General features: G+C 40.6%; 1 protein-coding gene and 1 long non-coding RNA gene across 2 annotated transcripts in view; both read right to left on the reverse strand.

The window, feature by feature from the left end:
* Nucleotides 1-12,744: 12,744 nt before the first annotated feature.
* On the reverse strand, nt 12,745-104,756 carry FAM120A (family with sequence similarity 120 member A). Its single transcript, XM_067543823.1, has 18 exons — nt 103,699-104,756; nt 96,407-96,653; nt 90,286-90,368; nt 78,584-78,712; nt 77,970-78,066; nt 76,442-76,539; nt 75,860-76,143; nt 73,031-73,118; nt 66,156-66,380; nt 52,629-52,803; nt 43,947-44,196; nt 36,435-36,549; nt 32,266-32,475; nt 29,177-29,360; nt 27,968-28,105; nt 26,299-26,440; nt 18,045-18,141; nt 12,745-14,643 (listed from the first exon to the last, which is right to left on the reverse strand). Exons 1-18 carry the CDS (start codon nt 104,170-104,172, stop codon nt 14,332-14,334), a joined length of 3,348 nt encoding a protein of 1,115 aa, XP_067399924.1. The 5' UTR covers nt 104,173-104,756; the 3' UTR covers nt 12,745-14,331.
* Nucleotides 104,757-124,045: 19,289 nt separating this feature from the next.
* The window catches only part of LOC137150464 (uncharacterized), a 22,586-nt gene continuing 19,305 nt past the window's right edge, over nt 124,046-127,326 (reverse strand). The window contains exon 3 of the long non-coding RNA XR_010918977.1: nt 124,046-124,295. This is a non-coding gene — a long non-coding RNA (uncharacterized lncRNA). The remainder of the gene's footprint in view (nt 124,296-127,326) is intronic.

Consider the following 127,326-nt stretch of genomic DNA (forward strand, 5'->3'; position numbering starts at 1 on the left):
AACCTGTCAAAGAGTAACACATGGGAATGCCTGGGCCTGTACAGTCACCTCCACAACTAATCTGTTACTTCTCTGATAAGCATGTAAGCTGGCTGTGCCCACACGCACATCCAGGCACCGTGGTTTGTTACACAATGGCAGCCCGGGACCTGAGCTTCTGTGCATCTCAGACAAGTCTGTCCGAACAGGGAAGTGATCAACATTTACTTCTGCAGCAACAAATTTCTCCAAGCATGGAGGGCTGTTAGGCCTTGGGGATCTGTGGGCTCAGTCCAATGGATTTTAGGCTGTTATAGGAATGTCTGAATTAACTCTCAGGTCCCCAGAACTGTATGGTTTCCAAGTTGTTCTTAAATCCCATCCTCCAGAAAGCCACCAAGCCTTTCAGTCTGTATCCCATGTACTGCATTAGGATGTAATGCTGCTTCATCACTGCAAATGGCACAGAAAAAACAGGGTTACTTATCGGTATCTGTTGTTCTTCGAGATGTGTTGCTCATATCCATTTCAATATAGGTGAGTGTGCGCCCCGTGCACTGGTTCCCGGAATTGTTTTCCCCTTAGGGTCGGCTTAGGCGCCCCCTGGAGTACCGCGCATGCCGCAGTATATGAGGCACTGGCGACCCTACGGGCCCTTAGTCCCTTCTTTCTGCCTACTCCGACAGCGGGGACGGAGGGCGGGTGTGGAATGGATATGAGCAACACATCTCGAAGAACAACAGTTACTGGTAAGTAACCCTGTTTTCTACTTCGAGTGATTGCTCATATCCATTCCAATATAGGTGATTAAATAGCCATACTTTGGAGGTGGGTAGGAGTCAACGGTGAGCTGCTCTCATCAGTACGGCCCTGCCGAAGCCCACGTCCTCTCTCGCCTGATGCACGATGGCGTAGTGAGACGTAAAGGTGTGAACCGATGACCAGGTAGCTGCTTTGCAGATGTCCTGCAGGGGCACTCTTTCCAGGAAGGCTGCCAACAAGGCCTGGGCTATGGTTGAGTGCGCTGAAACAGCTCCTGGAAGCGGCACCTTCGCCTGCTTGTAGCAGCACCTGATGCAGGCGGTGATCCGGGCAGAGATGCGCTGGGTGGAGACAGGTGAGCCCTTCATCCAGTCTGCCACCGCCACGAACAACTGTGTCGACTTCCGGAACAGCCGTGTCCACTCGATGTAGTAGGCAAGGGCTCGTCTCATGTCCAGCGAGTGCCATCTCCGCTCCTCCTCCGACCCGTGTGGTTTTGGAAAGAACACGGGGAGGAAGATATCCTGGTTATAATGGAACTGGAACACCACCTTAAGCAGGAAGGCCAGGTGGGGTCTCAACCACACCTTGTCTTTATAAAAGATGGTGTAGGGGGGCTCCGAGGTCAAAGCTCTTATCTCGGAGATCCTCCTAGCCGATGTAATGGCCACCAGGAAGGCTACCTTACAAGAGAGGATGAGCAGCGGGCATGTAACCATGGGCTCGAAGGGGAGTCCCATTAGTCTGGTGAGGACCAGGTACAAATCCCATGGGAGGCACCAGGTCACGGACATGCGGGTACAGCCTCTCCACCTCTTTGAGGAACCTAACTGACATAGGGTGGGAAAATAATGACCTCCCTACCATCGGCTGGTGGAAGACTGAGATGGCCGCCAGGTGCACCTTCACGGAGGCCAGCACTAGACCCTGGAGTTTGAGGTGCAGCAGATACTCCAGGATCGCCTGTATAGGCAAGCAGCTCGGTGGGATGCCCCGGGACTCCGCCCAACAGGTAAACCACTTCCACTTGGCCCGGTAAACTACCTGAGTGGAAGGTTTTCTGCTGCCCAGCAGAATCTGTTGGACCTGCACTGAGCAGCCTCTCTCTCTCTCTCCATCAGCCACAGAGTCACCATGCCATCAGGTGGAGGGAGTCCAAGTGCAGCAGGAGATCCTGGTCCTGGGAAAGCAGGTTGTAACGCCTCGGGAGCGGCACTGGTGGGGCGATGGACAGGTCCAGCAACATGCTGAACCAGTGCTGTCTCAGCCAGGCTGTGGCAATCAGTATGACATCCACTTTGTCCCTCTTGATTTTCAAGAGGACTTTGGGCAGTAGCGGAATGGGGAGGGGGGGGGAACACATACATGAGGGTCCCCATCCAGTCTATGAGGAATGTGTTGGAGATGGAGCCCGGCTCGCAACCCCGGAGCGAGTGGAACCTCGGGCACTTTCTGTTGCAGGACGATGCGAACAGGTCCAGTTGGGGGAACACCCCCCTTGCGGAAGATAAAGGTTATCACCTCCAGGTGTAGCGACCAGTCATTACGGGGTAGAAACTGCTGAGGGAATCCGCCTCATTGTTCCTGTCCCCCAGGAGGTGAGAGGCAGATATATGGAAGTTGTACCTCACCACAAAATCCCAAAGTCGAATGGCCTCCTGGCAAAGGGCTGAGGAGCACGCTCCCCCCTGCCTGTTCATATAGAACATGGCCACTGTGTTGTCCATGAGGACCTGCACCATCTTGCTCCTCAGGAATCTGAGGAAGACCTTGCAGGCCAGCCGGACTGCCCTGAGCTCCCGGACGTTGATATGGAGACTCTTCTCCTCCTCCAACCAGAGCCCCTAGGTGCTCAGATCGGTGCTGATGTGGGGCCCCCCCACGTCCGAAGCATCCGTAATGAGGTTGACCGATGGGGCAGATCTCAGAACGGAACTCCTCTCAGTACTTCCCCAGGAGTCCTCCACCAGTTCAGGGAGGTCAGGACCTGTGTGGGAATCGTGACCACCCTGTTCAAGGAGTGCCTGGCTGGTGCATACACTGAGGATAACCACATCTGGACAGGCCTGAGTTTGAGACAAGCCAGCCTCACCACATACGTACAGGCCGCCATGTGTCCCAACAGCTGCAGCCAGTGCATGGCTGTCGTCGTGGGGGACCTGTGGAGATGATCAATTATGGCGGCCATCGCCTTGAAGCAAGGCTGTGGGAGGAAGGCTCTGGCCTGGGTGGCGTCCAGGGTGGCCCCGATTAAATCTATGCGCTGCAGTGGGTTGAGAGTGAACTTCTGCTCGTTTATGAGCAGCCCCAGGCTAGTGCATGTCGCGCAGATGAGTGCCAGGCTGTTCCTCACGTGGGCCCTGAACCTGCCTCGGATCAGCCAGTCGTCCAGGTAGGGGAAGATATGAACCCCTTTGCGGCGCAGGTGGGCCGCCACCACCACCATGCACTTTGCAAAGACCCTGGGGGCAGACGAGAGGCCAAAGGGCAAGGCCGAGAATTGGTAATGGCAGGCAGCTACCATAAACCTGAGGAAGCGCCTGTGCCTGGGAAGGATGGAAATATGGAAGTACACATCCTTTAGATCAAGGGCGGCATACCAATCTCCTGGATCCAGAGCAGGGATAATGGAGGCTAGGGAGACCATGCGAAACCTGAGATGCCCGATGAACTTGTTCAGACGGCGGAGATCTAATATGGGTCTCAGGCCCCCTTTTGCTTTGGGGATGAGGAAATATCTGGAGTAGAATCCCTTCCCTATTTCTTGTGGAGGGACTGCTTCCACAGCCCAAGGAGGAGGAGGGAATTCACCTCCTGCAAAAGGAATTGCTCATGAGAGGGGTCCCTGAAGAGGGACGGATTGGTGGAGAAATCTAGGGGGGAAGGCCGTAAATTGGAGGGCATATCCCCTGTGGCAGGCAGCCGACTTCCCCCTAGCGGGTCTCACGCTTTGGTTGCTTGTAGTGGGCCAGGGCGTCTCTAGTTACCCCGTCTTCCCCGAGGAGGGGGTAGGGACCCGGGCCCACCCGCTCCTCCGGGTCCCAGCCCTATGAGAAGCAGCTAGGTGCTGCTGGCACCGTGTTCCCAACTGCACTTCTCTTCCCCTGGGCTAATTTTCCCCCTCCTTCTGGCTTCTTGAGCCTGGTACCTTTCTCCAGCCTGTTCCTCCACAGAATCTCTGCACTCTGGTCTGTTCCTCCTACACACAGCACAGCACTCCTACTCCTCCCAGCTCGTGCCATCTGTTTGGGGCGGAGGGCATTTATGGAGCACCTGGCTGGTCCCTAATTGGCTCAGCTGCTCCTAATTGCCCCCTAACAAGACTCAGCTAATCTGCAGGGAACAGAGCTCTGAGCATTCTGAGGCTTACGTATCTGCCATAAATCACTTTCCTACAGCTTTCTGCCCTCGCTATATCACACCCCTGAGAACTACACCGAGGACCCAACGGTCTGATGTGATAGCTTGCCACTCGGTGTAGTGGGGTCTGAGCCTCTCCGCAAATGGGAGGTGTGGAACCAAGAGAAGGGTATCGGTGCCACGCACGGGTGCACCATCAAAACTGCTTTTTGGAGTGGGGACCCTTAGAGGGCCCTTGCTGGGAGGCCATGGAGGATCCCGAGCGGTCTCGACGCCCAAACCCCCTGTTCTTGTTATGACCCCTATAGGGCTGAGATGGTCTAGGTGATGGTCTAGGGGGCAGCTGGACCTGGCATTGGGGCTGCGGCCGAGACTGGCGCCTCGAGGCCTGTGTGGTGTAAAGGCCCAACGATCGGAGAGTCGCCCTTGAATCTTTCAGGGCGTGCAGCTTCTCATCTGTCTTATCAGAGAAAAGGCCTGCCCCATCGAAGGGCAGGTCTTGGATGGATTGCTGCACCTCCTGGGACAGCCCGGAAGACTGCAGCCACGAACACCGTCGCATGGCAACCACGGAGGCCATGGCTCTGCTGGCGGTGTCCGCGGCGTCGCTGGCAGTCTGCAAAGCCGCCACCGTGGTACCCTCCTCCAGTACCGTGGCAAAGTCTGTCGCCTGTTCTTGGGACAACCCCTCTGCAAACCTCCTCATTGAGTTCCACAGGTTTAGATTGTAGCGACCCAGGAGCGCTTGGTGGTTTGCTATCCGCAATTGCAGGGCCCGGTGGAGTAGACCTTGTGGCCAAACAGGTTTAGTTTTTTATCACCTTTGTTTTTGGGCGTGTTGCCTGGGTCACCTTGTCTATCCCTTTGGTTGGCCGCGTCAACCACCAGGGTCCCCGGGGCTGGGTGAGTGTATAAAAACTCAAACCCCTCAGATGGCACATAGTATTTCTTTTCTGCACCCTTTGAGGTGGGAGCAACCAAGGCGGGGGTTTGCCAGAGAGCCTTGACTAGCTTGATGACACTCTCATAGACCGGCAGGGCCACTCTCGATGGTCTCGCCGATCTAGTCACTCCAAAGAGGGGGTTCCTCCTCCTCAGAGAGCTCCTTGAGGTCGATGTTTAAGTTGCTGGCCACCCTTTTAAGGAGCTCCTGGTGGGCCCGGAAGTCCGGGAGGGGCGCCCTGGGATCCCTAGCGGCCGCCTCATCGGGGGAAGAGGACGACGACTGTGGAAGGGGCCCCGTGGAGGGTCCTTCCTCAGGGTCTGTTTCCCCCTCAGAGGAATGGCCCTTAGCGTGTTGGCTTGGTGAGGGGGGTTACTGGCTGCACCACCGATGATGGGATAGAGACAATGGCCTGCCCCATCTGCGCCCCCCCCCCATGGACCCCAGTAAGGCCACTGCCAGGGCCCTTGTGGCCACCCTGGTGCTGGCCTCGGTACCGGCTGCGGTAGTTCGGGACAGGACTTGCCCTTGTGGGACCCTGAGCCACTGGAGCGGTGCCGACAGTGTCCACGGCTCTTGCTTGTTCTCGCCCGGGACCTGCCACGCAATGATCCCAACAAAGATAATGAATGTCGGTGCCGGCATGGATGGTGCCGACGGGCAGACATGTGGCTCAACGAGCTGGAAGACGACCTCTGTCTTGGTGCCAAGGACTTCTAGCGCCGCTTCCCTTTTGAGGACCTGGAGCCATGCCGTCCACGGCGCCGTGATGCCAAGCCAGACTCTGAAGAGCGGGCTCGGTGACATGTAGGAGGTCTGCGCCGGTGGTGCCGGGTCCTTCAGCACTGGGATCCACGCCAGACTCCGCGCCGGGGATCAGGGCCAGTGCTGTGGCGAAGGGCTCAGTGCCAGGGTGCGGGAGCCGCCTGTACCGTGTGAGGCCGACCAAGATCGACACCACCTCGAACACGAAGCCTCCGGTGCCGTGGACCGTCCCTCAGTGCCACGATGGGGAAAAGCTCGATGACTCTTAGTCGGAGCTATGAGGGGAGCCGGCCAGCTCTACCCCCTCTGGCCGTCTGGAGGGAGACTTTGCCCCTTATGGGGGTCTCGACCACCCACCTGAGGCACCCAGCGCGGGTTTACCTCGGGACGCCAGTCTCCGCACCCTCGGCCAAGGGGAGGATAGAGGTGTTGGCGTGGCCAGGAGGGCCTGTGCTGCATGGTATGCCTCCGGCGTCGACGGTCCTTACAGAGGCTCTTCCCCACCCCCAGGGGTCGGGGGAGGCTCCCTGTGTGGAGATGCCGACACCGGAGTGAGCTCAATGGGCCGCGGCTGGGGCATCTCCTGGCTCGACCCCGGCCATGCAGGCGGTGCAGGGGAGCCTTGGTGCTCGGTGCCCTGTCGCTTCTTCTTCTTAGGTACCGGCGACTGGTGGCGGCGGGTTGACTCCGGTGGAGCGCTCCACACCAAGGAGATGCTCGGTGCCACAGGGGAACATGGCGGTTCGGAGTCCGGGCAGAGCGCCGACTCCATCAGAATGGCCTTCAGCTGAGCGTCCCATTCTTTCTGGGTCCTCGGTTTGAAGGCTTTGCAAATCCTGCATTTGTCCTTCCTGTGCTGTTCTCCCAAACATCTGAGACAGCGCTCATGAGGGTCACTTACAGGGAAGGGCTTGCCGCAAGTGGCGCAGGACTTGAAACTGGGTGAGCCAGGCATGGCCCAGCCCTAAGCCCCTAAGGGCTTCTTATCTTACACTAACTAACTACTTAATTACAGTAAACACTAACTATTCAACTACTTAACAACAATCAACACAGTCAATAAAGGGATTGCTACCTTGCTGTACGCAAGAGGCAGGAGACGTTCCAGTAACCGTCACGGGCGGAAAGAAGGAACTGAGGGCCTGCAGGGTCGGCGGTACCTCATATACCACGGCATGAGCGCAATACTCCAGGGGGTGCCTAAGCCGATCCTACGGGGTCTGCTAAGGGGAAAAAAGTTCCAGGAACCAGTGCACGGTGGCGTGCACTCACCTATATTGGAATGGATGTGAGCAATCACTCGAAGTAGAACTCACCACATCGAGAACTAGGGACAGGAGAACACCAGAGGGCTGGAATTAGGGAATCTGATCAGATCCACCTCTGCCACCCCAGCAACACTCCTCACAGGCGTTCTTCTGGAGTACAAAGTTCACTTGGCATCGCTAACCTTGTATGAGTGTTGCTGAGTTACACCTACAAGCCAACCAGCACTCACCCTCCCCTCCACGCTCCTCTCATTTCTGCTGCTTCTAGGCTCCCTGCGTGCTGTGCGGGACAGGATCACCTCTGGAAAAGCAAAAAAGAAATGGCCTCCAGGTGTTGAGTTCAGCACAGAATTTTCTCAAACCCCTTCCTTCCTCAGTCTTCACCCACATCTCATTTGAATTCTTTCCCAGTGCCACTGAGACTTCTGCAGCTTCCCAGATACACAGTCCCATCCCTCTCCCCCTTTAGCTTTTTCACACTGGCAGTGAATGAAGGAGCAAAGGATACATGGCCATTCAGAAATTCGGCACAGGAGCCCATGTAAGCTTTCTCCAACTACCAGATTGCAAGACAGGCTCTGATGGCATCTATTTAGTGCCAGAAGGAGTCAGATTTTTTTATAATACAACAGCTATAAAACAACATAATTAAAAAGTGTTGCCAGTTTAATGTGTCCCTGTTTTTCTACAGTATATTCACTGACCTTTGCTTCACCTTCTGGTCATTCTTTCTCCACTCCTGGATTGGGCTGTACAACCCCACATGCATCGCAAGCAATTCATGTGACAAGGGGGCCTATACATTCACCAGCGTTATCTTAAACAATACTTAGCTGGGTCTCTAGAAAAAAAAACAAAACCCAAAATGATTTCTAATCTTGCTAATTAACATCCTGTGGTATTTATCTTCATACCAGGCACCTTTGCTCGTCCCTTACTTTTTTCATCATCAGGGCAATTGAAATCCCCAGGGAAATGCATTAGAGAATTTTGTTTTGACGTCTCCTTTATCTGCATATGTCTGTTAACAACAAAGATGCTTACCTCTTGTATATCCATACAATGTGACTTCTCATTTTACCATAAAAGTTGTTTCCACCCTCTCCACTTTATTGTAAATTCTCTTCCTGTGAAGTAGTCAGAAATCATTTATTTTGCAGGAAGAGGGGTTTTAAAGTTAAAATCAGTATATTCCCACAAGGTTCTTATGATCAAAACAAAGATGCCCCTAATTTCAGGATAACAAGGCAGCAAAGGGGGGACTGGGTCCAGTGGACTTCACAGGCAGAATGTTCTCTTGCTGATAGAAATAGAAGGCTGCCTCTGGTAGAAAAGCTCTCTCTTCCCCTTCTAGCTCATCAAACTTTCCTTTCAACTTTTTTTTTTTTTTAAACTTCTTTTCCAGCTGTCACACCTTCTGCAACTATATATTGCCAAACTGATTTAAGCAGGATTTAGCCCTCAGAACAGATTAAGAAGCATCCTATATCAGATGAGGACAAGGGGAAAAAAAAAAAGAGGGAGGTGGGGAGGGGACACTACCTCCAGAGGGGAGAAGAGTAACACACACAATATAAACGTTGAGAAAAAGAATTAAGCAAACACAATTACCAGTGAGCACATCAAAACCACCAGACAGATTTAACTAATATCGATTATTGACTATTTTATAGACATATAAGTGCATGGTTAATGCAAAAAGCTTTCTTTTTCTAATTATTAATTCACATTACAGTAGGAAGTAGAGGCAACAGCCATGACTGGAGCCCCATTACGCTAGGTGCTGTACAAACACACAAGAAGAGGCGGTTCCTGTCACAAAGCGCTACAAACTACATAGACAAAACAGACAAAGGGCGGAAGCAGGGAGACAGGCACTGAGAGGGAAAGTAACTTGCCCAAGGTCACACAAAAGGTCAGTGACACTCAGGAATAGAATCCAGGGTCCCACTGAAGTCAATGGCAAAACTTCCATTGACTTCAATAGGGCCAGGATTTCACCTCCTCGTCCATGGACCAGTTCACTAGATCTTGCTGCCTGCTTCCATCAACAAAGCACCAGCAATGGAGCTCAAGGGTTCTGCTCACAGCAAACATACAGTCCTTTTACCACAGGAGCTATCATCTAGCTCAAGCCTTGGTAACCATACTCCTGAAGGATCGCTAGCTGTGCAAAAACTTGCATGCAATTTTTCTCATTCTCACTGTACTCATCAAGAGGAAGGTCATAGGGATATACATGCAGGTATTTGTAAAAGAGTAAAAAGCTTTCCTGCTTCTCCCGCACCCCCAAAAGTCAAAAGACTACCACCCACATCGCACATACACATTGAATGACATATCCATAAAAACTAAAATACAACCATGAAACTCCTCTGGAGAGCAACCAAACCTTGCCCACCAGGGAAAGTATGTTCTATAACCAGGGGCTCACTACCGACAGAATTCTAGGAACAGTGGCAGAGTGTTACCAGATGAACTGATAGAAGCATCCCCCAAGCTAATCTTTGCTTTAGCTGCTGCTACAACAACAATCCTATAACACACTGTAAACCATTATAGAAATCCACTTTTATTATAAGGGGGCAGAGGCAGTAGTACAATATAGCTAAGGGTGAGACAAGCTAATATCTTCATAATCTAATCAAATGATGTAATTTAAACACAACTATGAGCCGGGCGGGCGGGAGGGGGCAGGAGACTCAGGATTTTCCTGAATAACCCTAATGCATCAGACCGGGAGTCAGGAGTATTAGAGATTACCCACAGCTCTGCCACTCACCTGCTGTGTCACTTGTCAAGTCACTTAGCCTCTCTGTTCCTGAGTTTTGCCATCTGTAAAATGAAAATAAAGCACACGTACCTAGGTAAAGTACTGTGCGAGCTCTAAGGATGAAAACTGCTACAGTATACAAGTGGGAAGTATCAATATTATCCTTCCATAATCGGCGCTCTCCACAAATTTCTGACCCCTTCAAGCCCACCCATTCAAGGCTCTGAGCCCTCCAGTACACAAAGCATTTCATTGAAGGCTCTAAATCTGCCCTATTGTCGGTAATTATCCATCTACCTCATGAAAAATTAGATATAACAGTGCACTAACCAGAGCATGGATGAATCATTATTAGATCATTATGGATCATTATTAACAACACAATTAAAATGATTAGCAACTAATTCTACAAATAAAGAACAAAAAAGCAGAGGGACAGATAAGGCAGCAAAGTTTATTCCAGTCAGATCACATAAGGACCCCTGTTGCTTTATTGCTTCTTATAGGAAGGCTCCATCACTTGCTTCAGTTTAACACTTCCAAGAGGAACACTTTACGTTATCTGTAGTTTTGTTGTAGCCGTGTTGGTCCCAGTACATTAGGACCAACTTCTGTTGGTGAACAAGACAAAGTGACCTGAAGAAGATCTCCGTGAAGCTCAAAAGCTTGTCTCTTTCACCAACATTAGTTGTTCTAACAACAGGTATTACCTTACTCACCTTGTCTCATTTTACATTAGTTGCTTGAAAAGTAAGGGAGTCATTAGGGCTCTGACTTTACTGAAAAAAAATGGAGTCAGCTACGTAAATGTATAATCTGTAGTTTCTTCCTCAACGTAGCCAGTTGAAGTCAACTGCAGGTGGGAATTATAGGGTCGACTCTGACCAGCTACATCAAGGTAGAACATACCTGTGCCTTGTCTCCATAAGGACTGTACCTTAGGAGAGCAAACTCAGGACAGTTATCTCTATGTAAAAATTACACCTTTGTGCAATGAAGACAGCAAAAACTCACTCAATTTGGCTCCCATTCTGGAGGTGGTTAGTGATGTCTTAGTTGCTCATTAAAACAAGGAGGGGTTACATAGACACAGCACACACATATTAAAGAACAACATCTATTCCTGCTTTTCGACAGGGACAGTAGTCTTCCTAATCTCACCACTCGCTATGAAGAAAGAAAAACTCCAGCCTGTCCACACACCCTACAAGCCCTGCTTTTGTCCATGGACATGTTCACGTCAGTTTTTTTCTGCTCTCTGTGGGGACTTGACTAGTTACTCATCAATGACAGCCACATATGGCAAAGAGCTGGCTTCAGCCCATCCACTCTGAGACAGGGGGGTGGCCTGTATTTTTGGCTAAGAGACCACACCTTTATCCAGGGTGCTGTATTCTGGTTTCAACACCAAACTAGTCTGGATCTGGATTGCCAACAGGAGCCTGAATCTTTGAGCTCAGAGCAGAGCTGCTGGGAAGAGCTGTTTGCTGTGACACAGATGCAGCAGCCTAGGGCTAGGATAAATTTCTAGGTTTCACATAGACCCTGTCAGAGTAAGAAAATAGATGATGTTGTAAAACTGTTAGATAAATATTTTAATTAACACACTTTTAAAATATCAGAGTTTAAGACAGGATTTAACACCTGTGTGTGTGTAAGTTGGTCACGGCCAACTGTGAAACGGGGAGAATACTCCCCTTCTGTCACCCTGTGTAAGTGTTGTCTATTCAGACTATAAACTCTTCAAGCCAGGGACCGTCTCCTACAACGTGTATCGAGCTCTAACAGGGCCTTTAGGCATTCACGCCAGACAATAAAACAATAGATAATTTTTGACAGAAGCAGCAGCCACTGTCTATGCTGGAAAGTTGTAGTGGTATGAACTAAGGAGTCAATATACAGTTATACCTGTAAAACCCTATGTGGACGTTCTTATTCCAGAATTAGAGTGCCTTTTTTGGGTTAGTTTATGTTGCTTTGGCAAGGGGTTTAAGTTAAACCAAGGCGAGTCTCTCATTCTAAAATAGGAGTAGTTGCACAAGGAGTTATAGTGATATAACTATACTGATATAACTGGAAATATTTCTTGTGTAGCCGAGTCCTAACAAGCACTGGGGAATATCTTGGGCACTGCTGTCACCCTAACACTGTACTGGCAGTGGCTGCTGCTAATCATGAGACTCTCAATAAGGCAAAAACCACAAGTAGTAAGGCATCCTGAAGATCAAGGAACCCAAATCAGTTCTGAAGGCTGAGAACAGGGATTATGTTTGCCAGAGAAGCCACATAGAATTTATTTTCCTTAGGTATTTGTTCAATTTGCAGAGAACCAGAACAGGGCACTGATCAGAAATTTCTTTGAGGAATAAAAACTTTTCCTCGGGAAGATTCTAGCTCCTGAAATTCTGCTTTTTGATGTTTCACCCCTTTTTTGCGAATACAAAAATATGGTAGTTTCTGAAGTAACCACAACAATAATTGTTTTGTTTTTCAATTGTATTATTTACTGCGTTCTTTTATTCTCTCTGCCAAAAGGGCCATGAATTGCAGGTCTTGATGACTAACCTTATGTCATATTTCACAGAAATCAAATTTCAAATTTCAGACCAATTTTATTTTTCTAGCTGCTCTCAAGAATTAAGTTGAACACTTGCAACTTATTAACCAGGTCATGAAACCTGTGTTGTCCTACAAAATGAACAGGACTGCGCATTGTTCTCATTAAGGGCAACAATCCCCTACATAGGAATGATAACAAAATGCTTTGTTTCCTGTTTCTACCTGTTAGTAAGAGATCATGTCATTCACTAACTCAATCAGCTTATTTGTGCACATGAAAACTTATTCACTGTATATTCAATTAAGGATCTATGTGACAATAAAAAAGGCATACATTATTTTATACTAAAAGAATAAAGATTTTTATTAAGCATTGTAAGTTGCATTCAATAGCCTTCAAATACACCACACCACAATCCATCTACAACCAATCAAACCCAACAGTAGTTCATTCTTGCACAATCCATGAGTTGGGGCAGAACTCCCTTCAACTTACATTAAGATACCTACTTAGCTCTTGCGGGCAGGGAATGGGGAATTACACCTCATTTCTGATCACTAATGTGTGATGAAGAGCATCAGGAGAATTATATGAAAACGAATATAAAGAAATGATTCTGATTTTGAAGTACATTAAGTTTGGAAACACTAACAAAAACATCAAAATGATACAGGTATATTCGCTTATACTAAATTCTTGATGGGAAAGTTCTCAAGAACAAGCCATTTGTTTCCTGCTACAGAAGGGGGTATTTTTTGAAGATCAAAGCTTTTTTTGTTTTTTTTGTTTTTCACAGAATTTCATATTTGCTAATATGAAGGCATAAAACAGCAACAGAGAACAATAATGCATACAGCAATGAGTACACCAGGGTAACGTTGATATTCAAAAAACGGCTAGATAATTTTTTTTTTTTAAGTTTTAGAATAAATGCAACAGAGGTCAATAATCACAAAATTTTAAGGTTAGAGCAAGATCAGTCAATGACTAAACATAGTTAACATCTTTTATAGGACTATTACTGATTATTAGCTTTTTGTTTTGCAAATGGGCACAGTACTTGTAAGAATGGAAGAAAGAGGACAATAACATGCATAATATTAACTACACACTTTAAAAATTATGAACCATGCAGAAGTTTAGCTCAAATAGTAGTACTAATGGTCTACGTCTGATTCAAAACCACATAGTTCATTGATCACGGATGCATGGTATTAGTCACAAAAAGTTTCAGAACACATTGTGTTTATTTTGAAAGGTCATTTGTATCTTCTATGATTTCAAGTTTATCTCCATTTAACTTCCTTGTAAAGTATGTATGATGTATATTTAAAATCAGCAGAACTGCAATATTACTCTAATTTTTAGTTTCGATAGTTTGCACATTTTAAACACAAAAAAACCCACATCAACAGTGATGAAATTTAAGAAAGAAAAACTGTGGTTGTGCCTTTTTCCCCCATAATCATGAAATCAAAGCCTTAAGGAAGCTTTATTGTGACACAGTAATGCAAAATCAAATATAATGGCATACATATGGTGCCAAGTACTAAAAATTATAGTTTAAGCTATATATACTTAAAGACTGCCAAAATTTGTTTTCCTTATATTTCAAGAAACAAAACTACAAGCTTTTGTCATAACCAGTTTAAACTTTATGTATACTTCATTTTAAGTGCGGGAGTCAAATGCTCTTCATTCTCTTTCTTTTTTGTTTTATTGTAGCATTTTGACTACAACTGGTTAAAACTAAAAATGTGTTGTTTAAATCTCTGACATCAAAGAGGGATCCGAATTTCCAAAGTCCTCATTTTTCTCTTACGGAAAGGAAAAAATGTACGTAACTGTAGGCTCTCTTTCTCTCCAGATATTCCTAATCCTGACCCTTCCCAACATCCTTCACCCTCTATAAAAAATAAGTTTACTCTTCTTTTTTTAAGACAGCAGCCTCAAGAGTATCATCTTTATGGCAAACACTGTCTGCATTTAGTGCATTTAAGTGAGGATTTGTATTGCACATTTTAGAGTCATTACTCAAGGCACTTTCAGACTGGTTGGAACCCCTGACGTCTCCTGTATTCCCATTCATCTGGGAAGCTGGCTTCTCCTCATTCACTACTCCATTTTCAGCCAGGGATCCATCTGAAGACATAATTGAGGATTTAGATTCCTCGGATTTTGACTTAAGTTCTTTGGCCACTTCTTCTGCTGAAGCAGCATAAGGAGGTTTGCCCTATTTTAAAAAAAGAGAATATATTATTAAAGAAGCTACTACTGTATATTTGTAACTGTTTATCTTGACAATATTTCTGATAACGTGAAAACAGACAGACAGACAGAAGTACTACCTGTTAACTATGAATATTCCAAACATGATCTACTGGTTGCAAGAGCTGGCATGCAGTACTAAATCCCCAGATTAGTACTGATTTAAAGACTGAACATATGAACCTGCAGACATGACATTTACCCCAGTGGGGAAGGGCTGTACAAGATCAAAGTATCCAATGCCAATTTCACCTCTGGGGAAGAACAATGAAAAATCTATCTGGGCTTCCCGTCTTATGCAGTAAAGAAACAGATATTTTATTTTTTTTAAATTAACCAGTCACAAAATTGGCTTTTTATGACCAAGAACCAAAAATGGCAGAGCTGGCTACCACAATTATGATTACCATCATTCAAAGAATTTCAGTCCTTAAAGGAAAATTAATGTGAACACGTTTTAGCTCAGCCCAGTTGCTCTTTGCCCCAGGTGAAATAAATGTATAATTAAGTAAACAAGAGTCAGGAAATGCTAAAATTAAGATTCAGAACACAACCTTAACTCTGCATCCTTGTTTACATGCAATGTAGTCTAATGATATGATTACATACTACTTCTCAAACACAAATATAAAATATTTTAACAAAGATGTGACTAGTGTCATGTAATACCATGTACTATGCATATGTAAGGGAGAATCCATGAAAATGACTTACATGCAATACTCAAAACACATACTACAGATGAAAAAGAGCCATAAAGCTAATCTTGAAAATGTAAACTTACAGGATTTTAAAATTAAAACTACAACATTTAACTTTTCAATAGCTGCAGTAATAAATCTTACAATTCCAAAACCCAACAATTAAGATTGCTAAGTGACAACCTATCACATTATTTACAAATACTGAACACTTAGGGTTTGTCTACACGAACATTTAGTTCATGGCAAGCTGGAGCATAACTCTACCCCGCCCCAGCTTGCCAGGCATGAAGTGTTCTTGTGGACCCAGCTAAAGAACACCAGCAGTCCCCTATCTTCCCCCTCAGTGTTCTTGGATACAGGAATAGATTAAAGCAAAAAAGCAAATAAATTAATATGTTAAAGACATGGTATAAGTCATACAGCATCCAATTTCACAACAATCTTAACTCTGACCCATGGACAATATATTTCTGAATTGCTGCAGTTTTTTGGTTTTGGTAAAATATTTAAATTGCTGTTCCTTAATATTAGTGTTGCATGTGGCTAGCTAGGAGTGTATAATATCAATACGAAGTGAATGTATGTATGTTATGTAGACCTGCATTTGAGGCTGATCAATGCTGTGTCACCAACGTTCACACACTCTTTTTATGTTTCCTATTCAGATTGTTTTGTGCTGTGCTGATAATTTGAGATTACTGAAGAAAGCACAGCATTTATTTTGAATCAGAGTTAGTGTTATCTTGTGACAAAATATATATTTCTTTATACGTCATAAGAAAGTGTTCATTATAGACCAGCTCTTTGTCCCCTCCACTCCTGCTGAATAGCATCTTACTTTACTAATGGTCTGAATGAGGTTACCCCTCTTTGAGGGGTAAGGTGCTACTTATTGTGGGTACTTTCTCTGCCTTGTGCTGACTAGCTGTTTGCGCCAACCTTCCCCCTTCTCCCTCAGTCGTCACATCTCAATTTTACTTCACCCCTGCCCCTCTTACCCTCTTCTCCCCTGCCCTGTTCCTATCCCCTCCTTGCTTTTGCTTTTCATTTAGCTGAACTCCTCCTAACTAAACCTATCCCTCAAAAAAAAAGACTGTGGAACTAACATGACATTTGCAGCCATCACATTATTCACTCTGCTTGTGTATTCTACACTTTTCCCCACCCCGTGTCTGTCTTGTCTATTTAGACTGTAAGGTCTTCGGGGTGGGGACCATCTGCTACTGTATTTGTAAGATGTCTAGCATAATGCTGCCCTATTCTTGGTTAGCCCTTATGTACTACCATAATAAACATGATTAATTATAAACAAGGATATCAGAATCTGGCCCTATATCACCAGTGGAAGATTTACGATTTTCATTTCCTTGCTTTTAAGTGCTGTTTCATAACCAAGGACTGAAATACTTAGGAGACTGGTCAACCCTCTCAATCCCAAAGATATTCCCTGTGAAAGAGATTTATGACACTAGCAAACTTGGACTGCAGCTGCATGTGCTATACTGGTTCTATGGGCAAACATAGGCCCTCCGTTTCCAGGCCTGTAAATCCAGTACAGAACTCCAGCAGAATATTTTAAATTGGGGTGCTGGGAATGAGAATTAAAGCATTAAAATACAGAAAATTAACATGCAGACATCACACACACTGAAATTTAGATCAACGTCCATAGAAGTTGACAAGATGTATTCACTACAAAGACGTAAATAGAACAAGCTTGAATTATTTACATCTAGAAAACATTGAATGTTACTTGAATTTAAGAGTTTCCTCATTACGCACAAGAAAGTACTCCTCTAGCTGTTAGCATCCCACCCCTCCAACTCCTATATGCTACTATCCATGAGATACGATGCAAAGTCGTGTGGTAAGTTTATCATGTACTTTCGTCCACCACATCTGCTAACTGCCCACTAATCCATCTCCCCTGGGACTCTAACTTTCAAAACTGCTAAGCAGCTGGAATGAAAGATTGAGCAAAAATGGGGGCAATTTGAAGCCGAAAAAATTGGCATTAAATGTATAACACCAATTTGCTTCAGTTGCCTGGTTTCAAAGAACCATGGAAACGTTAGAAGCGATGATTTATGGACTCTTTGTACCATTGCCGAAAGATGTGACTGCATGTTCACCTAGGACAGAGGGTGTTCTATAATTTCCTATGCGTGTTTACAGTGACTCTCTTCTAGAGGCAAAATCCTAGCATTGCCTAAAGGGATTGGGGGACCAGAATGAAAGCAAACAAAATATGGGGGATTTTGCGGTTGGGCGGGGTCAGGGGATATAAAATATCAATTTGCTTCAACTTCACACAGTATTTCTCTTTAGTGTTGCTCACTGATTTCAATTCAGGCCCCATATACCCCCCTTCAGCTAATCAGGATTGTCCACATATTCTTCATAGCAGGGTGCATTTTTCTCCTCTAATCAGATAACCAAAGCTTGCTTCTGCATGAGATGGAACAACACTGGGTGAACTGTCATCGCTGTACACACTGCTTATTATTTCAGTGACTAGGAGATACCACAGTAGCTGCCGGAAGCACTCTATCCTGTCCTTCTCCCAAGAGCTTTCATCGTCAATTCTTGCTGGCCTAGAGAGCCTGTGACCACCCTAGCCTGTAAACTAGAGTTATGGAAGTAAATCACACCACTTTATTACCTGAATTGCTCCCTGGTTTTTATAACCTCTCCCATAGTACCTTCCACCTCTTCCAAATGTTCTTATCACTGGCGTGGAAATAACTCCTCTAGGACGCCTATGTGTATTAAAGAAAAACAAACAACAAATGCATTTAAACTTTGTTTAAAAATACCTTAAACTAAATAGAATAAAGAGTTCTTGTAATGCTATCTAATTACTATAGAAAAGTTTCACACTCCGCCGCCTGCATCCCAAGAAACAACCTGATCCTAAAATCATTCCGAATTTTTACTACTTATGAGTGTAAAGTCGATGATTTATGTTTCTAAAATCTTGTTTTCCTAGCAATAAAATGGCTATTTCACCATTTCACTTCAAAATAAGCAATGAAGAAGTACTTTCAAGCTCTGTGGAAATTCTTTAAATTCTTATCAAGTTATCCTTAAAATTCCTTTAAAATGCATATAAAATTTTCAGTCAGTGGTTAGCATATACACCAAAAGCCTGGCAAAGGACAGAGTCAATCTTAACTATTTATTTATATTCATAAGACCATTCTTTCTATTTAATAATACTTCACACCCACAATGTGCAACTCAGGAGAATTCAGATAAAAGTATGATTCAACAACACAAAGCTGATGTAATATTGAAGTTGGTCAGTGATTTAAGTGCTTATGAAAGAGAAGGAGTGGCTTGAACCTTGTGAAAGCTTATCAACACAGTTCTGCTACACTTTCTTAATTATGACATAGTTTTGGGGTGCTCTTGAGCAGAGCTCCAATCATACCAAATCATACAGCAGGGTTTCAATTTATCTAAATGAGGATTAGACGAGACCCACACAGATTTTCATTTGCCCTTCATTACCAATTTTGAACCCAGTTTTCTAGGGGTGAAAGACCCACGACTCCCCAAAAATATGCTTTAAAGTAAGCAATTACATAGAGAAACCTTAATGTACTCTACCACGATATCAGGGACTTTTTTCCTTTTATTTATAAAATAGTTTTCATTTTCAGTATTGGAAACTAACAGCAACAGGCTACTCCTGACTTTACTCCAAGCATGTAGATCAAACCAAGGGGGCCAGAGCCTTAGTTCTCCTAGCACAGAACAGGAATGAGAAATAGGATTGCCTGGTGCTGATCAGGTCCAAAGGAGTAACTTAGAATCATACGGTTAGAAGGGATTGCAAGGGTCATCTAGCACAACAGTTCCCAACCTGGGGTGCACAACCCCTTTGGGGGGTGCCAAAGATTACAGGGGGTCCGTGAAGTTTCATTAATATTGAGGTCATTTAGTTCTTCGAGCCCTGCATCGGCTGAAGCAGAGAAGCAGCCCCCTCCTCCCAAGCCGTGTGGGCGCCCAGCCAGCATGAAGAAGCAGCCCCCACAAGGAAGCAGCAGCCCCGAGCTCCACACTGGCTGTAGCAGATGAGCAACCCCGGCCAGTCCGCCAGCACCCACCACCTCCATTATCCTCCGTCCATGAGGAACGGGAAGAGGCAGGGCCACGAGGCGTGTGATGGCGGCTGAGCCAGAGAAGGCTCAGCTTCTTACTCAGGTAACAGTAATTTGTTATTATCATTATATGTGTTTATAGAGGTTATATGTATTTATGGCCAGTGGGGGGGAGGAAGTGGGGGGAGGTAGTGGGATAGGCACGTGTTTTAACTAGTGGGGCTTTCACTCAAAAAGGCTGGGGCCACTGATCTAGCCCCTGCCAAGATGCAGGATTTGTGGAGTCTAAATCATCCAAGACACATGGCTATCCAGCTGGAAAACCTCCAGCGAAGGAGCTGCCACAACCTCCCTTGGAGGTTAGAGCAGTCTCAGGGCTGTTCTATGCTGTGCTGGTTACCCCAGCCCCCACTGAGCCATTCCAGAAACTGGTGATTTCTGCAGTTCGTGACCCATGCCTCCTTTTCTGCATAGCTGTCTCTAATGCAACCTGAAGATTCCCCTATGCCAGGAGAGTCTCCAAGTAGCTGATTTTGCTAGCTTTAAGGCTGCTTTGTGCTGCCAGAGTAGAACAAAGCAGGAGCCAAGTTCTGGTCCAATGTTTCCACTTATTCCACTCCTAGAATTTATCATCTTTTCTGTGTTACGTCTATTTTAGATTGAATCACCTCAAGTACCAACCTCAGTCTTTGTATGCACACCCTCAATGCAATAAGTAGTAGTAAATGGAATTAGAAGGAAACAAAGATGAAATGGATACTTTACACATCTGACTACTCATTGTAATCTGGTATGCATTTTTCAATTTACAAAAATAAGACAGAGCCATCCCATTAACTAATTTCATTTAGGATTAGGTGACTGTGCCCTCTAAGTAGTTGAAAAATAGGTTTTTACAATTCAGATTCACATCTCACTGGATACTGAAGGATCAAAGTTAATCAATGTCTGCTGGTCACACTTAATGGTATGGAGAAGACTGAAGATCAGTGGATTGCTTAGAGAAGACATTTGAGAATTAAGTTACATGGAGTCAAGACAGAACAATGAAGGTAAGCCTCACTTGATCTGCTCTCTGTTAAGACAGAGATGAAAAAGTGAGCTGGATGAAGTGACAAAGGATGGACAATGGTGTCCCTGTTTCCAGTTTTCAGTAGAGAATAACTCTTTCCTCTTTGGTAGCAAATTAAGTCCACAGATGAAATCTTCAATCATTCAAATGCCTGTTTTGAGAGGACTCTGACACAAGGGTGTATTTCCTGTCAGCCCTTTATGCGGACTGCCACTTTCTGGTGAATGACATTTTTTCCCCCTCTGAATGATCCATTTTTAGTAGCTCCAGATACAGACAGGTTAGTTTACATTATGATTTGGCTGGAGTAGAGCAGATTTGGCACTGCAAAGAATTTCGGCTTTTGGAGGTGGTAACAAATCTCCCAAACTAAAATGCCTACCCAACATAGCATCTTTGAAGTAGGGAAGCCTGGAAAGATTTTATCTTCTCTCTGGCAAGCTACCACTGGAGCATCTCTCTACATCTCTTTTCCATTTAGGTATTGCTGGGAACGATTACATACTTGCAGCAATTCGATTGCTCCCAGACACAGCGTGATCCCTATTTAGGATGTCAGTTTAGCATCTTGATTATAGGGTTCCAGGTGCAAGAGACTGTACATTTGCTTGTTCTAGTATCCAGAAAATGGAAGGGCTCCTCTCCAATGCAAATGAGCGAAGTGAATTACTTAAGACGAGCAGAAGAAACAGTGGATATGTGAGGGTGCCTTCAAAGAAGTAATGGTAATGCCCTAGCAACTACATATCATCATTATATGCATAGATGTTCTGATCTTGGACTCCTCCCCCTTTGACAGTGGCAATATACAATCGTCAGAACCCTTCCCTGTTGTAATCAGAAGTACTATATTTAGCTTAAATCAGAGGCGTTGAACTTACTCTATGGAGAAGGCCAGATTCCCCTTTTAATTAATGCACATGCATGAGTGTAGACCTGGCTTGACATGAGTAACTGGATATAGTGAGGCCTCATTTCTTGGGAGACAGATTAGGGAGGTAAATAGATCAGCAGGCTGGAAACAGAATGTCTGTGCTAATTAAGACAGGCAAATGAGTCAATAAACTAAGAGATGGAATGCCTGCACCAGCCAAGAAAAGGGGAAACATCCAGGGAACCATTTACAATGGACAAGATAAGTCTGCAATTTAAGGTGATGGAAAGAATAAATCGTACATGGACAGAGCATGTATAGGGATTGGTTCCTACAAGGTAACCCAGCCAATCCTAAAACGTGATGCAATGTAAGTAAATGCAACAGAATATGTAAAAGTATATAAAACAGGGGTGGGGAACCTCCGGCCCGTGGGCCGGAGAAAGAATTTGATCCGGCTCGCGGGCGGGCGGGAAGTGCGCGCCGCCGAAACCCTGCCGCCAAAACCCTGCCGCCGTCTGCCCATTTTCGGCGGCGGGTGGAGTCCGGAGGCGGTTACTGCCCCACAGAACCCTGCGGACACTGCAAAACCGCACCGCCGAAAAGGCGGAAACGGCGGCAGCATTTCGGCGGCGAGCACCGCCCCACACGTAACTGTGCCGCCGCCGAATCCCCCCCCTGCCGCCGAATCCCCGCCCGCCGCCAGGGCCACCATCAGGCCCTTGGCAACAAAAAGGTTCACCATCAGGCCCTTGGCAACAAAAAGGTTCCCCACCCCTGATATAAAAGAAGGTGGTTTTGTGTGTAACTCTGGATGTATGGTACGCCCTATACCCATCCCATATTCTTGAGTCTGATCAACTCAGTGTTGCTTGGCTGCATGCTAAATAAAAATACCTAACTGACAATATATGGAGTTAAACGGCATTCTTGGGAAGCAGACTTGAAAGAGGTCTTGGAGGAAACTCCAACAAATAGTGGTGCTTGAGTTGGATGCCATTTGTCTGGAGCAGGTAAAGTAACCTCAGCGACAAGCCTGAAGTAAATGCAAAATCCCTACGTTTGGAATAGGTTAAATACACACCCCTTACTCTAAGGGTCACTATCTAATAAAAAGGGAAATGGCATTAAAAGGGTTTAAATATTAAGTATGAAATTAAGTCATTGTGTTCTAATAACAACGTGTAATATTAAAAATACATGCTATACAAAGCAAAAGCAGCCTTATGTGATACAGCAAAAACAACAAGAGTCCTGTAGCACTTTAAAGACTAACAAATTTAATTTCTGCAGGCAAAAGCTTTCGTAACTTCATCTGACTAAGAGGGTTACAGCCCACAAAAGCTTATGCCTGCAGAAATTAAATTTGTTAGTTTTTAAAGTGCTAGAGGACTATCGTTGCTTTTGCTATATACAGACTAACACGACTACCCCTCTGGAACTTATGTGATACAGAGCATGAAAACTTGCCCTCAACACCAAAAAAAGTTAAAAATTTGATACAGAAAAGGTGACAGCAAAAGGTGCATGGTAAAATAATTAACAATGATCCAATGCCATAAAGCTAATTGTGAAACTACTGCAACCCACAAAATGTGAAAAAATGGTTTTTCCTCCTCAAATACTGCCACAAAGCAATGCAAGGTCAGAAAAGCCCCAAACATGTAGTGTTGTTTGCACCTCGGGGACTTATATATGCAGGTGTAAATGTAAACTCTTACAGACAAGGTTGCCATCATTTGGGTTCACTCTGGGGACTCAGTCTCCAAATTGTACAGTACGGTTGAAATGCTGGAGTGTTGGTAAAGTAAAAACCTCATATGCTGGTAATAACTATGGTGTAACAGCAGAAATGAACCGCTTCTGGTATGAACCTAGGGAATTCTATTTTAATTGGACTAGGTTCTGTTTCCCACCTATATTTCTTGAAGTAATAAATGAAAAAAAAATATATTTGGTATCAGTTTTTAATAACGTAATTAAAATAAAAACAAAGTTAAAATTACAAAAGGATGCTTTAAAGGCAGAGCAAGCTTATAATGTAAAATTACACCTTGGTAGGCTATGCCATAGAAGGTATGTTTGCACCCCTAGTTCATACTTAAAGCCTAGTATTAATGATAGTTCAAATAATTACAACTACTCTGGTCTTAATAATGTGTTGCTGTGTAATAAACTTACAAAAAAGCACAAAAAACCCAGGAATATAATGCAAATAAAACAAATAGTAATATAAAGAAGAAAAGCAAAAGCAGTGGAATTTAGGCGTGGCTTGACATGAGTAATTGGACATAGATGAGGCCTTATTTCTTGGGAGACAGGATTAGGGAGGTAAATAGATCAGCAGGCTGGAAACAGAATGTCTGTTCTAAAATAGGTAAATGGGTCAGTAAGCTAAGAAACAGAATGTCTGTATTAGCCCAGAAAAGGGGGAACACCCAGGAAACCATTTACAATGGACAAGATAAGTCTGGAACGTAAGATGAGGTAAAAAGTAAGTCATGCATGGACAGAGCATGGTGTGCAGTGATTGGTTCCTACAAAATAACCCAACCAATCTCAAAATGTGATGCAATGCATAGTAAATGCAATGTAATGTGTAAATGTATATAAGGAAGAGTTTCTGTGTAACTTTGGATGTGTGGTACTTTCTATACCCACTCCTTAAGTTTGAGTCTAATCAAGTCACCATCACTTTGCTGCACGCCAGATAAAAATACCTAAAGCAGGAGTAGTCAATAAGCCACTGTGGGCCAAATCTGGACTGCCAGATGCTTTTGAATGGACTCTGAAATCTTTTTATTTACTTATTATAATTATTATTGTTATTTTTTATTATTTTCTCTGGAGTCTGGACCTTGACCAAGAAATTTGGACAGTGACAAAATAACTGACTACCCCTGAGCTAAAGTGTCAAAACCTGGTGTTGAACTGAGTTCTTGGGAAGCCATGTGGAAAGAGGTGTCCAAGGAAGATAAAAAACTGTGAGATAAATTTATATCTACATACTATTCTCATTTCAAAGCTCAACTCCCACTGAAGTCCACCAGATTGTTTGTACAAAGAAGCAACACAGAATACATCTTTATATATAGCTAAGTCCTCTCCCTTTAGCACCACTATTATTTCTGCCCTTTATTTTTCTTCCTTTCCTATCCTCTTTTCTGTTTATTTCCTTCTTCCTTGTCCCCGTCTTTTTTCTGATCTTCCCTCCCTGCAGCAACTTCCAATTCTTTCTCAAACTACTCAAGGGCTTCACTGCCACCCTATTCTGGCCAATAAAATGATCAGCAATGAAACAGTCGATGACAATAAAGAGTTAGCATTGAGCTTTACAGTTTATATTTCAACTAGATTAATGGGGGGAGGGGAAGTCATGTCTCCCAGACTTATTGTTTCAGGATGCCTGCAGACCCAGGAAGACATGGCTGCATTTACGTTCACTTCACATTTGAGGAGCTATTTTCAAACCCTGAGGGGCTAGAAACTTTTTTTTTTTTTTTTTTTTAAATGAAAGCTTAGATTTTGCATGATCTAGTAGTATCATGCAGGCCACATAAACATACCAAGAGAGACCAGATGAGGCCTACATGCCAGGCATTTGTAAATGGTGGGGAAGAAGTTAATAAATAAGAGATACATTAACACACCTATTTTATTCCACTCCTTTGAAGCTATATCTGATTGCAAATAATTATAGATACAAAAAATATATTAATTTCCTGTTAACTTTTGGGATTTAAAGTATTTATGCAGTGCCTAGCACAATGGAGTTAAAATCCCTATTAAGTTTGCTAAATGCTACGTAACACAAATAATGATAATAAATCTCTGGGAACAAATATCAGCTTCTAAAAAAATCAATTCATATCTTTATTTGGCAACGGTTCTGGTTTTCAGAACTGCTGAGTATCCATAGCACCAGCTGAAATCAATAGGAGCTGACGGTGCTTAATGTCCTTTTAACCTAGTTTTTTTGCATGTAATTTTCCTCATCACCGTAGTATCTGGGCATCATTACACCTTTAAAACTCCACATTGAGGTATTCCCTCCCCCACCAGCGCTTTATCATCATCAAGAAAAAAATTTAAAATGCAGGGATGGGTTTGGTTGGCACAAATGTGTTCCTTATGTTCTTGCAACTGAAATGCTATTGAGTCATATCCTGCTACAGGACCAGTGAAACATACGTAGTTAGATTCAGAATGAGGTATTTTTGTGCAAAGAAATGTTTTAATTTATCTGAATTACAGAGAAACAACACCTTAAAATTAACATACAAGTGCTCTTGAACTCCTGAATAAGGGCATTACTGTCACCTAGTCCACTACACATGCAAGTCAGAAAGAAATGTAAGCATAATATTTTATGCAACCTCTGCTGTCACCTGGATTCTCTAGTGTAGTGGTTCTCAACCAGGGATACATGTACCCTCGGAGGTATGCAGAGATCTTCCAGGGGGTACATGAACTCATCTGGATATTTGCCTAATTTTACCACAGACTACATTAAAAAGCACTAGCAAAGTCAGTACAAACTAAAATTTCATACAGACCCGTGACTTATTTATACTGCTCTATCTACTATACACTGAAATGTAAGTATTCCAATTGATTTTATATTTATAATGGTAAAAATGAGAGAGTAAGCAATTTTTTAAGTAATAGTGTGCTGTGACACTTTTGTATTTTTATGTCTGATTTTGTAAGCAAGTAGTTTTTAAGTGAGGTGAAAACTGGGGGTACACAAGACAAATCAGACTCCTGAAAGAGGTATAGCAGTCTGGGAAGGTTGAGAGCCACTGCTCTAACGCATCAAATTATTGCATTTTGTTAAGAACAGTTTCTATGGTATTGCACTTACCCTCTTGCTGGTCCTCCAACAGAAACTACCTGTAGAGGAAATGGCCCTCTACCCCCACGTCCACGTCTGCTTCCAGCCCAATGGCCAACAACAGTGCCAGCTATTTCAAGTTTCCCTCCCTGAGAAGGAATAGGTTGGACTCCTGCACATAAACGCAAAACCAAAAATTGTTCTTTACTATCATTAAATTGAAGTTATTAATGAATAGCAAAAATAGGCTCTGTCAATCTTCATTATACAAAGAGATTCCTTTTCTGATACTGTGAAACTAATTTCCATGATGTGGCTGTTTAAAGAAATTGTAGCTAAAATTTGAGTCTAGAAGCCCTTTATTCAATTAAATGAATCATGAATTAAAAATAAATATGCTTATGTGACTACTTCAGTTTCAGTCATTTGAAATAATGTTTAGATTGATACTAAGAGTCTGAAGGGAAATTTTACAAAATATGTCAGGTTTGTTTGTTTTTTTTAAACAAAGTGGTAGCATGAAAGTAACTAAGAAGGAATTATTTTTATATTCAATTATCCTACATTTACTATTGTACTTTCATCAGCATGATGCACAAGAAAGGTCATTAAAATTACTAAAGCTGGACTATGTTATAGAAATAGTATTTTAGTTGACAATTTTAAACACTATTTTACCCTCCTTTTTTAGAGACAGGAGCAAAAATCAGAATATCCAAACAGGGAATATCAGTACTACTGACATTCAAAATTTGCTTTTTTATACCTGTCTAGTAGTGTCCTTAAAAATTAATGCTAGATCAGAGCATAATATATTTCCAGAAATCAAAGTAAGCACAATAGAGCTAGATGTTACTCTAAGACTGTCAGCAATGAAAGGGTTAACAATTATGGGATTTATGAAGATGTAGTTAGTTTTCAAAGGTTAATACACTTTAAAACTACAGCATTGGTTAATGCAGACAGTTCATGCTTCTCTTTGCTATTCTTTCAGCTTTAATTGTGTACTGTTTACACTGGCAAGGTTATTTTTGCAATAGAGTGTTAGAAATATTTGCTTGTTTTTTTAAACAGAAGCTTAGATGCTAGAGAATACAGCTACATATATGGGAAACTTGTAGCTCAAGTAAGTAACTGGAATTCATGGATTTCTACTGTCCCCCTTTACCAAAGAGAAAAACCATGGACAAAGAAATCTAAACATTTAACTTAAGCCTGAAATCCAAACTTTGACATGAGGCACCAATGAAGGATGGATTAGCAGTAACACAAATATAAGAACTTCTACTGTGTCACTTTTTCAAGATGCCTTATTGCTCTCCAATTTTAGGAAATCTTTAACATGTCCAAGCAAAGCGGAGCTTGTTATAACACACCCTAACATTCTGAAGCACAAAAGGCAGAACACTTTTACTTAAATGTTAAAGCATTTTTGTATTTAAATAAGAATGTTATGCTAACGTAACAGGCAGATTGGCACCGAGACCAGTTTGCCATAGGGACCTAGGGAAAAGATTCCAGTAGAGTACAGCAGGCAGTGAGGGATTTCACAGTAACCCGAGAAGGTTCTAGAAGAGTGATTGCTGGAGACAGTTAGACAGACAGGAAAACTGGCAGCCAGTGGAAAGCCTGAGACCAGACTGTGAAGTGAAAGAAGCTGTTGCCAGAAGCTCTAAGAAAAGGGGTTTGGTATAATTACCGCCCTGAAACTTGCTAGTCCTGTTGTTGTCATTGCCAGAGAAGGCTCCGGAGTGTCCTGCTGCTGCTGCCACCCGGAAGGCCCGGTAAGCGCCTGTTGCTACTGTTTCCCCATAAGGGCCTCCAAAGCCACAGACTCCTGTTAGACCCAGGGTAAAGAAAGACAGGGGAAAAGCTGTCAGGGGGCCGGGTATATGGGAATTCCCTGAAACATAAGCTGTTGCCATGTTCCTTTTAGCATCACAGTGACTACCACCATTCAACATCTAAGGCAGGAGAAAGCCTGCTGGTTTAGCAGACAGTGGGACATGGGAGCCCCACTGCCCAGCCAGATCAGAGGCTGATGAAATGCAGGAGCAACTCACCACCAATTAGAGGGCCCTATCCAAAGTAATTGTAACCTTGGCCTATGTGTCTCTGAGCCACTAAGTGTAACCCTTGATTTGGGTAGGAAACATACTTGTGAATCTGGAGATCTGAAGCTCCAGGGCGTAAGTGGTGTTGACATGCTTACAAGTTTTGAGGCAATAAGCCTTCATGATTGCATTTGCCACACCAAAAAAACCCACCACCTATTAATCTTCCCAACTGTTCAATATAAATTTATACATAGCCCTTTGAGTGTGGGGTTACTGCTACGAGGAAGGGAATCGAATCCAGAATGGCATGATCATTCAGTGATCTCCTGTGCTTACTCTAGGACGTGCCTCTGATTAAATGAAAGTACCAAAATTAATTTTTTTTAAAGGGGGTAAAGGAGGTTATTCTTGTGTTCAGCCCCAACAACTGCCCTGTTCCCTTCTTAAATTAAGACATTCATTCATACTCTACATTTATGAATGTGAACATTTTAAAGTTAGTCGGTCTTATCAGTTGTACTTTTCCTATACTCTTATGCTGATTTATTCCTCTATTTTCCTCCACATACAAACATTCCTCCAAGGCATTTTGCATGGGCACAACTACTTACAATCTTGATAGAAACAAATGGTATTACTACAGGCTCCTCGGTTACTTGGGCACAACTAATAAAAATGATACTTCCAGCAACAGACATACTGGACCACATTCTGACCATTTATTTTACTGCACTACTGTTATGATGTTGGACTGATGAATCAAAACACAATCTTGGAATATGAATGACATGATAGTATTTATTTCATACCAATTTGAATCCATGTACAGGTACTGCCAACCACTCACTTACCAGGAAAGCCTCTACCTCTGCCCTGAGGTGGTGGGACTGGCCCAAAGTGTCGAGGATACATAGAAGCTGGATAGAAAGGCATGGCAGGTGGAGGTGGGAAAGGGAGTGGATGATTCTGCCTGGAGAAATTTAATCCTTCTAGGATGCTTTGTCGCATCTTTTCAACCTTGGCAGCCTGCTCAGCCTACAAACAAACAAAAAGGCACAAATAAATGTTAACATCTTGGATTTGTGCTATACAAATTATGTTTATAAACCTGACTGAAGGAATGCTAAACGTAGACTGGTGCTGGGACACACCAGTATTTCTTAATAAAGCTGGCTTTCAATGGATAAATCACAATTTGCTATAGTGGGTAAAAATATACTATCCATATTTCACTGATTCACAACAAATTCCCATATTCAAGTTAATCCGTCACTGTCGGCTATCTCTCGATATGAGGATATCTGCCAGGGAAGTCACTGATGAGATGTAAGATGGCCAAAGAATCCAATTCATGATTTTCAGATTTTTCCACACGTGACAGGTAGTTGCTTGGAGAAAGCACAACTGCTGGCTAGGATGCTGTACACTTTCCATCCTCCTCTGCCGTTTGTCAGTCTCGTGGGTAAGGCGATTCTCTTCAAAATCGGCTGAGGCTTGATATGTGATGTGATGCCATTGCAGTCTATTGCCAGATAACTCTTCCCAATTCGTGGGGTCAATGCCTCCCTTCTTAAGATATACATCCTTGTGGCATTTCCTCTGTCCCTCACGGGTCCTCTTACCATACTAAGTTGAGAAGAGAGACTTCTTCAGAAGACAAGTATCAGCCATCCACCCACAAAGACCAGCCCAGCTAAGCGGACATTTCATAATCTCTGCCTCAATGCTGGTGATGTTAGCTACAGAGAGAACGCTGACATTGGTGCAACCGTCTTCCCTAAAACCAGAGAATCTTCCTAAGGCAGCGCTGTTGGTACCACTCCAGATACTTAAGATGGCTTCGGTATGTCACCCAGGTCTCGCACCCATAAAGAAGAGTGGGGATGACTACTGCAATGTAGACCAGAATCTTGGTTTCCATCTGCAGATTTCTGTCAATAAAGACACAATGGAACAATTTCCCAAAGGATGCGTTGGCACAATGGATCCTATGCTCAATCTCCACATTAAGGTTGGCTGCCTGGGAGAGCAAGGCTAGCTACCCAGAAAAGGAAAATAATCAGTTTTCCAGAGGGTCATTGCCCATGACAATTTATGGGACAAGGGGGTCAACTTGTGCTGGGGCAGGCTGGTGGAGCACCTTAGTCTTCCCAATGTTGAGGGAGAGTCCTAAAGTATGACTGGCACCTCAGAACAGATCCAGTGTGGATTGCCAGTCAGCCTTGTTGTGTGCCAGGAAAGCACAGCCAGCACACTGAAGGTCACTAATAACAGTCTTGGTGACTTAAGTTTTAGAATGAAGATGCCACAGATTGAAAAGCTAGCCATCCATGTGATACTCAATGCCAATTCCAGAGGAAAGGCAGTCACAAATAAGAATCAAGATTATGGCAAGACAGACAGAAAAGGGTTGGGCCACAACGCAGTCTGGCTTAACATTAATTCAGTTGGTGAACGGGTCCTTTTCTAATCCATTACAGAGGACGATGGTGGTCATTCCATTATGATGTAGCCTGAGAACACGAATCAACTTCAATGGACAACCGAACCTAGACACCATCTTCCACAATGCTTCACGATTGATGGAATCAAAGTCCTTAGTTAGGTCAACAAAAGCTATAAACAATGGCTGGTGGTGTTCTCTACACTTCTCTTGGATCTGTCATGCAACAAAAATCATATAGGGGGTGCCGCGAGACAGTCTGAAACCACATTGGGATTCCGGAAGGACATCTTCAGCAAGAGGGAGGAGATGGTTTAACAGGATGTGAGCAAGGATCTTTCCGGCAATGGAAAGGATGGCAATACCTCAGTAATTCCCACACACTGACTTGTTCCTTTTCTTAAAAATGGTCAGAATATTGGCACTCTTTAAGCTAGGTGGAATTATCTCATTAATCCAAATTCTAACAAGAAGTTGAAGAAGTTTTTGCACAAGTGCTATTCCATCAACTTTGTCAGAGATGCCATCTGGACCTGGCACCTTATTGTTTCTAGTCTGAGTGATGACACACCACGACATAGTTCTCAAGGTCACTGGGACACACAAGCCTCTCCATCACAAGGTAGCGGTCCAAGGAGAGGATTCAAATTAATACAGTAGTCTACAACCAACTTTCCAAGAGTCAGAAACAAATACAAGCAAATGGTGGGCTTACCAACTCCTCCCACTCTAGATTTCCTAACAAGTCAAAGAAGGTGATTAGCATTTGTTATACTATTGACTTTACTGCAATATTTCCTCTTCCAGAAAAAGAAATACTGAAGTAAAATAAACTACTACATGCAGTCACTTAGTGATATTTTGTGATACTCATATATTGTTTATTTTTAAAAAACCTGTTTTCTGTAAGAAATTAAAGGTTTTTGAGCATAGGTGGTGTAAGCCTGACTTCACTCTTTTCAATTCTCTGTCAAATAAATTAGGTATTGGATTGTGTTTGTTTGTAAAAACAACGTTAGCTTAGCCCTTTTTGACAGCATTGCAATCTTGATGCAAAACAAAATGCTGCTGCTGAGACGTAACACAGATATAGCTGCCAACTCTACTTGATTTGCTCATTACCTTGAGAATGTACACAGATTTCAATTTCCAGATAAGTATCTTACATATGTACGCATAATAGTCTTTTGATAAATTGAATTAATGTACATCCTCAAAGTAACTAGTGAATTCTAGAGTGTCTGCTGAGATTACAGGACAGAGGAAAAATGAAGCCACTCTATTTCCTTCAAAGTCTATTAAAATGCTATTCCTCCGCAAGAGGGGATAGACTCAGAGTCATAATAATTAAAGGTCCATTTCCTATCCCAAATGTATCTATATTCCAGATAGAAAGACCACACCCTCGTAAATCCAGGATAACTACCAAATGAACTGTATTAGAAACTACAGAAAATTCAGAACACAAGAGAAAATTGCATTTCAGAAACTACATACCTGACCATCACAGAGGTCAATGAGAGGAACTTTCTCCCGGCTTGCTTTGATGAGCTTGGTCTGGAACAGTTTCCCATCAAAATACATCCATGGACAGCAGTGCTCCCATGGGATTGGCTGTCCACAAGCATCATTTGCAAAAAGTGCCATATCCACACCACTCATAAACAAAGCAGATAGCTGAATTCCTCGGGGATCTAGATTCTCAATCTTCAAGTAAAAATTAAATTTCAGTTAAACATAGAGAAAATATCAGAAAGAATTTCAAGTTATTATTTTATGCCATTATTTTCATGTCTATTTTGAAAATAGAACTGTTAAGAGTCTGATTTGCAATAAGTGGACTTTTATTTGTCAGCAACTTTGTACGTACAACCACCACTGTGTGCAGGTGCTGGAGTCTGATACCTGTGCATGCAAAATTATAGTTCTCGAGAAGAAGGTTGCCATCTTTGAAAAAATTGTGTCAGCACCTGAAGCATTCAGGAAAGGCAGTCTTGTATCATAAAGAAACAAATGTTAGGAATACAAGGATTGGAGCTGAAAGAATGCAGAATGGGTATGTGACGGTAAAAGAATAGATTGGTTGAAAGATAAGAAGAGATAATGGAAAGAAAATAAGGAGCACTTGCTTGTAGCATTTGTTTTTGAAACAAGAGAACTCTGCCTGTTCCATTGACACATGAAGATGTCAATCCTTCCTTTCTTGAAAATATTTCCAAGGAGAACTTTGCCATTAATTTTCAATAATAATTACATTGCTTTATTTTTTCATACACATAATCAGAAATCTGCAAGATCAAAAAAAGAGGATCTAAATCACTTTACAGATATGCAGCTGTGTTCAAACTCAGCTGCTCCTTCTGTGCCAGACTTCAACAGAAAGCAGCAGCAACCATGTGTGAAGACAATAATAACCAAGCATCAAATATTACATTTGCAGTTACCAACAAGTATTATGGAAATATTCCATACTAATCCTACACACAATCTAAAAATAAAACTGTTGATGGAGAAAAAAAATTCTCCATCAAGAAACACACACTTTTAAGGTAAAATATCCTGTTTATCAGTAGACATCTCTGCCACTCATTTTTCTGCAGAGATGAAAAAAAATTTATTCTCCTCTAGGAATTCTTTTGTCAGAAGCTTTGTGTCCAGCAGTCTTCATAGTGGGGTTTCCTCCTCTCCCCACTGAGCCTGGAGACGGGGACAAGACTGTTTACTTTATTAACACTTGCAAAACAAAATCTGCAGAGGACATGATGTCTAAACTTTTGAGTTATGAAAATGTAAGGAATGAAGATCAAGTTATTGCCTTGCAGATTTCTGCATATGGCACATTCCACCTTTTTGGCCATGAAGTTGCTGTTTGAGTTTTCATCAATATCTACAGGTAGGGTTGCCCAGTTAGCTTTGTGAGACCCTGAGATACATGCCTAGATCCATCCTGCTATTAAGACTTAATATGGCTTTTTCCCCCAGCCTGCTGCAGGATAAAGTACTTGTGTTGACTTGTGTAGGCCTCAGACACGTGCAAATATATTTTGATCGTACTTCTAAATATTTAGGGTGTCTCACTCAAGGGACGTTTGTGATTTGGACAGAAGCTGGCTATGCGTTTTCCTGGAGAGATGTGCACTACCCCTCAGGCCATGCAAAAGAGTTATCCTTTGCTCAGACTACTGAGTCAGCTCCGTTAACCACATTATCTGGAAGGAAGGTGACATACTGTAGTTGCATGGTTAAAGCATTTATTTTTAAGACTCTCTTTAAAAAGAGGACAACCACAACTGATTGTGAGAAAATACAGACACACTGATCTCAGCAACTCTTCTGATGGACTCAGTTCAGGCTCCACAGAGGCAATTGTGAATGATGGGAGGACTTAATGATGCCACTTCCAGGAATCTGATATGTTGCTGTTTAGCAATCAGTCAAGGACTTCTGCAGATGATCACATTCACAATGGCTGAAACACGTTTCTTGAGAGTTTTCGCTTTGAGCGCAACAGATGAGCAGTCTTGCAAGAACTGTGTACGCGCGCATTTTGGCTGACTGTGTTCTGTCCTGGGTCTCATTATCTCCTTTCTTCCAGTAATTAAAAGCTTGAAGAGGAAGATGACAATGAAGAATCTCTCTCCCCTTATTCCCCCCCCCTTTTTTTTTTTTTTTTTAAATTTTAAGTCTGGGCTTTTCAGGCACCTTGGGCTGCAAGAATCCAGGAAACTGATTCTCTCCACATGATTCTTTCACATGACCATTTATGGGATTTATTAGCTCTTTTATGCTTAAAATGTGGGATTCATTGTGGTCAATTCATTTAGTTGTCTTATATGCTTCTCTTTATGCAATTTCTTTTTATGGCTGAATGATAGCCTGAAGAGCCTTCCTGAAATGAGTGGGAGAAATAGGAGATGGCTTCTTAAAGGCGACATTTGACTTGCTTAAAGGATTCAACAGAGAAAATATCCAGCTGGGGTTGGCAATAAACACAGGCAGGTAAGGCTCTGGCAAGATATAGCCTACTTGTCACCAAAGGAAAGCATATAAACAACGCATGACCTCTGGAGCACTCCTATTGGCTGGATCCTGGTGGCAGGGGGAACCACAATGACTCTACTTGTCTGAGCCTGGATAGTTGAAATCTAGGTGAGCTGCATCTGCTCCAGCTACTACAGACAGCAGTACCATAGGCTGCTGCTTCTCCCTGCTCTTTGCAGTGTCTTCTTCTAACTGTGGACCTCAACCTGGGAAAAAGAGGTGCTTTTGCTGTCTGTCCATCCAGTTCAGTACTGCCCATGCTCGTGCACTGGCTTAGAGCAATTGCCTTTGAGTCACTGTAGGAAGATAGTCTTCTCTGGTTTGGCTGGGCTCTACTTCTTATACTGGGGACTTTGGAAGACTACATACAACCATTCCTTTAGTGTGAGGTTGCAGAAGTGAAACACTTCTGTTCCTCACTGTCTCCTTCTCTCAACCAACCATCTTCCAACAACGGAAAAGACTGAGGGGGTTGCTTCCAGGTCATCAACTCTCTGTCCCAAGCTAAAGCTTTCTTCTGTTTCAGTTAGCAGAGTACTAGTTGGGCTCAAGAACCAGCTGTCTGTTATAAATACAAGACTAAACCCTGCCATTTTCTCCATTCTGAGGCACAGAATTCTGGTAGGAGTTCTAAGAGAGTGCCACTGTGAAGAGAGCTGGACATACAAAGGTCTAGGAAAAGATTTCCCACAGTAATGCCAAGATGTTGCACAGGTTGATCAACACTTTGTCCTGTGCAGTATCCATATAGTAAATAAAGTCCACTGTTTAGCTAGTTATGTTTACTCCATAATAGGTAATTGTATCTAGAAAGATAAGCATCTCTGCTACAGTCTTTTAAAATCATGCAAGTTAAAATTTAAGACTGCTTTCCCCACCACTTTTAAGTCTACATAAGCTTCTTTGTGAGTTTCTCCACCCAAAATAAATGCTACAAGCAACCTTTGACCCAAAACAAAGAAATCTATTTACTTAAATCAGCAAGATGATCATTCAAAAACAGCCTCACAAGAAGGAAAATAAAGATCTGTTCAGAAACAGGTTTCTGGGCTAAGCTTCCAAAGTGCTATCATAAAATAGTAAGAATAAAATCTCACCAAAACAATCCTCTACAATTTTATTTACATAATATAAACAATACAACTAAGTAAGTACCACTCTTTGCTACACTTAAAAAAAGTTTGTATTTCACATATTAAGTGACATCAGTTGAAGGGACACACCAGATTTTTAAAGGAATTTAGGCATTACTGTGCTTAGTGTTGCAACATCTGATTTAGGAGCCTAAAATCCCTTGACTTTCAAGTGCCTAAATCCGTTTTGAAAATAAGACATAGGCATTGTCACTTCCCAGTGCCTTTTTCTTCTTCAAACTTTTTATCAAGATCTCAATAAGCGATGGAAAAAAATACATTGAAGAGCTGTACAATATGCAGAACATAGTAGATGAAACGTTCCTGGAGAAGCTTCCCAGCACAAACGAGGGACATTGGATACCAGATCAGGAACACCTTTAAAAAACTGGGCCTTAATGTCTTTAGTGAAAAACACCATTTCCTCATGTTAATATCAGGGATCAGTTGAGGCCAGATTTCTCTAGTGAAGAAAGCTGGATTAAGAATTACCTTAAGTTCCTGTAGCTGGTCAGGTTCATAGAGTTTTGGAGACAATGCTTGAGAAAGGAAAGCATCAAGTTCCTGGCGACGAAGTATACGGATCCCTGGCCACTGCACCATATACCTACAGCAAAGGCAAACAAAAAAGAGTTACCTTTCTATAACTGCTGTTCTTCACAATATGCTGCATACATCTATTCCATGTAGTTGTCTGTGCACTCCAATGCACAGTTGGAGCATTTTTATCTTTAGCAGTAACTGTCAGGGCAGTCTGAGTGCACTCTGCTATCTCACGCGCATTGCACAGGCATAAAGGGCCAAGCCTCCGCAGACGCCCTCCCAGCTCCTTCCTACAGGAATGACTCTGATAGAAATAGGAAGGAGGGCAGGTTATGGAATGGACACGTGCAACACATCTCGAAGGACACCACTTACAGAAAGATTACTAACCATTTTTCCTTCGAGTGATTGCACATGTCCATTCCACTGAAGGTGATTCAAAAGCAGTTCTAATTTGGAGGCAGGATCAGAGTCTATTTGAACAAAGACTGGAGGACCATTCACCCAAATTCAGATTACTCTCTGGATTGCTGAGATTACATAGTGAGAGGCAAATTTGTGACATGATGACCAGGTTGCCACCTTGCAAATGTCCAATATGGCACATGGGCCAGAAATGCCTCAAAGGTTGCTTGGGATCTAGTCAAATGATCCAATATTCTATCCGGCAGCTCTGCATTAGCCCACTGGTAACAAACTAATACAACTGGATATCCATGCTGAAATCCTGTGTGTGGAAACTGGACTGCCCTTTCTTCTGTCTGCAAATGCAACAAACAATTGAGACGAAAATCTGAATGGCTTAGTTTGCTCCAGATAAAACACTAATCTCTTCTAGAGTGTGCAGTGACTCCTCTTCCTTGTTACTGTGAGGCTTTGAGAAGGACGTTAAGTAAATTGCCTAACTGATGTGAAAAGAGGAGACCACTTTCGTAAGGAACCTTGGATGAGGATGAAGGTAGACTTTATCCACATAAAAACCATATATGGAAGATGTGATGCTAACACCCTCAACACCCCTACTCTCCTGGCCGATGTAATGGCTGCTAAAAATGCTACTTTCACTGAAAGGTGCACAGAGAACAGTTCACTACAGGCTCAAAGTGGGGACCCATCAGTACTAAGACTAAATTCAGGCTCCATGGTGGAATAGGGCTCTGTACATGTAGAAACATCCTGTCCAAGCCCTTTAAAAATCTTACAGCCATTGGGCTGGGAAAAAAGAGAATGGTTATCCAGAGGAGAGTGAAACACTGATACAGCTACTAGATGTACCCTAATTGAGCTAATCCTTGATGTTTCAGATACAAAAGATAGTCTAGCACTTGCTGACTAGAAGCAAGAATTGGGGAGACCCCTTTCAGCTTCGACCAGACAGAAAACCTCTTTCACTTAGCCAGAAGTTGTCATAGATGGTTTTCTACTATACAGCAGTACCTCCTGCACCTCTCTGGAGCAAGACTGTCAGCCATGACAGATGTCAGCCATGAAGTTCCCAGACCATCAAGTGAAGGGCCTGGAGGTTGGGGTGAAGGAAGCAGCCATGATTCTGCAAAACTAGATCAGTGTGAAAGTGGCAGTAACAGAAGGGGACTGACTGAGAGCTGTGAGCTAGAGCAGAACTGGTGACATTTTATGTTGCTCTGTTGCAAACAGATCCACTTGGGGAGTTCCCCAGAGCTGGAAAATGGACCTTGCTATGTTTGGGGCAAGGGACCACTTCTGGTGATTGATAAACAACCTGCTTAGGCAGTCTGCCAGAGTGTTCTGAGCCTCTGGGAAGTGGGCCCTCTTCAGAAATGTAGAGTTGCTGACGCAGAAGTCCCCAGAATAGGACTGCTTCCCAATAGAGTAGTGGAGACTGGGCTTCCCCCCTGCTTGTTTATATAAAACATGATGATCATATTGAAGGTCAGCACAAATATGTCCACTCCCTGATGTGGGGAAGGAATGCTATGCAAACTAAAAGGATAACTGCAGCTCCCTGATGTTTATGTGCAGACTGAGATCTTGGGGAGACCAAGACCTTGTGTTTGCAGGTGTCCAAAGTGAGCCCTCCCATCTCAGATCCAAGGCATCCTTGACTAAGGTAAGCGAGTGCTGAGGTGGGGTGAAAGGAACCATCCTGCATACACTGGTCGGCACTAACCACCCATCTAGGGAGCATATGATGCAACTTGGCATGTGTACTAACATATTTGTGTGGTGTCTTCTTGGAGAATAGACCTCTACCACCCAGTCCTGCAGGGGTCTCAGGCACTATCTGGCATACCGGACCACATAAGTGCATGCTGCCTCGTGCTTCAGCAGTCTTAAACAGTTCCTCAGCATGGTGAGAGGATAAACCTTCACGTTCAGAATAAGGCTTTGCACTGCAAAAAACCCTGTCTGTGGTAACAGCGCCTTAGCCATTGTCCAGTCCAGAATGACTCCAATAAATTCCATTTTCAGTACTGGAGACAGGACTGACTTGTCGGTGCTGATTAGCAGACTCGGTGAGTTGAAAAATGGACCGGATTATGGGGAGTAAAAACATAAGGGGCAGCCGAGAGACCAAAGGGGAGAACTGTAAACTGATAACGGTGGCCGCCAATGGTGAATCTTAGACATTTTTACTGTTTTCCTGCTGGATTGCCATGTGAAAGCAAGCATCCTTTAAGTCAAGGGCAGCATACAAGTGCCCCAGCTCCAAGGAAGGAATAATGGAAGCTGAAGTCATCATCCAGAATTTTGATTGATTGATTTACTGATTGAAAACTTGCCTTAGATCTAAAAGACCTGAAATCTCCTTTTGCCTTTGGGATAAGGGCATATCAGGAATAAAACCCCTTTCCCTTGAAAAAAGGAGGGATCCTCTACAGTGCCTAACAAGAAGCAACTATATCTCTTGCAAAAGTGCTTTCTCATGAGAGCTGTCCATGAAGAGAGATGGGGAAGGGAGATGGAAAGGTAGGGCAAAAACAAAACAGAGCGAACATCCCACTTCTGCCATGCTTCGAACCCACCAATCTGTTGCAATGTGGGCCCAGCCCAAGCACAACTGACATGCGACAGGCAGTTTGCAAGAATTAGAACAATAAAGTATGGCACTCTTGGAACTGGTAAGACTGCTCTCAACCTGTGTCCATGAAAAACGAGTTTTGGAAGATGCCGCCTGCCTTGATGAACCAGCAGCTGCAGACACAAATGGCGGCGGTGGAGGTTATCATTTGTAACCTCTGCTCCTTCTCATTGGTAGCTCTTGGATTGAAGGAATAAATCCCTGAAAATGCTGAGACTGATAAGAACAGAATGTCTTCTGCTTCACTGCAGAGGTGTAAACGCTCGGGACTTCAGAGTTGCTCTAGTATCTTTAAGACTACGCAGTCTCATCTGTCTCTTCTGAGAAGAATAGCCGCTCACGGGGTAAGGACTGAAGGGTCTGTTGAACATCTGGAAGGAGGCCAGAAGAGTGCAACCAAGATGAGCACCTCATTGTGATTGCAGAGACCATGCTGCATGCAGCAGAATAAGCTGCATTGAGACCCACCTACAGAGCTATACTGGTGACCAACCTGCCTTCTTCTATCAAAGTGAAGAATTCTTGTTTTGCCTCATATGAGAGCTTGTCTTTCAATTTCAAATCCGTCCCCCACAGAGTGAAATAAAAGCATCCCAGCCCAGTTTGCTGGTTCACAATGTGAAGCTGTAATCCACCTGTGGAATAAAGCTTCCTCTCAAGTAAACGTCTTATCCTCGCAAGTAAACTTCTTATCCTCTTTATTCTTTGGAGCTGAAGTCTGGTGTCCCTGTCTTTCTTTTTCATTGGCCACTGCAACTTCAAGGGAGATTGGAGGAGGATGGTTATACGTGATCAAACCCTCGGGAGGGAACATAGTACCTTTTCCTTTATTGTTTTAGCAGTCAGAGGTCAGGAAGCTGGAGTTTGCCAGAGAATCTTAGTAGGCTCTCAAGATAGCGCTATCAATAAATGAGGCTGCAGACATTAGAACATCCACTAGCTTGTTAAATTTTTCCCAGACCTCCTCTGGGTGGATATCAAGAGTCATAGCCATCGTCCTCACAGCTGCTAATGAGTCTTAACATAAGTCATCCAGTGGTGGAGAAATAGGCTGCACCACATCTGCCTCATCAGATGAAGAGGATACTAACGGGTCAGTTCCTGCAGTTGCTTACAAGAGAGATGCCAAGTCTTCTCAGTGCTGGACTCTGCACCAACACTACAGCGCTTGTGGCAATGATGCTCCTGACACCCAGAAGATAGGAGCAAGCTGAGATGGCTGCAGGGATGTTCTTGACCAGGGTGGGGAACCCATGGGTTCCGAAAGGGCCACTAGTATATCCCTTGGCTACAGCTATGTGTAGCCCAAGGATCCCTCCTGTATACTCCCTGTTGGTATTAGGGTAGAAACCCAGGCAGATACGTGGCATCTCTTTCCAGATGGGACCAGCTAGGCTGGGATACACAGGAACCCACTTCAGAGTCTGATAAGGACGAAGCTTCTTCTTGAGACCAAAGCAGTGCTGTATTCTTTGGTACCAGAGAGGAAGGCTGATGCTGAAGAAGAGACAGGGATATAATCTATGGCTTTCCTCTGGATGATACTGGCCTCACTGGTACCCTGACGCCACATCTGACAGAGCTGCTTAGTGTGGAGGGAAAGGCACCAGAGGTAGTACTGTCGGCACTGGTGCCAGGTGAGACTCTTGAACCATTGGTGATGGCAGCGCCGAAGTTGAACAACTCTTTGGCAGACTCTCACACCTCAGGAGTAGACAGTACTGGGAAGATATTCTGTGGTATGATGGGTCAAGGAGATGCCAATGAAGATGCTTAGGGAGCCAGTCTTGACAGGCCCAGATTGGCCTCTGGAGTCACCAAACTCCCCTGTTTAGAGGTGTTCTCCAGGGAGTGCTTCCTTTTAGACCACTCTCCCGAGTTTTTATGAGAGCTCAGCTTTGATTTCTCTGACAGCCCTTATACTAAGTCCGATTTCTGATGCCTCTTCTTCAGTACAGCCAATCTGCCTCTCAGCACTGATAGCATGGAAGGAGCACTACTGACTGATGCCAAGGTGCTCTGTACCCATAACACCCTAAAGGGCTCAGATGGAGGCCAGAGTGCCAAGTCCATGAGCAGATATTTTAACATGACTCCCCTGTCTTTTTTCCGAACAGGGCTTAAAGTCCTTACAAATACCGCACTTGTCCCTCTCACATGAGCTTTCCCCAGGCACTTAAGGCAACTGAGGTGAGGATCACTATTCAGCATAGCCTTGCCACAACAACGGCAGGACTTGAAATCAGGAGTGTGGGAGACACCTCTGGTACCAGGGCTGGTACACACAAACAACAAAATCAATTTTTTTAAAAACTAAAACTGAGTAACTACTAAACTATACTAACTATACGTAGGTACTATATATAGGTATCGAGAAAGACTTGCAGAAGCAAGGACAGGGAGCTCCAATAAACATCACAGGTGGTAGGAAGTGAGGTGGGGTGGGGTGCTCAGCCCTTTATACTTGCCCAACGTGCATAAGATAGCAAAGGATGCTCAGGCTACCCCGACGGGTACTGCTAAAAGTAAAAACTCTGACAGCTGTGCACTAGAGAGCACTAATACCTACAGCGGAAGAGACAAGTGCAATCACTCAAAGACAACTTACTCAGAGTCCTCCCTTTAACAGCTAAAGTAAATGGCATTATTATCTGAACAGAATAGTCACCAGAATGAAACCAAAAATCTTTTTGTACAGGCTTCAAATTAAAAAATAAGACAGAAATAAAAAGACTGAAGTGATTTCTTAGGGTTTAATGCCAGAGTAATATTTTGGTAATGTTGCTAATTATACATGACAAATTAATAACTGTTTGCAATGCTGTAACAGCTCTGTTGATCCCATGAGAGAAAAACAGTAGGTAAGCTCTGTGTTGCTTGGTAGCTTGTCTCTTTCACCAACAAAAGTTGGTCTAATAAAAGATTACCTCACCCACCTCATCTAAATTAATTATAGTTTATGTATTTCGCCAAAGTTACTGAAAGAAAAATAGCAATGTTGTTTGACCACATTTATTACATTATACCCCTTGAGCTGGCTCCTTAGAATTGACAAATTAGGAAAACATCCATTATTTGATGCAAATGTACAAGCAAAACATACTGATAAGATGCTGCCTCTGAACTTACTCAACAGAACACCACACAGTTTTCAATAAGAAACAGTAGGATAGGTCATAAATACTACCTAAAACCAAAGTGCATGATGATACATATAAACATACGACAATGGTGTAGTGTAAAGGTTTCATCAACATGAGTCTGAGATGAACACATTACTCAGAAGTGAAGTCACAGCAAGTTTTACGCAGGTCATTCCAAACAAGTTTCAATAAAACTTTTATACCTTACAAACTATATATGTCACATCACAGAAAATCTGTTTTACAAATCTGCTAAGGGTTTTTAATAAAATATTATTGGAACTATTTGCATTTTACTCCTACAAAGCCAGGTGCCTTATTTATAATTCCTCCCCGCCCTTTATCACCTCAATTGAAACAATGAGGCACTACAAGGGTGCATGCATGGACCAACGGACACTACTTCTTTTAAAAGCTCTGGCTCCAGATGTGTGGCACAACCCCCACTGGAATACAATAGGGATCATCACTTGAAGAACCACCATACAAGGCTCAAAAGGCACGAAAAATTCATATTAAATTGGAGGCAAACCTACATTTATCATCTCAAAAATTTACCTAAAAATCTCTTTTCTATTCATATATATCTCACAGCCTTAAAGTCTAAGATCTTGGGTCCTGTCAGACTTAGAAGCAATAGCTGGGTCTCACTACGAGACTAGGGATCCCCCCCCTTCCTATAGGTATACAGCTCCCACTCCTAATTCAGCTCTGAAACTGAAGGTTAGTCTCTTCCTTCTTAATTCTGTACCTCTCATGTGGCCCATCAAATCAAATAAGGGAACTAGCATGCCTAGTACAGCAAATCCTAGTACCTGGTAAGTGGGAAATAATTTACATGAGCTTTCCAACCCCATAAACTACTATTTTTTGTAGCACCTTTTGGTTTTTCTTTGGGAATGTACAGTGCCAGCTTTTGACACCCAAAAGGCAGTGTTTGTGTCTGGCTACTTAGAGGCCTTAAGTATAACAAGTCTAAACCAATTCAAATGCAAAGAAGCAACTGAGACAAGACAGGCAATTCTTCTTCTTTCAACTCTCTATGGAATTAGTCAAAAAACTGACAAGTGGCTAGCACACTTAAGAATCACAGAAGTGAGGAAGTCATTTCTTCCCAAAATATTTGCAATATGAATTATTGATTTTCGAAGTTATGGTTTAATATAGGATTAGAGAAAGACTTGATAGAGCAATACATTACATAGTTTAGTAAAACACACTTCTTTCACGCTATATTAACTTGTGATAAACCCTCACCTTAATACACAACAGAGCACCATAAGATGAGTGGGCACATTAGTTGGATTGAGCATTGCTGGTGTATCTGATCTCATACAGGCCAAAAACGCTCTCATTCTTCGGTTCTTGTCCTCTACTGCTTTTCCCAGCCACAGTTTCTTCAGATTAGGACAGGTCCATTCCCTGAATGCAAGCGCTTCCACCAGTTCAGGGGTTTGGGGAGATTTTCCTTTGTAAGCAGCCCATTCTTTAATTATCACTGGTGAAACTACAAAATGAAAACAATTGAAGAAAATAATTCAAAGTGTGTGTTTTAAACTTCATATATAAATAGCCTCCCAATTTAAATCAAGAGGACGTTTTAACCTAGGTGGTGTTTAGAGATAATGTTAGGTGTAGAAATTCTGGAATCATGAATGCTAATTTGCATGACTAGTAACCAACCAGCAAGTTCCTGAAGGATGATTTCTTTCACATGCACTCACTTCAGCACATTCTCTAACATGTAAGGGTATCATAAAAACAAAAATATATAGTACAAATATTACTGTCCATTTTTTAATAATCCAATTAGTTTATTACCCAAAGTATTTTTCTCTACCATAATGGCATAATAGAAGATAAGCTATTTATTTTTTCTTTCTACACATATATTCACTAAATTAAGTCTTACATGTTTGATAAAAGAATTAGAAGGATGTAAAATGAAGAATATTTCCCAAAATAGCACAAATACAAAATATGGTGCAGTTAATGGTGATGAACGGGGGCAGAGCCTTAAAAACACAAAGGGAGGACTAGAAAGAAGTGGTGTATAGGCAGTCGAAATGTAAATGGTAGTAGCCTTGGGCAGTGATGTCTAATACTCATTTTTTAGCTGTGATAGTCACTTAGGCCTGGTGGAAAGGGGCAAGGTTGTTCCTAAACGCGGAAACAGGCTTCAGATCAGCTCCAATGTGATAAACTGATTTAACTATGGACTCTTCTGTCAAATTTGTTCTCTGCGAAGACACTGGGTTGGTTAAGGAGACAGAAGACTGTTGTCCCCTGCAATACGCGGGGTTTTTCTTTGTTGGTACTCTGGCTATCAACCCTGGGAGTAGGAAAACATCCTCTACCCTTTGCTGGCGGGTACTTGTACGGCTTTTTGTAGGAAGATTGTGTAAATTTCCACGTACTACAGTGTGATTCTTGAGGGAATGGAGTTCCTGTCTGTCCTTTGATTGAACAGCTCCATCTCCTCAAAGGGTAGGTCCTCTATCATGGTATACTTGATGTCTAGAGCCACAAGGCCCATCTCATTGTGACAGCCATGGCCACTGACCTTGCGGTTGTATCAGATGTGTCTATGGCTGCCTACAGCAATGTCCTTGTATCCATCCGGCCATCTTTAATGATTTCCTTCATTTCATCGCTGTACTCCTGAAGGATTTTTGAAAGGAAAGAAGTGACCCTCTCACATGTAAAGCAACTGTATTTGGTGAATAATGCCTGGAAATGCCTATCCAAAGCTGCAGTGAGGCTGATGAATATGCCTTGCATCCAAAAAGGTCTAACTTCCTAGGATTCTTGTCAATATGCGTAAATTAGTAAATTTCAATTTTTCTTGTACTGCAGAAGTGACTAGGAACCCTGTTTTTAGAGGGTCGTGCCTTCGAGGGCACTTAATACCTCTTTTCCTCCCACTTCCAAGTGAGCGGAGAAGTGGCCAGGATCTACCACGGTCCTTTCAGTTCCTCTACCTACTCATTAATCAGGAAGAGGGTGAACCTGGTCAGCATCATCACACTCAAAATATCAAAAACCAGACTTTTCTTATATGAATTTGGTCTCAAGATCTAGGATCTCCATAATTCTGGACCAGATGTCCTGAAACGCTTTGAAGTCACTGATCATGGATGTGGGGGTAACCTGGGGTCACTGCTTCATCCAGAGATTAGGATGTTTCTTTGGATGGAGACAGGGATCATTGTGGTAGCCCCTCTGTCATCTCCTGCAGCCCCACTTCTGCTTCCAATGTGGGTGACCAAACCAATGATAGTGTCAGAGAGAGGGATCTCCTCCTCCTCCTCGAAGCACATGAGAGTGATTTCTTTGACACACAGGATGAAGGCCCTCAGTAAGGCCAATATGGCCAAGCTGGATTCCATACAGGTACCCATATAGTTCAGACTGGCCAACTGAGACCCATTCTCACACCTTTTTAGGCAGTGATCTGAAGGGGGCTCTCATATCCTCCTTGGGATCATCCTCAAATGGCACAGCAGATGGATTACTGCTTGATGTTATCAAGGAGTGGCAGTGATGATGAGAAGTATTTCTCTTCTTCAGAAGGTGGTGCCATGGGGAAATATGGAGCCAGTTCTGGTCACTTCTTCAGTACTAGGAACATTCCCCCAGGGCATATCTCGGGCCCATACTCAGCTCAGTCAGTGGTATCAGTACTAGATCGGTGTCTGATCTCTTGCTCTGTTTGATTGCTTAGGGCCTTTGTCTTTGGAGGAGCGATGTTTTGTGACCTCCTTCAATTTAAGAGCTATCTATAAGCTCAGTCTTGCTGTGCGAGAGTATGTCCCCTTTGAGTGGGCATAGATGCCGACTTTCCTATCTGTCATGCATACCTACAGCGAGATTGACACTGACACATACTTGAAGAAATATATATTCACACAAACAGGTGTGTGCAATATATGTTATATATAAAATCTCTCACAGACAGAATACTATATATAACATGAATACACAGCTGCTCAAGTTGCCACAATTGGTAATTGAGAAGGCTGAAGTAGAGAGAGTCACAATAACTAGGTTCCTTAGATTTCCCTAGCCCAGGACAATCTGGTTACAGATCTGGATACGGCACAGAAACACTGGACAACAATCTCATCCCAGCAATGAATAGTGATCAGATGTCTATGCTGACATTAGATTTATCAGCTGTCTTCAATATGAGTGAACAAGAAGTAATATTGACTTGCCTGAAGTTACATATGAGACTGGGATGGGGCTCCTTGAGCAGTTTTGTTCCTTCTTCACAGAGGCCCCAGAAAGTTGTATTTGTATCATCAATACTAAGGACATTCCTGTGCGGGGTGCTGCAGGGTTTAATCTTTTTACCACTTATTCAGTGTATGCACAAGGCCAGGACTGGGCATTTTTGTGTACTTTCTAACTGTATGATCTCTGTGCTGTAATGGACAATGTGATTAGAAAATCTGACTCCTTGGCACAAAAGAATATGTCTGAAGAAAACAGTGGCTGAGATTCAAATTATAGCTCCCTCCCATCTAATTTGTTTCACTAACAGAGGATAAGCTGTGGTCCATTCCACTTCAGATATGCAAGGAAGACAACTTAAGTTCTTATGTACAATTAGAATTAAATTGATATTCAATGGGAAGAACTGGTGGGACTTAAGACCTTGCCCTAGACAGAAGCCCAAGGGCATTCAGAAATTAAATTTGTGAAGTACAAAACATCCTTGTTTAGCTCTGAACAATGAAGAAACATCTTGGCAGGAGACTAAATGACTGCAGTGTAACTCTACCCTTACTCAAAGTATAAATAGGTAATACTATCATCTTGGTAAATTTAATGTAGGATGAATTAGTCACTAGAATTGGATATTCCATATGAATAAACTTAAGTTAATTGCCAGCAGGAAAATAGCTACATATAATTTTTCACTCTAATTTCCAAGAAGATTTTGCTTGTCCAACAGGCTGCTTCTTCCTGAAAAAAAGCAATGTTTTTCTCTGCATCGGCTCAACAATAAACATTACTATTTACTGCAAAGGAATAATACCTTTCTCAGAGCTTTAAAATGGGACACAGTCAACTACTTCCCCTTCTCCCGCATGCCAAACTTCCTATTATTGTAAATGAAAGCTATTGGGGGGAAAAAAATCTATTTTTTCACTTTGTTCATTTTCTGTATATTGTTTAACCATAATCAAGATTTCCCTGTTTGTGTGGGTCTTTCACACAGCAAAAAAGGGGGAGAAAAAAAACTTAAAGGAAAGCATGGATGTAAAACAATAAGAACTATAAAGAAGATTCAGAGGCAGATATACTTAATCTTTTAAAACTAAATAGACAGTGCCCATGTAAGTTATTTTTGCCAGTCAAACCAAATTTCAGTAAGCACAGAGAAGATTTATATTTGCTGTACTGCCACATTGGTAACATTCTGACAAATTTCCTTCTTCATTGAGAGCTTTAAGACTTCCAAGTTTAAACACATTTCTGGAGTAAGAGACTATCAGACACTCATTATCTTTAAGATTTCTGCTATTTTAGAAGCCTAGCACAGCAAGAACAGTTGCTTATCTTACAGTAACTGTAGTTCAAGATGTCACCTGTGTGGATCCCATTTTATGTGCACGCATGCCCCACATATGTATAGTTAGAATCTTTTGAATAGCAGTGTTCACTGTTCACTTTTGAATAGCTGTGTATGTCCTCACACCCCACCACGTGAAGGCGTAAAGGACAGAGCAGCACATGCACATTTTTCTCATGTGAATGCTGTTGGTTATGTTCATTTGCTGCATCACCACTAATGAATTAGGTACTGAATGGGAAAAAAGGTACTTGGATCCCTGTGACAGTATATAATATTTCATGTGAGCTCTTTTATATGTTGGAGCTAGTGTTAGAGTTTATCAGACGGTCTTAGCTGACTCCAACAGGGCGTTGTTAAATCGGCAGACCTACTCGCCATGTGGCTGAAGTGTGGAAGCTCGGTGAAACTGTCTGGAGCTTCTTGGATTTCTTCTAACAGGATCTGTAGTGATTCAGCTACCTATTTCATCAAGTCCTGAAATTGCTTACAATTGCCTGCATATAATAGTGGTGGAGACATCATCAGGCAAGGAAAATATGTTTGTTGGAACTAAAGTTCCCTTTTCTGTATGTTGTTCCTCCTCAAATGGCTGTTGAGACTGATGCCGAGGATCTTATGGTAGAACTGGCTGCCTCCACAGATTCACTTTCTCGGAATCGCTGGTTATTCTGAGATAATACTCCTTATAAAAGCTTCATCAGTTCCATAACAGTGTCATGGGTATGGGTGAGGACCCCAAGAGGACTAGTACCAGGTCATTTGAGGGTGGTATTATGTATCTGTCCTGTCTAGATCTTACAGATCCCCTATCTGAGTGAAACTTTGGGAGAGGAAGCCCTGGGAGAGTAATCTGGTAAGCCCTCCACACACATGTAAGAATCTGATCAACACAAACATCAGATTCAAATGGGAGAGTCAAAGATGGTAGTGACTGGAGACAGAACTCTAGACTGGGACAGTAATGGGGAATAAGATGGTACTGGAGACAATTGTGTGTCCAATACCAAAACATCTATATCCTCTACTAGAAGAGAGAATTCTGGTTCTTCTGAAATTACTAAAGTCTTTAGGCAACATAAATCTGCTGAGTACAGGTCACAAAAATTTAGGAAGCAACTTGGAAGCTACTCCCCTATGAGCCTGTCAGTACCAGAAGAGCCATAGTATGGTACCAAATGGTCCTCCAGAGCCAAATGTTTCATGGGCACCATAGATTTATTTAGAGCAATCACAGTCAGTATCACTTATTTGCTAGACATTGCAGATGTGCTCAGTACCATAAGGCATTTGTAAAGGCATTGAATCTATTCTTTGTTAAAAGTTTAATCAGTACTAAGCTAATAGAGCCAGGCTTCAAAGTCAGTACCACCTTGGCATGTGCACTGATGGATTTAGCACTTGGTGCTAAAGTAGTGATTCTCCTGATCAGTGACGAAGCACCGGTATTGAAATCTCCTAGAGCCTCAGCAGTGTCCTTATCAAGACATGAAATCCTGATAAAAACTGATATTCTGCATCCTCTTATACAGATGGGGTCAGAGAGGAATGGACCTCAAGAGGCCCATACAGATCAATCTATGAGAAACAGTTCTTATTTGATTTTCTCTGATCTTTTTAGTTATCCTCCCAAATGATCTACAAATATTAAACTTTGAAGAACATAAACTTCTACTAAACAATAAAGAAAATTTGTGTGGTTGTTGTTCGAATAGTATCCCTGTAGATATCACATGATTTAAATCAAGGGGATTTAGGCATTGCCATCAAGAAAACAGTAAACCTAGAAAATTAAACTCCTCCTTCTGACTAAAGAATTGAGAAGACATGGGGGAAATAAAACCTAAGCCTCAATAAACTCTCTCTAAAGCTGTTTACACTAACTATACAAACAAGACTAATCACTACACTAAGCACTAAGCTACACACTATCTATTCATCTAAGTATTAACCATGTACATAAATGAGGCTATTTAAAGTGGACACTGCAGTTCTAGTCTCAAGCCTAGGTAGTGAGAAGGAACTGGACTGGCAGTTGGTCTGGCACTGGCTTATAAGGAGGAGGAGGATAGTCAGGCTGCATGTGCAGACCAATAAGAGACACTGCTGGCAAAAATCTCCAATCAAAGGCACATGCACCCATACTGTAAGGAACTGGGGCATAGGTGGAGTGGCCCAGTGTCACAGCTGGGCTGAGGTCTGCACACCAAGGGACAGCAGTCACCAAGCAGGAGTTGGAGGAATCGCAAGAGCCAGGTATCATAAGCAAGTCAGAGTCAGGCTGGAGTCAGAGACTGGAGATCAGAGGCATACCAGGCTAGAATCAGGAGGCAGGAATGAGGGTCAGAGTCAGGCTGGGATCAGGAGATCAAGCAAAACCTGGAGCTGCAGCTAACGTCTGTGTCATTATCCAGACAACTTCCTGGGGCAACTCCTACGGTTAAATAGGGTGATTTATCATATTGCCTCTTTATAAATCCATGGTACGACCACATCTTGAATACTGCATGCAGATTTGGTCACCTCATCTCAAAAAAGATATATTGGAATTGGAAAAGGTACAGAAAAGAGCAACAATGATTAGGGGTATGGAAAAGCTTCTATGTGAGAAGAGAGTATTAAGATTGGAACTTTTCAGCTTGGAAAAGAGACGACTAAGGAGAGGATATGATAGAGATATATAAAATCATAACTGGTGTGGAGAAAGTAAATAAAGAAGTGTTATTTACTCCTTCTCATAACACAAGAACTAGGGGTCACCAAATGAAATTAATAGGCAACAGGTTTAATACAATCAAAAGGAAGTATTTCCTCACACAATGCACAGTCAACTTGTGGAACTCCTTGCCAGAGGATGTTGTGAACGCCAAAACTATAATGGGGTTTGAAAAAGAACTAGATAAGTTCATAGAGGATGGGTCCATCAATGGCTATTAGCCAGATGGGCAGGAATTGCTGTTTGCCAGAAGTTGGGAAAGGGCAAAAGGATGAATCATTTGATGATTACCTGTTCTCTTCATTCCCTCTGAAGCACTTGGCATTGGCCACTGTTGGAAGACAGGATACTGGGCTAGATGGACTGCTGGTCTGACCCAATATGGCCATTCTTATGATTAGCCAATCAGAAGGCCACAACGTACGTCACTCTGTCTCCTGCGTGGATACTTCCTGCGGTGCCTACATTCCACAGTGCTCCCCATCAGCATGGCCTCCTTGTGGTACTGTGGGAACATCAGCTGACCCAGGCTCTGCAGACCCAGTTTCTAGTCCCCAGATCCTTACACATAGTGACAATCACTCAAAGTAGTACTAAGGGACTAGTGAGGGCTTACAAATGTTTTCTATATATAACAGACACACAGATTGCAAATGACACCTTCACAACAAACAAGTCTAAATATTTGCTTTGCAGAATCCTACAATACATGTTGTTACCTTTTCTCCTGTTAACAATCATCTATTTAATACTTTGCTTTTCCCTAACCTTTCTAAGATCTTGTTATAGAGGTTCAACCATTTCTTGGTATATATTTGACATTAAGAAAACCTTTCTGTACATGAACTGACTCCTCATGCCAGGAGCTGGGATTTTCTCATATGAAATGAATCCCTGGCAGCTACAGAATTGAAAATGTGTATACCTAATTAATGGCAGCACTAGCATTCATGCTTTTGACTGCATCAGCAAACAGCCCCTGTAACACATTTGCTCACAAAAAAGCGTACTTTTAAAGTTGTTAGTTGGTTTATGACTAAGTTGTTATATCTGAAGCCCACTATAGTATAATAAACATTGAATTTTCATGCGTCAACATTTGAAAGCTAAAACAAGAGACAAAACTGTAAATTACATGGAAATATACTAGACAATGCTTCGGAAAGGCAGAGGGAAAAATAGGGAAAGCTGACATATGCATTTAACATTTCTGTGAAAACTATTTTAGTATTTGTGTGAAAGAGAAAGAGAAATGTCTTACATTCAAGTCCTAACTTAATACTTTGAATCTAAACAGCACACCAGGACCCAAAATGACAACACTATCACCAAAAGCCAGGCAGTAGCTAGACAGTATATTTTTTCATGTCAGTGTTCTGACTATAAAATATAAACCTCTGATCCTGCTGACTGAATGCTACCATTTCAATTACAGGAAATCAATTTAGTAAGAAAAAAAATAAAGTAATTGATTTATAAGGACCCATAAAATCTGTCACTTTTGTCCTGACAAAACATTAAAATTTTATCTCATGTACATTCATGAAACCCTAAATAATTACTTTCATTTTGGATCATGTTGAAAATATGCATAACATTACACAGTTTTGAAAAGAAAAACAATGGCTTGTATAGTACATACATTCTGGTGGAAGTCTGTTCTTTCTAAAAGCAAGTCTTTCAGTTTTCTTTCTGCTTTCTGCCAAACTAAACAGGACTCCGTAAACATACTGACGAACTGGCCTATAAAGCAGAGCAGCAGGAGGCAGGTCTTTGTTGGCTTCATCTTCAATAGAAACAGCAATTTTGATTTCACCCTTTGCATGGAAGAAAGCAGAATAATATTGCACATTTTTATATTGAACAGAAAATTTATATACAAGTATGCTAACACAAACCTGCTTTAAAACCATTTCAGTCATTTAATCAACATGCAAGATATATTTGAAGAACAGATGTCAAGAGTTAAGCTAGAAGTTTAGGGACTACTTTCAAATGTACACAAGTGATTTAGCAGCACAAATCTCACTGATTGTATGCTTCTAAAATACCTTACGGACTTCTGAAAATCTTCCCAATAATTCCCCCGAGTCTGAAATAAATCTTGTGTTTTTCAGTCACTGAAACAATACACAATTATGCAGGTGATGCAAAGCCTTTTAAAAAGCCAAGATCCCCATTATTAATATAGCAAACTGGCAAAAATATTCAAAATTGAGTATTTTACCAGTAAAGAAACAGGTAAGGATATGGTGAATCTGCATTTTTTTTTAATTAAAAATGAATCCCAAATATTAGCCAGTTGTATTCAAAGATTTAATAGGAAAAGTCAGATACAACAACATTTTGAAAATCAGTAAAAGCTGCTTTATTGTAACATGTTAGAATTATATATGTAATTAAAATATGCTATAAATAAAGCTATTTAGTGATGCATTTAATGTCGTGTGGCTTGTACTAAGTTTTAAATACTAAGTACTAAGTGAACAATTTGATTTAAAATGCTATATAAACTGAAGAGATACATATAATGTACATACAATAATTTTACAATAAAAATAAAGTGCATAGCTTACTTTTTTGTTCACTATGCAAAATGATTAATACAATTAATCTTTATATACAGACAGCGCTTCTTGTAGACAAAACTGTTGGGAAAAGGCAGCACTGAGTACAGGACTGAGGGCCAGGACTCTCTAATCCCAACTTTACTCCCTTCCACAGACTTCTTGCATGCACTGGGCTTTGGGCAGGATGCCTAACTTCTCTGTCTTATTCTGCTCACTATAATACTTATCTACCTTACAAGACTGTCATGTTAATATTTTTTCTCCCCCCATTTCAATGTGGCTCTTGACAGGGCAGAACTCTGCAAGCATGGTATTTTTGTGCAAGCAGTTCAACCTGACTGCTTTCTACAACTAAACCTGGTGGAATTTTTATAGCAGATTTGTGGTGTAGTACAAATGGGTCCAGGTGGATCACTTACTAACCCATTCATGGACTATTTTCTTTACCCTAATTGTCACATAAAACTAACTTCCTCCTACTGTAGGTACATTTGGGGGCTCTTGGAGAACACAAACCTAGATCAGTGTCTCCCCAACCTTTTGAGTCAGGTTCTTTACAGGGTTTGTCACTTTTCAACTCCCTCTTAAAGCCTTGGATTCTTCATGGAGTAATGAACAAACTAAAAAATGCCCATTTCAAGCCACTGTATACCAGATGTCTCAATACTTTCTCCTGTGTAAAGTCATTTTGGCTCAATAAGCAAGTATAAATGAGTTTTAGCTTTGGGAAGTCCATTCGACTTTCTACTTTCATTTGACATCAATGCCCTAATCAAGGTTTCTCCTAAGGATCATGCCTACATGGCTGTCTGACTGCATATTAGAATGACCTCATTAGTGTGAAGCTAGAGAATCACAAAGTACATTCATTTCTTGGGATGAATCCTACACGCCATTAAGTGGTTATATCTGATGCTTTCTAAGAGATGCTCTTTCCTTCCTGGTTTAAAAAATTGCCAAACCACCTGTTTGTAATTCTGATTTTTTAAGGATTGTATCTTACAAGACACTCACCCATATGCATCTCCTCAAGAGTTTGGTGGGTTTTGAACAGAAAGTAATATGTTCTGGATTTACCCACTGTATGCGTGCTTATTCACTGACCATTTCTGATCTTTGATGCTAGTCACTTGGAAGAAATAATTTTTGTAATTTTTGTGTAATTAGAAAATTAGGGTGGAGCTCTTGCTTCCTGCTCTTAAAATAAATTGGGGAAAATATTCTGGACCTCCTGAAATACCTACGGTTAGACTATGCTGAGTAAGGCATAGCACACATGCCAGTAAATAAATGCTTTTTGAGGCTAAAAATCTTAAGAACTTGGGGAGTTTTATACATGACAAATGTTGCTGATATCATTAGAGAATTACAAGGTAAGTACTTTTCCAATTCAGGCAGATTTCTATTTTCTGACCATGTCCTGAACAAATAATCATACGCAATCCTATATCCCCTCAGTAAGTCATAGATTTTGGAGGGTGTAATTGAGTAATTACTAAATTCTTTAACCACCACCAACTTGTACTGATCCGTTCTTTCAATAAATCATCGTGAATGCACAGTTGCAGGGTGTGTAACAGCTCATCCTACAAATATTACAATTACTGAAAGCTGGTTTTGTTTTAATGTTAAGTGTTTCCATAGTGAACAAGGCTGCCATTTTTGGCCATTTCCAATGTCTCAAAGTTATCAGAAATAGTAGTGCCTGCGTCCCTGCTGTCAAAACCGTTCCAGTGTCACAAAGGCTCGTCTTGTAAATAATTTACTAGCAATACAAGTAGAAGTTAGACTGAGGAATGCCCAAGCTACATTACTCTAGTTCCAGACATCAGCTGCAATGTCATTGACTGTGTTGATTCAGACTTACTCTGTCCTGTATAACTAATTATGAATACACTGCATCAATAAAGTGTTTGAACACCAGGAATTTAAAAAAAAAAAAAAATCAGTCTTCCATTCCAAGGACCATAGTGTGATTTTTTGAGTTTTTGGGAAGTAATTTATATAAGGCAGCACCTTAAATTAGCCCATGCATGTTACCTAATCTTCAGATTTTGAAATTAGAGAAACTGTACTGAAACTAAAATCTGCTACACACAGAAGGATGAAGATCACTAGATTATTTTAGGTTTATGGGGAAAATAATAAGGACATGACCTATCAAATAAGCTTCTATTAACCTCTTCAACCACAAAAGTTACTCCTCCCTTCTAAAAGAACAATCGTAAGTTAAATTTAGCAAAGCAGATATTAATGTATGTTTTGAGAGGCTCAACTGCAAACTTCTCTCTGCTTACCACAAATTATACCACCCCCATGGATTTAAAGGCTGATTGTGTTTATTTTTACTGAGAGAGAAATGGTAGGTGAGGTAATCTCTTTTATTGGACCAGTTCTTCTGGTGGAAGGTACAAGCTTTCGAATTTCACAGAGCTCTTCTTCAGCTCCGGGGAATGTTACCAGAGTGTCTAAGCTAAATACAAGTTGGGACAAATTGTTAAGCATAAGCAGGTCACGTGCAGCAGGAGACCACTTAAAACTAAGTGGGCAATTTAAAATTATCAGGCAAACAACCAACACCTCTTTCTACCTGTTAAATTTTAAATCTTAACTATTCCTTATTCTTATTCTATTCTGACAAGAGTCTCACAAATACTTTCTGTAGGGTCATAATCTACTGTCCGTCAAGCACACTTAACAGAGATGCCACCAATACCAATGTCAGGGTGGATAAAAATCAATTATATTTTTTAAATAAACAATTTTTTTAATTTAAAATCTGATTTTTTAAATTTTTTTTAAAAATCAATAAAATACTAAATTTCTCTCTCGTTTAAAAAAGTTACAATTAAATCTCATCACAAACATGCTAAACCTCCACTTACAGTCTCATAAAAATGAATTAATGGCTCTAATCTGTCCAGCCTAACTACCAGCTCTTGCTTCTTGAAAGTTCTGGGTTTTCAGTTTCTATTTCAGTTTCTCAGCAGACTAAAGTCACATGTGCAAAGAAAGACACAGGCTGGACAGGATTCTTATTGTTCTGTGCTTATGTGGTGGTGGAGCTGAGCCAAGTAAGGCAGAGGGGTTAGTTAGGACACTGTCTTAAAAAGACAGAGACACAAAAGACGGAGGCAGAGTAGAAAGGAACAGTGGAGTGGACTGCAAAGAAAAAGGGAAGACATTATTCAGTACACACACAGCTTCCTATATTCCCCCACACTTTTGCCACAGAAAAACTGTCAAGGCTTTTGGTCATAAGAGAGACCCTATCTGGGGATATTTTGAAGAAATTCCTTTCCTAGGTAAAAAAAGGAAAACATGTCAAGTGTAAGCAGTGCAAGAAGGAGATGCAAGGCCTAGTTGTAAGAATGAAATATCATAATGAAAACTGCTTATTCAGAGAAAATGAGGTGGATGAAGATGTGGATATGTCTGAAGAACAATATGGATCAACTGATTAGTAACTTAAATAATTCACTTTGCAATGCATCGTTCTTCAAGACTCTCTCGATGCCTTTTAGTATAAGTATGATTTAACAAGTAAATTCCCACGCTGTTTGCTATGCTGGATGTTGCTAGAAAAAGTTTAGTTTAGCTAATCCTTATGCCTTGTTTAATTAGGTAACTAGGTTTAGAATCTATCACCCAAGTATATTGTACAGAAAGCTGCGGTAAGAGAAATCTAGAGTTGCCAGTTGCCACTGGGTGTCATTTTCTTATTTTATATTACATAATACATGCTCCTTATTTGGAACATCATGGTCACAGACCATAATGGTGATGCCATAAATCTATTCTTTATTTTACTTCAGCATAACTCAGCTTTACCAAGGGAACCCCATCCTATACTTTTTTTCTGAAAAAACAGAAGTGCCAGTGAGATCTATGGGGTTTACTCCAAAATTAAGTGCACTCTAAGTGCAGTCAGTCTTAGCTTTTTTGGTAATTTGGAATCAGATCTGCATCCTTGCTGAGAAACATTTAAATGATTAACTGAATAATAGAGTGAGAAGAACTGAGAAGAATGACTATTCTAAATCATTTTTGAATTTTGTTTCAGGATTTCATTTAAGCATAAGAGACTTTGACTGTGACTATCTGTAACAATTTCAGAGTCATCCATTGGTACTTTTAGCAGCAGTGCTGCAACTAAACGTATTTCAGACAACAAAGTGTCAGTAGCAAGCAAAAGATTTCAATCATCCAGTAAAACCATCACCATGGATGGGTCAGTAGTAAGTACCACCAAATACCAACAAGACACCATAGATGAAAAGATTGCTTGATTCATTTATGCCACAAATTCTCCTTTTCACATTGTTAACAATAAACACTTCATTGACATGGTTGAGCCCTTACGACCAGGCTACACTCCACCTGGTAGAACAGACATTGGTGGAAAGTTGCTCAATATAGTGCACGAGAAGGATCTTGAACAGTGTGCAAGAAATACTGAGGGGAAATTTGCCAGTTTAAGCCTTGATGGGTGGAACAATATACACAATGAACCAGTAATATGTGCCTGTGTGACAACAGAAGATGGGGTTGCATATATTTTAGAAACAATAGATACATTGGGAAATGCCCACTCAACAGAATATTTAAAAGAAGTGGCAGTGAAAGCTGTAATAAACTGTGAACAGAAATTCAATTGCCACGTGCACAGTTTTATCAGACAATGCTGCAAACATGGCAAAGATGAGAAGATACTTAGAAGAAGAAATGGAAGAATGCTCCTTAACACATGGCTGCAGTGCCCATTTAATGCATCTTTTAGCCAAAGACTTAACTACGTCTTCTCCAGGAATAAAAGAAAATGTTGTTGAAGTCACAAAATACTTCCATAACAACCATTTTGCTTCAGCTTCACTGAAGAGAGAAGGAGGATTCAAACTAATTCTCCCTCAAGATGTTCAATGGTTGATTGTTTTGAACAATTTATTTAGAACTGGCCTATTCTCATAAAACCTTGTGAAGAAAACCATGATAAAATAGATGGAAGTATCTCATCCAAAAGCATCTAACATTGGATTAAAGAAGAATATAGAGGATATGCTCAGTATACTGAAGCCTATATCCATAGCCTTAAACAAACTTCAGAGAAATTGTTCCTGCATTGCTGATGCTGTCAAAATTTGGAAGGCACTTCAAGAGACACTGAAGATAGAAATACCTCACCAGAAAGTTAAACTGAAGGCAATAAAGAAGCGAATGGATTAAACACTAATTGCACCTAATTTTCTTGTGAACATTCTCGACCTCCGATATAAAGGTAGATGCCTAACTTCTGAAGATGATGCTGCCATAGCATGGGCGTTCAAAATCACCCTTCAGTTATGCCAGTCATAATAAATTTCAGGGCTGGAGCGGAACCATTTAAACAGTACGTTTACTGATGATGTTTTGAACAAAGTCACTCTCCTGAATTGGTGGAAATCATTAGCCAGGCACCTTGAAACAGAGCTCCTTCAATTGCTAAGCCAACTTTTCACAGCAGCAGCTTCCTCTGCAGGCAGAGAGAGAATATTTTCATCGTTTGGTATTATTATTCACTCAAAGCTAAGAAATCGACTGGGAATTGAAAAAGCAGGAAAACTCGTATTTCTGTTTCAGTCTATAAATACAAGTGATAGTGGGAGTGGGGAAGATGAGAGCTAATTGTAGAAGTTTTAAGGACAGCGTACGTTTAGTGTTGTGATGACTTGTCTGTTAGAGTTAATAAAATCTGAAAATTTAAAAAAAAAAGTTTAAGGACAGCCATCAACCAGCAACTCAGGAGACTGCTGCAATTACAAATGTGAAGCATTTATGTAACATTTAAGATTTAGTTTAATAACATATAAGTGCTATTGTGTTTGGGTGTATGATTTAGTTCTTACCATTCCTAATGTACTGCTGCTGCATCTGCAGCTTGACACAGGTAAAGAGTATTATGTACTATTTCCTAAATTAATAAAAATCAAGTTATCTAAAAAATTACACAAGTATACCTCCCTAGATGTTGTAAAATGCTGTACTGAGTTGTAAATTAACATGTTTTAGTGATCAGATTTGCACCATTGTTTAAGAAATATGTGAAGAAGTATCAGTGGGAAACTTGATTTAAATCAATAATTTTCTCTTGGTGATTTAAATCATGATTTAAATTGTCTTGATTTAAATCAATCCATCCTGAATGTGAACTGCAAAAATGGATCAAGAATAGTATATATCCCTAGTAAGATTCCAGCAGTCTCCCCCAATCTGTACCCCTCCCCCGCCCCCGGCTTTTTTTTCCCCCTTTAAATTTTACATCAAAAGGCCTCTTAGGAAAATAGAAGTATCCACTACTATACTTGCCTTTCCCCTACAGAGTCTCAAATTAAGATGTTAAAATCCCAATATTCTCTGCAGTATTACATATTATACAAAAACATCAATTCCAAGTATTCAATTTTTTTATTATATACTCATGTACTTTACCCACAATTAAAGCTTTATTTGTCTTTTTATTTTGAATTAAATGCCTTATACACTATATTCCAAGCAGCAGCAACCACCCTGATAGTCACACGGCAAGGTAACCAACATGACACAGTACTGTTATCTCAATCTTCTTTCTCTCAAATTTTAAGTTTCCAGTGTGCGGCAGATTGTTGTATTGACAAAGGAACTGTTCTGTAGAAATTGGCAGGGAAACGCAGGAGGTTTTTTGAAACTGGGGAGGGTGTATTTGACGCTTTTGGTAACCAGGAAGGTATGAAAAGTTGCTTTTGGTACCCAGGAAGTAGACAAAGCTTTTGATACTTGGAGGGGAGTGTACATTTCATCCCTTTCCATTTAGGGGAGGAGCAGAGGTATTTTTAATTTTGGGGTTGGGAAATAATAATCCTTGGTAGCAAATAGCTGCTCCACTGTCTCTCTCCCCAATATTGGCCACTACATCCAACGTTGACAAATAAGCAAATTAGTTCACTGTTTCAGAAAAAATGGTAATTTACACTGTCAACAGACTTCAATGTTCGCTCTCTAGAGATGAACAATGAGGTTCTCACTTCTCAGAACTTTATTATAGGCTCTCTGCAAACTCAGAAAACATTGCATCAGTTACATTCATTAGTTCATGTTGTCAAGGTTTTCCCACACACCTAAGACAGGTTTATGGGCTAGAGACAAATGAAAGCTTTACATTCTGGAAACCTATTATGTGGCAATTCAAAAATAATCCACAACCATGCAACAATTTATGTAGCAATATAATCATATTATACATTGGACCTTGTCTACAGATGATAAACAGAATTTCTATTCACTGAAAAAACGGATTATTTAACCATTGATTGCCCTTCTGTATTCGATGCCTATGTTTGATTTTTTTTTTTTTTTTTCTGGAATGAATTTCTCAAAATTTAGGATAATTCTTCATTTGATGTTTAATTGCTTGGATACTTTTCTGCATTCTATGATCACATATTCAGATAGTATATTTAAATAACACATCAAATACAGCATTTTACTATTTGCATAATGAAATTAATCAGACATTTGCCCCACCCACCTTTGCTTCTGTGTTTTCCTTTTACAGATAAGGAAATTCAGTGGAGGAAAAAGTGTGTCAATGCAATGTTATGGTTGAGAACTGAAACACAATGAAATTAGGAAATACAAAACTAAACCTTGATGCAGGAAAACTTTTACACATTTCAATTCTCAATCATTACATTGCATTACTGTCCATTTTTTGTACTGAAGTACATGGCTAAAAACATGTATTTGGCAGAAGAGATCTCCATGACAAAAAAATAAACTATGCAAAGATTAGCAGAAGGTTTGGATACTCATAATTAAGTCTCTGGTATGCCAATTTTGGTACAGTGACTTACGCAAATTGCATCTATGTTGTTGCCAGGATAATTGATGGGTTTGTTTAGTGTATTTTTAAAAGATCATCAAGAGTAGCCAAAGCTTTTGATGGGAGATATTCTGCTACAAAGTAGTTAAAATCGAAATTAACCGATATATAGTAGATACTTGAAGTCAGTACAGAAATTTGTATTAAACTTCATTGTGCATTCAAATAATTTAGAAACGGAGTGAGGCAAACTCAGAAGCAGGGATCCTAATTTTCCATTATAAAAAACAAAATTCTACGATAGAAAAACCCATAAAAATCCACATTTTTCCGTGGTTAAAATGAAACATTGAACTTCAATTTCCTTAGCCACAATATATACAGATATCAGTTGAACACAATGCTTTATTGAGATAAACGACTAGAACATCGTTTATCTGAGCCTCCATTATCCGACTGTCCATATTAACTGAACCTGGTGGGGGCTCTGGCAGTCAGCCCCAGGAGGCAGGGGCGCCAGCACTCAGCCCAAACCCCAGCTGCCCAGGGCTGACCGCCCGAGCTCTCCCCTCCCCCATCTTAAAATAAGGGATAGAAAGCTCTTTGCCAATTTTTAATTATCCAATCTGCCATCTGGACCCAGTAGATCAGAGAAATGGGGTTCCACTGTAAATTTAAAATGCACTTAAAAATCAACCACAAGAGGAGGTGGTTGCATGCACTGAATAAGTGACATTGGTGCTTTCAATAAAAATTTAGTTAATATAATACGTTTTTCATTTTTTCACAAAACGTAAAAACTAGCAATTCTCTGTAAAAATGCAAATTCCACATTTTTCTATGGCAAACACATATCTAGGATCCCTGCTCACAAGGTAAGAGAAATGTGTAAAATTTTAGTTTTTGACAGTCAAGCGTGGTTAGCCACAACTCCTCAGTGATTTTTTTAAAAAACCAAAAAAACCCACAAAAATGCTTAGCAGTGATTTTGAAGTCAAGTACTAGGTTTTACTTGTACAGTTGATATCACATGTGTGGAGAAGGAGCAAGTTTACATAATTTTCTCCAATCCTCATTCAAACAACAGAGGATGATGCACATTTTTATAAAACGGATTTTCAGTATCTATTTTGTTAGGTAAACAAGAAACCTCTAGCAATGGGGAAGTGAAACAAAAATACTGAATCAACTCTACAACCATTCATAACAATCCTAAAACCACTGACAAAAGAAAAAACCATTCACCTGTAATTCTAGTTCTTAGATTAACAGTCACAACAGATCCACACTTCAGAATGCGTGGCTTATGTGACTGAGGAGTCCAATTACAAAATTCTTGACTGCCAGCAAATAGCACGACAATGTGCATGTCTCTCTGCTGGAGTCCTGGACACTAAGAGTTTCTAATATTGAAAAGTCAATTTAATTAGATGAAAAATACATAATTCCCCAATTCTAGAAGAAAGATAAGCAAGTGTGACTCTCCAGTGACTATGTTAATTCTTAACAAAGAATTAGATGCAAGACATTTTCTTCTCTAAAAGCAGGTATAATTACATCAGCCACTTCGCTTGGATCTAAAAAGCTATAAGCATGCTTAAAGGATTTGCACTCCAGTTTCATCACTCATACGCCAGTGCCCCAGGACTCATTTTAAGCATCATGTCACAAACCTGCTCATAGTAAATCTGATCAACTTGGTTCTAGAATTGGCTGCAGGAGCTGGACAGCCATGTACCCTATGGCTTCCTGTGCTGCTAACACATGGAGGGGCATTATTAGACAGTCTCAGTTTATAGAAATACCCAGGCCACAACTCCCATCTAGGTAAATTACTTTTACATGTCTATTCTGTTCCCTTTTCTTACCAAATAAATGCCAGTTGAGTGTTTTGTGGCGCCACTGAGTTTAGCCTCATAACTAGACACAGAAAGCGTGATCCGATCCTTCCCTGCCTGCTTATGTAAATGTAGATATCTTCTAGTTCATCTGAATCAGGGTCACCTTTTGCAATATGAGATCTCACAAGTCTCTAAATTGCCCTTAATGAAGAGAGGGCTGCCCTCATGTTGAGCACATTTAGATTTAATTACTGTTTCCGGAGGGACCAAGTGTCAAAGTTCTAAAAGGCATTTAGGTACCTAAAGACACAGAAAGTTGCCTAGAGGGATTTTCAAAAGTGCTTGGGCACCTCAATGCCTTTAAAACTCTTTCCCCAAATGCCTTGTGTGGAATCCTGTGTGGGCTCCCCATACTGGGCAGGATGAAACTGTGGAATTTAAGGCCCATCTTCGCTGCAGATGTACCCTGGAATGACGCTGAGCTAGTACACATCAGAGGATTGTCACTCAGATGCAATGCAGAATGCAGGAATTAAAAATAAGATGCCTAAAGTTAGGCTCATAAATCTCTATTTAGACACTTAAATATTGAGGGCTGGTCTACACCAGAGACTTTTGTCGACAAAACAATCCTGGTGTACACACTGCAATGACTCTTTTGACAACAAAACTGGTCTGTTTTGTCGACAAAATAAAACCACCTAGACAAGAAGCATAGAGCCTTTTTCGGCGAAGTTTTCACAAAAAAGTATGTGTATAGACACTGCCCTTAGGTTATATCACTGAAAATAGCTTCCCAATTATCCCAGCATGCCATCATGAGATCACTCTGGTAAACAGTTTGAGATCAGCTGCCCAGCTGCCTGCCTCCGCCCCTCCCCTTTCAAAGCCCCAGGAAGTTTTCAAGTTAACTCACCATGGAGAGCTCACTGCAGAGCACAGCAAACACAGTTCTGTCCTGCTTGCCCTAAACTACAGGAGAGGGGTGTAACTCCTGCTGTGCCATGCAGAGCCAGGGAGGGAGGTGAGGGCTGTGTCCCTCTCCCTTCCCTGGGGGTTAGGGGAATGGGAAACACCACCTAAGAGCTGTCTGTGTAGCAGCTTCTGCCTTGGGATTGGTTGCCTCCAGCTGCTGCTGTTTGAAGTTAAAAGAGATAGGACGAGTGCAGACATACTACACACTGTCCCCAACACAGGCTGTCTCTCTCCGTCTCTCTCTCTCTCTCTCTCTCTCTCTCTCTCTCACACACACACACACACACACACACACACTTTCCACCCTCCCCCCGCTTCCATGGGCTTCTTGTGCTTGTGTTCAGCAGTGTCAAACTAGTAGGAGGCCCTTGGAACGATGGGATTCAGAAACCATCATGTGACACTGCCTGCCCCATGAGGCATTGCAAACACTTCCCAAAACACCCTGCGTGCAGTTGCACAGTGCGATAGCTACCCCAGTGCACTGCTCACTTTGTTGATAAAAGAGCAGATAGTGTGAATACTCTCCACTGACAGAAGGAGACAGTGAAGACATGCAACAGCAATTTAATTACAATGGTGGCAGTATGCCGGCAAAACTTGTGTTGACAAAACTTTATAGTGTAGACAAGGCCTTAGAATGTGTCAGAGGAATCCTGCAAATCACTCTTCCAGACAACAAGAGTTGCTGCAATTGTATCTGGCCAAGAACTAACACAAAGTGCATCAAAAGTGCAAAATCACAGACATCAAAAGCCTCAAATTACGTCACTGTAGAAAAAAATGTCATCAGTCCATATATTATCTATATTGCTGTAGTACGGAGTGCATGCCTCAAAGAGAACATGGTATGTGCATCTGCAAATTAAAGTGACATAGTGGCATTAAGGGTCTCAATGAGAATAATATAATATGGTTTAATAATCCAGTAACTTGACTCATTGCGGCCACAATGGTTGTACATGGACTTACTAGAGGCTTTAAGCTGCTTTGCACAGGAGCGTGGGAAGATAAGACAGGGTAAGAACAGTCAAGTTGTAGGACTTTTTCAGCCTGCACTTAGAGGGAGGTTTGGATTGAATCTTGTTCTCTGAATCTATGCTACGCACAACCAAGGAGCTGTGCCAAGGGCATCATTGCCTTGAGGCATCCCACTGGCTCTAATGACTGATAGTGCAGATCTCTGATAGCTCCAAAACACACAGCTTTGGGAAATCCATTAAAAATATCCTGAATCAACTGGCATTAACAGCATTTCTTTGTGGTAAGATGAGGAACTCTCCTCCACTGCCATTGAAGATTTGCTCTCCAACACCATCCAGACAGATTTCTGTTGGACTTCGTGAGCAGAGCAGAGATGTTCAGGACTGCCTGAAAGTGAACCCCCTAAGACCTGACTGCTTGCCATGCATTTGCCAGCTGTTCAAGATAGCAATCATGTTTGTCCATAATCAACATTTTATGGCCACATCTGAAGGGATTTCTTAAAGCTGCCGGGCTGCTTTTCTTCAGGTACACCAAGAGAAAGAAACAGTGAGGGGAACAAGAGAGCCAGGCAACAAATCATATCAATATCTGAACTATTTAGAAACAATTAATGTCAGAGAGAAAGACTGGCGGACATGCCAAAGCCTTAAGCAGCACCACACACCCCAAACTTTTTTAAAATAGAAAAGGGTAATAATATGGAAAAATAGAGAAAATTCAGAAAAAAATTTGGATATTTTGTGAGTAAGCCGTTTTAACAATGAGGATCAGATGCCTGTCGTGCACCACAGTTACCATCCAGAGCTCCTTTTTCACCAATCATTAGACATACTATTGATTGGCCAGAGCTCTAAGAAAGAGCAAGTGTGCATCACCCGTGATGATACTGTCTGATCTAATATCTAGGTATGGATACCTTTACAGAATCACTATTTCACAGTACCTGAGTTTTAGAGTCATACCTTGGTTAGGACATGAAAGATGTAGGGATACATTAATCCCTTCTTGTGCCTGTGTTCTGCCACTCTTAATACTTCAGGTGCTACAGGAGGTAATGGAGGGGTGGTAATATCCATATGGTTCCTGGTGGGCATTGACAACAGACATGGTATTTGTGGACTACTGGCTTGATTCCCTTTGACTTCGGCTACCTGGCTTCCTGAAGAGACAGTCGAGGAACCTTCTGCCTGTAATACATCATGCAAAAGAAAATATGCTTTTACTGAGTACATAGAAAAGTACACTTGCACATTCACAGAAAAAGGCACTTTGCATGTCTCTCTCTGCACCCACAAAGGGGAGCATAAATTCATAACTTTGCCACACACTAAAAATAATGGCCTCAATAAAGACACCAGATTGATGGCTTATGACAACAATCTGTAACCCACTACCCTCTTTTTTGTCCTATGACTGCAGAGGTATTAATGGGCCACTTTACCTTGAATGGTCTCTTAGAATGTGTTAACTACTCACACTAAACAATCTGTTCCACCTTGTACTTAGCTGTGACACTGAAAGTATGTCTAGACAGCAAAGAAAAACCCACAGCTGGCCCATGTCAGATGACTCGGGCGCACACCTTGGGCTGCAGGGCTATTTCATTGCTGTGTAGACTTCCGGGTTCAGGCTGGAGCCCAGATGTCTACACAGCAATAAAACAGCCCCAAGAGCCCGAGTCATCTGACATGGGCCAGCTGTGAATTTTTCTTTGCCGTGTAGACATACTTTCTGAGGCCTGGTCTACACTAGAAAATTAGGTCAGTTTAACTATATTGGTCAGAAGTGTGAAACATCCACACCCCTGAGCGACGCAGGTAAGCTGACCTAAGTCTTCCCTGTGTAGACCATGCTAGGTCGACCGAAGAAATTTAGTTACCCACCTGTCAGAGAGGTGGATTGTCTATGCCAACAGGAGAATCCCTCCTGTCAGCGTAGGTAGTGTCTACTTTGAAGTGCTACAGCAGCGCAGCTGTGCCAGTGTAGCATTTTAAGTATAGACGAGCCCTGGGTACCTTTCCCAGACCTGACAAAGAGTTCCGCGTAGCTTGAAAGCTTTGCCTTGTCTACCTTGAAATGCTACAGCGACATTGCTGCAGCAGCAGCCACATTTCACTGTAGATACTACCTACACCAACAGAAGCAGTTCTCCCATCAGCAGAGGTAATCCACCTCCCCAAGAGGTGATAGCTAGGTCAATGGATAAATTCTTTGGTCAACCTAGCACTGTCTATGCTGGGAGTTAGGTCAGCTTAACTACTGCACTCAGGGGTTTGGATTTTTCAAGCACCTGAGGAAAGTAGTTAAGCCAACTTTATTTTCTAGTGTAGACCAGGCCCCGTCTCTTTCAACAACAGAAGTCGGTCCAACAGTAGATATTAACTCACCAATCTTGTCCCACAAATGACGACATTCATCTTTTTCTTGACTTTACAAAAATGTGAACATGTAGAATGGCTTACCCAAAGGCAGCTACAGAAGCTATAAACACGAACAGTGCAAAGTACTACACTTAAGGTATATCTATACTTATGGCTTAAGTATATCTATACTTATACTTATGTGTGTAGAGTATAGACACCAAACACCCATCTATCATGGGTATAAACAGCAATGTAGACAGAGAAGCACAGATTAGGCAGGTAGAATGCCCTACATGCCTGAACCCCCAAGTATATACCCTTCATGGGCTCTCCACATGCCCAAGCAGTGTTCCCACATCTACACTATTAAAAATAGCACTGCTTCTCTCCTGTCAGAGTTTTTCCCTGCCACAGGGAAAGACTCTGGCAGCAGGGCATCACCAGAGCTTTTCCCTGCTGCCTGACCCTTTCACTGGAGCTACTGTGTAGTGCATGTATAACCCATGTCTGCTTGATGTGGTGCTCCGTCCTCCCTCCCGTGGCACCTAACCACCTACAGATTAATGAGTCTGCTACAGCCTTAGCTAAGAGAAGTTTGGCTTTTAGGTCATGCAGTGAAGCTCATACACTAAGCTTCAGAGGTCCCAGGTTCAATCCTGTCTGCCAACAACCCGGATCTTGTAGTTATTCAATTTCTGATCTACTATATGAGTCAACAATGTGATGCAGTTGCGAAAAAGGCGAATATTCTGGGGTGTGTTAGCAGGACTGTCACATGTAAGATCCAGGAGATAATTGCCCTGCTCTACTTGGCACTGGTGAGGCCTCAGCTGGAGTACTATGTCCAATTCCGGGTGCCAAACTTTTAAGAAAGATGAGGACAAATTGGAGAGAGTGTTCAGAGGAGAGCAACAAAAGTGATAAAAGGTTTAGAAAACCTGACCTATGAGGAAAGCTGAAAAAATTGGATTTTTTTAGTCCTGAAAAAATAGGATTGAAAGGGAACCTGATAGCAGTCTTCAAATATGTTAATAGCTGTTACGAAGAGGACTGAGATCAATGTCCACTGAAGGTAGGACAAGAAGTAACAGATTTAATCTACAGCTAGGGAGACTTAGGTTAGATATTAGGAAAGACTTTCTAACTATAAGGATTGGTAAGCTCTGGAATAGGCTGCCAAGGGAGGTTGTGGAATCCCCATCACTGGAGGTTTTTTAAGAATAGGTTACATAAACATCTGCCATGAATGGTCTATGTATACTCGGTCCTGTCTCAGTCCGGTCCCCAGTCCTACATTTCTGTGATTCTATATTCATAAGTAAATCAAAATGATAACTCCAACAGAATACTGAGAATCAAGTCTCCCCATTCCGTGGTTACTGTACCAGTCTTTATTTGCCTGAAAATGACCATTACAAAATGGATACCCTATTCATGTTATCAGGCAGTTTAAATTTTAACTTTTCATCAAATTAAAAAGTAGTAATTTTTCTTTACATTTATATTTTCCCAGTATATACTAGCCATAACAACCTCTACTAACCATTTCTGGGGAGTTATTGACCAGCTGGGCAAAGGTAAAACAAAGGACCTTCAATGTCTCCAGCCTGATACTAACCGGGGGGGGGACGACGGACGGGGACGGAACACACACGACTTCCCCTGCTTATTTTTTGAACAAAATGCGAAAATATTCAATCACCTTGAGTTTGCTGCTTGTTCCTGAGGGACCAATGGTTTTCCCCCATTATAAATGAAATTTATGTTCCTGTGTTAAGAGGACTGCAGTAAAGATTTCTGATACCTCTTCTGGTTAAGGTTGCTAGTATAGCATTTAATTCTGTTGCTAGAAATTCAATTCAGTGTTAAAATTTACAGCCAAAACATGAGGCATAAAGTAACATCCTGTTAAGCTTATCCAACAATGAAAAGTACTTGGATAACTGCTTTCAGAGATATTTAAAAGTAAAAGCAAAGAAACCCATAAAAATCTCACTACTAACAGTCTGGTCATCTCTCAGTTTAGGATGACACCATAAGTCACATTTTCATCTGAATTTGATACCTGTTACTATTACAAGTAATTCCTAAGATTTCTATAACTGAAAGACTAAAGTTTGTTAACTCTGACAGCACTCAATGATTAATCAGTTTCATGGTTTTGCAGATGTGAACATTCTTTCACACATTTCAAGAGAGTTTAACAGTAAAGTACAGCTGATACTGAAGAGGCAGCAGGCTTTGTGCACACAGAAATATGTGCAGGGCCCCAGTCTCCAGGCACACCCGTAAGAACTTTCTAAATATCAAAAAGGAAGCAGAAAAATCCTTATTAAAAACAAAGGATGGGTTATTTTAAAGAAGTCACGGCACACTATTTAAATTCAGTGTTTTGATATAGAACACCGTTTTGAAAAAAAAAAAATGGAGCGGGCAGTGCCCCTTTCAGATAACTTTAGACCACTTGTAATGCAGATTTGGACTTTAAAAAAAAAGTTAGATACAAAAGGACTGATTAGACCAAAACAATTTGTGAAAGGACTTTTTTTCAAGCAAATAGCTGTCAGATATAAAATGTTTTTCTAAGAACACTAGTCAGCCCTGAAGTGTCATATTTATGGTATATTTTTATTTAGATTTAAATTATTGTAAACAGATTCCTATCCCCAACTCTAGTAGCTGTAAGAATGTATTTAAAAGATGCTGAAATGGCACTATAAATAAGAATTTGCAAAACACCGTGCTGCTACTGAAGGGCGAAAAGAATCTAGTTACAAAAGTATTACCACAAGGCTTCCTTCTAGTTGCACTGTCTAGGTTATTATGAGGCTGAAAAAAAAAAAAAAGTGGTTTAGAAAAATTTTTAAAATCTGATTGTTTTTAAAGTTAAATACAGGTTTATTTTTAAAAAATAAATTTGACATTGACAACCTAGATTAGCTCCTAAACTTAGAATCTATTAATAACATTTACATTAAATAGAAAAATATTAAGGAGTACATATTTGCTGGTAAGTTTTAAAGAAAGTAACACCACTGAACTGGTGGAAGTCACTGGCTAAGCTCACACCTGAAACCAGAGTTTGTTGAAATGTTAAGCAAGCTTTTGACAGCAACAACATCTTCTGCAGGTGCAGAGAGAGTATTATCTTCATTTCAGTTTATTTAGATATTTCAGTTCAATGGCTAGTACATTCAAGCTTAAGAAACCAACTGGAAGTAGAAAAAGAAGGAAAGTTGATTTTCCGCTCCCCATCTATGAATTAAAAACTAGTTGTGAAAAAATTAAATCTACTAGTTCTAAAGTCTTAATGACAGTTATCAGAAACAATCAGTTCAATTAGCTAACTACAGCTAATACTTCCTCTGTTTAATGAATCAGTTTTAAATGAAAGACATGTTTTGATAAACATTTTCACTTTATGTTTCCAGCAGTTAAGATTGTAATTTTGTTATTAAATAAAACTATGTGATTTTGTCCATTTTTAACTGAATGTGAATTTCCATCCAGACAGAGCTTGATACAAAATCACAAGTAAAAATCAATCATCTGATAAATAAGAAATGCATTATTCCCATTTTCTAACGTAAGAAGAAACATAAAAATTAAGAATCTGAATAAATGTCAGTTAAGCTACAAAAATGCTTAAGGAGACGTACTATATTCTCCTGGTTAGCAAAAATCAGCACCAAATTAAGCGCACAGGCTATATTTAGTTGCAAGTCAACATGTTCTTAGGAAAATAAATAAAAAGTACAATTGCAATACATGATTAGAATCAGTGATTTAAATCAATCCACCCTACACAATGCACCCAACACAATGTTATCCAAGTGACTGATCCAAGAGACCACCAGTACACCTTCATAGTTAGGAGTGTTACTATTGTTACTATTTATTTGTATTACTGTAATACCTAAAGGGCCTAACGGAGATGGGACGCCCATTGTTCCAGGCACTGTATAAACGCATAGCAACACAGTCCCTGCCCCAAAAGCTTGCAAGTTACCCAAATGAAACAAAGGATAAGAGAAAGGAAGAATCATCATCAGAGTTGGCACTAGATTCATGTTATAGGCCAGATTTTCAACTCCCTAAACGATTTACCTTAAAACTTCACATGCCACATCTCATTCCAATATGAAATTATTCTGGAAAGTTTGAACACACACAAAGTTTCAGAGAAACTGGACTTGAAAAATTTCTTTTCACCTTTCAAAGATTTTTCCAACATTTTGACTTACCTCTCTGTGAAATAAATATACCTACAAACTCCAGACTTGGCTTTTCCTGTAGTGCTTAATAAACACAATTGCTTTTAACTGGTTTGGGGAGGGTAAGAAAGCAATTACACATTTAAAACTTATCACATAAACACAAAGTATACACTTTAAAATGTACATAGGTACTAGTATATACGTGTCCATTTGATTAGCTACACACCAGTTCTCTGTATACATTGCAAATTGTATGGCCCTCTGGACATTTTGCAAATTGTGAATGGTCCAGATGCAGATGGCTATCACACAGGGAATGGTTTACAGGGATAAATCTGGGTGGCCTAAAGAGTTTTTGGCTGTTATCAGGTTGGCACTATAGAGGCAGACCCAAAGTGTTATCTGACACATTCTCATAAGGGTTTTAACTAAGGAAATAAGGTCTTTATACCTTAACTCCCAGAGTTTGTTTTGGCTTAATTTATTTTTTGCCTGAGAATAAATTAAATGGTTAGCCTTCATTTCTATTATATACCTGGTTTATACTGGAGGTCTAAAACTTGTTCATTGTCCCTGAAATATAGTTGAAACTTGGCACATTTTCCACAACGTACTTCAAATTGACAATGGTGTTGGAATTTGCTTTTTACTAGCACAATTTTAAATCAACGTTGTATTCTTAAGGTACTAACTGTGCCACCTTTACATTAAATAATACTTTATTTTGAATAGTTCCATTCAAACTCATAGAACTACTTTGCAATTCATTGTGAAATTCACCCCAGCCATTTGTAAAAGTAAAATCTCTAACTGGTAAATAATAGTATTTTTGCATGAGAATTCAAACACGATTGTAATTGATAACAATGACTACACAGCTCTGAGTGTGCATTTATGCTCTATCTTCAAACATCCAGGTTGGAACTGCTCTCAACAGACAGAAGAACCACGTAGAGCTTGATGGACATAGCAAATATCCTGTAGATGCTAGAATAAGACAACTAAAGGCATTCATATTGAAATCAACACAATATATTACCATATCAAATGTGAAGTAACATCCAAGAATGACATGGTGAACTAGTCTATTTAGTTTACAATTTTGTATCCATATCCCAACATATTTTGAGTCATTTCTCACTGTATATTAAAGTTTACCTTTTAAAAAAAGGTTCACATAAGTGCCTTTGAAAATTTTACTCATATGCTCGTGAGGCTGTAGCAATAAATGTAGAAGTTTGGAACTTAAGCTATTACCTTTGTTTGGTCTCCTGGATCTCCACGTGCTTGATTTTCCGATTGGGTTCTTGTTTTTTCCCAGCTCATTTTGTTCCCACTGACATGGCTGAATAAATACATAAAGAGAAAAACCACAGTATTTAATGCAAAATATAAGATACATCTTAATAGCTTTATTAATAGTCACTGAGGATTTTTATGTTAGTGAGTGCTCTAATTTTAAAAGATACCACATAAATTAGAAATGCCAATACACAGAAGTGTCTTGAAAGCAGTGCAACATCCCCATACTTGTTCATTTAAATTTGTAAAAGAATCTTAAAGTTTTTTAAAATTGCAATCCAAATATTAACAATGATCAAATGTTAATCATAGAATTGTAGGTCTAGAAGGGGCCTCAAGAGGTCTTCTAGTCCAGTCTCCAGCACTCAAGGCAGGACTATGTATTAGCTAGCCCATCCCTGACAGGTGATTGTCTATCCTGCTCTTAAAAAGCTCCAATGATGGAGATTCCACAACCTCTGTAGACATTTATTCTAGTGCTTAACTACCCCGACAGTTTGGAAACTTTTCCTAATGCACAACCTACATCGCACTTGCTGCAGTTTAAGATTCTCGCTTCTTGTCCTATCCTGAGAGGTTAAGAAGAAGAATTTTTCTCCCTTCTCCTTGTGTCCTTGAAAACTTATGTCTCCCTTCAGTCTTCTCTTCTCCAGATTAAACAAACCCAATTTTTTCAATCTTTCCTCATAGGTCATGTTTTCTTGACCTTTTGTTGCTCTCCTCTGGACTTTCTCTAATTTGTCCACATCTTTCCTGAAATGTGGTGCCCAGAACTAGACACAATACTCCGGTTGAGGCCATATCAGCACAGAGTAGACCAGAAGAATTACTTCTTGTGTCTTGCTTACAACTTTCCTGCTAATATATCCCTGAATTATATTTGCCTTTTTGCAACAGTGTTACATTACTGACTCATTTAGCTTGTGATGCACACTGACCCCAGATCCCTTTCTGCAATGCTCCTTCCGAGGCAGTCAATTCCCATTTCCCAATTGATTGTTCCTTCCTAAGTAGAGTACTTTGCATTTGTTCTTATTGAATTTCATCCTATTTACTTCACCTCATTTCTCCAGTTTGTGCAGACCATTTTGAATTTTAATCCTATCCTACAAAGCACTTCCAACCCCACCCAGCTTGGTATTGTCCACAAACTTTATGTGTATTCTCTTTGACATTATCTAAATCATTGATGAAGATATTGAACAGAATCAGACCCAGAACCAATTCCTGTGGGACCTCACCTGATATGCCCTTCCAGCTTGACTGTGAACCACTGATAAACTACTCTCTGGGAATAGTTTTCCAACCACCTATCTTATAGCATCTCCATCTAGGCTGTATTTCCCTAGTTTGTTTATGAGAAGGTCATGCAAGACAGTATCAAAAGCTTACTAAAGTCAAGATACCACATCTACAGCTTCCCTCCTATCCACAAAACTTGTTACCCTGTCAAAGAAAGCTATTAGGTTGGTCTGACTCTATTTGTTCTTGACAAATCCCTGCTGACTGTTACTTATCACCTTATTATCTTCTACTAATATAGAAAAACATCTTGAATGAAGTTCCAATGTCTGTCAATTTACCAGTTTCCCCACTTAAGAGACTGTCTCTAAACATAGTGATATCGTTTGGATGCCAATTTCTAAATTTGTTCAGAATTTATTGCATAACACATAAATATCTTTATTGTGAAAGAGAAAAGAACTAAAAAAATGTTTTTCTTCTAGTGCATTTGTTAAACACAGATATACCAATTTTGTAAGTTGAAAACTTTCATTGTGGAAAAATAAGTAATTGTGCCTAGTTCATTAAGCAAAGCAAGCATAATGTGGTCCAGGTATCCTGTGTGTGTCAACTATACCACAAAAATAAAATGTACTGTTACTGCTGTTAATTGCAGACATTCTCAAAATTCACAGCCATGAAGATATGTATTCAAAACCTCATACTAAGCAACACAGATCTGAACTTCTAAAGGCATAACTACATAAGTAGGGTCATGTGCTGTGGCGCATGCATCAGGTCTACATTTATTTAAGGTTACATGCAGATAGTCCCCATCAAATTTCCCCTTGGAAATCAGTAAGTAGTAATCAAAGATTCCACAACTGTCTTATCAAAAATGGACGTATGATCTAGTATAAACCATGAACATATGAACTAGTCTGAATTACCTTTTCACTCCAAACAATGGGCAAGGCACAATGGTAGGGCAGAACAAGGAAGTTTTCAGAGGAAGCTACTCTCTGTGCTGTATCTGTTTTGTGGATGAGGGCCATCAGTCACTTTCTAGAATTGGTAATCCTCACATAAACATTAAATTTTATTGCACGACTACATTTTCCCAAAGTTATAAAAGTACAAAAAACTATTCAGCCCAGCAGGGTTTTATATTTTTTAATCTACTAGAACGCTAATACATAGTACTGTGGGGCTGTTTTTCCAATGTGAACTTAAAGCGACAAGGTTCTCAAATTTATCAGGATCTCACAATGCATCATTTTTCTTCTTAAGGCACAATGAAAAAGTGTGGGGTGAAAAACCCTGCTAATGGTGTGTTTTGTTAGGTTGTGGTTTTGTTTCGTTTTTTTAAAGAAAAATGGCTAGAGTACACAGATATACTGGCAACCATAGTGAACCAACGAAGTACAACATTTCTGAAAGACTACTGAAAACTACTTCAAGTTTTCCTGTACTCACAAAATATTGATAAAAGATTCTGCCAATGAATAAGTATTTCAAAATATGTCAAGTATAAATGATATTATCTCAACCATTACTTACTTCACAGCACCTCCATTGCCTTCATCGTTGTCGGAAGATGATGATGTAGAAGAGACAGGAAAATAGGTTGAATCTACATGATTGGGGCTCCCACTCTGAGCTGGGTTTATTGGAGAGGATCGTTCATACAATGGAGTATGTTTTCCTTCATGAGGAATGTTACTGTAGTTGTTCTGCTCAGAAAGACTTTTCCCACCTGTTTCCAAGGTGATGGCTGGCTCCGAGAGATTATATGGGTATGGACCCGAACCTTGGGCTCCCCCCTGATTGGACATCTGTGGGGCCTAAAATATTTTTTTTTAAAAAAAGGTAACAACAAAAAAGTTGATGTTATAATATGAATCCTGTTATTTAAATATATTATATTTTCTTAACATATTAGTTAAGCCCTCCAGGCCACTCGTGAGAAATGTTTTCATTGGAGTCTGTAGAGTCATTGCAATTACAAGATGAGTTTTATCAACCAACACTGTTTGTGAAAAGTAGGCTAGGTCTTTAATCTCCTTACCTAGATTTTCCTGGATCTAGCACACCACATTTCTAATAGTTATTAATTCAGTAAAAGCAGAAGAAAATACTTGCCACAGGTTTTGCTTGTAGAGAGGGCTGTGGAATGTTGAGCATCTGAGAAGGAACATACGGTGGCACTATACCAGGCATTCCAAACTGATTTGGTCTGGCTGTTTAATTAGCAAATAGGGGAAAAGGGTAGAAATCAAAATGTGAAAAAACACGATTGAACTCATTTTATATACTCATCCCCACGCATGCAGTTGTCCAGTGCGTATTTTAAGCAACTAATCTTAATGTTAAAAAAAAAAATCAAACTTCACTAAGTTTTACATTTGACCTGGTTATTTTATTTATGTTGCTCTTTATTGTTTATTCCTGTGTCTATTTTATCTAGTTTATTGTTTTATTCCTGTGTCTACTTTTACCATCATGAGCTTGTTTCTCCTCTTTTTACTATATAATTTTCTCTCCAATTCTGTAGTTTGTTAAGTCTATTTTAACTTGTTTTTGTTTCTTCTCCATTTTGATTCTATTTCTCTCTCTCTCCATTAGTCTGCCTACTTTTATTCTACAAATCCCATCACATCCAGAACTCTATCCATACAACCAACCCTTCAGTGAAATTGGCTTGACATTCCCAAACACACTGCATTTCCACTAGAATATAGGAGAAGCAATGGAAGTCTTAAGTTTCTAGACACTAACTATAAGGATATTGATTGACCAACAAGCATTTAAAAAAGAAAAACACTGTTGGCCAGTAGCAGCATGCTGTCTTTGTCAAGAAACAAACCTGTTTACATTTTCCTCAAAAGGATGCAAGATAGGATATTATACTGTAATATGGCAACTGTATGCAGGGAGACCACAGTGCCTGCGTGTTAACTGCACAGAGAAAGAGGAATGAAGATAGATAAATGGGGACAAAGTCAAGAGAGGGCTCCAAGGAAGAGTTGTAGTAGCACGTGACTGCCAACGCCATTCAGCTTTCAGCACAAGAGATAAAAAATGCACAATGTATCTGAGCTCAAGTAAACCTTTGAGTACCTGACTCTGCAACCTTAGCATTCTTTTAATCTAGCCCTTCATATATAATAAAGCATATATAAGAAGCTGGGAGTAAAATGTTTTCCAAGTTACTACCACATGTATAAGACATGTAATTTCAGTGCTTTTATTTGCTCATGTATACAATGGAGGAATCTCTCTCAGAAAAAGCTGGGGAGAAACAGGAACTCTGTTTTGTGAAAAAAATATAGTACACCTATTTTCCTGCTGGAGTTACTGACCAGTTTTCAATCATTAACTGTTTAAGCATCTTGATTCCCAACACAGAAATGAATTAGGCACTTTTTAGGATGCAAGCCAGTTAGTGTTGTTGCTGTAATGGAAACTCAAGTTGGGGAATAAACTCAACCTCTCTGTTCACCCTATTTGAAAAGAAATGAAACCACTGCAGTGAATACTGGGTTTTGAAAGGTAATCTGATAAAAATAGAGGTAATAAATATAAAGACAACCTCCCCAACATTGCTATCTTTAATTTAGGATTATCTCAGTCAATTGTTTTATAGACAGACTTTTTTAAGAACACTTACCTAGGTAATGTGGTGGATGAAATGGCATAGATTTATTAGTCGCTGAATAATATGCAACTGCTTTTTTAAATCGAGTAACTTTGTCTTCTGTTCTAGACTGAAATAAAAATTAAAATAGGCTTCGTAAACAAATATACCCATGTGACCTACATATCATGGCACAATATTGTAACATGGTTACCTATGCCACATCATATAAAAATAAATTTAAAATAGTGTCTCTGGATCAACAAACATCTTACTCTATGGCACATCGGTACTGAAAATTATTTTTAATAATCATCATGGTGACTGAGTGGATATAAGATCTACTTTTATTAACAATTACCATAGCAACAAAGCATATTAGAGCTTGGAAAAGCAAAAATTTTAAGAATAGGTTCATAATGACAATGAACATAAAATAAAGCTAACAGACAAGGTGACAAGAATGCGCACCCAACTGTAAGTGCAGACAAGGAATTTTTTTTTTTTTCCAAAACTGCTGAATGCTAAGTTTTGGCAATCAAGACATTATACATACACAAGGAACAAACTTGATTTGTTCTCAACAAAGATCCACAACATAATTTTAGCTGAATCAAACATGTATTTTTGTGTCAGCCCTACTTTACCTGTGAATGTTGAAAAACATCTTTTGCTATGGCATCCAAATCAGTGGTGTCCTGAATATTGCGGACGTAGTCAGCTACAGCCTTGATCACTACATCACAAGGTGGTAAAACTAACTGGTGAGCACGTACCTATGAAAACACACATGTTAACATCCAATTGGCTTAAGTAATTCCAAAACAGCTCCAGGATATTTCAGTTTTGTAGTTAATGATAAATCTGACTGTCCATTATAAATATATAAAACAGAAATTCCATGCTATAGGGCAGATTCAGAATGTGGACTTCTGGAAGTTCAACTTTTCTGCAGATTTTTTTTTTTTTTTAATTAGGACACAAACCCTTTGTGTCACAAGAATAACCTTCCAAATGTGAAGTGATAAAAACAATACTTCTAAGGAGGTATTAATTGTCCCATACTATTCAATGAAAGATTAGCCCTAAAACAAAGATAGACATTTAAAATGTCAACAATTGCTAACTATTTTACTGCTTAACATTTTAAAAGAAATGCCCAGCTAGTGTACTTTATGCAACATGGTTACATTCATTTGAAGGATCTTTCAAAGGAACGTGGTTTCAAGATTTTAAAAAGCTCATTTAATTTTGACAAGGTTTGGTACTCAATTTAGGAGCCTAAGAGGAACAAGCAAGAGAAAGCCTAGAGGGACAGGAAGATCTCCTTGGGTACAGGAACTGAAACACAGGAAAGGAAAAAATGATCTCAGGGAAGTATATTTCTTTTTATGACAAGACTGTGAAATAAAGCCATATTTTATTTAAAACTGCTAGAAAATGTTTTCATATTTTGTAGGGAAGTTTTTGGGGTTTTTTTGAAACAAACTCGCAGAGACTTTTCCCTGAAATCTTCAAAATATTTCACCAAATCTCGAGAGGAGAAAAGTCCACAGAATTTCATAAAATTCCCCACAGATTTCAAGTGATCTTGCTGACTGCCTAGAATATATGGTAAACAGAAATATATGACCAGTTCTGAAGACTGAGCGTATTTTTTTAAATCATTTTTGTTCACACTGTGTACACCACAGTGAGCCTCCAATTGTGGTTGGGACCCTGTAAATGCTACTGTAATAGAAATAATGCAAAAATCACAATCACCAAAAGTTTGGACTTAGTATAGATGACTGGATGGGATAAAGGACACTCAATACTCAAAGACAAAGGGAATTTTGTTTTTTAATTATTAGGAGTGAAAATTCATATTACTAGTTCTTGAAAATAAAGGTGTGAGGAAAGATATAGCTACTAGTACGATGAGTAATTCAGAATTCAAAAACCAAGGTGAAACACTAAATAATAAAACATGAGCCACCCATTTACAACTGGTTGATGTGCCTAAGATTGTTCTGAAGAATTCTTCAGACACTGCTAAGGCCTTGATCCTGTAAAAACTTTGTTCACATGCTTGATTTTAAGCATGCAAGTAAGTTTTTACAAGACTGAGGGGCCTAAATGATTTATTAGCCCAATATATTTCAGCTGTATCAGTTTCTCTTGTAGAAACTAGGCATTTACCTTCTTCAAGAAAACATATTTCTGACAGACATACAGAAAATTTTAAAAGCAGCCAGACTCTCTCAATCTTTAATATCAAGGATCCTGTATTGCAATATACCTGGACTACACTCTTCATGTGCAGCTTGGTGTCTCAAACTGAATTCCAGTTGATGGTAAAGACAAAAGGATTTTTAAGCAAGTTCTTTTCTTCATGATTTTATATTATAGATAAAAATGAGTAAAGAAATGTGCTTGGCTGTCTAAAGTGCTCTCTTTCTCTCTCATATATGTGCACATGCAGTCCTAAGGGGAACACAGAATCTGGTCCAAGAGGTGAATATAGTTGAACCATTAGGCAATAGCAACCATAATGTACTTAAATGTAACATCTCTGTAGGGGGGAAATACCAAAGAAACCCACCATAGTAGCATTTATTTTCAAAAAGGGGAACACAAAAATGAAGAAGTTAGTTAAACAGAAATTAAAAGGAACAGTCACAAGAGTGACATGCCTGCAAGCTGCCAGGAAACTATTTTAAAACATCATAACAAGGCTCAAACTAAATGTGCCCCCCCCCCCCAAAAAAAAACAACAACAGGACCCAAAAAATTTCACCAAGGCTAAATAGCAGCGCAATAGAGGTTATTAGAGTCAAAAAGGCATCCTTTACAAATTGGCAGTCAAATTCTACTGAGGAAAATAGCAAGTAGCATAAACTCTGGCAAATCAATGTATAAATTATATTTAAATTATAGTTATTATAAATTATATAAAGTATAATTAGGCAGGCCAAAACATCCCTACATAGATGTTGTGTCTCGAATTCAGATTAAATGACAAGGTAACAATGACTAGTCTACCCATGTCAGTGTCTGTAGTACTAGGAGTCATTGAGTAGTAAGCACTACTAACCTCGAAAGGATTTGCCCCAGAATTCGGAACCTGATTTTTTTTAAACTATCATTAAAGCAAACCTAAAGCACATTCACCAACCTGTATACTCAAATGAAAGGTTGGAAGTATCTGTAATATGAAGCCACCTTAATTCTATGTATTTCATTCTAGTGTAAGCACAAACATAGTAAAAAGTTGTTAAATATTTGATATACACAAGGTAAACCTGGAACACAAACTATACATGGGAGCCTGATGCAGCTATATTTTTGGGAACAGAAATGGCATCTCTGCCGACAAAAAATGGATTCAGGAGCATTTGTTGAACACTGGTGCCATCTACTGGATACCAGAGGAAAAGCAGTTCTGAACCTAAGAATTAAAAATCGACACCTGAAAATCACGTCTGATAACAGAACCAATCAAAAAGAAAATATGTAACCTGTCTCCAACACTCACAACAAAAATCTGAGAAAAGGTCTATTAAAGATCCTCCAGCTGAGCCTAACAAATGGGGGTGGCTGTAACTAGAAAAAGCTACATAAGCTGCCAAGAGCTTTCCAAACATAGTCCCCTTCGGACCCAAAACCAGAACACAAAAAGTTGTGAACTAAGCAGAGCTGTTATAGTCCTTTGTGGCACCAACTGTGCTGACTGCTAAGTTGGACACTTTTTATTTTATGCTAATTATCTGAGTTCAGCACATCTCCTGATTCTCATAAGAAAGGAGGGAAAAGGAGGAGCGTGTTTTAAATAGTTTCTATTGAATCAAACAACTTCAGGTCACTGTGTATGGCACACTGTTTGTGTGTATCATGTATTACATAACTAGCATCCAAAATTATTGCCTGCCTTGAAATCGCCTTAAAATCTGAATGTATTAATCATTTACCATAAAAAGTATTATATGCTTTCCTTTATACTTAGTATCTTATGAATTTATCTTAAATATATTACATATACTTCTGACTACTTACTAGCCACAGTTACTTTTATGTAGTCTTAAAACACACTTGCTACCTAAGGATAACTGTTGCATATATGCCACAGAAGTATTGAATTGTTTTCTCTTAGAATAAAGAGCTGTTTGAGCAAAAAAAAAATTTCTGATAAAACTAAAAATTTAGAGATAATAGGCTAGATTCTGGCTTATGCACCAGCCCTTTGTAACCTTTGAAGTCAATGGGACTTAAGTACATGCTTAAGTGATTTGCTGAATTATTCTTTAAAGATCTGTTAATATTCTCAATCTCCCCAGAGTAAGGATTTGTAAAACAATACCTGAAGGAGAAACAGGATATTTACCAGTAAACTGGAGATATTTAAGCTGACTCTCATAACAAAGCCAGCACCACACACTTTAACCCAGCTTTATCAGCGTTTATATTGGATTCCAAGGAAAATGAAAGAATTAAGGATGCATGAAGACCAAACCTAGAACAGTTTATATCTTGAGACCAAATCTGTGTAGGCAAATAAAAGTCAATGCTTTCCAAAAGGTGCATAAGTGGATCCCCAAGAACATGGATTGATGCTGACAATCTAACTCAAGTAACTGCGGTTACAGGTGAGTAACCTTTATTTGGGTTTACAGTTACAATCACAGAATTAACTAATCTGTGGGTTTTTTCTTTCAGTAACTCCCAGAATTATATCAAGCTCAGTTTTTACTCTAGTCAAATGGAAATTACTGGTTTGTCTGTCTTAAGAAGTTGTTCTCTTTCTAGAGGTCCTCAATCTTGGAAAGCACCTGAGAAATCACTTCACATGCCATTTTGTAGTATTTAACACAAATACCTTTTTAAACAGCTTTAGAGCTAGGCAGGTTTTTAGTCTTAACATTGAACCCAGTGATGTTATATGCAAAATTAAATTATACTGAATTTTAAACTGGCCTTTCTATCAGTTTTTTTTATCATGAAAGTGAAAACCGTTCGATTTCTATATTTTTCTTAGCGATAGTATTGTACATTTTTCCTGAAATAATACTCCATTGTGCTTCAGCATCCACTTTAAGAGACATGTCTATCACTAATGTTTATTTGCTTTGCACTCTATCACAGTCTTGCTGTTTTTAAAGGATGAGGAAACTCTGCTTTTATATGCAAAATACCTCTGAAAAAATCATTACTTTCTCCCTTGCACTAATGGCATATTTGACCAAATATTAGGCAATTTTTGGCTCATGTTAATTATACTTAATGCATAGACTACATCATTTTCTGAGAAGCAAAATTCCTAATTTTGATTTTCTTAATTTCTAGTTCTCTTTCTGAAAATGTCACACACACTAGTTGCTTAATCTGTACTAGGGTCATGAAGGACTCATGTCCACATTTCAAAGGCCTGAATCAAGGTTAAATTAGCTTGTGTGAGTCTGCTCCTCCAAGAATCATTTTGTATTCCAAATGAGTATATCTTTAAGGAGTAACATAGCACCTTCCAGTCACACAGTCATCTGATTACAGATAAAGTATCATAAGGAACTATTTTTCTTTGGGTTACAGTACTTGTAGTTTTTTCCATAATCCTCTATCATCTTTCTTGTCCATGTAATAGAACTGTACACCAATAATGCTGCCAGACCCCATATGGCACTGACATCGCCTATAACTCCTGTAAGCCTCCTAGTGATGAGAAAAAATTCAAAGTATTGTTTAAACTGACATCCATTTTTCTGCAATGCTTCCTTGCAAATTCATCAGGCTGAGTGAAAGCAAGAGATCCATCTTTAATTCTATATAACTTCCAAGCCACCGTAATATTTAATAAGTTTCAAGTAGCCAGATTTGTTGGATGGGAACAGCACTTAAGTACACAACCACCCTGTTCAGACTCTGGAAATAGCTAGTTCACAACACTGGGCATGCTCAGAAGCTTAACACAAGTACTTCAGTCGCGTAGTCATTCTGATATTAGTAACTTGTTAACAAGTACTCTGAACTGCAGGACTGGTTCACAGGAGCATTTTAAATGTCAAAATGAGAGTCCCTTATAAATATATACTGCAAATTTAGAGACACCAGAAGATATCTGGATTTTATTTCAATAACCATCAAGTCTATACATGGGGACAGAAAACAGTTATTCATACACAGTGAATTTAATATTTCACCAGCTTTTAAGAAAGCCATATGAGAACAAAAATTCAGATCTCTCTCAAAATTAGATATAAATAAAAGTTAAGTTTCCTCATCTTTAACAAAAATGGTCAAGTTGCTTTGTTCTACACCAAGAACTTTTTCAAAACATCAATATAATTTTCATTATAACTCAAACTCAGAAATTTTATATTTTAAGATCAATTGTAAGATTTCTAAATACAAAGTTTACTAATAAGTACTTTTGAAGAATAGAATAGTCAAGAAGTTAGTAAACAACAGAAGAGAGGAAAAATTAGGCTGATGTTTACAACCAAAGGATTCCCAGAACACGTTCCAAGTACATGCTGAGCACCCATGAAAAACATGTATGCTACTATCCCCCATCTTCAGCACCACTCTTTAAAAGGTACATCTACACTGCAGGGACTATACAAGCATGCAGCCTACAACAACAAAAGGGTTTTTTCCATCCATATAAAAGCTCTACCTCCCAAAGTGACAGTAGCTATATTGACGGAATTATTCTTCTGTGGACCTAGCCGCATCTATACTGGGATGCAGGTCAGCATAGCTACACTGATCAAGGGTGTGAATTTTTCACACCCATTACTGATGTAGCTATATTAGCCTAAAATTTAAGTGTAGACCAGGCCTAACTAGTAAGTAGTTTACTCAGCCTGCTTTCAGAGATGAGAATAAGCATTCTTTTCCTGAAGAGAAGGAAAAGGAGTGAGAAAAATCACCTTTTCCAACAAGTAGAAAAAGGGACAGGAAAGAAAGAAATGAAGACCTCCCTCCAGCAGCTGAAAGAAAACCTCCGATGGCACCTATGTGGTGGGAGGAAGGCAGAGAAAGAAGAGGGGGGAAAAACCACTTCTACTAGAGAGACTCTAAGAAGTTGTATGGCAAGCGATGCATGAAAAAGATCTCATTATGTTGATAAAAAAGAACTATGAGATGGAGGCAGATAGTCAGATTTTTAAGATCACAGTGTCCTTTTAAAAACTGGTGGCCTTTAAAGTAAAGTGTTCCACAGTGGGGGAAAAAAAAAAAAAAGAGTGCTTTACATCCTTCAGCAGCAATCCTGTGGTTGCTCCAAAGGTAAATTGAGAGGGTAAATAGAAGCACTCAAAGTATAAGAACAATGAGGCATTCATATGGAATTAAAAAGATATTTAAATATGATAAAAAGAAAACATTTTCCCCCAAACATATGATACACAATTTACCAATGGAACTTACTGCCACAAGATACTGAGACAAAACATTTATCAGGTTTTTTTTTTTAAAAATTAGACATTGATATGAATCAGGAGAACATCTAGAGATATTTGATTTTTTTCCCCTAAGGAAAATAAACCTACATGTTTCAATATCTACGCCAAACTCAAACTTACAGTTTATAAAAGAAATTTCCCTTATGGTTGGTTATTCCGTATGCACATGGTTCTTGCCACTGTCACAGAGAGGATCCTGTATGAAACAGAATACTAGTCTGATCATACATGGCAGTACCCATGTTCCTAATCAGATCAGGGAGTTTTCTGGTCAGTTGACATTTGTTTGGTTTTTCTTTTTTGGAGGAGGGAACAATTTCCCCCCAATCCGGATAGATTTAGTTTAATGCTTGCTGCAATTGAGAGGTTTATCCTGTCCCTCACATCTCTCCATTCCATTAGAGCACTCCATGGGGAAGCAAACTGCCAGGTTGTGATCGCTCTCATTTTCTAGTTAGCAGAGAATAAGAAAGAGGCCCCAAGTTAAGGGTCTCCCCTTTTCAACACTTGGACTGTTGGATGCTCAAGTTACAGGTAACTGAATTAAGATGCAACACACGACCCTTGGTTTTCATACATCTTCAACTTTTCCTGTCATCAAAGAGTGCAGCCAGGAAGAGTCTACTTTATCTGTTCTTTGTCATTTAGTAATTTTTAGACCACAAAATACCCTCAGAGGGCTTAATCCTGGCTCGTTGGAACCTGTCTCAAACTGAATCTACTTAATATTAGAGGTTTGAAGTGCATAACACCCACAGTATGATATGGAATACATCAACCCAAATAAGAAAAGTTGATTCTCTGGAGATCAGGCTGTTTCAGATATGCTGTTTTTACCCTAATCGAACAGGTGACCTGAACCCTTAATCTGAAAGATGAAGAGTTTGGAGAACCAAAAAAGACTGTTAAGGACATGCCAAACATCCTGGATATGCTAAGTCACAGCCTCTTCAGGAACCTTAGGCACTTCAAGGCCTTTCTGTAGGACTTTATTAATTATTAATTATTATTATTATTATTAATCCACAAGAGATTCCAACATCTCCAGGTAGACAAGACCACTCTCAACATAGAATTCCAATGGACCATAAAGACTCAAATGGACTGTAAGGCAGGGATTCTGCTCAGATAGATGTTTATTCAGCTTCAATGGCTATGGCTTTATTACAGTAGTTACAGAAATTGTCATCAGAGAATACTTTTCATTTAGATTTATCTTGGGTTAGGATATAAACTTTGTAATCAGAGTCTCTGCCTACTGAGCCCTGCGGCTGCAGATAGTCTGGTAAGCTGATCTCTAGAATTGCCTTAACTGGAGGACAGTTTACCTCAGATGAGGATGGCAGTTCTAGCGTAGCCTTACCAGATCCACCCTGGGGCTAATAGCTTCAGAAGCAAAGTGACAATGGGACTAGATTCTAGGACTACATTCCTTACAGACCTACAAGGAGCCTGCCATTCACTGGTGCCAAATTCTCCTGGATTGTCCAGTCCAACTCATTCCAGAGCAAAATGATCAGTCCAGTGGAGGAAAAGGTGCCAATTCCCCTGACCCCAACTCAACATGAAGAGCTGTGGATCTATGTCCTCCATCCTCTAATCAGGTGATCATTCCAGGCCTTTGCACAAAAAGGGCCCTTATTACGACTGACCACTGGGTGCTACATACTGTCTTTGCACAGATAAGAGCCCTTTTCTTCTCTACTTCCCGCAAAAGATCTGATCAAAAAGAAGTCTGTACTCAAAATATGCTAGATTACTTGATTAAAAAGAGATGTAGTAGTATGATTCTAGCCTTCTGAGGCAGGCACAGTGGCTGAACTCTCTTTCTCTGTCTCTAGTGGTTTCTGCCCCATTCTGAACCTAGAGAAAACAGCTTCCTGCTCTACAGGCCATTTAGGAAGTCATTCCAGGGGCCCCTGCTCTCTATCAATTAGCAAGATGCTTAATCTCATTCATTCCAAACATAATTATTTATCTGTAGTACTGCAAGTGTGCCAGGTATTTTACAAACACAAACAGCCAAAGCCCTTGCCTAGAGGGGCCTAGGATCTAAACAATTCCTTAGGTTCTTTCCTCTGTGTCAGCAATAGCAGTTCAGATCTCTTACCTTAAAGCTAACCACAATACTCCACACCTTTTCCAAGGAGAAGGTGGCTCTTGTTAAGGCCCTCTGCAGGGCAAGGTTTTTTGTCCACTTGTCTCTAGCTCACTGAATGAGGGCAAAGTCAGAACAGAAAGGTTCAAACATTCTAGGAGTGAACAGCTAACAACAGAGCCAAGAGAAGCTGGGGGCTCTCTCTCTCTGAGAAAGTTACTGCTTGGAGTTTTGATTCCTCTCCCCTGCCTCCCCACAAACTATTGCTCAGGATGCTTCTAATTGAGCTGATTTGGCTAGTTAACCCTTTGAAAAAGGGAAAAAAGTTATCCTAGTTTTGCTTTTCCCCTGCTAATTAATACTTGGGCACACTGGAGAAAAGTACAATTATTAAATTTTATGCAACAGCATTAGTGCTTGCTTTGCCCCCATTCCACACATTGGAGTGGACTGACAAGCAAAACTTCTCTCTTTATAGAACCATTACTTAGTTACTGCATAATAAAAAGGGCAAAGAAAGTCACAAAGAAAACAATTCGAGGGACCCTAATTCATCAAGTCTGTTTTTCTTCATAAAAATACAGGTTCTAGTTTTCTGAAGTGCTGAAGCACTCCAACTTAAGTCAATGGGAACTCATGATCACCAGCACCTCTAAAAATCAGGACAATACTGTCTTTGCACTGTTAAAATGACTGGAAATTTTCAAAATCCCAAACTTTCAGGGACAGGAATGAGAGGTTCCTGCTTCTTGCAGCTGTAGGGGGTGCAAATAATCAAATTCCTAGTGACCATAAACTGATGGCAAAAAAAAAAAAAAAAAAAAAAAAAAACCCACCCACAAAAAACTGAGCTCGCAAGCAGAGTCCCGGGATAATGACCTGGTTTGGAATCACAGGACCTTCCCACTTCCAGCATCTGAAAGAGAGACCAGACTTTTCACCGAAGTCATTGCTCCAGGATTAGATGATGCCTAGCAGCCCCTCTCCCCACTCATCATGTCTATGACTTGAAGATGTGCCTGGCAGAGGTTTTTTTTTAATTTTTGTTTCTTTTTGGAGTGTCTGGGGAAAAAAATGTATATTCTGTGTTTTGGTTTTGCCAGAACTGCAGTTAACTGAAAACCTACTAATGCCAGAGTTGCAACGACATCATCGATGATACTATGCCAAAACAAAACTGAAGATATGAAGGCATTTTACGTTAGTTCTATTAAGTAACTCAGGAAGGCAATATCTGACAAATGGAAAAAAAAGCAAAAAAAAAAAAAAAAAAAATCAGTCAAAAGATACAGAAAAGTAAAAGAAAAAAAAACCTCTTTAGGAAGTATCTGCCCAGGATCTTTTAAATAAAGAATAAAGTGAATTTAAAGGCAAACAAGGCAGAATACATCTTAAATTAAATTATTTTGTTTTCATAATATCCAAGTAAAATTTAGCATATATTTGGCAGGTATCTTATGGAACATGACTGTGGTTGTATTATTCAAAGCCATATTCTGAATCGGCTATTTTGACCTTTGGGTGATGTTACATCTGTAAACCAGCTCTTACTAGTGGACATCTGGGATTTCAAACAAAAAGGAAACTCCCTATGCCCCATTAAATGAGAAAACATAGATGGATTTATACTACTCTGAGGATTTCTCTTTCACTAAACTAACTGCTGATTCTACTTTTTTTTCCCCATTCCATAGGCTTCATCACAGAATGACCATTTCATGGATCAATAACTCTCCCCAACAACCTAATTCAAGAGATGAAGAAGAGCTTTATGGATCTCTGGTGGTTCCCCACCCACAGTTTGAGAACCAGTGGACTAAAGGTTTTTCTTAAGAGAAAGGTGTGCCTCTTTTCCTCCCCTAAACTTTCCAGCTTAATAACTGAATTGGGAGCCTTACATTTGTCTCCAAATTCAAATGACTAAATTAAGATTTAACTTTAAAAGTGCTCCACCACCTCCACATTTAGCTGGGATGGTAGAGGAAATGACTGTTTTCCTTACAAATGCCACTGCTACTTCTCTTGCACTGGCATGTCAAATTATTACTTTGTCACCCAGTCCCAGTTTTCAAGAGACAGTCAAAGCTACTAATTTTAATTGTTTTTCATTAAGTTAAAAGTTCTGACTTTATTTTTCAGGCTACACTTGACACAAAAATAGCCAGGCAATTTTTAATTTAAAATTTAGGTCAGAAAGCTGGGTGTTTAAGCTGTAAAGTTCAGGATAGGGGAAAAAGTTAAGTAAACTGGGGGTAAAGAGAAGGAAAGAAAGATAGTTCTGGACTGCTGCCATCATCTCATCCTCCAGTGAGCCCAGCTGCCCTTTAAGCAGCAGTTTTTGGTTTACTACCACTTCTAACTCTCAACAGAAAAGGGTCCTTAAGTTAGTATTCAACAGAAAGAAAGAATTAAAGTGGTCACTGAGCTATGAATTGCTACAGACAGGGCAGCTAAACTCCTGGGAAATCAGAGGGATTAGAAGTCCAAAGTAATTTTAAAAGGTTTATTAAATTGCATACAAAATTTTAAATATGGTTTATTACAGATAAGGGGCCAATTTTTGCATTGAGGTAAATGACAGTTAAGTAGATCATTAAAGGGTGTGCAGTCTAAAAGTACCATACCTTGCATCCATTTTTCATTAGAAAGCTATTGGTATATTTCTCAGGAGCTGAAGGTGCCTACTCTTCATCATCATACCTCAAAAAGCACCTAAGGTGTGAATGAGCTGCCTATTAAGCACATACTGCTGTGTTTTGTTGCTATAATGGTCTATAATGTTTAACTGCTAGAAATTAGATTAGGGTTGTACCTTAAGTGAGGCTAGTGGATGTTCTGGACCAAGTAAACTCCAATGAAAGGAAGCCAAATCTTCATCAGGAAGAATGTGATTACCTAGAATATATAACATGCAGAACTTTTAAAAAAGTACATCTTTAAAAACCAAACACTTTGTATAAACTGATTCTACAGCAAAATTGATTGATGCAGCAAAAGAGATTTGCAATCAAACCCAAGTAAATATATGTTTATCCTAGAGGGCAGGGGAGGAGTTAAATTTGTAAACAAAAATCCATTATTTTATAAAACCTAATTAAAATGTTGTTATAAAAGGGCAATTATTTCAAAGCCTAAAGGTCCTATATTAAGAGCAAAATTTTAAAACTGCATTTCCATATTTTTCAAGTCCGACCTTAACTTTGAATTTTCAGAAATAATTAGATTATCTTAGTTTTAATAGCTGAAGCATTCTAATGAGTTTTTTTTTCAAAGTAATTCATCTGCCTATACTATTTTAAATCTGTCTTAAAGTTTCATCTCTGGAGTCATCACAATTCAGAAGAGAGAATGAGCTGGGACTCCTGTGAGAGAAGCAACTACAGAATTCAATAAGACATCTTCTTAAAGCTTCAGCTGCAGACACTCAACCTTGTCTCCCATCCTTACTGATCCTTTCTGAATGCCATGTGATGCACTTCTGTACCTAACAAACTCTGCAGCCATCTCCTAGATTTAGTAAATACGCCTCAAATAGCTTCAAGTTAAAACAGACACTTTCCAAAAATAGTCAAAGATATCTATCACTGATGCCAATAGAAAAAGAACAAATCGGAAGTAACTAGGCTAAGCCATTTTAAGATAAGGTTGCAGAAAACTGTTAGGAAACTTTTGAAATACTGAGGACTCTTCATTTTAAAGCTCTTGTATTTTCCAAGTGGCCTATCCAATTAGCTTTGAAAACCTTTCCAACAGAAGTCTGCCCTCAGCAAATAATATGCATGAGAAATATCAAGCAAATTGGCTTAGTCTGGCAATACTGGAGTAAACAAGTGGTTAACATAAAATCTTACGTACAAAAATGTAACTAAGCCACCATCTGAAACTATTTTCTCCCCATAGCTTCATTATATTTGCTAATTTTAATATGGGCACTATTATGATAGTTTATAAAGCAATGACGTTCTACTAATTATTTAGTAAGTACTACCTCCAGTCAATTTGTTAGCTTGAGAATGAAAAGGGATGGCAAGTAATGACCAAGCTACTTGATCATTTACCACCTAAACCACTTTAGCAAAGTGGAAAGTTATTTTAATAATTTTGATCTTTCAAAGCATAGTACATTGCAATAAAAAAAGGGACTGAAGAAATGGGAGGAAACAACTTGAATAAAGCAAGAAAATGATTCATTGATGATGAAGCAATAGATTACAGCATCTCTGAAAACAGATTTTACAAAGCACGAGAAGAAATCCTTACAGACTCTGTTGCTTCATTTATGACAGTTAAATTTAAGGGTTTTTTTTTCCCCCCATATTTAAAGTTTGTAAAAAGCAACAGACTTAGTCTCCAGTGCTGTCAATTTATTTAAAGCAGGGTTTTTCAAACCTTTTCACAGCTTCAGCATATTAGGGATGTCCACATTACAGTTGCTACTGCAGCTGTGCCTCTGTAATGCCGTAACATAGATGCTTCCTCCAACAGAAGGGATTTTCCACTGAGGTAGTTAATCCACCTCTCCGAGCGGTTGTAGCTAGGTCGACGGAAGAACTGTTCCATCAACCGAACTGTATATACATTGGGTGTTAGATCAACCTAATTATAGTGTGAAATTTCTCATAGCCCTGAACGATGCAGCTAGGTCAAACTAATTTTTCAGTGTAGATCAGGCCTTAGCCTTCCTTCCTATTCACAAATCACATATTGCTGTGGCAACCACTGCAACTGTTTACAAGGAAAATTAGTATTAGGAAAGTAATGTATTTTAGCTGACTTGAGGGAAACCAGTAGTATGCTGTTAGCCACCCCTCTCCCACAAGACCACTAGAGGATGCCCTCTGGATCACAGTTTGAGAACTGTCTACTTTAAGAACAACTGCAGAGACAAAAGCAGTTCAAAATTCTTCAAACTAACCAATCAGAAAATCTCACTCCTTACCTAAATGCACAAACTTTAGGAGTTTAGTCTAAATGCCCATTCAAATTCTTCACTCCCAGCTGAGACTGCCACCAAGGAGAGAAATTATGTTATTTGTCCTCATGTGGCTGTGTATCCATTAGGAACAAGACTAATATCAAACAATTTTCATAGAGCAATTACGTCACTACTACAGACCTCTAGGTCACTGGAGTCCAGTTTAAGGAAGAATCAGTAACCCTCAGCTCAGGGCTGAAAATCCACTCAATGTAGACAAGTAGGAAGCTTTCCTGGGTAATTCCCATCAACTTTAGCAGAATCTAAGATTTCATTTTTAAATAATTACGTTTCAAGCCCTTGGGCCTGGTAGTCAACCCTGTCACGTCCCATTGTGTCACTCTGGTTAACTCTGTCCACTGGTAATCAAACTGCTATAAAGAATATATGCACATGATCATTTCTCAAGTATAGAATTTTTAAATAAAATTAAAGATACACAGTAGAAGATCCTACTGCACTTAAGCAGTAGGTCTGATATACCAGAGTAGAAGACACTACATATTATGAAGTGTACTTGAAGTTCTTTTTTAAAAAAACAACATGTATTTTGTTTCATAAATAGAATATGAATGTGTAATTAGACTTCTTATACTGCATGCACAATGGGGAAGAGATTACGGTTACACAAGCAACCTTAGCTCCGGCGTTTCCTGATCTGAGTGCTTAACTATGCAACCTCAATGTTGTATTTTTTTCCACTTTTATGACATTTACTAGCGTTTAAAAAAAAAAAAAAAAAAAAAGGATGAGATTCCAGTTAAAGACATTGTCCCATGTAAGGGGTATGCTGAATAAGAGCCACTTCACATTGCGCTTAGTTTTCCACTGACCAAGAGTCACACAATGTTTTCAAGTGTACAAGTCAATACCCACTGAAGGGATCCAAATTCCTTTCGAGTTGGGTTAGATGCCATTAAGTGCATACACTGCGCAAAAAAGAGTGTCCGTGGCAGCATCTTATCTGCCCAAAACCTTCACTTCCTACTCTTCTTCCTTCAACACGCAGCTAAGTTAAACCTGTCTTATCTAGTTTTGGAAGACTTCAGGAGGAGCTTTAAAATAATTGTATCCACACTTTCATCATAGACTGTGATTTTTAAAACCCTCCAAAATTGATCCAAATACTGGAATACTCAAAAGCACTTCCCTGCCAAGTTTTTAACCCCAGCCATATTGCGCCGCCTCCCCCCCCCCTTTTTTTTTTTAAAGAAAGGTCACCATTTGTCTTCAATCTGCTCATACTCAATAACAATGGAGCCTTTCTCACACTCAAAATTTCAATAACAATTCACCTTTGGGTAGCACCAGGTATAAAAACTTTCAACCCAAAAGGTGAACTTTACAGGGAACTAGAAACATAAGCTAAAAAAACAAGGCTCGTCTAAACAGGGAAATTGACTAGCATAATTATAGTGAAATAATTATTCCACTGTGGCTATGCTCATATAACTCTCTCATGCTAACACACTATTCTGAAATAAGTGACTATTTTGGAATAATTACAGTTAAATACTATCTTAACAACAATTATAATTATTCCAGAATATATTCCAGTTATACCAGAATAGAGTGTTCACACCGGGGCGTTATACCAGCATAGCTATAGTAGAATGATTATTCCACTATAGCGATGCTGTTTATTTTCTCTGTGTAGAAAAATCCTTAGGCATTCTTACCACTAAGGGTTGCCTTTGCCCTATGAGGTTTAGAGGACACCCTCTAGGCCCCTGGAACCAAGTCTGAGCAATCTGTCAAGATATGCAACTCACCTGTAGTTTTATTCAGGTTACCTGAAGTGTGCTGCTTTTAAACATGTGCCAGATTACATACAACTTTACCTGTATTTAAGATTTTATTAGAATTATACACTATCTTTCAAGAACAATATCTCAAAATACCGAGATGACCTTAGTGACACTAAGCCCAAATAAACTAACATCCCTTCCTATAAACCTTTATAAAAGTTTATTATTTATATTACTGCAATGCCTAAATTCAGTAACTTGCATTACAATATTCAAAGACAAACAGCATACAGCATAGTACTGATAAGCTTGCAGGATCCTAGAGTTCAAGTCTATGTTCCATAAAAATGACCAGAGACCATACAGAACCTTTTCTATAGCTATGTTGTACTCAGACTCAACAAAATAAGAAAACAATAAAACCAATCAGGATATTAGCTCAATGGTTATTCAATATGAAGCAAGCCACAAAAATACCAGATGACTTTTTTTTTTTTTTGGTCTCAAAGGGCTAGTGTCTATGATTTTATAAATAAGTTTCAGTGGAATACACTTTAAGAAGCTTACAAGCAATTCAAAACATTAAACAGAAAAACCAGGTTTTCTCTGTTAAAAACAAATTTTAAGGACTATTTTGTTATTTAAAGTATCACAGTTTAGAAAGATTCTAGCAACCACCACCCACATAAAACTTCTAGCATCACTAGCTGTTTTACAAGTACTTCACATTTAATAACCATTTAACTACTTGGGGAGTGGTGATGATAACTATTCTTGACACAGAAAGAAAACATGAATTGACAGGACCAGAAATATTATCCATTTCCTGTGTAGCACACACTGCAAGTCTTTTTTGAATCACTCACTGCTATATGGTTCTTCCCATTCTTATGTAAAGCAGGATTTCACTTTTTATAAGGGAAATATTAACCATGACAAAGTGTGTATATGAATTTTAGTGTTTTCTAGAACTGGCATGCCAAGGAAGTAATACATAGCCCTTTTCATCTGTAGATTTTAGAGCACTTGAAGTATTATACTCTTATTACAGTGAGAAAGAATTAAGGCAAAGAGATTATGTAATTTGCCTTCGGTCACATGGCAAGTCAATGGGAGAGGTGGGAATAGAATCCAGGTCTTTCAACCTAGTCTGGTGCTCTATTTGGCATACCTTGAGGGAAAACATTTATTTAATACCTTTTGCCCAGAAAGAATTTAGGATACCAGTCGATGTAAGTTTTATTCTTTGGAGATCTCCCATAGAAGACCTTAGTGCTGCAATGGTACTACTGATACAGTAAATGGCAAGTCAGTAACAGAACAAAGCCCTAGAATGGTGCTGGCAGTACTGTGCTGCTAGAATTGACATCTTTCAGATGAGACACAGAACCGAGGTCTTCACTATTTGGGGTCATTAAAGATCTCATGGCATTTACCATCAGAGGCAGAGGAGCTAATCTAAGTATCCTAGCCAGTCTCCAGCTGAGAGAGTTACATACTGCCTACCAGTACTTCTCCTGCACTTTCAATTGAATACAGTTCTTTTCAGTTCTGTACATAAATTGTTGTGTAGTGAGACAGCTGCTCCAATCCACTTCAGTGACAGAGAAGTGATCAAGGCAACTGAGGCCTACTAATGTTTGTACGACACTTACAGCTGAGATAAACAGTACTCTGGAAGTGCAAGATACCTACACAACACAATTTTGACTTATTTAACCTGAATGCATAGAGAATCTGCCTATGTGAAAACTTATTAAGACAAACATGGTTATTAAAAGTAGAGCTTACATACTGTGTATTAATATAACTAAAGCTGTCTGAAAATTTTGTTCCATTCATGAACTAAAATGCTTTGATTAGTGAGAGCTTTTGCAGAACTCCTACTTTGTTTCCAGAAGAGTACAGTTTGCATTACTCTTTCACAACCTTTGTAGCTATTCACAGAGCACCTCTCCAGACTCAAAAGTTGATTGCATTCACAGACATACATGTTAGTGACACAAAGGAACCTAAAGCTGCTGTGAGCATGGAGTGACAGAATATAACAGCTCAAAAACAATGGATAGGGAAATATGTCATACAAGGAAAGAGCTTTGTTAAAGATCTTATACACATAACAATAAATGATTTGTAAATGATGTAACAGAAATATAAGTTGTAAGTTTGACTCATCACATTATGTAAAATTCTCTTATTACTTCACCTACCTAACAGAGCAGCGAAAATAGGAAAGCGGTTTGGATTTAGGTCCAGTTGCTTGGCAACTTCATGCATCAGATATTGGCTTGTTGTGAGACTTTTCCCATTACGGCTCAGTTTTAGGGCATGGGCACTGAAATAGTAAGGGATGTTGCACAATGCATAATCGGAGTCATATGCAACCAAACCATGGAAACCTTTTTCTCTGCAGAAAGCGATTACTTCTTGATGGTGATCCTCAATGCTTTGTGCAACCTATAAAAGAAGAGAAAAAAGCATTAGATGCACTATTAAACTTCAATAGTCTTTCATATTTAGTATGATACACTGAGATCCATAACTATTGCTTAAGGAGAACCTGAACACTTGAAGAAAGTTTAAAATAAAACAAAGATACAAAGAACATATTCGGAGAAGAGATTTCCTACAATGCTATAGGTAGAAGGTTGTGAAAACACTAAGACCTGAAAAGTATTCAGACAGACGTGATACTGCTTAAGGACAGCTCAGTATTATTGTATTATGTTACATTTTAACAGGTTTTCTCATAATACACACATACTCTATTACACCAATCAATGTTGAGAATCTTTTTTCTGTAGATTGGCTAAGGATGTACTTTTCTAGTCACTGAAATAGAGCGGTCCCAATTGAGGCATAATTACAGAGGGCTCAAGTCAGTCAAATAAAGACCAACTTCCGACATTGAAAATAAGTAAACTCCCTGATAAGACAATGAGGGACTTGTATAATAATAATTTTTAAAATAATCAGATAAGTATCCCACATTGTACAGTCTGCCCTTCCACACACTGAACTTCCAGTGATTCCGACAAGTTACATAAACCGTAACTGCAGTATCAAGCCCCAAACAAATTAAAAAATAAAATGCTGTGTGTTTATGAAAGCTTACTCCTTTGTCCTCTGCTGTTACCTACATCCCAAACTATTAGTCAGTGATTTGGACAACTACCGAAAGTTTTCATGCTGGTATAACCTAGCCTCAACAAGCATCTGAATTTAAAAGCAATCGATAGTAAGATGCCTTGAGATACCTATTCAAACCCAAGAAAAACAACAAACACAACAAAGGTAAAACAGCAGTTCCATTCACCACAACACATATGTTTATATACCTATAAATTTAGACAGTGATAAATTAACCAATTTAAATGTTAGTTTGTAAGATCCTTGGGACATGGACTGTCTTTTTGTTCTACATTTCTACAGCACCTAGCAAAACAGGGTCCTGGTCCATGACCAGGGCTCCCATGTATTATGATAATATAAAAAATAAAAGTTAATAATCGTAATAGTTCTATCACTTTCAATCAAACCAGAATTATTTAAACACACACTTTATTACTTAGTAAAAAAGGTGCTTTAGTTCTAAAAGCAAATTTTAAAAATTGTTTAAACAAAGCAGCCTTTGTGCTCTGAATATGATTCCATTTTATCTGCATGCCCTACAGTCACATTGTATTGATCTTCTGTTGACTTTCAAGTTGCTGGTAGGGATACCCAGGTATAAATTCAGCATTTCACATGTACTTTTATGATTGATTCATATTTAAAAACCATGTCTTAAGTTACTGGACAGTCAGCATCTTACTTGGTATTTTGCTTATATAGTCAATTTAAAGTTTGCTAAAACATACGTTTTTCTTAAACTTTTACCTAGTTTCTTAGGGAAACTATGTTTGGTATGTTTGTTAAATATCAAGAGAAGAGGAAAAGGTTATGCTCTTCTATATCTCACTTTTTCTATTTTCATCTTTTAACTCCATGTCAAAGTTATTCTGGTTGCAACAATCTGCATTTAAGGTCAATGATGCACAAAGCTTCTCAATGCTCTCCCTTGCTTTTCAAAGTACCCATCACAAAAGTAACATCTTAAGTCATTTCATAGGTATTTAATTAGCTACACCACCATTTGGTGTAATGTGTGTGGCTGTTTTGTTCACATCCAATATAGACTGAGAAATTCCTTGTAGCAGGTTATCAAATTGTCAGAGATCCGATACAGCACAGTGGTCACTCAAAAAAAATTCAAGAGTTCAAAAATTAGATCTATAACGTTTTAACTTGGGAAGGTTACTAGCAAAATTTTTATGAAAAATTTAGTGGAGTTAAGTACTAGCAAGTTATATGTATCATGTACATGTTGGGCTCATATTACTGAACAATTGTGTTTAAGTAACACAAATAATTGAGCTGTTATGAAGAGCTATACTGGCTGCCTGTAAAGGTACAACTAATTTTCAACTTTACCAAAACCCAAGCTGGATATAAGAGCCACAAAACAGGTACAAAAGCTAGGGATAAGAGCTCTAAAAGTTGTACAAATCAAGCTAGTTCGAACATGCATGTTATGCCAAAATAAAGCACAAAGGTGAAAATCAGAAATAATCTGAAAAAAGCAATGTAGCATGAAACAATTTTCAGTGCTTAAAAAGACAAAAATTTAAGCTTAAATCTAAGTCTTGTGTAAATGATGCCAGAACAGGAAAAGAGAAAATAATTTAAGATTTACTATCTGACACACACAGAAAAGAAAATGAGGTTCTGCCAAAGCACTAACAATGCTAGGACCATGCACTGCTTAATCATTTAAATTCTAACAAACGTGCTTGGCATAAAAACAAGTTTCTGTTTCATGAATTACATTTCTTTCAATGGACAATAAACAGAAGTTCATTACAAAAATAAGGACCTATAGAACATTTAATATCTCTGAGAAACCTGTTTTATCTTATGTTGGGCTGAAGTAATCTACAAATTCTTTAAAACTGCTCTCAGTAGGAAGCATTTACATTTTTCTTAGTTAGCACAATAAACTGAGCTAGCTGACAGTTTGTAAGAGTGCAGAAAGGCCTTAAATCACAAATGTTTCCAGTAAGATTTCTGAAGATTAGTTCATATTTAAAACTTGTTACCCATGTTCTCAAAACTAGCCTTCTTGAAACACCAAATAAAAATAAAATAAGACATTCCATTTTGCAATGAAGTTTTATTGGCTCATGCACATGCAAAAAAAATTAAACATGCAACTCCCATTTACTCTTGCCCACCCAGAACGTTGCTAGAAACTGTGTCAAAGAGAATATGTAGGGATTTGGGATAAGCGCTAGAGAGGAGAAACATACATTTGAGAACTATAAAATAGAACAGCAGAACTATGATCATAAAAGAAAATAGTGTGTGAGAACAAAAAAGTAGCTACTTTTGAGTTTAAAAATAGATATTCTTGAAAAAAGTTATTAAGAAAAATCAGGAAGTTTATGGTCTAATCTTAAAATTATAATCTTAAAATTATCTAGATATACTGCTATCTACACAACATCCTAGATGGCTGTATAAACTGATCATAAATTAGGATTACAAACAAATTCTCTCCATTTCACAGAGGGCTGACCAGTTCAAAGAAGTAGAGCAATACCGAGACTCCTCCCACCTTCGGGTTAGCAATTTGAATCTCTCCAACACTGGCAGCGACTAAAAATGGATTACCCTCTCTGATAATTTCCAAGTGCTTTGGTGGGGGCAAATCCAGCTCCTTGAGAGGCACGTGTCCAAAACTGATCCTTTATTCACAATCTCAGCAAAAAGGCCGAGGATTCAATAAGTATGAACTTTCTTCTCCCCACTAAAGTTGATTCCTCCAGGTCAAGCGGGAGGCTATTGGCAGGGAACTACATGCTGCGACTCCTATTTTTTGTGAATGTAGGGCTTCAGACAACAAAGCCGTCAAATTCAGCAACTTTACATACATTAAATGTACTAAAAAAAAATTGAAATAAAACAAATCCAGTTTACATATTGCTTACATGACTAAGAAAAAAAAAACAGCTACTAATAGCTAGTTAAAACATACCACAAATTTGCTGCATGTTAGACAGCTATCAATGCCAAAACAATCCATTTCATCTTTTTTTTTTTTTCTTTTTTAAGTCAGAAGAAAAAAAACCTTTATTTTACTGCTGGGAAATCCTCAGGTCTCTGGGACTAAGGGGCAAAAAATATTCTTCAGCACCCAGAATTTGCACATTATATACCCTGACATCAGATCAGAGTATCCATTTAAACATTAGCAAAAGCAGCACGTAGGAGTTCCAGAAACTTAGGAGATAATCAAAACAAAAATCTTAATATCTGTGTCATGAAAAAACAACAGGACAGTTATACTTTAACCAAAATTTCACATCAGACTTGATACTTCCACTAGGTGATCTTTAATGCCCTTTTATTTAGAAAGCATTACAAATTTTTTTTCAAACTGCAAAAACATACTAATATAATCACATTACATAACCAGACTTGGACTAATCATTCACATTCTAAAAGCAATCATATAAAAGTCAAATTATTTCATGCTGACCAGGTACTACGTGGGAAAAAGAGTACAGTGTGGGTGGGAAAAGAGTAGCTACCATCATGACAAAAGTAACCATACCATCTTACCTTTAAATAAATGTCAGGCCTCTCAGTGTTTTGCAGAATATAATAGAAACTCACTTTTACAATAGTCTATCTTGATGGATATCTAGTTTATTCTAGGTCACATCTGATTAACGGAAGTGAGATTCCATCTTCCTCTGTTAGCCTCAGGCTCTCATACAAAAAAAATTAAACCTACGTACACACAGGAACAGGACAATCATTCACACTAACCTGTCAATAATAGTAACACACTGTACGTCTGTCATTCCTGTTAGCCAATCACTACTCTAGATACATTAACCCATAAAGTTAAAAAATTTCTCACCAGTTAGAAAGGGATCAAGGGGTGGGACTTCCACCATTAGTTTAGGCTGAGCTGTAACTGCCTCTAAAATGTAGGATGATTTTTAATGCTGGACCTTTCAACCTTAAGTCCCAGATAGAAAATAAAATAGTAAGTTTTCCTCTGTTATTCCATGCTCTCCCTAAGCCACACAAAACTCCAGAAAATAAGTTATTTTGTTGTTTCTCCCTTTTGCTGAACACAGAAAATCTTAACCAAAAGATCACTTCTTCAAACTCTTTCAAGAAAGCAATCTTTATAAAATCTTGTCCCAATCTCAAAGTTATCCTTTGGCCCAGTTACAGCTATGGTGTGATCTGCCAAAACGGACAGTACAAAAGGCTGATCATGTTAAGCTCCAATTACCGATCAGTGGCACAACTCTTAAGGTCACATAATATTTACTATGAAACAGAGTAATAGATAAAGTTGGCAACTATTTAGTATGTGTTCCAACTCCTTCGGTTCCTTTCTCCATAATGGAAGTTTAAACAAATAAATTCTGGAAAATTACACATTTTCATTCCAGGTTTTAGCAACAAAATTTTCTTTTCATAGTAAACAATATCAACTATCACAATTTTATCATTGTGACAATTTTTTTAAATTAACATTACTGAAAGATTACTACAAATCCTGAAAGCTGGATAAAAAGTATTTAAAATGTTTTGCAACCTTCAAAATCATCTCTTGGATGCTAGGGTAAAAAGATTATAATAAAAAGCCTTAAAGACATTCCCTAGTGCAATTAAAGCTATCAGCAAATTTATACTTTTATTTGAAATAAAAACAGTTTAAACTACAACCGCACAATTGATTATCTGTTAAACAGTTCTAGTCTACAAGAAAGAAATAGGTTATGAGACTCCTTTGTGCTAATTATTGTAGAATAATGGATGAATTAGTTTAAACTACTTGAAAACCCTTTATGGAAGTATTCTGGGCATCATTAGATTTGACAAGTTATTTTTAGCTTTTTACCATAGATTCTGAACATCTGCATTTTAGCCTCTGATAATGCACTTCATTTAGGCAAAACATGTTCAGTTTAAATGTAAATTAACATCTTGCCTCATGGTAGAACTTGTTGCTTGCCTGTCAGGTACAATACAACTTTACTGTTTTTTGTAATTGTTGTTTTATAATGCCATTTAAACTCTTGGCAAACAGTATCTAATATTGCACATGAAGGTGCAGAAATTAGAGTATATTGTTACCTGTGGAACAAATCACCTAAGTTGGTTTCTAAGAAGAGGGAACTCTGGCCAGAAAGGGACATTTTACAAGTCGATAAATGAATGGAACAATGGCCCCCAAAAGAACATGGAGGCAGAGGATCTAGCACTGAATTCTGCACACAGTTGTAGAGCAAAATAAACTACCCAACATCATTTATTAACAGACTGCCAGTTAATCAGCATTTGGAGGATGATACCTGCCCATTCTCAGTCACCCTCCAAAACACCATCATCAGCCACATTTGATGGGTGAACAGGATGCTCTCCAATTCTTATCCCAAGAGAACATGGAGAGGAGTAGAGAAAGCACAGTAGAGGAGCGGAAATACAAATCAAGGGGTAAAAAGTAGAAACTACAGCAGAAAGGAGAAATAAGGATAGAAAACTCTGACAGTAAAAAAAGAAAGAAAGAACAAATTATGTAAAATGCACTGAAAGAAAGAGAGGAGAACAGGTAAAAGTTAAAGCAGGAAAGCAACAGCAAGTCCTGTTTTTGAAAGATGAAGTTCTCTCTCTAACCCACGCTGGAACAGTGATTGTCCTGTCTGTCGCCCATTTGAGCAGTTCGGCTGGGGAGGGGCTCTCTCAGGAGGCTGTAAATCCCCTTCATTTTGCTTCCATTGGCTGACATATGTATAAATAGAAAATCCCAGCGGAGATTGAGGACACCAGCGTGGGGGGTGCTCGCTACACCCTTCACTCTGCCAGTTAAGGGCCTGCTGCTCCTAGGTGACAGCAAGGCTACTTAGTTTTGCTCCATCCAGCCCAAGGGGGTCCGCGGAGAAGGCAGCAGCATAAACTTTGGCCGCGTTGCGTCGTGCAGCTGTCGCTCGCTGGCCAGCGGTGAGGCAGAGGCCGCTCCCAGGGAGCTCCTCTCCCGGCCCGAGCAGCCGCCACGGCCGGCCTTTGACGACATTTTGCGGATAGGGAGATACATAATTCCCCTTCCCCTCGCTCAACTCGGTACGGACATTACCGGGAGAGCAACCCCGCTGCCATCTTAGAGCCCTCGCCCTCCCCCTCCCCAGCCACCGCAGCGCTCCCGAGGCCCTGGCGCCGGGAGATGGCCCGCTTGGCCGGCGGGACTGGAGAAAGCGGCAAGAGGGGGCGCTGGTGCCATGGTGGAGATGGGGTGGCGGGACGGGCGCAGCGAGAGGAGGCGCCGGTGCCATGGTGGAGATGGGGGACCCAAAGCGCGCAGCGAGAGGGGCCGCCGGTGCCATGGGCGGGGGCCTTAGGGGCGCAGCGAGCGGGGGGAGGCGGAGAGGCCGCTGCTCACCTTGATGTGGAAGCGGATGAGGGCCAGGCGGATGCAGTGCGCCATGCAGACGGGCGGCAGGAACCAGACCTTGGGCGGCGGGGTGCCCTTGTTCTGGACGTGGCTGACTATCTGCTGCGCGGTCTGGCGCTCGTTGCCCTGGCGCTTCACCCACTCGTGGAGCCGGGCCTTCTCCAGGGCCCCGTTGAAGAAGACGAAGAGCTCGATGTTGCCATTGAAGCAGGCCTTGGCCAGCGCCGCCAGGTAGCCCAGCATGTGGTTCCACTGCCCGCCGCTCACCCAGTCCGTGTAGAAGCCGCCGTAGAGCCGGTGCAGGCAGTTGTCGGCGTCGATGAGGAGGCGCAGCGGGGTCTGAGGGGGCCGCTGGCGGCCCCCACCCACGAGGCTGCCCCGGGCCAGCTTCTGCAGCTCCACGGGCACCACGGCGCTGGGGCAGTGCTTCTCGATGTAGTCCTGGAATCCCTGCACTCCCATGGCGAGGACCGGGCGGGCGGCGGCGGCGGCGGGCGAGTGCAGGCCTGGCGGCGGGGTCTGGGTGCTGGCCGGGCGATGGGCTGTGGCTGGAGTTGCGGGCGGGGGTGGGAGCGGTGGAGGCGCTGCTGCTGCAGGTGGCCGTTCAGGGGGGAGTTGTGTGGATTAGTGGGGGGCTCATGGCAGCTGCGGCCGCCATGTGCTGCTCTCACAGAGCCATGGCTCAGGGACCCGGGCTGCTGCCGCTGCGGCTCCTACTGCCGGGGGGAGGGGGAGCGACACCGCGCGCAGGAAGCCACTCCGCCGCCGTCGCCGCCTGCAGCAGGGAGAGCGGAACAGGCGGGACTTGGCGGCGGCCCCCGCTGCCACTCACGGGCCCGGCGCGCGGCGCACACACACTGGCCTCAGGGGCAGCACCCGGGGGGCCGGGCCGCCTCCGCGCCCCACCGACCCGGCCTCTGCCACCTACACGGTGACGGCACCCCTGGCCTGCGGCTGCGGCACTCGGGCGGCGGGGCCTGGGCGGCCAGCGGCGGCAGCAGCAGGGCTGTTGCATAACCCAAGTCCCAGGCATGCGCAATTGCGGGCGGGGGGAGTCGGGTGCTGAGCCGCGCGGAGGAGCTTGGAAGTTGGCGGGGGAGGCATACGTCAGCGGGTCACGTGGGCGGCTGGGCTGGCTGGAAGAGAGGGAAGGAGGCGGAGGGGGCTCGGACGGGAGGGGCTGCGGGCCCAGGCGGCTCGCGCGGCGCTCCTGCTCCCTCGCTGGGGCCTGGCAGGCCGCGGCGGCAGGGGAAGGGGGAATGGCTACGGCGGGCCGGGCGGAGCTGCAAAGCCGCCTCTAGAGCAGCAGCTCTGCCCCGCTGGCTGGGCTCGACGGCAGCGCCTGTGCAACGGGCCGTGCCAAGGAAGCGCTGGCATTCGCGTGCAGGAGGGGAGGCGCAGGGCAGGGCACGGCCTGGGGATGTTGCAGTGAGGGCGGGGGGACAAGAGGGAGGCTCTGCTGGGCGAGAGGCGTCCAGCAGCCGGCGGGCCTGCCCGTCAGCGCTGCATACGTTGATATAGGAGCAGAAGAGCGGATCCCGCCTCCCGGCGAGTTACACAGCGCTGATCCCTCCCCTGCACACGCTGAGTAGGAAAGCCGGGTAGCTGCTGCACGTAGCTCAGCCCCCGAGAGGCGAACTGCACGTTGTGTCCACAGCCCGGGCCCAGCAGGCTGAGCGCTCCCTAACTTCCGCATGAAGGAGCGGCTGGGGCAGGGCCGGTTGCGGCCCGAGGTTGGAGTTGGACAGAAATGCTCCCCCGCCGCAGTGGCTAGAGATCATGGGCGCCGGCTGGAAAGCTCTCGCTCTGTCCTGCGTTGGAGAACAGTGGCAATGAAGTGGATAAAAATCCCCTTGTAAAAATCGGCTTTTCCTGTCTGCTAGGCACTTTTCCCTGAATTTGAATCCACAGCACACCCTGTAACTAAATCAATGCTAACCTAGAGCCGTGATTTTCAGCCTTCTTCTTTTGCCCACCCTTAAACGTTTTCAAATGGAGGTGCAGACCTCTTTGAAAATTGGCTGTAGCCCACCCCCGGGGGGGGGAGGGGTGAAAACCACTGACCCAGAACATTAGGAATGGTGGATGTGACATGGAGTACTAACCGCACCTGATATAAAGTGATGCAAGAGGTTTTGGGGTTTTTTTTAAGTATTAGGGGTGAACTCTCAGGTGAATTCAATACTTTTAGAAGTAGTTTTTTCATCTTTATTTAAAGTAAAATAAAAGCTTAATTTTTTGAACATCATTGCTCAGAAGGGGAAACATTTTCTTTAAAACTGCCGCCTCTAAAAAGCTGGACCATCCTCCCATCTTGCTTTGATTGTGCTGGCTTATACGATTTCAGCTTACAATATACAAGTTCAATAAGACATGAGATACCATCAAGCAATAGTTTGCTTGACACTGTGCCACACCAGACTTGTGTGATGTTCACACTAGACAATATAAAAACGGGCATAAAGGCTGTTTTTCTAAAGTTGGCACAAATGAGAAGGATTTAAAATTTGCTCTCTCCTCTTCACACAAATACAATAACTTATTGAAAAATAAACTCAGTAACAAATGAACCTCAATTCACCTACAGCTAAAAGGTTTACACTAGCAGAGAACCTACCCAAGTATCTTTCATGGCCTATTGAACAAGAGTATATATTAAAAGTAATTGTATTCAGAAACTGCACATTTTGGCCTGACAAGTACAACTGGTTACTGATCATGGCATGAATTTAAAGGCATGGCAACATGCAGTCAGTGTTATAGGAACTGCCAGAATAAGATGTGTTGTCCTCTTCTAAACTGCCTTCATTATTATGGTGGATGATTTGTTCACTCCAGTTTCAGCTAGTGAAACAAGAGGTCCAGATTTTAGCCTTAGATGTTTCCTGGCAGAACATACATATTATCTTTGAAATATCAACAGTGTCTCAGTATTCCTCTTATGCTGGGCACCTGTCAAACACTGCAGATGCCTTATACAGAGTTTATTATTTTATTGGTAAAGATACATTTTATTTTTAATGAGATTTCAGTTGTTTGGCCAGATTGGCACCTAAAATAAATATTCTCTTGTGACTCACTTGGCAGTGACTGTTTTCTAGGGAGTTGGTTCCCTCATGAGCAATACTAACTCAACCCTGCTTGGAGGACATTTGTATATAAAAGTTACTGATATGGCCCAGAAGGATGAAAGAATAAAGTACACAGAAAACGTGGAAGTCCCTAATAAAAAATGTTTCCTGAAAAATATTTTTTAAAATATCAGTGAAGAAAATAGGCAGCACGGTTTCAGCTAACTTTCTCCGAAGGTTTTCATGAGTACTTGGTAAGAGCTTTTTCCTATTTTAGCCTTCAGCCCAAGGTTTAATGGGATTCTTCCCTCACAGTGCAGTCACTAAATTTTCTTATAATATTAAGGATGCTATAACAATACCTTGTACTATTGCAAATTATTCCAAAATATGACACTAAATTAACATTGTAATTAATTGGCGATTTGACAGAGGAAAGAGGATTTCAGGTGGTTTTTAGAAGTATCCAAGGATTCAGCAGAGCTTGACTAACTGAACAATTAATGCCACAGATGCAGAGCATTTAAAAGAAAATGATCAAGAAAGTCAGCACATGAGATATAGTTGAAGGTCCAACCCAGGAAGAATGCAGAGTTTGATCAAGAACACCCAAAAGATCATTAATGTAACTTTATGACAGATCATTCAGACTCAAACAACTAATGAGAAGATTACAATCAATCAATCAATCTAATCTCAGGCCACAAACCAATGAAAATCTGTCAGGACTGGTGAATTGGGGATCCCATCAGCATTCTGAACAAACTTGAACAATATAAGGATTCAGCACACCCAATTAGCAATGAGAGGCAGGAAAAGTCTGGGACAGATCTTCAGCTAGTGTAAATTTCATAGCTCCATTGACTTCAATGTACTTCCTGGCTGAGGATCTGTCACACTGTATCCTGCTCAATGAGTATTTCCACAATTTAGAACTTTTCCATAGGTGGCCCCAACTCCAGAAGAGTAAAAATTCTATATCTTCTTTGCATGGAAAACTATTAAGAGGTCAAAGCATCCACAAGACACACTGGGTGCAATCAGGTTTAATATATAACTAAGGATGACTGACCCAGAATACCCTATTTAAGTAGTAATGGCTGCACCACTGAAACCTTGCCCAATGTTACATAACTATCTCAATGCCAATGTCTCATAGACCAGAAGGGACCATCATGATCATCTAGTCTGACCTGTACATCACAGGCCACAGAACCTCACCTACCCACTTCTGGAATAGGTCCACAACCTCTCGCTGATTTGAGTAAGTCCTCAAATCTTGATTTAAAGGAATTCAAGTTACAGAGAATCCACCATTTAAAACCAGTTCAAACCAGCAAGTGACCCATGCCCCACACTGCAGAGGAAGGTGAAAAACCACTAAAGTTTCTGACAATCTGACTTAGGAGAAAATTCCTTTCTGACCCCAAATATAATGATCAATTAGACCCTGAGCATGCAGGTCAGACCCACCAGCCAGACACCAGGAAAAGAATTCTCTGTAGCAACTCAAAGCCCTCCCACTGTAGTATCCCAGCTCCGGCCATTGGAAATATTTGCTAATAGCAGTTATGAAGGGGCCATGTGCCATAGGCAAGCTTGTCATACCATCCCCTTCTCTCTACATTTATCACGCTCAGTATTGAAACATGTTCGGTTTTTTGCCTGCACTACTCCTCTTGTAAGGCTGCTCCAGAACTGTACTCTTCTTATGGTTAGAAATCATCTAATTTCAAGCCTAAACTTGTTGATGGCTATTTTATAGCCATTTATTCCTGTGCCAACATTGGCCCTTAATTTAAAAATCTTTTCTCTTATAATTGCCTGAAACTCTGTACTCTACACATTGCAAGTTACATAAATATTAATAAAATGCATAACTTGAAATAAATGGAAGTTAGGAGTTTAGATACCTTTGAAGATCTGGGCCCTAGTGTCAGAAAGGGCCAGATTACCATTGCTCAAAGCTTTTTGGCTCTCTAAGGTAAAGGTAGTTTAATTGAAAACCGCTTACTACTGGTCTTATGCTGCACCTTGCCCCTTCATGCTGCATGAATTGCTTTAGTCTCTAAAACGGGTCGGCAACCTGTGGCACATGTGCCAAACGTGGCACACAAGATGATTTTGAGCAGCATGCGTCAGGGTTCTATAATTTTGGTGGCACTGGGCCCACGTCATGTGGGAGAGGGGTGGGGCTGAGAAGAGGGAGCGGCTGCCACACGGCACGGCTTGGGGCCGAGAGCGGCTCCTGGCCAGGACACTGGGCCCACGTCACATAGGAGAGGGGTAGGGGGGGGAAGCCACCACGTGGTGCTGCTTGGAGCTGGGAGCAGCTCTTGTCCAAGGCATGGGGCCCATGCCATGTGGCAGAGGGGCGGGAGGGGAAGACTTGGCACACCACTTTCCAAAAGGTTTTTGACCCTTGCCCTAGAACCTTCCAACCAGTTCCTGAAATGCACACAAAGCAAGAGCTCCCCGTTCTAATCAGTTACAAAAATAAGCCATGATTATGGTTATTCCATTTTTAGAAATAAATACCCAAAAACCATGAACCAAAATGAATGTTATATATTTCAAAAGAAACTACTTAAAAGCACCTCCCCCTACTGAGATTAGGTAGATGCGTGGGAGTAAGAACACTGTGAAATTGATATCTGTTTTCATAAGAAAAAAAAAAAAGAAGGATTACAGGAGATCTGGGTGCTGATTTGGAAATGGTGCTCTTTAAAATCTGCAGTAAAGCTGGTCTAAAACAGGGTGTCATCTACAAATTGCTGGAGCTTCAAGCATGTTCTCTTACAAACTCTCCCGTGGCTTCCTGTAGATTTTGAATAAGGGAGGGAACAGGACTGATTCCCAGGTGAGGGTGTTATTCGTGCCAAACAGGTATTTTTTCAGAAACTGGGTAAGAGGACCAAATAGTAAGAGGACCAAAACAAAAATGACACCTCGGCTAAACAAAGTAAAAGAAGCAATTAGAGGCAAAAAGGTATCCTTTAAAAAGTGAAAGTTAAATCCTATTGAGGAAAATAGAAAGAAGCATAAGCTCTGGCAAGTAAGTGTACAAATACAATTAGGAAAGTCAAAAAAGAATTTGAAGAAAAACTAGCCAAAGACTCAAAAAATAACAGCAAACAATGTTTAAAGTACATCAGAAGACAGAAGTCGGCTAAACAATCAGCAGGGCCACTGGATGATCGAGATGCTAAAGGAGCACTCAGAAAAAGGTAAAGTGGAGAAATTAAGTGAATTCTTTGCATCAGTCTTCACGGCTGAGGATGTGAGGGAGATTCCCAAACCTAAGCCATTTCTAGGTGACAAATCTGAGGAAATATCCTAGATTGAGGTGTGATTAGAAGAGGTTTTGGAACAAATTGATCAATTAAACAGTAATAAGTCACCAGGATCAGATGGTATCCCCCCAAGAGTGTGAAGGAACTCAAATGTGAAATTGCAGATCTACTAACTGTGGTGTGTAACCTATCATTTAAATCAGCTTCTGTACCAGATCAGAGGATAGCTAATGTGATGTCAATTTTTAAGGCTCCAGAGGTGATCCTGGCAATTACAGGCCAGTAAGCCTAACTTCAGTATCAGGCAAATTGGTTGAAGCTATAGTAAGGAACAGAATTATCAGACACATAGATGAACATGATTTGTTGGAGAAGAATCAACATGGTTTTTGTAAAGAGAAATCATTCCTCAACAATCTACTAGAATTCTTTGAGGGTGTGGGAGGTCAACAAGCATGTGGACAAAGTTGATTCAATGGATATAGTGTACTTAGATTTTCAGAAAGCCTTTGACAAGGTCCCTCACCAAAGGCTCTTAAGCAAAGTAAGTTGTCATAGGATAAAAGGGAAGGTCCGCTCCTGGATCAGTAACTGATTTAAAAAGATAGGAAACAAATGGTAGGAATAAATGGCCAGTTTTCACAATAGAAAGAGGTAACAATGGTGTCCCCCAGGGGTCTGTACTGGGACCAGTACTGTTCAACATATCCATAAATGGGATATACAGGGTGGCAAAATTTGCAGATGATACAAAACTACTCAAGCTAGTTAAGTCCAAAGCAAAGATTACCTGTTCTGTTCATTCCCTCTGAAGCACCTGGCATTGGCCACTGTCTGAAGACAGGATACTGGGTTAGATGGACCATTGGTCTGATGCAGTATGACCGTTCTTATATTCTCATATACTTTACCTGGCTACCTTTAACGTTTTTTCCCTCAGCTCTCTCTTCTGCATGTGTGTGGGCCTACTGCTCCCTGTACTTTCTTCAAACCTCTAACTGCCTCTCCCAACTGCCACAGATGTTCTGTCCCTTCTCCAGGAAAATCTCCCAGCCCTACCGGTCTATATCTGTACCCACACCAAATGGGATAAGGGCACTGCTCTGTGGGTAGATTTTTTTTGATGCTTTATCTCACTGTTGAAAATGAAGCCTTCCATTCTTTTCTACATTAATTTAAAAATGCAGAAACTCTCAAAGATCTTCAAATTGTAGCCATAGTCTCCAGCCCTTGGTCATAAGTTGCACAGTTCTCTAGTCGTTGATTACCACAGTTTCTCCACCATCACCCTTCCCCCCTGCCTCCCGCTCCCCCTTCGCAATCTTTGAGGTATTTGCCTCTCAAACTGATACAGAAGCACAACATGTAGAGGGAATCTTTAAGGGTCTGTACAGCAGTCCTCTTTAAGTTCTTAGTGACCCTTGCTTTCTGCTGCAGTTGACTTGGATGAAGACTTTGTATCTAACCCTTTTGCCTGTTCTTTTGAATATTCTGTCAAACAAACAAGTTCTCAGTAGATCCCTGTGTTGTACTCTGTGTTCTTGTCCATTTCTGGTGTGCCCACAAACTGGAGTGTCTGAGTTTGGCTCTTAACCACTCTATAAGGTCTTGCATCCTGTTTATTGATGTTCTTACTCTCATTGTTCTTACCTAGTGCTAATACCAGGTCAACAGGTAGCAGTGAAATTACACGTTGTTTTCCCATTAGATTGTTTTTAATCATACCAAGGCTTCTAATACAAACTAAATGTCTGCTGGTGTTGAAATAATCATCATTTGGAACTATAGACATATACAATTACAAAGGCAAAGGAAATAAACAAACATTCTACTTTAGACTCCTCTTCCAGTAGCTTATCACAGTTCTCAATCTGCATGTTATTTCAAGTGCTTTTCTTTCACTTTTTAACTATAATGAATACCTACTCTTCGTTTTGCTGAACTTAATTTGTGTTCTTCCTAATTTTTTCTTGTTTTGTCTTTAGACTTCCACTCAAGTTTTGTCCATTCCTGTAACCTTTGGTGCTGACTCTGTGCCACAGCTGTTGCTACATGATGAAGTATACCTTCCTTGTAGCTTAAATTCTTTCCTTAATTTTATACAGCTAAATTATGTACAATATGTATAACAGAAGAAAGTTACCCAACTAAAGGACTTCTTAGGAAGAAATCTAAATACTAATACAATTTTTTAAATTGAAAATGTATTATACATATAAAATTCGCAAATCTAATCTTTCCTATCACCTTTTTCAAAAAGATCCATAGACACTACTTTGTTTTAATATGCAGCAACGTCTTCCAAATATCTATAATAGTTTATGATGATTGAATATTTTCCCCTTAGAAAGGAAAAGATTTTCATATGATGGGATATTCAGCTAAGTCATCTTAATGCTTGTCAGTCTCTCCAGCAGTGTTATCTCCCAGATAAGTTTCATTGTTCTATTTTTGGAGCTATTTGTCTTTTCCAGCTTGCTGCAAGAAGTAAGACTGCAACAACTGACAGATTACTAGTCAACTTAAATGGATTTATATGAGCTAAATGCTAAATATTTCCACAGTGTAAAGGAGGAATACTCTTCCAGCAATCTTATATGCAGTTATTTATGGTCTTTTTTATACCATCCACTTTCTCTTGTAGTGCATCTTGCTGAAGTTTCCATTTCTATTTATCTACCCTTGCCTAACAACCATTCCTGCACTCCAACATTCCAGTTCTCTTCATCATAATTTGCAACTGTGGGAAATCTGACTGCACCATTGTCCAATGAATCTGGCTGGTGTTCTGGGAGTACAGCAGTTGCATCTTCTTATTGGTTGTGATTCGCTCCTGCTCAACAGCTTGCAGTCTGATTCAGTGCAATTCTGAATTTCTGGTAGGAGACTGTTCTGCCCCATTAATAAATACTTTTGCAATTTCTCATTGATCTTGACAATGTAATCCATTTGAACCTTGATCACTTTGCAGAGTCTTTACTTACTTTGGAGTCTTAGTTGTCATCTTGTTGGACTGGCAGTGCTGAATTTCCACCTTACTCAAGTTCTCCATTTCTTTCAATCTCAGGCATTTGTCTTGGCTCTAAGACTTGTTATTAGCAAAGTCTGCAAAGAACCCACAATATACTGTTGACTCCACTTGGGTTACTCTATCACTTCATTCTCCTCCAACAACTCCTATAATAGGGCTTTTGTATTTCACAAGTCATGTTTCCTGGCAATAAATCCTATTTCACATACCTATGACAAATAATGGATCCATCTTGACTATCAGGAGGTCTGTTTCCTTTCAATTATCTCTTATACAAAGAATGAACAGTGATGGTCTTGCAGAAGAAAGTCTTATTTCTTTGTTAATGTTCTCCTGTTTGCATTCAATGTTTCTATTGATCTTAAAAGAAGGGAGCTGTATCCAAAAGCTTTATTCCAAGCTGTAGCGAGGGGGTGTGGCCTCTCTTCGAGACCGACAGAGAGGAACTGCCGCTCAAACCCCAGAGGGCAGGCTCGGAGACGCTATGCCCACCACACTGGAAGTAGAGGGGCAGGTCCAAGGCAGGAACAGGAAGTATAAAGGGTGGGCCCTGCACTTCAGTAGAGGGACAGCGGCCAAAGAAGGACGTCTCCCCCTGGTGTGGGACCCGAACCTGACTGCAGCCCTGCGGAGGAACTGCCAGGGCTGCCTACTGGCTGGAGTGCTGAGGACCTGCCAGAACTACCTGGCCCTTGCAACCTGGAGGAGCTGCCTGACACCAGTGATGCTAAGGGCCTGCTGGGCCCCTCGTGTTTTACCTAAGCTTACTGTTTAACATTTGCATTGTGTCTAGAGGCCACAGTGTTCAGGTCCCCATTGTGCTAGGACCTGTACAGACATCTCATAAATGGCAGCCCCTGGCCCAAGAACAGAGTCAGGGCAAGAACAACCCTGATGTGTACTCCGCTTTGTCCATAGAAAACTAGCCTTTTGGGAGTAAAAATGATACTGTCTGAAAGAATGACTGACTCCTAGAAAACACACACTGCTTTCACTGCAAGAAGAAACTCAGCCAGGGCACACAGTACACAAGTCACATCAGGTCACGTTGCCTTCTTTAAAGAAGGCTTTCCAAAAACATTAAATAAAGCACCAATTAACCTCTAAATAACTCAATTTTCCAAGAGCAGAGAGTAAATAATACAGGTATGTGAAATAAAAAGGAGAAACTTAGGAAGCAATGTCACTAGTTCTTATAAGGGAGAAAATAGGAAACAGCAGCATGCTGATCCATTGGTATTAATACATAGCTGTGTAACACGCACAAAGGCTATATTGTAGAGGATGGTATGTGCTCTGCAAGTGCTTCAGAGCAGCAGTGCCAATAACAAACCATGATACCATTTCTATGGGACCAATAGATACTGATATATGTCATTAAGCATATCTATCAAGCACAGTCATTCCCAAAACTTGAAGTTGCTCTAAATAGTAACTTGATTAAGAAGGCCAAATATTGTAGTCAGTGGGCATTTACAGCCAAGTGTGACCAAGACAGTTTCAAGTGTGTTCTATCTTTACAACACCAGAGCAGACCAAGAACTGAGTATCTTTCTTAATGGATATCACCTGAAACACAAATCCCACGCAGCCTATCTTGGAGTAACCCTATATAGATCTCCAACATATCTTAACCACCTGAGGAAAACTTTGGTCAGGATGCCTAAAAACCATCTAAACAAATTGGCCACACTTTATGGGGAACAAACACTCAAACTCTCCAATCATCCAATTTTAGCACCCCGTTATTCTGCAGCAAAATATGGTATTCCAGTCTGGCTCCATTCATCTCACATCAAGTTAGTTGACACAATTATACTCAATCTTGAGCATTGTAACTTGGAATGATTTGACTCACACCAGTACCGGGGCTACCCGCATTAAAAAAAGTGGGTTACTTGCTAGTAAGTGCTGTTCTCCGAGATGTGTTGCTCATGTCCATTCCATTAGAAATGTGTGCATGCCTCCATACACGGTTACCCAAACTTTTTTCCACCAGCAGATCTTGTAGGGCCAGCTCCAGCGCCCCTTGGAGTCCTGCACACATGCTGCGGTATATGAGGTGCTGCCGCCCCTACGTCCCCTCGGTACCTTCTTTCCGCCAACTCCAGCAGCAGGGATGGAGGGTAGGACATGAAATGGACGTGAGCAACACATCTCAAAGAACAGCAGTTACTGGTAAGTAACCCTCTTTTCTTCGAGTGCCTGCTCATGTCCATTCCATGACCACCCTGTCCAGAAGATGCCAGCTCGGAATGTAAACTGAGGCCAGCCATGAGCTTCAGGCAAGCCAGCCTCACCGCGTAGGTGCAGGCCTCCATGTGGCCTAACAGCTGTAGGCAATGTCTGGCTGTTGTCGTAGGGCATTGGTGCAGGTGAGCAATAATGGAGGACATCATCTCAAAGCATGGCTGGGGAAGGAAGGCTCTGGCCTGGGAAGCTGATGAACACTATCCACTGCACAGGAGTTAACGTGGACTTTTGCTGGTTTATCCACAGGCCCAGCCGGCAGCGTGTGTCAGGCTCACACTGTTCTGAACTTGGGACCTGGACCTACCTTTGATTAGCCAATCGTCCAGGTAGGGGAAAATTTGAACCCTCTTGCACTTCAGGTGCACAGCCACCACTGCCATGCATTTTGTAAACACCCTTGGGGCCGAGGACAGGCCAAAGGGCAAAGCTGTAAATTGGTAGTGGGAGTCGGCCACCATGAAGCAAAGGAAGCATCTGTGGCTGGGGAGAATAGAGATATGAAAGTATGTGTCCTTGAGATCGAGGGCGGCATACCAGTCTCCTGGATCCAGGGATGGGATTACGGAAGCTAGGGAGACCATGCGGCACTTGAGTCTCTTGAGATACTTGTTGAGACAATGCAGATCTAGTATGGGCCGTAGACCCCCTTTTACTTTGGGAATGAGGAAGTACCTCGAGTAGAACCCTCTTACCATCATGTCCTAAGGGACCTTTTCCCACTGTTCCCAGGCTGAGGGTCTCTCCCTCTTGAATGAGGAGGTGCTCGTGAGAGAGGTCCCTGAAGAGGGACGGAGAGGGAGGGTTGTTGGGAGGAGTAGACGTAAACTGGAGGGCATAGCCCGCCGAGACTATGCCAAGGACCCAGCGGTCTGAGGTAATCTTGTCCCATTTGGACCAGAAGGGGACTAGGCGGTTTAAAAAGGGGCGGGAGGGATCCAGGAAACAGGCTGGGACACCGCCCGCGGGCGCACCATCAAAATGGCCTCCTTTGATTGCCCGACAACCTAGATGACCCTTGCTGTGGGGCTGAGGAGGAACTTGGGGGCGATGATGTCTCCTAGAACCCCTATTTCTGTCCTTCTATCTATAGGGTGTGAGCCGTCTCGGCTGATACCTCTGTTGCTGCTGGCCCTGGGGACGTGCCGGACACCTAGAGGTCTGTGGCATGTAAAGGCCCAGGGAGCAGAGCGTGGCCCCCGAGTCCTTCAGAATACACAAACTGTAACACAACATCTTATAATCTAAATGTAGAACATAAACAATAAAACTTTGAAGAGTTGGTTTTGTTGGGGGTTTGTTTGTTTACTGATTTGTTAGGTGTAATTAAAGATTTGCACTTGCTTTCTCATTGAGAGACAGGATGAACATGAGTTTTTGCTGGTATTGCATTTTGTGTAGATTTTGTGTAGATTTTGCATTTTGTGTAGATTTATGTATATGAGAATAAGACCTTTAAAAATCTTCTAGTATATTAGGAGTTAATCTCAAAAATATTACTGTAATTTGCAATCTACCCTCAGTTTTGCATGCAAAATCACTTCACTGAAAGGAATGTTAAAAGCAAAGCAACCACTGGGCACTGAAAAAAAGCTCATGGCATGTGATCAAAAATGTAAACTTCACAGTTGGGGCCAATTTTTTCTAGAGAGACCTCTGAGTTTGTGCCTGTAGTATTGCACAAGCACCCATTCTCACAAACCAAACCTGAATCTGGGCTCAAAAGCAAATTCAGTAGTTGATCACACAACCGCTAGATTTGTATATGCAATTTCACCAGTGCAATTTCAGCAGCCAGTTTGCCACTGAGATTTGTGTTCCACTTAATGGTCTGTTTCTGTTGTCTGGCTACTGCTTTATGTATGTTAGTGTCCCCTTCCTTTTTCCCCAGGGGTTTGCAAAGAGATATTTTATCAGGTGAAAGATCTCGGAAATTCTTATTCTTATTATCAAGTCTCTTTCTTTTTAACTGATGATGTTGTAAACTGAGTAAATATGAGAAAGTAAATAATTCTCACCTTTCATGAAGTCCTGACTTTTCCTGCCAACATGCTCTTGAAAAATCTCACAATTTGTACTGAAAAGTAAGTTTGATCAGATGTCAGAGAAAGGCTGGCATAGTGAAAGAACCCTCCTTTTTAAGATCAAATATTCCCATATGACTTTTTTTTTTTTAATTTACATTTTTAAGTCCTTTCACAAGGGTATTAATTTCTCTTTTTCAGCTGAGGACTGCTAAATCAAATATAGATTAATATGGACTACTTTCTCACCTTCATTTTATTATTATAAAGACCCATCACATGATAACCTTGTGATTGATTTGCTTTCCTCTTAGTCAGTATAAGAGGCTAGTTACAGTTTAGGAAATAAAATATTTCCAAATGGTGGTGGTATTTCTTTGCAACAAGTGGAAGAAGTTTAAAAAAAACTGTCATTAGACGATGATGAGTAGGTGAACAATGCTGCCATTGCCTCCGATAGGGAGTATAAGTGTACATCATCTTAACATATAGGCCTGCATTTAACTTCATAGCATGAAATTAACTAGCATAAAATCAATTCTAGTTTCTGAAAAAAGTCTCAGATGTAAATATTACCTGGTTTTTAATAATCAAAGTACCCCCCCCCCCCTTTTTTTTTTTTTTTTTAAGAGCACAACTTAATTTTCTTGACACTTCCAGCAGATAGGCCAACTTTTGATCTCCCCAATAGTAATACAACATTGGAGAGTGTCTCTTTAAATTAATTTATAAAATAAGTCAGAACTGTGGGTGTCTTTGATCTGCTCCTCTCTGGTAAAGTACAGAAGAGAAGAACATGTTGCTAAGCAACAGTGTGCAGTAGAATGGAACTTGTTGAAATCAGGGAAGTGGGGGGGGGGGGTGGCGAGAAGGGGATGAATGGTCCAAAATTACAAAAGGGGGAGAGAGAAGCAGCAATGTATGAAAAAATAAAGCTCTAGAAAACTTCTTTGGAAAAACAGACAAAATCAAAGGATTTAGAGGATTACACAATCTTACTCTTATTTCTGTTCCATTGACAAATAACTTAAAATTAGTCAGGGAAAAAAAGCCTGGGACAGACAGAGCATGTTTAAGTGGCTTCAGCAAAGGTTTGTACTAGAAGGGAACCCGTAGTTTTATTTTTAAACTGGGCAAATATAGTCAAGACTAATCTAATCCTAATTAAGTTGATTCATATTGCACTTTTCATCCATAGATCTCAAATAACTTTAAAGAGAAAGAGAAGTGCAGCCATTCTACAGACTGCAAAACTCAAGTATGGAGGAGGTGGAGGGGGTGTAGTGACTTGCCCAAACTCGAATAGTGAGTCGGGGAAGAGTTGTCAAAAGAACCCAGATAGTCTAACTGATGCCCTGTATATTTAGATGCAAAACATCATCGGTAGTATGAGTAAAGATATGAATTAGGAAAAGTATTAACTATAGAGTTACTGACATCTCCATAATAAGTCCAACTATGCCACATGTAACTTACGCTAACAGCATGGCTCTGTCCCACTTTAGTGGCTGGTCCTCAGAGGTCTGAGTCTGCTACGTTTGAGGCTGGTGCTTTTAGATCTGCTGCCATATGGACAATAGCCCCATGTCAGTAGGTGACTTGAAGTACTCGCCTGGATTGCTCTGATCCTGGTGCTCCTTTGCACATGCCATGGCCGATGTTATGTTAGAGCAATTGTACAACTGCTCTAGCTGACATTGGCCTTTAATGACTAACAGATACTAAAAATCACAGCCCAGGACTGGCATCGCTGAGGGGCATACTGACCATGCCCCCTTTTCTATAATCACACCCTGTGCTTCTCTTATGTCATCAGTGAGGAGGGTGTGTGATGGAGCCCCGATATAGACTCTATGCCATTGCACAATCATCCTTTAACTAGGGTGATCCTCACTGGGCCTGCAGAGCCAGGTTTACAGCCAAGTTAGGACAGCAGTGCAGGACAGAGCAGCTACACTGTCCCTAATGATTTAGCCCTATACATAAAGGAAGCTGCTGAAAAAATGTATATGGTGAAGATGAGAGTTAGAAATGGCTTAAGCATAGATCATTTAAACATAATGTATGTCTTGCTACTGATGGCAAATGTGACTTGCCATGTTCTGTATTTTGTAGTATTGAACTTCAAAAGATTACTTGGAAATTTCTTAATACCTATGTTTCTTTAATGTTCTATTTGTCTGTGATTTAGGACTCAACATACCATTCAGAAGGACCTTAACTGCTTTATAAATTATACATAATTCACCCGGCACTGCTGTACATCTCATTCTGGGTTGGAATGCAGAAACTGATTAGAGCACTTAACTACCTTTATATCCACAAATTAAAGAATCACCTTCACTGTCAGTAATTCGTTGCCTATCCCAGTTCCTCTTATTACAAAGATTAGCCTAGGATGCAAAATTGGGAGACACTGTCTTTTGGAAGCAGTGCTCATTTTTGCTTATGCAGTAACAGAAGTAAGAGTTAATGTCACTGTGAAACCTGATTAAAAGCTAAGTTTCTTGGGACACTGCACTTCAAGAATACTGCATGAACATTAATGATTTTAATACTAAGAGGAGGATTTCTCATCATGGAAAAGATATGGAGTGAAATCCTGACCCTGCTGACGTCAGTGGGGCCTGGATTTCACCCTTGGCCTTTGACAGTGTGTTTTCCATATTCTCAATGGCTTATGGAGTATGATATTGTAGGGATATTTAATTCAAATGTAATAACACTGTATAAGTGTTCTAAGTTCGCAAACACATCAAAATTAGAGGGCTGAGCCTAAATTCTAAGAGGCAAGTCATTTCAGTGGTTCTAATCATCCTATTTCATTATTCATGTTTACAGGTGTGAAACCTAAGTTATGGAGAGGAGAAAGCAGAACAAGTACCCATTTTACAGCATTGACAGTCCTTAACTCAATAAAGGAATGAAAAGATTCCACTTCCATCCACAGACCAGAAGGCAAAGACTGATGTACTATATATTGTTTTATAACATTTTCCCCCTCTCACTTAACTTTGGTTTGTATAGTGTTCCAAAGAAACTTTTAAATTACAAAGAAAAGGTAGATAAAAATATCCAAGCAAATCTGATAGGTCCCCAACTAACCCAATAAGGATCATTACAATAAGTAGTTATATGGAAGAAGCTTATATAAACTTCATTTTTACTGAAATATTTTTTGCATCTTTTAAATCAGATGGATTTTATAAGGCAGCGAGAAGCAGAGGGCTTGTTTGAAGTGTTGCTAGCTGAGGCACACTCCATTGACCCTAGTATATCTTAGCTCTCAGACACAATACTGTCTATAGTTCTTTACTGTAGCATTTAATACCAAATAAGCTGTTTTGCTGACTGCTGAAATTTAGGGGGAAAATGTATCTAGCAACACAGCCCATGTATAGTAGAACTCTTTCCTGGGCCTGCATTTATAGTACTTTTTATGTATATAGGTGTTTTATGGTGCTTAGTTTGGATGGATACCATGGTATCTATGGAGCTGAGATTGTTATTGTTGTGCCTGTCATTTAAAAATAAAAATACTTGACTCCCATCAAAGAAAAGCAAGTTAAACATCCTTGTCTGTTCAAGCAGGCAAAGAATTTTGAAAGGCTGACTGAGTTTCAAATATAGCTGGATCATATGAGATTTACATTAACCTGTCTATGTTGGAGTATACAAATATAGGTTGGAGGATAGTATAATACAATGCTTGGATTAAAGTGGTAATCAAGTTACCTGAGTAGGAGGATACCTGAAAAAAAGAATGTGGATCAGGTGTCAGGTACACAAACTTGTCACCAGAAAATCACTGCCTAGAAATATATCTGAAGATGGAGAATGAAAATACAGAAACATAAGAAGTGCTCATCTGAGAGCTGTGATTACCATAAACACACTTGACTGCGAGGTGGACTTTCCTCATATCTCCCTGTCCTAATTCAACAACTGATACAGGGATGCTAATCTAATGCTTCAAAGTGTCCTTCATGCAGTCTAATTGTCTATTTGGCACTCCAGTTCTTCAGCATTTATTTGCTGGACAGCCAGCAGCTAGTGCCAACATCAGGGTCACCCTACAGAGAAAAAAGGTTTCCGTGTTTTCTGGCATTAGTTATAATGATATCCTTACTCCTTAACAGATTGTGTTCGAGATAGAGTCTCTACTCTAAAGTAGATGAGACTCCTTCTTTCTATTATAATTTTATCCTAAATAAACATAAGAGTAGTCAGCCTCCTTCACTTCTGACTTGAAAAGTTTGAACTGAAATTAAAGATAAAATTGCTTACAATGGCCATCCCTCTCTGTTCTCCAAAACTCTTCCATAGTAAGTGGAGATTTGCTAAAACCAGAAAGGACTATCTTATCTTTACCAGTGTAAGCAGGACCAACCTGCCTTTGTCTCATCACCAAAGGGGAAATGCCAGCAGAAGGTTCTTCTCTGATATCCAAGGTCCGGTCCTCAGTAGAAAAAACAAACAGACTAACAACTCACCATGGATGCAACTCCACCAATGGTCTCAAGCTGTATCAGTGAAAACAGTAGCAAAGACAGGGATAAGGCATCTTAACCATTAGCACAATTTCACCAGTGGGGAACTGTGTGCCCAAAATCTAGTACGGCCTACACCTGGGATGGAAGTTCACTGAAGTGCTCTAAAGCAATATGCAGAGTTTGAAAAGATGGAGTCTGTTTACCTTAGAGAGGAAATTAATAAGAGGGGGCATGACAAAAGCATGCAAAATAACAAATGGGATAGAGGAGATAGGTGTCTAGAAGTTCCTGAGCGGATCTCACAATATAAGGACAAGGGGGCATTCTCAGCAATGGTCAACGGAGACCTACTCACCTCAAAAACCAAAGGGAGCTCATTCCCCATTTGATTTAAATCCACAGCCAGAAGTCTGCCACCTGACCAACCACTCCAGAGCCAAAGACTGCCAGACAACCTGCTCCATATCACCATTCCACTGCTGTGAGAAACACCAGCAGGCAGGAGAGCCACCCAGAGGAGTCTCCGTGAGGTACTGGGGTATTGGAGACATGGTGGGGTCAAAGGATTTTAGGCAAATTAATTTAATGATTTTGGAGGTGGGTGAGGGGGAAAGAGAGAGCATAGAATTAATGGATTTTGGATGTGGGAGGGAAAGAGTATTAGAATGATGGCAGTTCTTTTGGAGGGAATAGTATATTACTTGAGGGATTCACATGCATCTTTGACTGAGGCAGAACGTTTGAGGGAGCCCCTAGTTAACATTTTGGCAGCCTATCCTTGTTTCTTCCCAATTGCAAATGTCGCTCCATCTGCCACCGAACCTTGGGTTCCAACATTCCGTCGTCTCCTGTTAAAGGGACATCACCTAAAACATTATGCTTACTGTTTGAATTTCAGTAGAGAAGAGCAACATCAGTCAACGTGTAGCCCATTACAGTACCATGCTCTGTTTACAATTTGATTTGTTAGCCAGAAGAACCCATAGAAAATGGAGGAAATTTCTCCCTTCCTCCACATAGTGACTGAAGTTTTAATTTAATTGTGCTGGACATCCTTTAGGCTAATCTTTCATACTATCATGGTCTCTAATCTTAGTCATTGGGATGAGGCTTCACTGATATTGACACACAATGTGAAAAATTGAAACAAAAAAAAACTATTGATAGTTTGTGCAATCAGCTAAATCAACTGTCTGAAGAACATTGTGAAACTGTATTTGAGATATTAATAGGCTGTAGAAGAAGTAAAGTATTCTTTGAAATCAGAAGAGCTCCTCAAATGTGCACCACTCAAAATCATGCCTTAAAATGCACTGTGATGGGGTTTCTCAGTGCATACCTTTAGTATATTTTTCAATACACAGTAAAGTTAGCCACGCATCATGCTGGGCACTTCCAGAGCTAGGTATTGCTATTCAGCATTTACTGAGCATACATAAAATGCTATTTTCAGTGGGTTATGATTCAGCCAAATCAAATCCAGTTTTCACTAGAACATTCAAAGGTACTTCCCAAAGAGTCCAACTTTCTACATCCAGTCATTTAGCTGCTAGAGCTACTAATAACATTCTAAATATTTATACTCATGTGCACATGCACATGAATAAGAAAAGTATTTTTCCAAGTTTCCTCACTCCCTAAAAAGGCAGAAATACATGGCTTTAAATTATCTGGGAGGAAGGCTGGCTTTATGCTTAAAGCACAGGACTGGGACTCATGATCTGGAGTCACTTCCCAGCTCATTCAAAGAATTCATGTTTCATTGCACAAGTCACTATCTTGCTGTGCCTCAGTTCCCCAGTCCTGTCTATTTAGACTGTAAATTCTTTATGGTGGGCATTGTTTCATACTACATTGCATGTACAGCTCCTAGCACAAATAGGACCCTATTGCTTGGAGCAGCAGTTACGCAAATACTAATCTTCAGGCACGGAGCACCTTTAAAAAAAACTGCCTGAAAAGGTCAATGTTTCAGAAAGTCTGAGCACCTGAAGACAGGGGATCAGAATGGACATAATTTGAGAGGTTTGCACTCCATATTTGGAATGAAAATAGTGGACAGATGCACCAAGACACCATAGAATGGTAACCAGAGACAGCAATATCTCTACAGAAATAGAACAAAAGATAGACAGCAAGAGATTCTAGGAGAGCCAAACATCTGAGTGTTCTAAAGTGGTAATATTATAGTCAGGGAAACTGGAATACAGTTTAATGGAGATTATAGCCATTACAGTACAATAATCTTATCAGAGACCAGTTACTACAAGCTTTATAATGAGGACAGAACATACTTGGTTCATTAAACCATGAACAAACATCCATATAAACAACAAAGCTACGTTACAGGAAGGACAAATTCAAAGATGACTCGTATTCTATGCGCTTGCAATCACTTGATACTACCCAGCTTAGTATCGGATCTAAAAAAAGAAAAATGAGAAAATAATTCCTTTGATATGCATTAAATTATTCAGTTAGTGAATCATATTCTGTGTTATTAGCTATTAGCATGTTACACTTCTTGATGTTGCTCATGAAGAATGCATATGAGAGAGAAAAAAGGTTCCTCTTTGAAATCGCTGCCACTGAGTTGTTGACATTTCTTTTAATTGGCAGCTGTCCTGATCTTGAATGCAGTGTTCTGCTGTCTATTTCTATGAGAGATTTCTGATTTTATTTTAATTGATTCTCCCATCTCAGCCTTTTTTTGTTTTGGCAAAGGCAACTCTCAAAATAACGTGTGTTTCAGAGGAAACGTCCCTCTAAAACAAACAGGTATTAATGTGTATTTTCTCCATTCACTGTGTTTAGCCTTCATTTGCATTAGAGGAATTATAAACTTCCATCACTGATGCTAGAGTCAGATTCTTCTACTATTGAAGTCAGTGGAAGTCTTGCCATGGACTTCAGTAAGAGCAAGATCAGGTCCCCAAGTGTGAAGAAAGACCATTTGCATTTCACTTTGTATTGCTATGGTGGTTCTTCTCTGTGCAATTAGAAAAGCTCTAAGAATTTCTGCCAGTTTCCTGCATTTCTCTGGTGCTTTACTGGGATTAATGAGGCAATAAAAACACTTTTAAAAATGGGTAAACCAAGAACAGGGTATCTGTCCCCTCCAAACCAGGATATCTTCAAAGACAAGTCAGTACCAACCCTAACCATTGGACTCATCTGCCTCAATCTGCACTAATCTCACACAGTGGGGAGCTGAGAATGTATAGCCCCTCTTCATTCTAAACCCATATAATGATTACTTGAAAAACAATTTTGCTATTAAAAATGACATATTGTTTGATTTGGTGTATGATGAAGTTTTCTCACTGAAGAACTGAGTAGCCTCAGGGGGTGGGATCTCAGAAATTATCACCTCTAATGTGTTCACTGTTTAAGGATACCTGATACACATTGGATCATAAATATTACAATTTACATTAGCTTGATTTCCTCCACTATAAATTTGTTCTCTCCTCCTTCCTAGTTAAATAATTCTACTTCAACTTAATTGAATCCCATCTGCCTTTTCATCACTTTTGACTCACTCCTCAAACCCTCCCCCTCCTCCAACCTCCACTTCTCTCTCTCAGCAGAATCTCCCTGATATTCCTTCAGCTCTGCTTGAAAGAGAAGTGATTTTTCAGTTCAGTGGCCAAACCAAAAAACGTGTTTTGGGTTGACCTAAAACAATTTTTTCTTGCTAAAATAACCCCCACCCCCAAAAAAAATTTCAGATCAACCTGAAATTAAAAGTTGTTTGGTTTTCAGGGGAGGATGGTTACCCTTTTTTAGGGTGTTTTGGTTATATCTTGCTAAATTTCTAAGCAAAACATTTAAAAACCAAAAGTAAAAAATATTTAATTTAGAAAACGTCAAAATATTTTTTACTTTTTTGGAATTTTCTTCCCCCCCCCCTTTTTTTTTAAACCAAAACTATTCACTGAACTCGCAACCAGTTTTGGTCAGCCCAGAACTGAGTTTTATGACAAACTATTCACTGAGAAAGTGTCCCCCAGCTCCACTTCCAAAAGAAAATTGTCGAAGTACAACGTAAACTTCCCTCTCCCCCTTTCCACCCCTACAACTTTTTCCTCCTTCTCCTGTATCTCAGATGCCAGAGTTTCTCATCTACTCTTTCCCTATAGCATCTCCATATGCCCCAGTGATCCCATCCCATCCCCGATCACCCTTATGCCCCTCTCACCCACACCCTTACTCTTCTCCTTAACCACCCACCATCCTCTGGTGCTTTCCCTTCATAAATACAAGCATTCTTTAGACTCTCCCATCTTAAAAAACACCACACTTCTTTACCCCACTTGCCTGTCCAATTACCATCCCATTGTCCTCCTCCCTTTCATCTCTAAGCTCATTGAAAACTCTGTTTACAATCACTGTCTGGAGTTGTTCTTCAATTCTACACTAGACCACTCCAACCTGGCTTCCACCCCTTGCACTCTATTGAAATTGCTCTTGACAAAGTCTCAAATGACTACTTCTTAGCCAAATCTTAGAACCAGTAAGGCATCTTCAGCCTCCTCGACTTGCCACCCGCCTTCAACACCATCAGCCATACTCTTCTTTTTTATATTTCATCCTCCTTTGGCTTCCATGACTCTGTCCCCTTCTGGTTCTCTTCATACCTCTCTAATCACTCCTTCAGCGTACGCTTCAGAAGATCCTTCTCATCCCACCTCCAATTTTCTGTGGTCCCACAGGGCTGTGTCCTTGGTCCCCTTCTCTTCTCTCTCTAAACCTTATCTCCAGGTAATCTCATCCACAAGTTTAAACTAACATCTCTATGCTGATGACTCACAAGTCTCTCTACTCCAGACCTGTCTCCTTTGGTCCAAACTAAAATCTCAGCTTCTCTCTCTAATATCTCCTTGTGGATGTTTAACCAACAGTTTAAGAATTCTGTTTTAGCCATATCGATCTTGATCTTCCCTTCCAAGTCCTCCCCATTACCACCTTTCTTAATTACTGCGGACAACACCTCCTCCTCCTGTCACTCAAGCCTGTAATCTGGGTGTTCATATTCAATTTAGACCTCTCGCTAGGATCTCACACCCAGATTATGTTTAAAACTTGCTGATTCTTTCTGCATAACATCTCTAAGATGTGGCCTTTCCTATCCAACCACACAGCTAAAACTCTCATCCAGGCTCTTGCCATCTCACATCTCAATTACTGCAACCTCCTTTTCCTTGCCTTGACAAATGCTATCTTGCCCTGCTCATACCCACTCAGAATGCTGCAGCAAAGATAATTTTCCTAACCTGTCACTTTGCCATGCCACCCCCCTCTCTTTCCATCCCACCACTGACTCCCTCTTCATTATCACATCAAACATAAGCTACTTGTCCTCACTTTGAAGGCAGTTCACAGCCTATCCTGCCCTAACTACCATCTGTCTTTCACTATTGAGATGTCAGCATCTGCCTACAAACATCCACT

The sequence above is a fragment of the Emydura macquarii genome, unplaced genomic scaffold, assembly GCF_026122565.2.
Source record: "Emydura macquarii macquarii isolate MOO-44397 ecotype Brisbane River unplaced genomic scaffold, CSIRO-AGI_Emac_v2 contig_968, whole genome shotgun sequence".
Taxonomy (NCBI): Eukaryota; Metazoa; Chordata; order Testudines; family Chelidae; genus Emydura; species Emydura macquarii.

Excerpts from the sequence above, each read along its gene's own strand:
- FAM120A (XM_067543823.1), bottom strand. The coding sequence starts at position 104,172 with ATGGGAGTGCAGGGATTCCAGGACTACATCGAGAAGCACTGCCCCAGC. Across the intron at positions 66,381-73,030 it reads ATCCAGGAGACCAAACAAAG|GCAGAAGGTTCCTCGACTGT; the intron begins GTAATAGCTTAA and ends GATGTATTACAG. Across the intron at positions 36,550-43,946 it reads GTGCTCTGTTGTGTATTAAG|GTATATGGTGCAGTGGCCAG; the intron begins GTGAGGGTTTAT and ends CCTTTGCTGTAG.